The following is a 144,179-nucleotide window of genomic DNA, read 5'->3' as shown; positions in this document are numbered from 1 at the left end:
AGGAGGATGACGATATTATCGGAATCCTAAGATCACCGATGTTGCTGTAACATTTTGTTATTCACTTGTCCCTTTTCTAACACCAGTGCGTATATAAACCTATAGAAATTAAATAAAAAAGCTTAGTACATGTAGGGTGCACAGCGAGTGCACCCGATACTAAAATTCCGCGATTACAAAATCTCTCGGGTTGTAAGGCCGATTACGTTAAGCGACGGAATTGATCGGATTATCGCTGTTCATCTAATTAAAGATGAACAGCTGTTTAACTTTGAAGAATGAATTGAAGCACTATGAAGCATTCAATTCGATGGTGTAAGATTTAAACACTATCTGAGTAGTAGACTAGCGTGAGCTGGAGTCTGCTGAAGTTGACTGAAGCAGATTGACTACGATTCAGAACTTAGTTGAAATGGACAGCGCGTGCCTGTTGAAACAGAGTCGCGGACTAGAGACCAAGCGAGAATGGCTGAGTTAAACTGACACTGACTGACGGACGAGATTGAATGAATGACACTAATGAGACACGAAAAGACTCAAAGACGAATAGACCAATGGACTGACCCGAATACACAAGACTAGACCAATAGAAGAATCAGTTTCGAGTTTATATACCGTTTCGTGGACAGAAGACTAGAAACTTATTGGCCAATGGCGCGATGAAAGGGGATGAAAAAGTGACGTAGCACGCAGTGCCGCAGGTAGCAAGAAACCACAGACGGGCGACCGAAGCGGTGCGCGCTAGCGACCCTATTATAAAAAATGCTGCCGATGAGGCGTGCGTTACTCGAAAGTGCAGAAATGACTTTATTGCCGGAAAGAAGTCGGCTCGAAAAAAACATAAACTTTGAAACTGCAATGAAGAAGGCTATGGATCTACGAAATTGAAAGCCTAACGAACGTGATCTTTTGTCGATTGCACGTCGTTCGTTGAAGAACTGTAATTTGTTTCGCTGATTCCCCGTAAATAAACTATTTTTTAGGGATTGAAGAAAAAGGTAATTCGTCCCGGAGAAAGTTAGGCGGACGCAGCATCTTTAAATCGCAATAATTTGCAATCTGCTTCGTCTTGGTATATAACTTTTACAGAGTTATGAGTTAGAGGAAAGTATCCTGAAAACATACCATTTGTCAGAAATTGTGACTCCTTGGGCGTCAAAAGATATTCCTTTTCAAATGTAAAGAATTTTTACACATTTTGTATTTTATTATGTTTTTCATATATAGGATACAATAATCTCAATTTAAGCTACCGTTTGTTAACGAGAAATATTGCCTCCTAATATAGAAAAAAAGCAAAGGAAAAAATTAATTAGGTTCGTCAGGACATTGCGAGGTAAGGAAGCATATTCTTTGGCGTCAAATGTAATGTTCACACACACACACACACAAAATCTTCAATTTTAAATTTTGTATCTACTACAATTTATGATCATTTTTATTAATATTTTAATTTTCTAAGGTAATGGACATTTATCAAACAACAAAAATTGACCGATCATCAATATGAGAAAATTAGGTTTTTGTCAAAAAATCACTAAAATCTTCGATTCGGCCAACGTCGTCGACGAACGCAACGAGAAACGCGTCAACAGGCATCTCAAAGCGTAGCAGGCATCGTATGTGACGTTCCAGAGATCGAGTCCAAGACCCCTGTACCGCCGCGGCGATGACCCGTCACTGCTTCGTGCATTCGGCTGTCGCGTACGACAGATAGCGGCCTTTTGCATATGCGAGAGATACGCTAGTACGCAGAAGAACCGTTCGTGCGTCAGGAGCATGTCGCTCTCTCTGGCCGAGTCGAACGCGTTCCTCACATCAACAGTCATAAGGAGCACGATAGGCCTTGCCTGGTGGCAGGCGGTTTCGGCCTGGCGTAGATCACTTTCCCTATCGCGTCGATCGCAGAGTACCCTTTCCCGAAGCGGTACTGTCGTGCCTTTTTCTAACGGTCTGGGAAGATTCTCGCTCTCAGGCACCCGTTGACCAAATCCAACACGCTGAACTTCACACTGCGCCCTGCAAGCATGAGCTCAGTAGCACTGAACGCCGCAATGAATTCAACACTAATCATCGGCCAGTCTTCGGGTATCCTTGTTCATGACCTAGATGGCTTGTCAGAACTTGCTTATCACGAGCTTAAATCCCCACCCTCATTCTGATCCACTTCGTCGCAAAGCTGGATGGTCTTGCGAAGGGTTCTTTTGGCAATCTTATACGCCTCATCCTTTTCCGCAACTCCAGCTCTGGGACAGTCGGCGCTTCCTGTTGCAAAGACTCCGGTGTTCAGCAATCTGCTTATTCCACCAATATCCCTGTTGTTTACGAACGTCTTCCACGAATCATAGGCATAGACGCGTCGCAGGCGCGGTGGACAACTCTCATGGTTGCGTCCGCGACGGCTCCAGCTGTGCTTGTGCTGTAGGCGCTTTCAGGCACCGGTGGAATATGCCAAAGCCTTCCCGCAAAGTTGGAACAAACTTTTGGCGATTCATCTTAGCTGCATTCCAGCTGGATGATCGACGCGCGCCAGTGGCTCTCCGCTTTAGTACATCGTCGGTGAATTAGAAAGTAATGTAGTGATGATCACTTTCAGTGAAATCATCTAACACCCTCCAATCTACAGCGTCGGGAATTAGGTTACACGACACCAGCATATCAGGGACAGAGTACCCGAAGCACGACCTCGGTAAGTCGGAGTAGTTTCGACATTCAGAACCACCATGCTGAGACGAGTAGCCATCTCCAACAGTAGTTAATCTCTGCCATTGGTACGTGGCATACCCCACTCTATGCCCCATGTGTTAAAATTCCCGGCGACTAATAGTTTGCCAGGTATAACGTGAAGGTTCTTCTCAACAGCATCGTTCGGAGAGAAATAACAGATGTCTCAAGACTGCCCAAGACTGCTACAGATAGCGCGAGGCTTCACGAGATCGCTCGAGACAACTCGTGGCTGCACGAGGTTGCTCGATACTGATCCATTACTGATCGACACAGTTTCAGATTGCTCGGGATTGCTTGAGACTGCTCAATACTTCTCGAGAGTACTCGAGAGGGCATGACTTCTCGAGCCTGCTTGAGACGGCTCGAGACTAATTGAGACTACTCGAGACTATTTGTAACGGTTTGTGACTGCTTGAGACGGCTCCAGACGGTTCCAGATTGCTCGAGACTATTCGATATTGTTCGAGACTGCCCAAGACTGCTCAAAACTGCTCGAGACTGCTCCTGACTGCTCGAGACTGTACGTGGAATTTAAGAAGATGCACAAAACTGCATGAGATTGCTTTAGACATCGTGAGACTGGACGAGACGGATCGGGACTGCTCAAGACTACTCGACTCTGCAAGACTGCTCGGGACTTCCGAACGTGGCTCCAATTTTCTCGAGACTTCTCGAGACTACTCTAGACTTCTCAGGGCTGCCCGTTACTGCTCAAGAATGCTTGATACTGCTCGAGCAGTTTAAACCGGCTTTAAGCATCGTCGAACGGTCTCCAGCAATCTCAATGAGTTTCGAGTAGTTTCTTGTCGTTTCGAGTAGTCAACTGTAATCTCGAGAAGTGTCGAGCAATCTAGAGCAGCCTCGTGCAGTATGAAGAAGTCACGAGCAGTCTTGTGTAATTTTGAGCAGTATCGAACAGTCTCGTGCAGTCTGGAGCTGTGTCCGTGAGTCTTGAGCTGTCTCCGTGAGTCTCGAGCAATCTCACTGAGTTTTGAGCAATCTGCAGCAGTCTCGAGTGGCCTCGAGCAGTCTGGAGTAGGCTCGAGAAGACACGAGCAGTCTCGATCTGTATCGTGCAGCCTCGTCCAGTTTCGAGGAGTCTTGAAAAGTTTCGAGTAGATTTGAGCAATATCGAGCAGTTTCGAGCACTCTAGAGAAGTCTTGAGCAACCTCGAGCAGCCTCGAGACATCTCCAGCAGCCTCGTGCAGTCTCAAGCAGTCTCGGTGAGTCTCGAACAATCTCGCTGAATTTCGAGCAATCTCGTGCACTCTCGAGCAGTCTCGAGCCGTCTCGAGCAGCCTAGACTAATCTCGAGCAGTCTCGAGCAATCCTGAGCAGTCTCGAGGAGTGAGTGTCAAATTGAGTAGAAACATTTATTTTAGCATCAAATTCAGTCGTAACAAACGATGGAGCTTCCAGTTCAGCAGAAACATAGGATTTAGCTTCACATTCAGACGGAATACACGATATAGCTTCAACTACAGCCGACGCACATGATTCAGCTTCATATTCAGCCGGAACACATGATTTAGCTTCAAATTGCACCGAAACATGGGATTTAGCTTCACAATCAGCTGAATTATACAATTTACCTTCAAATTCAGGGGAAACATACGATATTGCTCCAATCTCAGTCGAAATAAACGATTTGACCACAAATTCAGCCGTAACAAACGATATAGCTTTAAATTCAAATGAAACATACGATATGATGCTAAATTCGACCGAAACAATCAATTTAGCATCAAATCCAGTCGGAATTAACGATTTAGCTTCAAATTTTACCGACACATACGATTTAGCTACAGTCTCAACCCAAACATAGGATTAAGCTTCAAATCCAGCTGAAACATACCATTTACTTCCAATCTCATCCGAAACGTACGATTTTGCCTTTATTTTTTAAATAGAACTTACGATATAGCATCAAATTCAACCGAAACACACTATTTAGTTCCAAATTTGGAGGAAACACACGACTCAAAAACAAATTCAGACGAAACAGTCCAATTAACCTCGAATTTAGCGGGAAAATACGATTAAGCTTCACATTCAGAAGAAATACATGGTTTAGCTTCAAATCCATATGAAACAAACAATTTAGAATCAAATTCAGGTGAAACACACGAACAACTTAAAATTCATGCGAAATACAAGTGTTACGGCCAAGGGGCCAGGATTTATGGCAGGGGCCATGTGCTTGGGCACCCGGACGGTATGGGTCTGTCCCGGGCCGTTCCCGGGCACATGCGGCACCGTCATAACGTCTCCTGGTCCTTGATTACGGTCCAGTCAATGACGGTTGGGTCTGGCATTGTTCGGGCACGTAGGCCCATCAGCGCGGGATGTCTAGCAGGAGTTATTTTGCCACTCTCCCTCCTAACTCCCGGCCCACCGTTTTGGGGCAGTCTCACTGGATTTGGGATTGCAGTGATTGGACCGTAATTCCTTGCCGCCCACCCTAGGTCAAGAGAAGTAGGGAGGACCGAGGTCATATTAGGCATGACTCCGGTCCTCTAGGGACAGACAGACAGAAAGCACAGAAGAACACCAGACAGACAGAAAGCAAGAAGAACACCAGACAGACAGAAAGCAAGAAGAACACCAGACAGACAGAAAGCACAGACAAGACAGACAGAAAGTACAGACAAGACAGACTTTCAGACAGAACAGAACACAAAGAGAGATACGCGTAACGGTTAGGTTGCGCGTTACAAATAGAGTCCCACTACAGTGGGTGGTCCTTCGAGGTAGTCGGCACCAAGTGCAATATTCAGAGGATCTCCGTCATCCATCTGATGAGTCCTCAACATTTGGTCCTTCGAGCCGGATCTAAGAACGCACAGACGAAGTGACAGATCATCAGAGGCTACAGCCACGCAGTACAGTGTATCACGAGAGCACCAACACCTGGCTTCAATCAGGAATCTCAGGAGCTCAGTAACGAGAAGTTTCTTCCGGAGGCTACAGCATCCAGAGAAGGCAGTGCATATAGCTTCAGAGCAGTGCAACACCACAGAAGTCCAGCACCACAGCAGGACAATCACGCAGCAGCTCAACATCATTGCAGAACAACGCAGCATCTCAGTGCAGTCAACAGGCATCGACAGCAGTACCAAGTATCCCAGCCCAAGTGATAAGTACCTTTATAGTCCCATTTGCGTCAGTAAATCACTATGGCGGAAGATCTCAAACCGTTGATGATCGAGCGCGGAACGGTCAAGGCTGCACTCACGCGGTTTAAGACATTTATTTGCAAATTCGCGACCACGACTTCGGTGGGCTCTCTTAAGAAACGGTTAGATGCAAATGTATGTCTCCTTGACAATTTTAATAGAGTTCAAACGAGAATCGAAATACTCGTAGCTGGAACGGACGCCGAAGCAGCGCACTCGATCGAGCGCGAAGAATTCGAGACGGCGTATTTTGATCTGATAGATCAAGTCGAAATAGTCATTGCCCGTGCCACTCCGGAGCAGAGTAGGATAACCACGAACAGCCCGATATCCGCGCAGACGACAGATACCGCAATAAACGTTAGATTACCGACACTGCAACTGCCTTCCTTTGATGGCAATTGCAGTGATTGGGTGAAATTCAAAGACACATTTACATCAGTGATTCACGAGAATAATTCATTAACAGACATACAACGGTTCCATTATTTAAATACCTCACTCAAGGGGGTAGCGGCTCGTGTGATTCAAGCGTTAGGCGTGTCCGGAACAAATTACAGACATGCATGGGAATTACTCAAGTCGCGAAATGAAGATTCCACAAGTCTCAAGCGGCACCATGTAAATTCATTACTTGATTTAAAATCCATTCAAAGGGAATCAGACATCACATTGCGGGAATTTCTGGACGAAGCTACAAATCATAGAATAGCGTTAATGTCTTTGGGTGAATCGGTTGAAACTTGGGATACCATGTTAGTTCCATTATTGTCCAGTTAGGTCAAGTGTCCATGAGAGAATGGGAAAGGAGAATAATATCTCAGTCGGAAATGCCTACATTTGGTCAATTCTCTGCGTTTATAGAAGAACGTTCCAAATATTTAGCAAATATCGCGGTCAGTGTTCAGGTAGCTGCACCCAGGGTCGACCAGCGACCTCGACGAACAAATAATACCCCTCGTTACAACTACATAGCTTCGCATGTAGTTAACTCAGCCGGGTGCCCCGCATGTAAGGCCAATCACGCGATATATAACTGTGAGAAATTTAAGAACAGCGATTTAAATACAAAAACAAAGATAGTGCAAGAAGCCCGGCTGTGCTTCGATTGTTTGTCATCGGGACATCGGGTACGGGCGTGTACACGGAGTCATTGCAAACAGTGTGGAAGGAAGCATCATTCCTTATTACATAATCCCGAATTCAAACGCGCAGAAGAAGGCTACGCGGCTACAGGAGAATCAGATTCGCGAGAACCCCCAGTACTCACAGCTAACGTAGCAAATACAATAGGGCATGCCGTATTATCGACAGCAATAGTTTATGTCAAGGACAAGGGTGGTCAGTCACATAAATGCAGGGTATTATTAGATTCGGGATCTCAAGCAAATTTTATAACCACGGCATTTTGCCAACGACTCGGCATCAAACCGACTGCAATAAGTTCAACAGTGACAGGATTAGGAAGGGCAGTAAATTCCATAGAAGGTAGAGCAACATTAACAATTCATTCGCGATATAATAAATCTCAACACACGGTACAATGCCTATCAATAGAAACCATCACGTCAGACATGCTCAATTTTCAGATACATAGAGAAAAAATAGAAATTCCAAGTCACATAGAGCTAGCCGATCCAGAATTCCATTTACAACGGCCAATAGATATGCTCATTGGAGCAGGTCTATTTTGGACATTGCTATGTGTCGGTCAACACAAATCAACTTCCAACCTGCTCTTGCAAAAGACCCAACTCGGTTGGGTTTTGGGAGGCACTCCTACCTGGGCAGATAAGAAATTACCACAAGACAATAAGTGTTGTTTAGCCACACTCAATGACCTGCAATCTCAATTAGAGAGGTTTTGGGACATAGAGAAACTAACCCCAAGCGATACTAGATTAATCGATGAATGCGAGGCACATTTTAGGGAAACCATAAGACGAGACACGGACGGTAGATATATCGTTAGAATACCGTTTAAATCCAACGCAAATGAATTAGGTACTTCGCGAGCGCAAGCTGAACGGCGGTTATATTCGTTAGAAAGGAGGTTAGCAAGATATCCAGAAAAAAGACAGCAGTATACAGAATTCATGTCAGAATATGAGACGTTAGGGCATATGTCGCGCATTGTAGAAGGTACACACGAGCAATCCGCCTACTAAATACCACCTCACACGCGTTATAGGAGATCAGAGGCTCACGTTCGAAGAGCTATATACGTTACTGACGCAAATAGAATCCTCTTTAAATTCACGTCCACTTTCACCATTATCCTCAGATCCCACAGACCTAAACCCTTTGACTCCTGGGCATTTTTTAATTGGTACTGCCCTTACAACACTGCCATCTCATGACCTACGAGATATCAAGGTCACTCGACTTAACAGATACCAGCTAATCCAGCAAATGGTCCAGCATTTCTGGCAAAGGTGGCAGCGGGAATGTATACAACAGTTACAGCAACGATACAAATGGCAGCATTCCACCACGTCGAAATTAGCCGTGGATTCCTTGGTCATCATCAAGGAGGACAATCTACCCCCGTTACAGTGGAGCATGGGAAGAATCGTTCAGGTACACCCTGGTACAGATGGAGTGATTCGTGTCGCAACAGTCAGAACGTCAACCGGAACAATTAAACGACCCGTGACAAAATTGTGTATAATACCGTTAGATCACTTAGAAATGTCACACGAGGTGTAGCGCAACTATGTATAGTGTAAATTTCGATCATTGTAAATATTGTAATATTCACACAGAATACGTAGATTGTAATCATATCATAAGCTTACACTTATATGGGTTATCAAATATAGACATAGTTGAACATGCGATGCATGTTCAAGGTGGGCGGTATGTTACGGCCAAGTGGCCAGGATTTATGGCAGGGGCCATGTGCTTGGGCACCCGGACGGTATGGGTCTGTCCCGGGCCGTTCCCGGGCACATGCGGCACCGTCATAACGTCTCCTGGTCCTTGATTACGGTCCAGTCAATGACGGTTGGGTCTGGCATTGTTCGGGCACGTAGGTCCATCAGCACGGGATGTTTAGCAGGAGCTATTTTGCCATTCTCCCTGCTAACTCCCGGCCCACCGTTTTGGGGCAGACTCACTGGATCTGGGATTGCATTAATTGGACGGTAATTCCTTGCCGCCCACCCTAGGTCAAGAAGAGTAGGGAGGACCGAGGTAATATTAGGTATGACCCCGGTCCTCTAGTTTAGAGACAAGAGAAACATAGTCAAGAGAAGAACCTCGTCAGAGACACGATTCGGAACACAGGAGACATTCGTGAGACCACAAGGGACTCACTGGATACGTGGGACCACAAGGGACTCACAAGACACAGAAAAAACCTTATTATTCGGACGGCACGCCACGTGCAAAATTCTACAAAGCTCGAAGCTCACAAGGAGCATCAACGAGCAGTAATAACAAGTAACTTCAAATGCATGCGAAATGGAAGTTTTAGCTCCAAATGCATGCGAATAAAAAGGATAAAGCTTAAAATCAATGCAAAGTACACAATTTAGCTTCGAATTCATGCGAAATACAAGGTTTAGCTTCAAATCCATTTGAAATACAAGATTTAAATTCAAACCAATGCAAAACATTCAAATTCTGCAAAAACATATGGTTTAGCTACAAATTTAGACTAAACGTACGATTTGGCTTTCTATTTCTGTCGAAACAAACGATTAAGCTTCAAATTTAGCAGATACAGCTGACTTAGCTTCAGATTCAGCCGATACTAGTGATATAGCCCCAAGGTCAGCCAAAACACATGATTTAGCTTCAATTTTAGACTAAACGTACGATTTGGCTACAATTTCTGTCGATACACACGATTAAGCTTTAAATTTAGCCGGTACATTGGATTTACCTTTAGATTGTGACGATACATATGATATAGCTTCAAGGTCAGCCGAAACATATGACTTAGATTTTAATTTAGACATAACGTACGATTCGTATTCAATTTCTGCCAAAACATACAATTAAGCCTCAAGTATAGAATATACAGCTTATTTAGCTTCAGATTCAGGCGATACTTACGATATAGCTCCACGGTCAGCCGAAACACATGATTTATCTTCAAATTTAGACTAAACGTACGATTTGGCTTTGAATTCTTCGGAAACATACGATTTATCTTCAAATATGGACTAAGCGTTCGATTTGGCTTCTATCCCTTTTTTTGCTGAAAAAAGATCTGCTCGCCAGACACCCCAGCCCGCGCGGGGGAGCGGGACGAGGGTAGTGTGGGGTTCGACCTAATAAAACCTCCACAGCGACCTGAGGACGCTGATCCAATCGCTGGCGATTCAACAGGGGAGCCACGGGAGCTCTTGCAGAACACTACCGCGGCTCCCCCTCGCCTGGCCAGCTGTCAAGATGGTAGCGACGGCCGACGGGGGGAGATAAATCCTCCCCCTTTCAATCCAATTGTTTCGGCAGCACGGGGGATACCCCGCACCGCCCCGGCCCGGCGACCGCGTGAAAAATAACCAGGGCCCCGCCCTGATCACAGCGGCCGCTGGGGGATGAGGAGTATCGCCTCCTTAAGGCATCTTGTCACCTCCCCTCTCCCATCAGGGGAGGACCACTTTTGTGGGCTGGCGGCGGGCAATGAAACCAGCATGGTCTGGTACAACCGCCGCCCGCCTACTCTCAGCTGCCCGCGGGTTCTCGGCGTGGGCGCACACGCCGGACCCGGGCCCGTAGGGCGGGATCGGCTCGCACCCGATCCCGCTCGGCAGCCTCCGTCCGCGAAATTACCTGTTCGCAGAAAGAAATTGCTGCCGCCCACTTCCTCGCGCCCTCCAGCATGACCCCAACTAGGCTGGAGAGTGCGACGTCGTGACCGACTTCCCGTTTTAGAACTCGGCGCAGCGCTGAAAAGGCGGGACATTCCTCCAGCGTGTGTTGCGCCGAGTCTTTCTCCGCGCCACAATGGTGGCACGCCGTCGTCGCTTCCCGCCCGTTGCGACACAGGTAGACACCGAAGCAGCCATGCCCGGTGAACAGCTGCGTCGCTCGGTAGGAGAGCCTGTCACACCGTCTCTCCCGCCATGAGGTGAAGTGCGGCAGGAGAGCCCCAGGGACGCGTACGCCGGCGTGGAAGCAAAGCTCGGCACGTCATCTGGCGAACGCTAGTCGCCGGGCCTGGAGCTCAAAGCCCCCGACCGTCTCTCGCTCCAGCGGGGCCACCCGAGCAAGCATGGTCATCCGCCTCTGCAACCGGCGCAACAACCACGTGTTGCGCTGGCTGACCATCACGTGCGGTGCCCATATCGGGGCACCGTATAAGGCCATAGACCGCACCACGCCCAGGTATAGGCGGCGCACCAGATACCTCGGTCCCCCGAGATTGGAGATCAGACAGCCTAAAGACACCGCCGCCCTGTCCACCCGGGGGACGAGACGGTCGAGATGCTTATCGAAGCTTTAGCGGCTGTCGAGGATCAGTCCGAGATATTTCAACTCGGACTTCACTTCGACGCAGGCTTCTCCAACCTGGATCCACGATCTAGCCGGTGGCCGAGACCGGGCCGTCCGCGAAACCAGACGGCCTCGGCCTACTCTGGGACTATTCTCAACTCCAGATCGCGGATCCTCGCGACGACGGCTGCCACCGTAACCTCTGCCCGTCGGATGGTCCTCTCGAAGGTATTACCGACGGCGACCACCAACGTGTCGTCCGCGTAGCAGACGAGAATGGCACCGTCGGGCAGGGAGGCCTTTTCTAGGACCGCGTTGTATCCCAGGTCCCACAGGAGCGGTCTTAAAACGGACCCCGCGGTCCACTTCCCTCCGCATCATCCCGTACCGACCCGAATATTCAACCCACCTGTCGCGCAGGTAGGCCCCGATCACCCGCCTCAGATAGTTAGTGTTATCGTCAACTGCGTCTCTAAGAGACGGGCCGTACCTAAGTCCTGGATGGACCATACCGGCCGCTCTCGCGACTTTTGCCTGATATTCTGGCTCTACCTTCGTTCGTTGTCGTAACAGGGGAAGACAACGTGCTACTCCCACTACCACCTCGAGTCCAACCCGATCCAGGCACTCTTACGGAGTAGTGTTAAAGTCATTTATCTCCGCAAGAGGGGCTTCAGCTTGGCCCGAGGGGGCGAACCCCGATGGGTTCGCCCAGCATGCCGTACATCGACGGAGCTGGACGAGTCCACGCTCCGTAGCCAGTTTCGTTCTCATGTCCATAAATCTTTGTTGTTCTAACAGATCGTGCGAATTTTATGGAACTCCTTAAAAAGCTGCTCGGACACCAGGATGGCTTTGTCGGTCGGTCACTGGAAGACCCGAATCGCCGCCTGGCGTAGGAGTACTCTGTCCTCTACGTAACGCTGACACTCGTTGAGGACGTGGTTTGGAGTTTCCTACTCCCCACATTCGCATCGCTCGTCATCGACCAGGGCGAACGTCTTGAGCTTCGTGCGGAAGTCTCCGTGTCCGCTCAAGAACTGAGCTACGTCATGGTCGACTCTGATCCAGCTCGCGGAGAGTCGGTCTGATACCTTGTCGAAGTATTGGAAGGTTTCCCTTCCCTTCGTCGAGGACGACCATCTCCGCTGCCACATCTCTAGCATCGCCTCCCTCAGCCGTCTGCGAACTTGGGCTTCGGTAACGACCTCATCAGCCAATTCGGCCTGACTCACTTGATAGGCTCCATGTTGGAACCCGAGTTTCTTTCTGGCTCTGTACACGCATCTGAACTCCGCTATCGCTAAGTCCACAGGTATCTCCCCGGCGATCACGGGGATCGCATCGGTAGAGAGTGTCCTGTAGGCCTTGACGCAGCCAAGCAGAACACGCTTCTGCGCCCTGGTGAGCAACTTACTCGTCCCAGAGGTAAGGCGGTCTGCCCAGCCCGCGGCAGCATACGTGACGATTGGGACAAACAAGCCGCGGTACATAGTACGCATTGTCCGATATCCCAATCCCCAGTTCGATTTAGCTATCCTTGCTAGCGTGTTGAACGTTCGCAAAGACTTAGCACTCAAATACTCGACATGGGAATGAATACCCAGTCCAGAGTCGAAGTGCACGCCAAGGTAACGCACACAGTCCTTGACGGCAATATTCCGACCACCTATTTTCACCATAGGTGGCCTCTCTCTGTCGAGAGAGCCTTTGATGAACAATATCTCGATCTTGGCTGCAGACAGCGACAATTTCTGCTGGTCGGACCAGCGAGAAATGGTGTCCGCAACCATTTGGCTATTGCTTTCTAGACCTTTCCTGCTGTTCGCGTAGATCAGAACAAGAAGGTCGTCTGCATAGGCGATGGGCTCGCAAGCGAGCCCGGCGTTCGACAAGAGCTGTAGAACCTCGTCAAAGACTAAGTTCCAACAGCTCGGACCGAGAATTGATCCCTGTGGGCAGCCTTTGGTGACTTTCTTCCGCACTGCACCGCGATCAGACACCATAGTCACCACGCGGCCGTCGAAGTAATCGACCATCAGTTTAAATAGGCTTCTTGGGCAGCCTCGCATCCTCAACGCGTTGAGTGTGCTTGGCCACCAGACATTGTCGAAAGCACCGGCTTTGTCGAAGAGCAGACCCACGACATACTTTTCCTCTCGACCGGACGCAAGCTCCCTCATCTTTACCACGGCATCAGTCGTGGATCGATGCGGCCTGAATCCGTATTGCCGATCGGAGGAGTAGTCAGGGTGCAAAAACAAATTAGCTAATCGCATAGCGATTAGCTTCTCCAAGACTTTGCCTACGACCGATAGCAAGCATATAGGTCTGTAGGACTTTATCTCCGCTTCAGGTTTCTCAGGTCCTTTAAGGATGGAAATGATGTACCCGACTTTCCATTCCGCGGGAAAGACTCCGTGCGCCAGGCATCAGTTGTAGAGTCGGAGGAGCTCGCAAGAGATCGTATGGAACGAGCGTTTTAAAGCTTCCGGCTCAATTCGGTCTAGGCCTGGACACTTTCCGCTCTTCAGTCGGTTGACCGCCGATCTGAGCTCCGAGAGGGTGAAGGGACTAGCGTCTTCACTCTCCGGCTCGATGGTGGCCTCCCTCCTGACTCGCACATGATCCGGGGAGTCATTCTCGGGGGAATCGTCCGGAATTAACCCCTTCAGCAGCGCGGAAGCGGTGGAGTCCCAGTCTGTGATAAAACCCTGGGCAGTGTTAACGCTGATATTGGAAATGACCGTGCCGGCGGTCATCTTCTGCCTCGTGATCTTATATATGAGGCCCCAAGGTTCTTTGTTTCCCTGCTCGGTTACGAACGCACGCCAGCTGTGCAACCGAGCAGCTCAAATGGCGGCTTTGTAGGTCTTTCTCTGTTTGAGATACTCGGTCCTCTTGGCCGCCCTCTGCTCTTCGGAACATGCCAGATTCTGAGAGGCTCTGAGAGGGTCTGAGTTTATAGACTCGCCTCTTCTGCTTCGTCAAGTCAGCCGTCCACCATGGGACGGATTTTGAGTGCCACTGCTTCGTTGGCATTGAGGAGTCGCACGCTTGGACGATCGTTCTCTCGATCTCCTGTGCTAGATGTTCAACCTCCCCTCGATTCAGTGGAACAGGGGGTATACTCCTCTTGCCTTCCAGCAGCGCCTTATCGAACTCGGGCCATTTTGAGCCTCGGAGTCGGAACCATGGTAACAATCCGTTCCGGTTTGTGCTGCTGTCGCTACCACAGATTTCAGCAGCACCGTCCTCGGCGCAAAAACTCAAAGAGAACTCTATGACCCGGTGGTCGCTGGTCATCAGGTCCTTGCGGACCTTCCAACCTCGCACCTTGTCGCATACATCAAGTGTAGCTAGTGTGACGTCGATGTAAGACTGTCCACTAGGGCTGGAGAACGTCGGAGCGTTTCCAGCCTCGTTCAAGACAACCAAGCCATGGCTCACGATAAACTCTTCGAGTTTACGGCCTCTCACGTCCGTCTTCGCACTGTCCCACTGGGCTGATTTTGCGTTAACGTCGGCAGAGATAATGACTCGGTTATGCCTCAGTGCGGAAAGAGCTCTCCCCAACCGCGCCAGACCTGATTCAACATCATCTGAACATTGAAAGTACTGGCTGATCAGGAAGGAGCTCCCGAACGAACCCGAGATGCTGGCACAGGATAAATGCGCGTCGCACAAGTTAGAGACCTTAACCACGGTTAGATCCGGGTTTCTGACCGCTATTGCAGCCATCACCGGATTGCCTACCGTGATCAGCCTCGTTCTTGTTCACGTTTCGAGCCCGCTGCATATTATGCTGCATGACCCGTATGACTCTCGAACGTCGTCGGTCGTTTGTACTATCCATTACTATTCGTGTCTGATCCGAGACATCTCCAAAACCAGCGCTTCCTGATAGGAGGCGCAGGCCGGGTCACGTGATTTATGCTCATGTTCGCGCCCTCTGTCCTTGCAGTTAGAACAAACCGGAGGCTTGTTCTTCCTGCTACAGAGAGAATAAGTGTGCCCTTTTTCGGCACAATGTCTACACACGTCTTCCTTAAATTTGCAGCGCTTCGCGGTGTGCCCGAAGCGCTGGCACCGATAGCATCGGGTGAACTGAATGAAGTCTCGCACACGGCAAGAATTCCACCCAAGGTACATCCGGTCCCCTCTCTGTCTCAGTCGCAGACGGATCTGCGGACTGACGGCCACAACCCAGTTGGCTGTCTCCGGGGTCTTGCCAGCCATGCGGCTGACTCGAATACCCGAAGGCACATCATTCTGAGACGGACAGTCCCGCATTTGCCAGCTTTTTGTTCCCAACGAAGGCCTTTAGGTCCTCCTTGCGGTCGGTCTCGACGACGATGCCACCGGAGTGGATGCGTCGAACCGACTTAACTCGGATCGCCTCCTTCGCTGGTTTTACTATTGACAGAACAGCTTTTTTGGTAGCCTCGCTCTGCTCTGTTCTTTCTCCTTCGGCGGGAAGATACGCACAACATGCTGAATCGGTGGTCTTACCGCTTCCGGAGGAGCTGTCTTATTGACCTTGGCCACTTGGGCGTAGGTCAACTGCGCGGCGCCGCTGACCGTCTTCTGGAGAGTTCCCTCAGACGGCCCAGGTCGCATCGCACTCATTACGGCAGGACGCGCTTTTAGGTCCGCCCTGACCACGGCGAGTTGCCCTTCAACGAAGCTATTCCGTTGAATCAGCTCCTGGACCAACCCGTTGAGTGCCTCAACCTCGGCGATTATCTTCGACCCGGGCTCCTTGCTGACTTTCGACGCGGGTTTGAAGCAGAAGGTCCGTATTTCGGACACTCGCCTAAAGGCTTCGTCTCTTACGAGATCGGGAGGCCTTACCTTATGCCCGGAAATCGTCCCCTTCTATCTCCTGGCCTGGTTTACTGCGGCTTTGCCAGCAGGTGCGACTGGCTTAGCACGCTTCGACTTTTTCGTGACGGTTTTCCAACCGTCACCTTCGGGGTCTTTAACACGATTGCACCTTCACGAGTGGCGTGTCTCCGACTCGTTCAATTTTCTTGGGTTTCCCCTTCCCGGCCTTGCGGCCGGCGTATCTTCTACCGTGACCTCGGTTTTCACCGAGACCGCTCGCGTGGGTGTCGTGCATCTCTCCAAGGCCACGCGAGGATTGGTGATGTTGATCACCATCCCGGACCTTGTCTTTTTCGCAGATGCGGGGGGACCCCCGCCCCAGATAGTTAGTGTCGTCGTTGTGAGTCTAAAGATGGGCTATGCCTGGGTCCTATGTGGACTATACTAGCTCTCTCGACGGGGTGCCGATGGTCTGGTTCTACCCTCGTTCGTTATCGTGACAGGGGAAGACAACGTGCTACTCCCACTGCCACCTCGAGTCCAACCCAATCCAGGCACTCTTGACGGAGTAGTGTTAAAGTCAATTTATCTCCGCAAGAGGGGCTTCAGCCTGGCCCGAGGGGACGAACCCCGAGGGGTCCGCCCAGCATGCCGTTCGAATGGCGGAGTGGACAAGTCCACATCTGCCCGTCACTCAAGTCGGACACGGGACGACTCCAAAGCTAGCGCCGCCTGATAGGAAGCGCAAGCTGGGTCCCGCGACTTGTGTGCACTAGCCCACCCTCTGTCCTTGCAATTAGAGCAGACCGGAGGTTTACTCTTCTTGCTACAGAGCGTGAAGGTATGCCGCTTTTGGGAGCACTGACCGCACACATCCTCCTTGAATTTACAATGCTTCGAGGTATGCCCGACGCGTTGACAACGGTAGCACCGAAGCACCTGGACGAAATCCCGTACACGACAGGAGTTCCATCCAAGGTAAACTCGGCTACCCCTCTGCTTCAGCCGCTGAAGATTCTGCGGACTGACGGCAACGACCCAGTTGGCTGTCTCCGGGGTCTTGCCAGCCATGCGGCTGACCCGAATTCCCGAAGGCACATCCTTCTGGTTCGCATCGCAGAGATTTTGCCTCCAAATACTGGAGGCAATTTCGTCCTTACCCATCCGACGCGGGACGTCGTAAACTAAAACCTCGGGGTCCCGCTTGGTAGGTAAGGAGACGGACAGACCCGCGCTCCGGAGCTTCTTATTGCCAACGAAGGCTTGCAGGTCCTCCTTTCGGTCGGTCTCGACGACGATGCCACCGGAGTGGATGCGTCGGACCGACTTTACTCGGATCGCCTCCTTCGCTGGTTTAATGAGGGACAGAACAGTAACCTTCGTAACTTCGCTGCTCTGTCCTTTTTCCTTCGGCGGGAAGATTTTTACCACATGCTGCGATTGTGGCCGTCTCCCCGCTTCCGGAGAAGCTCCTTTGCAGTCGACTTTGTTCACATGGGCGTAAGTCGGCTGCGCGGCGTTGCAGGCCGTCTTCGGGAGAGTTTCCTTGGACGGCCCAGGTCGCATCGCACTCATTACGGCAGGACGCGCTTTTAGGTCCGCCCTGACCGCGGCGAGTTGCCCTTCGACGAAGCTATTCCGTTGAATAAGCTCCTGAACCAACTCGTTGAGTGCCTCAACCTCGGCGAGTATCTTTGACCCGGACTCCTTATTGACTTTCGACTCAGGTCGAAAGCAAAAGGTCCGTATTTTGGACACTCGCCTAAAGGCTTCGTCTCTTACGAGATCGAGAGGCCGTACCTTCTGCCCGGAGAACGTCCCCTTCGGTCTCCTGGCCCGGTTTACTGCGGCCTTGCCGGTGGGTGCGCCCGGCTTGGCTCGCTTCGACTTTTTGGTGACGGTTTGCCAACCGTCACCAGTAGGGTCCTCGACACGCTCGGGTGCCGACTGCACCTTCACGAGTGACGTGTCTCCGACTCGTTCGATTACTTCCACGTTACCGGTGTCCGGCGTACCTTCTACCGTGGGCTCGGTTTTCACCGAGACCGCTCACGTGGGAGTCACACATCTTTGCAAGATCACACGAGGATTGGCGATATTAATCACCTTCCCGGATCTTGTCTTTCTTACAGACGCGGGGGGACTGACAGCTGCATTTGCAGTTCCCGCGTCTGCGGCGACGGCTCCACTCCGAGTAGGAGCTGGACCCGTCGTCTTTGGACGCTTAGTTTTTGTTTGTTCATTTTTATTCAGACCCATAATGTGTCTTGGTCTTTCATCCAGTGCGCTCCCCGGCCACCACCGACCCGCACAATTTGGAACCCGCCAAAGGCTGAGTTAGGGCTACGCACCGAATATAGTCTGATGGCTGGGTCGGTTTCCTTACCCAGCCCGCGTCCTCGCCCAGCAGAACCCACTTGCCCGAAGCGTGTGGTCGTTCCAAGCCGATTGACTGGACCAGGGCTGCTTTTCTCGTCCAGCCGCCCATCTAGCCGAAGAAGAGGCCAAAGGTACGTGTTGGGGACGTCTCACCCGCAGGAGAGGGCCCCCTCAGATCCCAGGATCCTCTTTTCCGACGACAAGGGTCGCCACGCACGGCAAACACGTGGGAGACAGCAGTCGGAGAGGCTGCCTCTTCCTCTCCACCACACTTCGTTCAGTTCGCTGCGTATTTAAGAACACGAGCTATCCAGCGGTACCTTTTTCGTGGAGGCTCAAGTGTGGCTAGGGCACGTTTGCCCCTTGCGGCCTGGGTTGCCCAGGGGATTGATTGCATCCCATGTATTCCTGAGCCCAGCGGAGTATTGTCTAGTGGCGTGTTCCGCCCACGAAAAACGGTCTGAAAAACCGTTTAACGTAAACTGGGGAACTGATGCCACGAGTGACAACAGTTCCCCAGTCGGAAGTCATACAGCACATACAGTGCTGTACAAAGAACACGCCACAGCCCGTATGCTAAATCAGGGCCTCGCCATTATGCGAAGTACTACATGTACGACGCACTGACGGTCTCTAATGCCTTCATCGCCGATACACCCATCGACTCGGCCGATCAACCCTCCTACGCGAGGGCTAGTTCGGGGGTTATCTCCCGCCCTGGGTGGCCACAGACCGCCACCGCCCGCCTCAGCCTCCAGTTGGGAGGCTTCGGCCAACCTAAGTTTGGCCTCGGCGAGGCCAACATAGTCGCCGGTCGTCGGCGACCGGCCCCACTTTTTTGCGCCGCTGGTGCCCGGGGCGCTCTGCGACGAGAGGTTGGAGGAAATCGAGGAATCCGACTACTCCCCATCGCCTCAGTCGCCCAGGCCTGCCGCGGGCCTTTTTATGCCGCGTATTGCGGAACGCGTCCGCAACACCGGCACGGCAACCCGCTCGAGGCGAACACACAACTCGCGGATGCCTCGCTCCTCATGTTGACGTCCTACGTCAACGTTAACAAGTCTCCCTATAATAGTATTCATCGGGGGAGCTAGGGATTCTACCCCACCCGAAGGGCAGGCGTCGGATAACCGTCGCCCGGGGCCTGCTCACCCACACCCGGACACGACGGGCTCTGGAGGTTCCGAAGCCCCCTGAGCAGTAAACTCCATACTATTTTCGGACATACTCCATGAAAATCTTCCTTGATCGCTCTTAGTTTTCACCGCTCAGACTGGACCTTACCGGCATGGGAGGCCCTGCCAGGAACCGAAGTTCCTGCCGGCATCGCTCCAGTCTTTATCGCGGGTACTTAAGCCCCTATACTACCACAAGGTGGCGACCGCATAGGAGTGGCTTCTATTCCTGCCGAAACATACCACTAAGCTTCAAATTTAGCAGATGTATCTGATTTAGCTTTAGATTCTGACGGTACATATGATATAGCTTGAAATTCAGCCGAAACATATGAATCAGCTTCTAATTTAGATTAAACTTACGATCGGCTTCAAATTCTGCAAAAACATATGGTTTAGCTACAAATTTAGACTAAACGTACGGTTTGGCTTCAATTTCTGCCAAAACAAACGATAGTAGACACATCTGATTTTGCTTCGGATACACCCGATACTTATGATGTAACTTCAAATTCAGCAGAAGCATTTAATTCAGCTTTAAATTCGGCCTAAACATACATTTAGGCTTCGAATTCTTCCGAAACATGCGATTAAGCTTCGAATTTAGCTGATACAGCTGATTTAGCTTCAGATACTGCCGATACTTGTCATATAGTCTCAAGGTCACCCGAAACATATGATTTATTTTCGAATTTAGACTAAACGTACGATTTGGCTTCTATTCCTGCCGAAACATACGATTAAGCTTCAAATTTAACAGATACATCTGATTTAGTTTCAGATTCTCCCGATTCTTTTGATATAGCTTCAAATTCAGCCGAAACATATGATATGGCTTCAAGTGCTGCCAAAACATACGATTTATCTTTGAATTTAGCAGATACACCCGACATAGCTATTGATTCTGGCGATACTTCTGATTTAGTTTCAAAATCAGCCGAAACATATGATATAGCATCAAAATCGGTCCAGACGTACGATTTGGCTTCAAATTCTGCCGAAACATGCGTTTTATCTTCAAATTTACACTAGTCGTACGATTTGGATTCAAATTCTGCAAAAACATATGGTTGTACTACAAATTTAGACTAAATGTACGATTTGGCTTCAATTTCTGTCGAAATATACTATTTAACTTCAAATTTAGCATATACACCTTGTTTTTCACGTTTTCCCGGTGAGATCGAACAGTGAAACTGTTAGATCTACGGAAGTCGTAGGTCTCCAATTCAATCGTGTATGACACCGAGTCTGCGCGATTCCCTATGACTCTTTCGAGTGATACGGATAATAGGTTCATAAAGAATGGTTTTAACACTGGCTGATATCAATAACACTATACTTTATTATAACATAATAACTTTTAATACTAGGGTGACTAACTGTACTTGGCTTAGAATGACTTGAGTTGATGGTGAGACTATCGACGGAGTCTTGACCGATCGTCTTTACGCGTTCGTGTCTGGTTAGTATCTGTCTGTTCGTTCTCTGTTTTGCCTTTTGAGAAGATTCGTTAGGGGTGTGAAGTTTTTACTGAAACACTCGGATTGGATGTTTTTCAAGTTTTCCTAATTTAGAAAGGGAAGCGGTCGTTTTGAGTGATTAGTCAGAAAATTGTGAGCAAGGAGAAAGGTGACCGCCCCGAACTAACAGTCACTTGCACGTATGAATTGTACCTGCGAGTGAATCTCGCGAAGAATCCGCGTGTCTCAAAGGTTGACCGTTGCAGGTAATAAGAGTGGGGAAAAAGATATTGCCTTGGGTAATTGGTGTTGTGCAGAAGGTAAAGGGAATTCGTGACGGTGAGAGAATTCTGGCGACCAGATGTAGGCAGCGTTGAAGGAAATATTACAGGCAGGAAATAACGGCTTTTCGGATAATTAGATACTATTGCTACGGTCGCTTATTTGTTTATGGAAAGACGCTTGCAGTACAGATGAGGTCGTTTGGTAATTTTCGGAATCTATTGTATGGTAGGTACGGTGTTGGTTTGAGCCGTCGAGCCGCGTATGCTTTATTAAGATAGAATGCTAAATTTGAAGCTAAATCGTATGATTCGACAGAAGTTAAATCCGAATCGTACGTTTAGTCTAAATTTGATTACAAATTGTATGTTTTTGCGGAAATTGTAGCTAAATCATATATTTCGGCTGACCTTGAAGCTATATCATAAAATTCGTGTGAATCTGAAGTAAAATCAGCTGTATCTGCTAAATTTGGAGATAATTTGTAACACTCGGCACAATTTGAAGCCACATCGTACTTTTAATCTAAACTTGAAGCTAAACCATATGTTTCGGGCATAATACATTAAATCATATGACCTTGAAGCTATATCATAAGTATCGGCTGAATCTGAATCTTATGTTTCGGCAGAAACTGAAACCAAATCCTACGTTTAGTCGAAATTTGAAGATAAGTCGTATGTTTCGGCAAAATTTGAAGCCAAATCGTACCTTTAGCCCGAATTTGAAGCTGATTGATATGTTTCGGCTGAATTTGAAGCTATATCATAAGAATCGGCCGAATCTCAAGCTAAATTGGATGTATATGCTAAATTTGAAGCAAAATCGTATGTTTGGACAAAAATTGAAGCTAAATCGTACGTTTAGTCTAAATTAGAAACCAAGTCATATGTATCAGCGGAATTTGAAGCTATATCATTAGTATTGGTAGAATCTCAAGCGATACCGTACGTGTCTTTTTAATTTGATGCTTAATCGTATGTTTCGGCAGAAATTGAACCCAAATCGCACGTTTTGTCTGAATTTGAAGACAAATCTTATGTTTCCGAAGAATTCGAAGCCAAATATCATGACTATTAATAGAATCTGAAGCGAACCGTACGTGTGTCCTAAATTTGAAGCTAAATCGTATGTTTCGGCAGAATTTGAATCCAAATCGTACGTTTAGTCTGAATTAGAATCTAAATCATATGTTTCCGCTGACCTTGAAGCAATATCATAAGTATCGGCTGAATCTAAAGCTAAATCAGCTGTGTCTGCTAAGTTTGAAGCTAATCTTATGTTTCAACAGAAATTGTAGCCAAATCGTACGTTTAGTATAAATTTGTAGTATAACTATGTTTTTGCAGAATTTGAATCCAAGTCGTAGGATTAGTCTAAATTTGAAGATAAATTGTATGTTTCCGCAGAATTTGAAGCCAGATCGTAAGATTACGCCGATTTTGATGCTATATCATACGTTTCGGCTGATTTTGAAGTTACATCATAAGTATCGGCAGAATCTGTAGCTGTATCGGGTGTATCTGCTAAATTTAAAGATAAATCGTATGTTTTGGCAGCATTTGTATCCAAATCATATGTTTCGGCTGAATTCGAAGCTGAATTATATGATTCTGCTGAATTTGAATATATATACCTTCTGTCTAGAATCTATTCTCTTCTGTAGAATCTATATAGCTGCTATATATAGCAAGACGATTAAAGATCTACTAGAAGAGAGAACACTATACGAGACAAAAGTCTTCTATGAGACAAATAATATCTATAAAGAGAAAATGGCTCAGATGGGGATGGTTAGTATCGAAGAGGTGGAGAGAACAAGAAAGATCCCATCAATGAATGTGGATATGATGCGTCTTGAGGCAATAATCAAAGCAGTAGCTTGCCATGTTAGAAAAACCCCGCTCCAAAATATTACGGATATAGCGCGAATACTTCAATCGGCCCAAGCCTGCTGTCAAGAGATTACGAAAAAGGAACCAAAGGTGTCAAAAGGGAAGGAAAATATAAATATGAAAATCGATGCACTTAAAGATAAGATAGCTCTCTTAAAGAAGGTCAGAATGTTTGGAGAGCTGAAAGACAAGGAGAAAACTACTGCAAAAAAAATAATGAGAGAACTAAACCTCAAGGCATGTTTAGGTCGGAACTTGACTGAAGCCATAGCAAAACTTGGAGAAAAAGCTGCTATATATCAGAAAAAGCTAGAGGTATCTGAACAAACAAGAGAATATAGACGACAAAACCAGAGCTTATAACTGTATAGAAGTAATTTCTATAGAAACCTTGAGGAATCGGAAGTCGTAGAGCATCAAGTAAAAAATGAAGAAATAAAGAATTTTTGGTCAAAGATGTGGGAAGAAGATAATGAAGAGATGAACGAAACAGATCTCAAAGAATACTTATTTGAGTTTATACCTGCAGAAAATGAAGTAAATATATTTCTATCATACAATGAGTTTACTGAGATAATCAAATATCTTCCGAACTGGAAGGCGGCTGGCTGCGATGGAATATATAACTTCTTCATAAAAAAATGTGAGGCATTGCATCCATTCCTTTATGATATAATGAAAGAAATGTGCATAGAAGGCAGAATTAGAGAACCATGGCTTTACAACGGAATAACATACCTAATACCTAAAGGAACCCTTACAAAAGGTGGGGACTTTAGACCAATCACCTGTATGTCAAACCTTTATAAGTTGATGACGAAATATGTCACTAAAATACTTCAAGTAATCGTGGATAATCGTGGAATGCTCGCAGAGAACCAACTAGGAACACTTAGAAAAGTCCAAGGAGCAAAAGAACAAGCACTTTTGAATAAGGCCATCAATATTGAACATAAAAATAAACTATCTATCATGTGAATTGATGTTAAGAAAGCATACGACTCAGTAAAGCATAAATGCCTTACAGCTTGTTTAGAAAGGCTTAATCTGCCAAAGTGGATAGTAAATTTCCTTAAAGGAATAATAAATAAATGGACTATTAAAGTGAAATCAGGATGCGAAACGATAGTGGAAAAAAGGGTTAAGAGAGGAATACTTCAAGGTGATAACCTCTCCCCGTTGCTATTTGTACTTTGTATTGATCCCTTGAGCAGAAAGCTCAATTCAAAGTTTCCTAAGGTTGGAATAAAGACTAGGGAAGAATTCTTTAATACGAACCATCTTCTGTTTATAGATGATCTAAAACTTATTTGTGAAAAAGAGGAAACATTATTAGTGTTGAATGAGGAGACGAAGAAGTTCTTTAAAACGATAGGATTGGTGGTAAATCGAGAGAAATCTGCAACCAACAGTGAAAGGTGTGAACAAGATGCAGTCAAATCAGAAGGGACACAGGGGTAGAAATACCTAGGAATCACGGAGGATGCAACAAGTGCCGTAAAAAAGGAAACGTTTGAAAAAGTAAAAGCCGAAGTTTTAAAAAGAACTGAGACAATATGCAAGACAAAGCTAAATGGAAAAAACATGATTAAAGCGATAAATGAATATGCGATCTCAGTAATAAATTACCATATTGGCGTAATTCAATTAGAACCAAGCGATTTCCAAGCTCTAGACTTTCAAATTCGCCAGGTGTTAATCAAACACCATATCCACCTACAGCCAACCTGTAAAGAAACGCTATACCTTCCAAGAACAAAAATGGGTAGGGGTCTCATTAATGTAGAGCATAGAAGCGAATACATGCTGTTTAATATCAACCAAAACTTTAATGAAACAAGAAACAATAACCTAAGATGCTCGGCAATACTTAAAGTGGAAGAAGAAAATGAGACACACCTTGCTGCAGTAGACAAATACCTAAATATTAAGTACGATAAACAAATGTTGTCAGTACGAGATATCTTAGAAGTTCAAAAAGAAACATTATATAACAAAATTAAAAATAAAAACAACCATAAAAAGTTGTATAATGTAAGGGATAATGAGCTAGTGAGCATTAAAGGCTCGCCGACTTGGCTGGCTAAAGGGAATAATCAGGCTAGATCTGTGAGGCAACATACTGCTCTCTTCAAGACAGAAATATCTTTTGCGGTCAGGAGACTATATGTCCCCACTGCAAAAAAACAAAGGAAAACAGTAGATCGTCTGGCAACTAAATATAAATGTATGCTTGGGTTTGACTCTACAAGAAGACATAATGAGGTTGTTAGATGTATCCACTTACTTCTTTGCAAAAAGTACGGATTTAAAAAGTCCAATAAGATTAGATCACATTCCGTACAGGAGATCCTTAAGAACGAGAATGCAGAAATAAGGGCAGACACACGGATATCTACAGATATTAAAGTTACCCACAACAAGCCTGATATCTTGGTAATTGATAAGAAAAAAATTGAAATAATTATTATAGAGGTAGGAATAACAAATCAAGATCTGCTTAAAGTTAAGAAAATACGACTTACTAGCTAATGAACTTGGGATTATTCACAAGTCTAGAACCAAGATTGTTCCTTATGTAATGACTTGGGATGGGGTGATAACTAAGTTCCACAAAAAATATTTGCATGAGCTGGGGATACAGGACTCCATTGAAGCATATATTCAATCCGTGGTGCTGAAGAAGACCCTTGAGTCTATCTCAATTGAGCGAAGACGAGGGCTGTATCAGGATAGCTTTGGCGAAGAGGAGATTGAAAGAGCTGTGGAAGGACTGGTGCAAGCTCCAGGTGGTAAGGAGTTAAAACACAATGATCAACATGTCATTTAAACTAACCTATTAAATCTTTGTTATTATATTTGGCTACCGTAAAACTCAAAGTATAAATTTTCAATATGATAGTATCATTTATATGTTAGATATAAATGAAGTATTTAGAGAAAAATGTTTTATTTAATACGCTTCCATCAATTTATACTACTATATGCGGACAAATGTAAAACATAACATGTTTTGCTTATTCTTAAAAATTGTTTTATAAATTTATGTCTGAGTAGAGGCATATTCTGGTTCCCGCGTCGGCCCCGATCTGGCGGACTGCCAGTTCGGCTTCCGGGAGGGGCGATCGACGGTCGACGCAATCGACCGTCTAAAGTCTCTCTCGGACAATGCCGTGGCACGGGGCGGGGTGTGCTTGGCGGTGTCGATCGACATCCTCAATGCGTTTAACACCCTGCCCTGGTCCGCCATTAGGGAGGCCCTGGTTGAACACCAGGTGCCTCCCTATCTGAGGCGGGTGATCGGAGGGAAGTGGACTGCGGGGTCCCACAGGGGTCCGTGTTAGGACCACTCCTGTGGGACCTGGGATATAACGCAGTCCTGGAGAAGGCCTCCCTGCCCGACGGTGCCACCCTTGTCTGCTATGCGGACGACTCGTTGGTGGTCACCGTCGGGGACACCTTCGAGAGGACCATCCGACGAGCGGAGGTTGCGGTGGCAGCCGTCGTCGCGAAGATCCACGATCTGGGGCTGAAGATGGCCCCGGAGAAGGCCGAGGCCGTCTGGTTTGGACGGCCTCGGTCGCGGCCACCGGCCGGATCGTGGATCTGGGTTGGAGGAGCCTGCGTCGAGGTGAAGTCCGAGATCAAGTATCTCGGACTGATCCTCGACAGCCACTGGAGATTCGGGGCGCATTTCGGCCGCCTCGTCCCCCGAATTGAGAGGGCGGCGGCCTCGCTCGGCCGCCTGTTGCCCAATCTCGGGGGACCGGATAACATGGTGCGTCGCCTATACCTGGGCGTGGTGCGGTCCATGGCCTTGTACGGCGCCCCGATCTGGGCGCCGTCCGCGAGGGCAAGCCGGCGCATCACCTTGTTGTTGCGCCGGCTTCAGAGGCAAATGGCCCTTCGCCTCATACGAGGTTACCGCACCACGTCTACCGTGGCGGCGCTTGCTCTGGCGGGAGAAATTCCCTTCGAGCTGCAGGCGGCGATGCGCGCCTATGTTTATAGGCGCATGTGCATCGCTGGCCGGGCTCGGGGGGACCCGCCGGAGCAGGAGGCGGTCCAGTGCTTCGAGCTCCAGGCTCGGGGACTTGCGCTCGCCAGATGGCATGCGGAGCTTTGTTCCCATGCCGGCGAGCGCGTCCCTGGGGCTCTCCTGCCGCACTTCACCTCGTGGCGGGAGAGGCGGTTTGGCAGGCTCACCTACCGTGCGACGCAGGTGTTCACCGGGCATGGCTGCTTCGGTGTCTACCTGTGTCGCATCGGTCGGGAAGCGACGACGGTGTGCCACCACTGTGGCGCGGAGGAGGACTCGGCGCAGCATACACTGGAGGTATGCCCCGCCTTTTCAGTGCTGCGCCGAGTCCTAAGACGGGAAGTTGGTCGCGACCTCGCTCTCTCCAGCTTAGTTGGGGCCATGCTGGAGAGCCCGAGAAAATGGGCGGCAGCCATCGCCTTCTGCGAAGAGGTGATGCTGCAGAAGGAGGCTGCCGAGCGGGGTCGCCGTGAGGGGGGGGGTGCGGCGTGTGCGCCCACGCCTAGAGCCCCCCCCCCCCCGAGCAGATGAGAATAGGCGGGCGGCGGGTGTACCAGATTACTGGTTTAATTGCCCGCCGCCCGCCACCCCCCCCCAACTGAAGCTGTCCGCCCCATATTGGGAGAGACGAGGCGGTGTGGGGTGCGGTCCCCCGCACCGCCGAAGCAAGATGATTCATGGGGGGAGTATAAATCTCCCCCCCGGGACGCGGCCGGCCACCGCCATTCCATCCTGGTGGCCGGCCAGGCGAGGGGGAGCCGCGGTTGTGTTCTTTGAGAGTTCCCGTGGCTCCCCCGCTACTCGCCAGCGCCCTAGGTCGCCGTGGGGGTTTTAGCGGGTCGAAACCCGCACTACCCCTGCCCCGCCCTTCGGGCGGGACGGGGGTGTCTGACCTGCAGATTTCCCCCACGTTAAACAAAAAAAAAAAAAAGAAGATGTTTTTAATCGAGTAGTAAGGCATATTCTGGTACGTATTTGAAATTATAGTGTTATTTTAATATTTTAAAAGATACCTATTGTAGAAATAATGAAATAATTTATATTTGTATTAGTAAAAATTTTCTTTTTATAAAAATAATGAGACATAAGATTTATAATGACGTTTTTTTTTATTTATTTAATTAGGGTTGAAATATATCATATATGCCTTTTATTTGTTAAAAATACATTTTTTATAAATCATCAAATCTGATTTTCAAAGAATCTAAAACAACGTCTTCAATTAAATTTCAAGAGAATTATTTACTTATTTTGAATTTATTATGCTTTTTATATATATATTTGATCAAATAATTGCCGAATTTGCATGATCTATGTTTTATTTATTAACCCAGTATTTCAATTCAACAATAACTTACATCTGAATTTCAACAGGAGAAGATTTATTAAATAAACGTAAAAAATTGTCAAACTAAATACATGTTTTCTATTTATTTAACATTAAATTTATTCACATTTTTATTGACAGAGTTTTTCATTTTCATATATACAAGATTTCATTTTCTTATGTACAGGATTTCATTTTTTATGTATATTAAATTAAAAAAATGTAACCCTTAAAATGGAAAGAAAAACTGAAAAAACAATTACGAAAGAAACAAGAGAATTGGTGATATCCATTTCAGAGTCAGCTGAATATAGTATTAGACAAATATCGTCAATGTTAAATATTCATAGACATACTGTTTATTTATTTATGTAAGTGTAAGGGATAAATTTATAAAATAATTTATATTCTCAATACATACTGTTAGAAAAATACTACATGACTATGAATCAGGAGTTATTTTTACAACGGCGGGCGATAAACGAAGGAATACATGCAAGGAAAGGAATGCTATACACTCATAGGTCGAAACGATTTATAATAGTGTTTTATGTAATAATTCTTTGATTCAGAGTGAAATAAAAGATATTGTTTTAGAAAAAACAATGTTAATGTATCAATTCCAACTATATGCAGAAAATTGAAAATGATTGGGATAACAAGGAAAAGGCTACCTCTTGTGCCCATAGAAAGAAATACAGTTGAAAAAATTAATGACAGGAGGGTTTTTGCTACGCAAATTTCAAGGATATCGGATGAAAACTTGGTATTTATTGATGAAACTGGATTCAATGAGCACACAGCAATATCATACGGTTACTCACCTGTAAATACCAAATACCAAAATATTTTATAAAATAGATCAAAAGGCAACAACGAAGTAAAGGCAGAAACACTGTTCTGTTTTTTATAAGATATACATTTTTTTTTCTGAAACTATCAAGAATTTACATTGCAAAAATTATAAAAAGACTATGAACCATTAGACAACAAGATGCAAAAGAGTATTGAATTTTGAATGTACAAGACAGCATAATAAACTTATTCGCGATACATTAATCACTAGATATACTTCTGGTATATAACCCATATTCTCAAAAAAATACAAAACTACTCAGTTTAGGAAATAATTGCAATAAAAAAGTAGATATTTGAGTTATATATCGTTGTACAAACCACATATTGTTTAAAAATTTATCTTCTTTAAGAAAATTCTAGAATTTAGAATTTTCTAGAAAGAATCAAAGATAACAATAAAAATATTTTCTAACCGATATCAAAGAACAAGAAAAGATGAATACAAACTATCTAAATAAAAGTGATTGTTTTTAAAACATGTTTTATAAACAGAGGAAAGTCGACCAAATCTAGAGCGTAGTTGAAAAGTTCCTACGTTCAGATCGCATACCTGCTAATTATGTCATATACAAATTAACAATAACGTTACGAACCATTATAAAAACTCTAAAATATTTATATTTTTGATAAAATAAAAAATATAACCACGTTTATAGATGTCGGAATAACTTGTCAGGACAGTTAGTAAACGGTCAAAACTGAGAGTTAAGGAAATATGACATTTTTACAAATGAAATATAGCTAATGTACAAATTGAAGACGAAAATAGTACTATATATCTTATGTATATTAGGATAATTTGATGCAAAAAAACGACAAAAGCAACATCAAGAATCTCAAATTTCAATATCAACTAAGGTTTTTTAGTAAAGAGTTCCTACGAAGACTTTTGAGAGTATTTTTATACTAGACATGGCCAACATTTTTTACAACTAAACCGTATAATCTTATTCATGCATTTTAATGCTTATAGAGTGTTAGAATTTGGTAATAAAATTTAAAAAATGTTTGCGGAACGAATTAGGACACTTCAAACATTTTTTTGTCATGTTTAGGTCTAGTATTGTTTTGAATAATTACGTACATCACTATCTTAGATTTTGTTCGTTGTATCGCGCTGTGATGCCGTTCTAATTTCGGCGTCTTTGAAGGGCGTAAATCTTCAACTCAGGATTTCCTGACAACGCGTATCAAAACGAATTCCCTACAACCTGGTCGGGTTCTAAGGATATTAAATTAGATAAATGAACACGATGTTTGTAACACTTGTAACTTTATTTCACTTTCTACACGGTTAAACTGTGGACGGTAGAACGAAGGGCTAAGCGGTTGAATTGGCTGTGTAGTTCGACTGATCAAGAATGACGACGTGAGTGCTGGATATTGTGTGTTTTATAATGTCGGTGTGGGCGTGTGCTGTCTCAAAAGTGTGCTGATTCGTTGATGCTATTTTCGATGTGATTGTCTAGTTGGTTCGAAGTCCGCCCCCGTGCACCCCGTTGCAGGAAGGTAACATTGTGGGGGGATGGTTGATCCTCGCGTTGCCTTGTGTCTGCGAGTTTCGCGGGTTCGACCCTGACAGGTAATAATCCCAAGAAGTTCCGTAACTCTGAGCAATGGTAAACGGAAACTAAAGAACTTAATGTTGGAATTTGGCATGCTAGGCGAAAGTGGCAATATCCATAAAGGTATTGTCTTCGGATTTCTTGGGTTTAGTACTTGTCATATAATCGGAAGGAGAGATATTTTACGACACGGATTGCTAGAGACGTGGCTATCGTACATAACTCGCACAAATGATGGACAAGAAAAGAATAAAGAAATAAAACAATTTGGCCGGTTCGGGCCGGCTGAACATCCTACCCCCGTTGAGAGAGGGTATCGATCATTACTGCACTATATGTTTAAATCTAAATTGCAACCCAATGAACTGATTATGGTGTAGAGGTAGCAACAATGCTAGTGACGGGATTCTGATGTTTGTTTCTTGGTAGGACCAATAAGATTAGGTATGTCCTTCATCTCGGCAGTCTCGGATCCGGAGTCGTCTGTTTGATTAGATAGTGGTACTAGACGTTTGATGCTGCGATCTAGTACCTTAGTAGCTGTTTTCACCGTGGCCGCCCGAATGATGCCATTCGAACCTGGATGGATCTTGACGACTTTTCCTAATGGCCACTGTAATGAAGGTGTATTATCTTCCCTGAGAAGAACAATGGTACCCTCCTTGATTGAATGACTGCCTGTGGCCCACTTATGACGGCAGGTCAACCCGTTAAGGTACTCTGACCCTGAAATCCCTCTCGCGGAGGCTTGTTAATGAGTCGCCGATGAGGAAATGACCAGGGATCAAAGCAAGCAGATCATTGGCATCAGAGGATATGGGAGAGAGTGGGCGGGAATTCAGGATTGCTTCTATTTCTGTGATGAGAGTGTTGAAATTTTCAAATGTAAATAGCTCATTACCGGCGACGCGTTTTAAATGGTACTTGAATGATTTCACGGCTGCTTCCCAGAGTCCTCCGAAATGTGGTACCTGTGGGGGAATGAAATTCCATTCAATGGATCGTTCGGATAGGAAGGTGCTTAATTTGTTCTAGTGGTCGACGGATGTCAGAAGCTCCCGAAGCTCGCGCAACTCGTTGTTGGCTCCTACGAAATTCGAGCCGTTATCTGAATATAAGTGAGTGCAGTAGCCTCGCCTGGCTATAAACCGTCTGAGTGCAGCGATGAATGCTACACTTGTTAAGTCGCTTGCGAGCTCTAGATGTGTAGCCTTCACTGCAAGACAAACGAAGACTGCTACATACACCTTAATTTTGCCTCGGTTTCGACGTTTTCTCTCCTTGATATAGGATGGCCCACAATAATCAACGCCTACGTTGGAGAAGGGTCTTGATTCCGTTACTCGGGATGGAGGTAGATTCCCCATTATGTAGTTCGTAGGCGGTGGTTGGGCTCGACAGCAAGTCACGCATCCTTTTATGGCCTTCCAGATCTGACTGCGTCCGTCGATTGGCCAATATCGGCGCCTTATGGCATACAGAGTCGTTTGGACACCTGCATGTAGTTGAGCGCGGTGTTCGCTTTCAATGATCACGGACGTAATCCGTGCCTTTGGGAGAATTAGGGGGTGCTTCTGGTTGAAGGGCATTGGTGAATGCTTTAAGCGTCCACCGACTCGCAACATCCTGTCATCATCTAGGAAGGGGTTCAATTGTTGCAATTTACCCTTCACTGTCTGATTCTTGGTGAGGCATCGAATTTCTTCTGCGAAGTAGACCCTCTGGAGTAATTGAATAATGGTGTCACACACACGAGAGTTTTTCAGTTCCAGGGCAGAGAGGGCACCCTTCTCTTTGTTGGATGATTTCCACCGAAGACAATATTCAATGACTCGCTGCATCTTTGTCCATGATGAGTATCTCTCCAGAAAGGATATGTCTGATAGCGATGTCGCTAGACAGATTGCGGTTTTCTGCTCTGGAACTATCGACGACGTTTGTAGCCAGTGGAGAACTATTGTAGAGTCGGTCCAAAAGGTGGTATGTTTGATTGGTAGCTGCAGGGCCTCTCGTACTGTCTGGTATAATGATGATAGCAGAAGGGCGCCGCAGAGTTCGAGGCAAGGAATTGACTGAGTCTTCAGAGGTGCGACCTTGGATTTCGCGACTAAAATGGTGACATGGACATGGTCATGTTCGTCAATTGAACGCGTGTATATGCAAGCGCCAAAGGCGCGTTAACTGGCGTCACAAAAACCGTGCAATTCGAGTTCTTTTGCTCCGGTAGCGATGGTTTTCCTTTGGAACACGACGTCGTTCAGGAGTGATAGTCTGTGATAATATTGTATCCATTCGGTATGGATCTCCATCGGTAGTGACTCGTCCCAGTCTACCTTCATGGTACAGAGCTTCTGGAGCAGAATCTTCGCTACAATGATTACCGGGCTCAGAAGCCCTAATGGGTCGTAGATCTTCGCGATTTCGGAACTTATTGACCTTTTTGGTGATAGTTCCGATGGATTTGAATGTGGTGACCGCGTAAGAAATGGAGTCGTCCGATGAATTCCACACAACAGCGAGCGTTTTTATTGTGGATGACTCTCCGAGCTGAAGCCTTTTATTCAGGTTTTCCTCTGCCAAACCTTGCAATAGGACTGGATGGTTAGACGCCCATTGTCGGATGTTTAACCCTGCTGTGTTTAGCAGGCTTGTTAAGTCTTCCTGTAATTAGAGAGCTTCGAGAAACTGATGTCCCTCGTCTTGCGCAAGCTGTGTGAGGCATCGAATCGCAAGATATGGTGCTGCGGAGAGTCCAAATGTGACGGTGTTTAATTCGAATGTTTTCACGATTCCGGTACTGTCGCGCCAAAGGATACGTCGGTATTTCCGATCTTCTGGACGGACGAGAAATTGACGGTACATCTTTTCGATGTCACCTGTCAATACGTATTGGTGATTGCGGAATCTAAGTAAAATATACAGAAGATCGTCTTGGATTTTTGGCCCAGTAAGCAGTGTGTCGTTGAGGGCAGTTCCTGACGTCGTAGCTGCTGACCCATCGAATACTACTCGCAACTTGGTGATTAGGCTCGTAGTTTTCATCACTGCGTGATGTGGTAAATAATACCCGTCGTTTAGGATGTGCGACTCGGCTGTTTCGGTCATGTGACCTAGATTAAGGTAGTCCTAAAGAACCATATTGTATTCCTGATGTAGGCTTGGGTCACGCTGTAGTTTGCGTTCCAGCGAGGTGAGCCGTTTGAGGGCCATTGTTTTAGAGGTACCGAGTTGTGAGAAATTGTTATTGAAAGGCAGTGCGACGACATATCTACCGCTCTTGGTTCCGGAAACGTGTCTTTTGAAATGGTCTTCGCATGCCTTCTCGGATTCAGTGAGATGCTGAACTCGAGGGCCCTCTTCGAGTTCCCAGAATCGAGTGATATCGATTTGCCAGGCCGAAGTAGAATGAAATGCTTTTGGGTGACTGGGGTGAGTAGCAGGAACACTTCCCCCGATTACCCATCCTAGTCGAGTTTTTTGCATGTACAGATCTGGACCATTGGGAGGTGAAAGGTTGATCTGTCCAACGCTTAAGATAGAGAGAGCTGCCTCAGCGCCCAAGAGAAGATCGACTGGAGCGGAGAGATGGAAACTTGGGTCGGCCAAAAGAAAATTTTTTGGCACGCTTATGCGAGACCGGTCAATCGTTTGACCGGGAATGCATGATGAAATGGTCGGGATAACGAGGAATGTTAGCGTCCGTTGATAGTTGCTAATTCGAGATTTAATGGTAGCCGTAACCGCGTGTTTCGCGTAGGTCGTCATGGTATTGAGAGCTCCAATGGGAAATAAATATTTATTTTGTGGAAGTCCGAGTCTTTTTGCGAGAGATTCAGTCATGAAATTAGTGGTTGTGCATGTGTCTTTTATATATATAAAAGAGAAACAAGTCGTTGGATTTGCGTATATATTTTTTGTTATGAAAAGGATCTGTTTATATATCTTACAATTTGCTAAAAAGTTTCACAATACATTTATTTGTGTTCCTATGAAGCACACTGTATACATGTTTAACATATGAAAAGATCATAATTTTTTGTATATAGATTATTGTATGATGGTAACTATAAAGGATAAAGAGACTTGATTAGTAGTTTAAATATGTATTTTATGAATTTATTTTTTAAATCTTAATTTGATTAAAAAATAAATCTAAAAATGTTAACATATAAAAATCTTGAAAATCAATCTTGAAAGATGTAGATTGTAATTATGTTTAAAATATAAAATTCGTGTCTGTAAATTAAATAATTAAATAAACCTATTTTAATATTAATTAAAAAATATGTAATTTTTTCTTAGACCCAAACAAATATTGTTTAGAAAATTTAACATATATTCATTTTTAAAATCATGTTTCTAAACTTATTATTGATTAACTAATTTATATTTTATTTAAGATGTATTATATTTTTTAAATTTAAATTAATATATATATATATATTAAAATATTTTTTACATTCTTTCTTTTAAACGTTTAAAATACCTGAAAATGAATTATATTAACATACTTTAATCAAAGTTATTGACATATAAGAATACTTTTATAATTTTACAATAAATTCTAAACATAAAAACTTAATTTATTAACGTGATAAAATATTTTTGTTATATTTATGTTATTCTTGTCATGGAAATGTATTAGTTTAAATACATAATCAATTAACTAAATTTTATGTTAAAAACTACTTTAAAAACTATTTTAACGTAGATAACTCCATATATTTAACCTTTAAGATAAATATTCCTAGAGATTCCATTTCACGGCAGTACCTATTCAAGATTATTGTACTTGGTCTTCCCAAGCTATTAAAAAAACACATCCTAATCTTATTTGAACTAATAAATTCACTGTCATCAGTATTTTGAACTAGCCAAGAAAGCAGATTGTTTTTTTACTCATCATCGATTATATTGTTTAAAAAAACTACATCTGTATCAGAAATAGGAATAATTTCATCGCATTCTATGTTACTTTCAGATCTAATAACAGGTTTGTTGTTATCGAACATACTTATGCAATTGTCATTATAGAAACTATTTTCTTCAAAGTACATATCGCGTTGCTAAAATTCAAATCTAAAAAGGTATATTGAATATGATTAACTTCATTTACACTCTCATCGTTTAAAAATTCAAAAGAATGAGTAATATCTGGTATCATAGAGTTCGGACTACTAAAAATACCATCATCAAGTGTTATATCATATTTGTTCATACAAAAAGAGGACAGATTTGTTCTTGATAATTTATAAAAAAGATCCTTTTCAAGATTATATAATTCAATGTGATGCAAAGAAAAATCTTCATCTATTATACTAGGACCATAATGATGAATCAAATCATTCAAATGGTGATGTCATCAAGATCAAGGCAAATAGCACTTTCAGTCAAAGCATTCTTATGCACAGTTCCGTGATTAAAGCTTTTAATCATATTTTTCAATGTAATATCGTTTTTTAAAAACAAAAAACTAAAAAATTGAGAGAGTGAAAGTTCTTTCCAAGTTTTGTTGTAAACAGACTTATATGCATACGAATAGAGCATGATCAACTTGTCAAGAGGCCTTGGCTTGATTAGATTATCAGGAGGAGACGCGTCTTTTATTCTGTTACATAGTATTTTTTTTATTTCGTCTATTCTAACGAGTTTTGTTTCGCTTATACTACTATATTCAATTGTTAAAAGTCTCAGTTTAGACTTGATGCATCTTATATCAAAGAAGATATTAATTCCTATAGCAATGAAGATATTTTTCATATCATTATATTCTATGATGTATTTACGAGTGCAAAGTTTGAATAATTTTAAAAATATAGCCTTCTTATATTCTTTGAGCCCTTTTTTCTTGAATAATAACGTTTATAAATCATAAAAAGGTAAAATTCCATCTTTTACAATAAATGCATTATCTGTTGCATTAAAATCATTGATATTGCTTTCATTGGGCGATGTGTTGTTAAAAAATTCAATAATATTTTCTATTATAAATTTTAAGCACTCTTCCTTTGAATACATATTATATAATTCAATACCAACATTTACTAGATTAAATAACTTATTCAACCTATATGTATTGACCACTTCTAATATACTTGAAGCTTAGTCTCAACTCTTAGTCTCAACTCCAGTAGTGCCACCCATCAGAAAACGACAATCAGTATTCGCCAGGGGCAAGCCTGGCGATAGATACGACAGAATTATAAGGAAAATTCAATTCCAAACCGGCTATAGTCAACATACTGATGACAGAGAGCTCCTGAAACAACAGGAACTCCACTATAGCACCGAGTCGCCTGCTGCTGACGATCTCATGAATGTCAGCACCGACGACTCAAATTCATCATAGCAAACGGTGAGCCCATATCCCGATGCAATCGTCGACCGAAAACCGGGCGACAATCATAAAAACCCTCAATCCAAAGCACTCAGCATGTCGGAACTTGAATCGGCCTCACAAGCGCCGTCGTGCTGAAACAAATTCAGTGCTCTCTCACCCTCAAATTCAGAGTCAGTTACCGTCAGATCGGTCGAGAATTTCGCTAAAAAACCTCATACTATCAAATCCAAAAATTCCAAAAATTTCACATCCAAAACCAGTTCGAAACCTAAATCACTACTATATAGCCCAGCTAACACCTTGAGCGAATTTAATATTAATTTTCCAGCCCTTCCAAACATTCCTGCTCACAATCATTTCGCGTTCTTCACCGCGATCGACTCATCAAACAAAAACCCTAATAATGATAGCTCCTCAAATGACAAACCGGACGTCACAAACCTACCACTACCATTACCAAACCATCATATAATAATAATGTATCGACAACGCCTAGCAACAACTCAAATGACCGCAACAAGAACCCGTATCCGAGTTGGAGGTTACTTCTGAAAAACTACCTACATATACATATCTACATATACATCTTCAAATATCCAGTCACCAAATTTGAAAAGTAATTGACGACCTCGTACGGTAGCAACTACGCCCTTAAATTTAATAGAAGCAATGTTCGTATTCAATTCACATCCATCAAAGACTTCAAAGAACTAAAACTAGGTCTCCAAGACAAAAAATTCTCTTTTATAATTTCACGATCAAAAACGAAAAGCCTTGTCAATGGTCCTCAAAGGATTATCTAACTATACCCGAGAGGAAATTATCCAACAAATCTCTACCCAAGGCTTAACCCCAACGGCCTGCTATCTCATTAAAGACTAATGCCTACCGAGTCAATTTCCCAATGGACACCACAGTTCAAGACGTCAAAAAAGTCAAGTTCATATTCAGGGCTAGAGTTCACTGGGACAAGTATATGTCTCGTACCAAGCACACACAATGGTATAGATGCCAAGCTTTCGGTCATTGCTCCTCCAACTGTAATCTGCCCCCGGCATGCGTCAAATGCGCAGGGAGCAGATTAAAGTTGGAGGAGGAATGGCCATACGAAGTCACTCCAAAGTACTTCAACTGCAAAGGTCCTCATACGGCCAATTGTCCTGCTCTGGCCAAGCATTTAGAAAACAAAATAACATCTAATTAGCGTATAGGCCCAAATAACCTACCCTACGTTCCCAGAACAATAAAATCGGGTTCTCTGGTTGCAACACCAGAGAACAAAGTAGGCGACGTTCTCGGTACGGCACACATCGGGGGCCCCCACTCGCACCATGTCCCTCTGGCCAAACTACTCTCTCGTCCGGGTCGCTCCGTCCCCGGATAATTCCATCAACTTGCGCAACATGCCCAACCTTTCTATTATGCCCAGATAGCCTCTTCCACCTCCCGACAAGCACCTTTGCCGTCCAATAATCCTCCCGGACTGAACAACTTCTCCAACTAAGCCTCTGCAGTCCAAGAATCAAAACAGCTTTCTAACATGCAGCTTATGTTGTCCACCATGTCAACTATGACAAATCCCACTCTAGGGATGATGGGATCTTGATAGCTATTCGCAAAAACCTTGTTTTTACAAAAGTAACTATAACACTGTCCGACAAATCAAACTTTTTTTCTGGGTTTCTATAGCCACTATGAAATTCTTGTAGAGCTTCACTTCCTGAACAAGAATCCGAAAACCGAATTGCTCCATCACCCTCAGTTTTTTAAATAAACGAACTTTTGTACAAACCCAAAATTTTCGACAAAAATGAGGTATTGCATGAAAAGTATAAACGTTAGAAGGTTATATTACATAATTTATAGTGTCAGTGTGTAGTGTAAATTGTTTATTAATTAACTTATAGTGTCAATAGTGTTCGTGTACAGTGTAAAAACATGGTAGAAGTCAAAATTATACTAGTGTTCGAATACTTTCGTTATCCACTGCAAATACTCTGGTGTGATTTTTTTCGCAGAAGGTTCTTCACAGTTTGGTGATTATTATTCACAGAAATATGTAAAAAAAACAGAACATTGAAATACTAAAAAAAATTCAAATATTATTTACGAAAAGTGGGTGCCCCATGGGATCCCTCCATCGGTGTTGATTACGCATAGCTTCGGCCCTGCCGGACAGAGAGAAGCGAGCAGCGAAGGACATGGCGGCAAAACGTCGTGCACATGTTGCCGACGAACATTTTGTCGATCCACTCGAAATGTACATCGTTCCGACACTTTTACCGGGCCGTTCCTTCTTCAAAAATGTCTACAGAATCCGATCCTGGGTAGAGTTTTCGTGCTGAACAAAAAACTTTTCGTATAAATACAAAAATATTGCGCAGAAACTGCTCACGTCGACACTTTTTTAAATTTTGACATTAATTTATTGCTATTTAGGATCAAAAACAATTAATAAATTGCATGCCACTATATTCGGGAAACTCTCCTCTATCTTTTAACACCAATTAGAACCTTCTAACGTTTATACTTTTCATGCAATACCTCATTTTTGTCGAAAATTTTGGGTTTGTACAAAAGTTCGTTTATTTAAAAAACTGAGGGTGATGGAGCAATTCGGTTTTCGGATTCTTGTTCAGGAAGTGAAGCTCTACAAGAATTTCATAGTGGCTACAGAAACCCAAAAATCGTGTCGGACAGTGTAATCAAGACTCCTGATGAGTCTGTTGAGATTATTCGTGTCCATAATCTTAAGGTGTCATTCGATCTACAGTGGCCCACAAAAGTGTTCATACACCTTTTAAAACTCGATAATATTTTTCAAAGTGGACTAAATGATTTGATTTTTTTTTATAATAGCGGAACTAGTTTACTAGACGATGACCAAACTCTCGTAGATTTCGGTGACTTATATGCATGCTGAATTCCCTGTGACATACCGAAGGCGACAAAGTTAAAAACCTCGTATAAAAAGTGGTAACACGCACTCAATTTAGAGGATTAATGCAGTACAAGGAAATGTGTGTAATCATGTATGCTATTAAATCGTTTAAAAAAAAGATAGAAGAAGCATTAATTTTCAAACTAATCCTACATACGTTTGGAACAAATGTAAGATTTTTAAAAACGCCTGCGTCAAAATATCATCTCAACATTCAACTGGAAATGTGCAGTATCATATGAAAACGAAGTTTACTCTAGATGAAATATGCCCTCCGTAGACCATGACAGGCCTAAATGGGCTTTCTCAGTTTATACAGGGTGTTCCACAATTATTTTAACAGCCGAAAATGAGGGGTAGCAGAGGTCATTCGAAGTAACTTTTTCCTTTGCGAAAATGCAATCTGGGGCTTTGTTTACGAGTTATTAACGAAAAACACTGGCCAATGAGAGGTGATGGTGCGAGGGAGAGGGTCCGCGAAAGAGTCCGCAGCACGAGGCTTTGACAGAAGGTCGAGACGGACTCGAGCCGCGTTCGAAGTATTGAACAAGTCACAAGATGAGAACTTTCCGGATTTTTTTTACTACATAACAGTGATATTTTTAAGAAAAACGCTGTTCACCGTTACTTTAGAACGTCTGAAGAATATTTACTAATTTTTCGGACCCGAAATAATATGAAGTTTAACCGTGACAGCCGTTTTAATTTTCTGGTGTGCATGACACCTTGTGTGTACCATATGAAATTTTTATGCGAGGTGTACAGTGAAGATTAACGAATGATTTGCAAAGCTGATTTAATAATAAATAAGGGACGTAAAGGATTTGTTTATTAGAGAGATATGAAAAATATTATCAGTAAGAAACTCACCCATTTAGTTGAGGATGCATTTGCCTGCTGAAATTCACGATGTCGAAGGGCACTGACCTTGTTCAACGTACAGCGGATCTTTCACTGCACTGTCACCAAACACTGATCCCTTAATTAATCACTGATAATCCGAAACATTTGTGGATATTACGAAGGATGACTGAGACGCGTTTGCAGATAATCGTTTATACGACACGTTCGCGGATAATCGTTTATTCGACGTGTTCGTTCGGCAGTCGACGTTTCACTGCCAAAAAATCGAGGCCTCGACCGTGGGCCCTTGTCGTTCGTCTTTCGGCCGTCCGAGGAAATAACACCCGATACCATTTTCTTCGAAGCGCAGGGTACCGCCAAATGAAATAAACAAGATATGCCGAGACGTAAACTGTGTCCGACCCGCTGTAACCGTCGGTACCCTGCGCTCTTAGAACGTAATTAATGGCTGTGCGAAGAAAATGCTATCGAGTATCAAAAATATGTTTTAAAAAATCAATTTTAAAATGTTATGTCGACTGAATCCGTCGAACCTTAGCATCGACGTAACAATAAATCACAGGGCCGTTGCAATAGCACAGGTACAAATCCTAGTATACAAAAATTGGTAAATCCCGATGCTCGAAACTCGAGGCAGGCATATCAATCGCCGCCAGCAATATGCTGTGCCCTGCAATTGTTTTTCCTCAAGCTGTTAAGAATTTTGGAAAATCGTTTCGTCGACAATCGACCACGAACTCCTGCACTAGTAGTTTACATATCTTTCGATCCGAACCTTCGCGGTCGAGCGAAGCGATTCTAGCGACCAAAATAAATAATATACAATAACGGACTCGAGCAAGTTTTATTCTCTCGTACACTCACATAATTGGTGACCACGACGTGATCTGTCGCGCAAGGACAAGTCTTTTTTGGGTTATAACGATCACGCGAAAAAGTTCCTCATGGTGATTCATCGGCGATGTTGAGTCTTTCTCCACCGAACGACGCGGTTCCAGTTCGTACTGGCTGGAATCACGAAGGATTCCACCAAATATCACTACGTCAATGTGCATTTAAAAAATCAGTGTGACGACGTGGTGAGCGACATTATTAACAACCCTCCAGCGCAGAATATGTATGAGACACTGAAGGCGGAGTTGATTCAGCGCCTCTCAGATACTCAGGAGCACGCTCCTGGAACATGAGAAAATCGGCGACTTGAAACCGTCGATTTTCCTGCACCGATTGGAAAACCTCGCGAATGAAACTGGAAGACGGAATCGGAACGACAGCAGAGACAATTATCGCCGTTCGCGCTCGCCGTTGCGGAATTTTGAAATCGCGCGACCGGAATGCGGCAATCAGCGCCTCTGCGGCAAGATGCCACCAGTCATGCAATTTCGTGGCGGAAAACAGACGGGCCGATCGCTGATGATGGCAAGCAATAGCGAGTTGAAAATGAGTCGCTTTTTAGTGATGGTCCGGAACAATTTTTATGGTAAATACCGATTCGGATTTGTGTGTTTCCGCGATCGCGTGTGAACAGTCCGCGAAAAAAGACGGCCTATGAGCTGTACGTGACGGACGCTTTATTTAAATTTCGGGGGATTTTTCGTAGCGATTCGTCGTCGCCGATGTTACAATGATAGGTGATGATTTTTTCGGCGAAAAAATCTCACCTATTTTGGATAATAGGCCGCATGTTAGAGAATTTGAGTGAGTAACTGCATATCTCTCCATTTATCATGAAAATACCGTAAAACAGCTAACTTCGCTTCAGAATTTATGAAATTTCTATTGGCTGCATTATGTTCGACTGCTTTGTCAAACCTAAACTTAAATTCATCATCATCTTCTATCTCCAGGTCTTGTTTAGAAGGAGTATTTTCTGTAACTGTTTTTATAAACATATCACGTAATTGTTGCCGTTTTGTTTCATTTATTACTATTGAAATGTCTATATAGTTTTAAGTATTTGTTAAATGCATGCTTAGATTCTAGTTTTATTATATCTTGCGGTATGACCCTTGGAGGGGGTCGTACACTTATAGGTCGGCTCACCGATGCAACGTTCGAGCCAGAGACGACGCTGCCAGGGCAATAAATGCACAGGGTAAGGATAATCACTTGCATGTGTTTATCCTGTGCCCCTGGCAACTTTAGAAAGAAAAACTACGCTGCCTAGTCAGTCGAACGATAGCCTTTGCAAGAGTAATTGCATTTACTCGGTTGTCTCCTTATCCTATTCTTTCACATCTTCTACTCACCTTGTTTCTGTTAACTAAATAAAATACTATTTTGCTCTAAAAGAACAGTTTGAGTTCCTTGCTTATGCATAAGCACCGATACCCAACAATTACATTTAAACATCTTGCTGTAAAGCGTAAATGAGAAAATGTAGCAATGACGTCATTAAATAACACACGTTCAGAAGTAAGTAAATACGCAAAGCATCTTTCTAAATTTAATATTGTAGTTTCGGAAAACGACTAACAACATCTCCAGTTGCGTGATATATAATATATATTTCCACCCGCGTTAATGGGGAGTACCTGAGATGTGTTCCACAATTATGTGTTCTACAATTATTTTAACAGCCGAAAATGAGGGGTAGCTGAGGTCATTTGAAGCAACTTTTTCCTTTGCGAAAATGCAATCCGCAGATTTATTTACGAGTTATTAACGAAAAAAACTGACCGATCGAGAGAAACGTGCTTCGGCCGTGGAGCGCGATAGATGATGGGGGCTCCGTGCTGCGTTCGAATCAATGAACAAGTCACGGTGCGTGAACTTCCGAATTTTATTTTACTACATTACAGTGATAATTTTAAGAAAAACGCTATCTATCTTTATTTCAGAATGTCTGAAGAATATTTACCAATTTTTCGTCGAATCCGAAATAATAAGAAATTTAACCGTGACGGCCGTTTTAATTGCATGACACCTCGTGTGTAACATATGAAATTTTTAAGCAAGGTGTACAGTGAAGGTTAACAAAGTACGTGAATGATATTTTAGTTTAAATAATTCCGTGTCCAAACAGAATTCAACGAACGATTTGCAAAGCTGATTTAATAATAAATAATCGCGTTAAAGGACGTAAAGTATTTGTTTATTAGAGAAATATGAAAAATATTATCAATAATAAAATCACCCATTTAGTTGAGGATGCATTTGCTGGCTGGAATTGTGGCTCACGATGTCGAAGGGCACTGACCTCGTACAACGTACAGCTACATTTTAATTAATCACTGATAATCCGAAACGGAAAAAAACGGAAAAGTTCGCGGAAAATAGTTTATACGACGCGTTCGCGGATAATCGTTTATTCGACGCGTTCATTCGGAAGTCGACGTTTCACTGCCAAAAAATCCAGGCCTCGACCCTTGTCGGCCCTTGTCGTTCGTCGTTCGGCCATCTGAGAAAATGACACCCGATACCATTTTCCTCGAACGACCGTTAAATACGTTCTAAGAGTGCAGGGTACCGCCATATGAAATAGACAAGATATGCAGAGACGTAAACTGCGGCCGACCTGCTGTCACCGACGGTAGCCTGGGATCAGTTGTACGTTGTACGACGTCAGTGCATACGAGTCAGCAAATGCATCCTCAACTAAATGGGTGAGTTTCTTATTAATAATATTTTTCATATTTCTCTAATAAACAAATCCTTTACATTCGTTAACGTGATCATTTATTATTAAATCAGCTTTGCGAATCATTCGTTGAATTCTGTTCGGACACGGAATTATTTAAATTAAAATATCATTTACGAATTTTGCTAATCCTCACTGTACACCTTGCATAAAAATTTCATATGGTACACATGACAATTAAAACGGCTGTCACGGTTAAACTAGATATTATTTCGGGTCCGAAAAATTAGTAAATATTGTTTAGACGTTCTAAAGTAAAGGTGAACAGCGTTTTTCTTAAAAATATAACTTTTACGTAGTAAAAAAAATCCGGAACGTTCATACTTCGTGACTTGTTCAATACTTCGAACGCGGCTCGAGTCCGTCTCGACCTTCTGTCAAAGCCTTGTGCTGCGGGCTCTCGAACTTCGCGCCCTCAACTCTCATCGGTCAGTGTTTGTAAACAAAGCCGCAGTTACATTTTCGCAAAGAAAAAGTTACTTAGAATGACCTCAGCTACTCCACATTTCCGTATTGCGAGACATTTTTGGGACGCCCAGTATAAGGAAACAGGAGGAGCATCAAGAATCATAAAAAGAACAGGATCAAGAATCGGGGATTTTCGTATCACTCTCACGATGGACCCAATTAGCAGAGAGTGACAACTGAGAGCTGATTCGTGTTGTTTCGAATGACAATTATTCGGACATCTTTGATTGGAGGAGGTACAATCTGATAATTCTATGTATTTCCAATATTAACGCTAAGATCGCTTTAAAAATGTGCTTTTATACAATTAATTTTAAAGACCAACAAAGTGCAATAAGAAATTGAACGAACCGAAAATAATATGTTTAAACTTTTAAACAAAATCTCTATCGATTGAGGGAAAGGCAATTCACATATAGATCAATTTTGAAGATACACAACTTAAAATAGAGGACTCGCAAGGACATATGTATACAGGGATGTCAACGGATAATTTTACACGTTCGATTGGATTTCGTTTGGAAGTGAAGGGTAATTGGAAATGCAAATTCCAGAAAAGATTGAACGATGTATTGTTGGATAATATTATTTTCGTTTTAGCTGCACAAGTGCCTATTATTACCGATACCAATTTGAAGAAAGACGAAATAATCATTGACCTTAAAACACGAGGTAACAAGAGAGTAGATTTTCACTGTTTTGCGGGTGGTATGACCGGAATCAATCAGTTGGTTTAAAGTAATCGATTAGCAGTTAATATTGCGATATTATGCCTATTCGCTTATTTGTCCCGAGTGCTTACAAGTGTTGGAGCGAACCCCATGTTGGTCGTCGAATTCCAGTTGAGCTCCGTCTTCGCTGCGACCCCATCGCTGATTTTATTCTGATCTATCAGCTCCAAATTATTCGGTCGGGTATAGTTAGTGTAATCCCGATCTGGATGCACCACATGGTTCTTCACCGTTCCTATGTTTTTGGCAAATTTCATCCTCCGTTCATGAACATTGATAGGTTTCAAATAGTGATCTTCCTCCTCATTGTTCAGCATAGGCGATGTTTCCACAGCGTCCTTGGCATTCATACACAAGTAGTCAGAGCTCATCATGGTTCGAGATTCAGAGGAATTCTCGCAATTGTGAGTTGTTGAAGAATGCATGATGTGGTCGGGAGCAGAGACCATCATTAGATAATCGTTCATTGCGCCCTCAAGCAGAGTTTTGTTCATGTTCAGATATGAGGAGTTTAATTCAATGTAGTGCTGAAATTACCAATTTTGCTTACAATTGAGTCCCTTAGTGTTAATTAGATAAATACAAATATCTTTCAAAATTATCATGCTCGAATATATGCATGCTACATGAGCATGACCTCCAATTATCCAATAAAATGTGGATTATGCGAAAACGTGTTCCGATATTGCAATCTTTCCGAAATGATGTCATTGATATGAATATGTCGTCCTGTATAAAGTGATATGAAGATCACGTTGAGGAACTTACCGCTCTAACATTGTCCTCCAACAATTTTCCTACATTGTCGACAAGCTCCGTGAAACTCGGACGTAGAGAAGGTTTAGCCTTCCAACACTGACACATTATGTCATACCTAGAAATGAAAAGCAAAGGATGTGTTATCGATAACAAATTACACTGTACGTACGATCGACTCGTAAGTCGTAAATTACGATTACTCGTAATCGTAATTAACCATGCTATAGTATATATATATATATACTAATATATTATACATATTTTATATATTATATTATAATATATTATATATTATTTTATATATTTTTATATTATATTATATATCTTGTCAAACGAATGTCAAATCGATCCAAAATTTCCAGAAATGTCTCAGGAAGTAATAAGTGACTTTTTGCATGCAAATTTTGAAAACTCGGTAAGCCAACTTGTTTTCGAATATAATTGAAAAAAAGTTGTTCCGATTCCTTTCCAAATCAAATATCTTGAGCCAACCTACACTTCAAAGGTGGCATATTCTGGCTGCTCCAATCTGTAACCCTCGATCAGCTTCTGATACACAGTTTCCGCTTCCATTCCCGGATACGGAGTCTCAGCTAGCGTGAAAAACTCACACAGAACTATGCCAAACGTCCAAATGTCCGACGGCGTGGAGAAAATTAGATCTTTCATCGTTTCGATGGCCAACCACTTAATAGGTAATGGACAATCACTATTCTTTTTATACATTTCTTCTTTGTACAAACTTTTGGCCAGACTGAAGTCAGATATCTTCACCACATTGTCATCGGCCAGAAGGATATTTCTAGCGGCCAGGTCACCGTGCAGTATCTGCACATTCATTTTTCGGAAACGGTATATGCGATTAGACATTTGTTCAGCAACTTATTTCCAATTCAAATGAAATTTTGCAAAAATTATAGTTTGTTGTTCAATTATTATACATGAATGGACTATGGATTTTATGCTAATTTGAGTTAAGTACATATATAAAATTGTGAAACATAGGAAAATGTGAATAGTATAAAAAATAATTGATATTTTCATCTTCTTTTGATTAGAAGAAATGATTCGATTGGAAATAGAAACTTTTTAAGTAATTTTGCTCTGATAGAATTATCTGCGAGAAGAAGTCGCAGGAACTCACTCTTCTCTGGCCGAGATATTCCATTCCATGAGCCACTTGGAATGCCCAGGACAACAGATCCTGCGTGCAAATTGTTTTGAAATTAGAGTCCTTGCAGTCTCCCCGACAGATTGACCGTCTAGGTTGAGTAGAACCGCTATTAAGTACGGGATCATCTGCCGCCATATCGATGTCCTGGGGATCTATAACTGTGGTGTGATACTGCACTGAATCGGATTCCGAATCCATAGATTTTACCCTACCACGCAGACAGATGAGAACACAAAAGCATCAACATCACAATCCCTTTCATCGCAGTAATCGCGAGAAGCAAATAGTTACATCTCGTTGCATGAAACGACACTGCCACGCCCCTGTTAATTTAGTTAAGTGCATTTAATGTGATTTCAAATAACTAATTATAATATTAAATTGGCTGAACTGTGCAACAATTCGTTCTTTATAGAAATTAAAGCACATTAGCTAATCTGCATAACATTTTGAAATTCAACAATGACAGTGTTATTTGCTAAATATCGGATGTTCATTTACAACCACATGAGATGGATTCTTCGTCATAGAGTTGTTAATAAATAAAAGGAAGCATATAAGAAAAATAATATTAATGAACCTGTTAATGCTGCGAAGATAGGCAAGTCTAGTCGATAGATCGAGATCGATACTGAGGTCTAATTTGCCAGTAGCTGGATCGATCTGATTGATAAAGCTGTTTCTATGCCTCAATAAGTAATTATGCAAATTTCCAAATCTGCAGAATTCTACGATTACTAACAATTCACCTGGAGAATCAACATAAATCACTTAAATAGACATAAAATATACTTAAATGGTAATCAAACTAACTAACAATATCATAATTGATCTTGATTGTTGTAAAAAAAATTCAGTGAATAAAATTGAACAAAAGTAATTTTGAATTCGCAAGAAATTTACAACTCCTCTAGCAGCATCAATCAACAAACTTTGAGAAGCCAAATAAAATAGTTATAGTAAATAAATAATTAAAGAAGTGTCTTTAAGTAATCATTAATAAGCATCACATGAATATATGTACATGCTTCGATACTCAGTGCTAATTTATGTGAAAAATGGTACTTTTGTTCCTAGCGTACCCTAAATTAATTAGTGGGTAGAAGACATACGTTTCAAGATATTTCTTGTACAAGCGCCAAGAAGATTGACAACATTCAGATGTTTGCCAAGATGTACCATGATCTTGAGTTCGCTGGCAAGTGCAGAGATATACATGAGATTGGGAGCACGGCGGACCATCTTTACCGCTACGGTAATAACCGCCTCACCATTGCAAATGCCGAGAGCTTCCGCTTTCAAAACTACACCGAATGCGCCGCTTCCCAAGTGTTTTCCTGTAGATTACGTAGTTATTTACTGAAAATTATTAGCAAAACATACTCCGTTGAACTAACATTTTTATTAGCTTTTCAACACACGGCAGACGGTTCTTATAGAGCAAAATTTCGAACAAAAATCCAGAAGCCATTTTTCTAATCACGGAAAAAAGATCGAACTTTGAAGTGTACGATTAATAGATTGGGTAAAATAATACGAACTCCAGCCGCTGATTTTTTAAATATAAGTTGACGAAAGGCGACTGCGAATTGTTTCTATTCTCACTATGCTTCTCGTCGGCTTTTTACAAAGTGTCCACTTTGGAAGGTTCTTCAAGCTTCCAGAAAGTTAATTTTTGTGCGACTTATCTCCTGCGACGAGAAACATAAGGCGATGGTTATCGCAGGTACTTAACGTATCTCCTACCTCAGTACATATATCGCCTTGCAATGGTTATTTCTTAATTACAGTAGTTTTTTTAGAGTTTCCACAGTATGACGATATATTTTTATATAACATTCAAACTATTTCAACATATTCAAACAATATTTAAATAAAGCAGATTTAACACACCAACATCATCAAACTTATTCTTATTTAATTTGAAAGTTATACGTCTGAGAACGAATTTTAGTAATAGAACAAAATTACATAGTAAAAAACACTTTATTTAAGGAAAAATGTCGAGGAAAGATTTTTAATCGAAGCTTACCTAATTTCAACTTTGCTCTGGGAAATTCCCATTTTTTATCATAAGGGAGGAGATCTGCCTGATCGTCTACTGTCAAGTCCGGATTCAAACTCTCGACAGCTCCTTTCTCGAAATGCGTAAGACCAGCCTCCATTAATTCCTTTCTCATTATCTGCAACATCATAAAAATGGATGAGATTGTTGTACAATCAAATTGCATGGTGTAATATCACAAACCGAAATTACCCTATCACGGCGAACCCTCATGGCGACGTAGATCACCAGGAGCGTAGATCATCAGAACGAGCACTACTAACATAACAACTAAAATAATCAGACCTACAGGTCTGTTACTTACAATTCCGAACCCTGTTAATTAAAACAAGTGTAAAGTAAATTTTCTTATTCTACATGTCAACACTACACAATCTAACAAATTACCTTTTATCGTTATTCGTTGAGAAACTTCTACTTTCCCATTTCGATTCTCCGCCCGACACACGTACTCGCCGCTGTCGACTTCCAATGGATATTCCAGTTTAATTTTTTTGGGAGTTATTGGAAAACTCCCCCCCGTGTCCGCTACCTTGTCGTGGTGGGGGGGCTTCGTGCCCTAATGATCCTCAAGGCTGTGCCGGCGGGGATTTTATTCCCTGGCAGGTTCTACCTAGCCGGAGTGGCTTGAGGTGAGGGGCCAACTAAAGTCGGACACATACCGTAAACCTGTGGTCATGTTTTACAGGAACGGGGGTCTTGCCTTAACCGGCCGGACCGCGAGGATGACAACCTCTCTAAAAAATCCCTAGCCCCAAGCAGTGTTGCGCGGTGAAGAGGGCGTAGCTGGAGTAAGCGCCAGCTATGGTTGGTGGGTGCACCAATCGTTAGCGGACAACCCCGGGGTACCTGGCGACCCCCCGGGCGTATTAGCCTTCCCCGGGTATGGCGGCTCTACCCGGGGTGACCTCTTTTCCGACCATTCTCGTGGGATCAACTATGGATTGTTCACAAATTAAAAAAACCGGGGTGGGGGGAAGCGAGAGGGAGAAGGAGGCGCGCGTGGCTAGCGTGCGCCTCGAGCGCATGGATGGGTCGGTGTTGCGGGAACTTCCCGCAACACGCGGCAGAGAGAGGTCCGCTGTGGACCTTGGCGAGTGCGATGGGGGAGAGGAGTCCGACCACTCGGTCTCCTCTCACCGCTCTTCGCAGAGCGCCCCTGGCTCCTCAACAGGGAGGAAGAGGGGAAGACCGCCGACTACTGGTCAGTACGTTGGCCTCTATGAGGCGAAACGTAAGCTGACGGAGGCCAACAGGGGCCTCATCGCGGCAATTTTTGACCCGGTGGCCCCGGGGCCGCAGCCCGGGAGATCGGTCGACCCGCTTCCGGACGAGGTGGAAATCGCTGCGAATCTTCGCAGCCGTCCGACGCGGGAGATAGCGGCGTCGATAATGGAGAGCCTGGCCGAAGTGGCCAAGATCTCTAATGCGACAAGGGAGTTGCGGCCAGTCACGGTGCGGATCCTGCAAGCGGCGGCCCTGAACAGCCGGGCGGGCGTTGCGGAGCTGACAATGAGGTCAGCTTCCGACGCCACCCGGCTGTTAGAATCGGAAAACGCTCTCCTTAGGGAGCAGATGGCGGAGTTGCGGACCGAGGTGGCCCGACTCCGTCAGGCGGTGGAAACGAGGCCGGCAGCAGTCGAGATGCCTCCGCCGCCGGCCCCTGAGGGGGGCACAGGGCCGCTGCTGAGCGCCGGCGCCCGGGGGCCCCAACGCCCTGGGCGAGGGAGGCCCTTGCCGGCGTCCGCAGCGGTGCCAGAAAATTTGCTGGCACAGATCGGCTCCCTGATCGATGCCAAGCTGGCATCGTTCAGGAGGGAGCTGATCCCGCGGGTGCAGGATCCGCGGTCGGTGCCACCCGTGCCAACCACCCCCAGCCTGTCGATAGACAGGAAAGGGGGGAAAAAGGGTGGCAATAGAGGAGGGGCTCCGGCCGCTAAGGCGGCACAGATGCAGCCCCCACAGCAGAGGGCTGCCTCTGCTGTTGCGCCGCCCTCCACCGCACCTCCAACTGAGGTGTGGTCGAAGGTTGTTGGCCGAAAGGCCAAAAAGGCAGCTGCCGCAGTTAAACCTGCGGCGGCTGCCAAGGCCTCTTCGACCGGGAGGGTGGCGAAACGGGTGGCACCGGCTGCCTCCAAGAGGGCTCCCCTGCCGCCGCGTCCGCCCCGCACGGCTGCCGTCACGATAACGGTACCGGCCGGCGGGGCTATGACGTATGCCGAGGCAATGGCCACTGCCAGGTCAAAAGTTGACCTGGCAGAGATTGGCATTGTCTCGATGAAGCCGAGGAGGGCGGTGACGGGGGCTCTAATTTTGGAGATCCCCGGCGCCGACGGGGCTGCCAAAGCCACCGCCCTTGCCACGAAAGTGGCCGAAGCGCTGGCAGACACCGGCGTGAAGGTCGCGCGCCCGGTAAAGAAGACCGACCTTAGGGTGCGCGGCCTGGTCGATTCGACCACGCCGGCTGAGGTTGCCGCGGCAGTTGCCCGTGTGGGAGGGTGCGACGAGGGGGAGGTGAGGACCGGCGAAATCCGGTCTTCCCCCTCGGGACTTGGCACCCTTTGGGTCCAGTGCCCTACTGCGGCTGCACGCAAAGTTGCGGTTGCGGGAAGGCTTACTGTGGGCTGGACCCAGGCGACGGTCGAGGCACTCAGCGCCCGGCCCCTGCAGTGCTATCGCTGCCTTGGCCTAGGCCACACTAGGCAGCGATGCACTGCGGCCGAGGACCGGTCCGAATGCTGCTTCGGATGCGGCAGTCTGGACCACAAGGTGGCTGGCTGCACGGCGAAACCTAACTGCCCGCTCTGTGCGGGAGCAGGCAAGCCGGCCGGCCACCGCCTCGGTAGCCGGGCGTGCCCTGCCAGCGCGAAACGCGGCAGGGGAAGCAAGGGGAGGAAAACCGCGGTGGCCAAGGCGGCGGCCACCGTGGCAACTAAGCCGAAGGTGGCACCAAAAGGTGTCACCATCGCGCCCGCGGGGGCGGATGGGGCCAAAGAGGCCCCAGAGGCCACCGCTCCCGCGGCGGCGATGGATGTAGAGGCCTGCCCACAATGGGGCCCAAGGGCCCTATAATACAGGCCAACCTGAACCGCTCGGCCTGGGCACAGGACCTTCTGGTGCAATTCCTGGCCGAGCGGGGTGCCGGGTTGGCCGTAGCGGCGGAGCCGTACAGGATTCCCGACCATCCACATTGGATGGGGGACCTGAGCGGCTCCGCCGTTATAATATGGGCAGGCCGGCCGGGGTCCCCGGCGTGCTCCGTTATCGAGCGCGGCCGGGGATACCTGGCCGTTGACTGGGGCGGCACCGCGGTTGTGGCGATCTACGCACCTCCAAGGTGGTCCCTCGAGGAGTTCGAGCAGTATCTGGACGGGGTGGGGAGATGCGTCTCCCGCTGCCAGCCCCGTCCGGTGCTGGTCCTGGGGGACTTCAACGCCAAGTCGCCGGCTTGGGGTTCCCCCGGGACAAACCCGAGGGTCCGGGAGGTGCTTGATTGGGCGGCGGGACTCGAGCTCCGTCTTTTAAACACGGGCTCGGTCCATACGTGCGTGCGGCACAATGGGGGGTCCATCGTTGACCTTTCATGGGCAACGCCCCCCGCCGCGCGCCGTATTACGGGGTGGAGGGTGGCGGAGGAGGTCGAGACACTATCAGACCACAGGTACATTGTTCTCGGCCTTTCCGCCGCCCCATCGACACCCCGACGTCGCCCCGCTGATGAGGGATCGCCTCAGCCGCGGTGGGCGCTAAAGCGCCTCGACCAGGACGCTCTGATGGCGGCAGCCCACGTCGTGGCCTGGCCGGCAACACCGGCCGGGCCAGTCGACGGGACAAGGGAGGCCCATTGGTTCCGGGGCGCAATGACGTCCATTTGCGACGTCGCCATGCCCCGGGCCAGGGTTTTCCCGAGGAAGGCGGTGTACTGGTGGTCGCGCGCGATAGCGGATTTGCGCACAGAGTGCGTTCGCGCGCGACGCCAGTGCGCCCGCGCCCGTCGACGACGACGTTCCGACGTGGAGCTGGCTATCCAGCTGTATGGGCGTTACAGAGAGAAGGTGGTCGCCCTGCAGCTGGCCATCAGGCAGGCAAAGAGCCAGGCCTGGCGCGACCTTCTCGGCACTATTAACCGAGACCCATGGGGGCGCCCATACAAAATGGCGATGGGACGATTGCGTCCCTGGGCGCCCCCTGTGACAGAGAGCCTGGATCCGGGGATGCTCGGACGGGTCGTGGACGCGCTATTCCCCGTCAGCGGGGAGGCGTCCCGGCCCGTCCCTCAGCTAGAGGGACATGAGTGGTCCCCGGATCTGGAGGTCGCGCCGGAGGAAATGGCCGGGGTAGTCAAATGGCTTCGGGGCAAGAATACTGCCCCGGGGCCGGACGGTATCCCCGGCCGGGTCTGGCTGCTTTCCATGAGCGTCTTGGGCGAGAGGCTGAGAGGCCTCTACTCCGGGCTCCTGAGGTCCGGGGTGTTCCCGGACCTCTGGAGGGGAAGTCGGATGGTCCTCTTAAGGAAGGATGGGAGGCCTGCGGATTCTCCCTCCGCGTACCGGCCCATTTGCCTCCTGGACGAGGTGGGCAAGATCTTTGAAAAGATCATTGCTGCCCGCCTCGCCAGGCACCTGTCCCGCGTTGGCCAGGATCTGGCGGACTGCCAGTTCGGCTTCCGGGAGGGGCGATCGACGGTCGATGCAATTGACCGTCTAAAGTCCCTCTCGGACAATGCCGTGGCACGGGGCGGGGTGTGCGTGGCGGTGTCGATCGACATCGTCAATGCAGTTAACACCCTGCCCTGGTCCGCCATTAGGGAGGCCCTAGTTGAACACCAGGTGCCTCCCTATCTGAGGCGGGTGATCGGGGCCTACCTGCGGGGCAGGTGGGTGGAATACCCGGGTCGGTATGGGACGATACGGAGGGAAGTGGACTGCGGGGTCCCACAGGGGTCCGTGTTAGGACCACTCCTGTGGGACCTGGGATATAACGCAGTCCTGAAGGCCCCCCTGCCCGACGGTGCCACTCTCGTCTGCTATGCAGACGACACATTAGTGGTCGCCGTCGGGGACACCTTCGAGAGGACCATCCGACGAGCGGAGGTTGCGGTGGCAGCCGTCGTCGCGAGGATCTGCGATCTGGGGCTGAAGGTGGCCCCGGAGAAGGCCGAGGCCGTCTGGTTTGGACGGCCTTGGTCTCGGCCACGGGCCAGATCGTGGATCTGGGTTGGAGAAGCCTGCGTCGAGGTGAAGTCCGAGATCAAGTATCTCGGACTGATCCTCGACAGCCACTGGAGGTTCGGAGCACATTTCGGCCGTCTCGTCCCCCGAGTTGAGAGGGCGGCGGCCGCGTTAGGCCGCCTGTTGCCCAATATCGGGGGACCGGGCGATATGGTGCGTCGCCTATACCTAGGCGTGGTGCGGTCCATGGCATTATACGGCGCCCCGATTTGGGCGCCGTCCGTGAGGGCAAACCGGCGCAACACATTGTTGTTGCGCCGGATTCAGAGGCAAATGGCCCTTCGCCTCGTAAGGGGTTACTGCACCACGTCTACCGTGGCGGCGCTTGCTCTGGCGGGAGAAATTCCCTTCGAGCTGCAGGCGGCGATGCGCGCCTATGTCTATAGGCGCATATGCATCGCTGGCCGGGCTCGGGGGGACCCGCCGGAGCAGGAGGCGGTCGAGGGCTTCGGGCTCCAGGCCCGGGGACTAGCGCTCGTCAGATGGCATGCGGAGCTTTGCTCCCATGCCGCCGAGCGCGTCCCCGGGGCTCTCCTGCCGCACTTCACCTCGTGGCGGGAGAGGCGGTTTGGCAGGCTCTCCTACCGTGCGACGCAGGTATTCACCGGGCATGGCTGCTTCGGTGTCTACCTGTGTCGCATCGGTCGAGAAGCGACGACGGTGTGCCACCACTGTGGCGCGGAGGAGGACTCGGCGCAGCATACACTGGAGGTGTGCCCCGCCTTTTCAGTGCTGTGCCGAGTCCTAAGTAGGGAAGTTGGTCGCGACCTCGCTCTCTCCAGCTTAGTTGGGGCCATGCTGGAGAGCCCGAGAAAATGGGCGGCAGCCATCGCCTTCTGCGAAGAGGTGATGCTGCAGAAGGAGGCTGCCGAGCGGGGTCGCCGTGAGCGGGGGGTGCGGCGTGTGCGCCCACGCCTAGAGCCCCCCTCCCCGAGCAGATGAGAATAGGCGGGCGGCGGGTGTACCAGATTACTGGTTTAATTGCCCGCCGCCCGCCACCCCCCCCCCCAACTGAAGCTGTCCTCCCCACAGTGGGAGTGACGAGGCGGTGTGGGGTGCGGTCCCCGCACCGCCGAAGCAAGATGATTCATGGGGGGAGTATAAATCTCCCCCCCGGGACGCGGCCGGCCACCGCCACTCCATCCTGGTGGCCGGCCAGGCGAGGGGGAGCCGCGGTTGTGTTCTTTGAGAGTTCCCGTGGCTCCCCCGCTACTCGCCAGCGCCCTAGGCCGCCGTGGGGGTTTTAGCGGGTCGAAACCCGCACTACCCCCGCCCCGCCCTTCGGGCGGGACGGGGGTGTCTGACCAGCAGATTTCCCCCACGTTAAACAAAAAAAAAAAAAAAAAGTTATTGGAAAACTTATACTTTTCGTTATTAATTACCAACTGTGTTCCGTCCTGGAAAAATTATGTCAATTTTTAATAACTTGCATCAAAATAAATTTCCGAATATGATAAAACAATAAAATAGTAAGTAACATAGACAGTAAAATATTGCTCTGATTTAGAAATATAATATGTAGGAGTCTGACATATTTCTGACTTGTTTTTGTAAGATCTAGGAGAGAATGTATTGTCGATCGGCTGGGATAGTTTGATTGGTTAAAACAGTATTCCGGAAAATGAAATATCCGGGTACGGATTCCGGTCCCGTTCTATCGAATCGGATTTTCTCCTACAAACTTTAATTCCTAATTGATTACCTTAAACCAACTGATGCTTGGTTTCGGCATACCATCCGCGAAACAGAGAAAATCTACTATCTTGCGACCTTGTGTTTTAAGGTCAATGATTATCTCGTCTTTCTTCAAATTGGTATCGGTAATAATAGGCGCTCGCGTGCAACTAAAACGAAAAAATAATATTATTCAACAATACATCACTGAATCTTTTTAGGAATTTGCATTTCCAATTACCCTTTACTTCCAAACGATATCCAGTAGATCGTGTCAAATTACCCGTGGATGTGTCTGTACAGATATATTCTTGCGAATCCTCTATTTTCACGTTGTGTATCTTTAAAATTGATCTATACGTGAACTGCGTCTTCCCTCGATGGATAGAAATTCTGTCTAAAAATTTAAACATATTATTTTTGGTTCGTTCAATTTCTCACCGAACTTTGTTGATCTTTAAAATTAATTGTATAAAAGCACATTTTTGAAGCGATCTTAGCGTAAATATCGGAAGTAAAATTACCAGATTGTACTATTGGACCACTTTCGCCCCTCCTATCCAAAATGTCCAAATATTTAAGAATCGAAGCAGCACAGGTCAGCTCCCAGTTGTCATCCTCTGCTACTGGGTCCATCGTAAGAATAATACCGAATTCCCCGACTTCATCTAAAATATTTTGAAACACATTGTGGCATCTGAACAACACGTATTTGTAGAAAAATGTCCATTAGGTAAGAATTACGTGAACATTTCGATAGCATAGTTAATGAGCATGCAACGAGACATATTATAACAAAATTAAGCAATTAATCAAAAACTTATTTCGTCTGCACACTTCGTCTAGCTCTAAAACAAAAGGATTCTGTTTTGTTAATCGTGAAAAGTGAATCTGGTCTCATTCTTACCGGAAACGGACACTATTTCGGTGACATTTCCGCAACAAACATAGCTGCACGCACTGCAGGTGAGCTGGCCGGACATTTCAATGGTCGTCCATACTGTAGAGAGCAGATGAGTCACAGTTCCATTTTCACTAAAGTTCTGCGAATAATATATCTTGATTTAATAAATCGGTCGCAGTTGATGGAACGTGTTTACACGGACTTCAATCAATACTAAATCACCGAGTCGGTCAAGATGACCTATATCATATTTTTCACTTAAAAGTTATTGAAATCATGAACTCTCATTTATGGAAAATAACTGAAACAATATCTTCATTCAAGCATACATTATAACGAAAATAGTGTAAATTCTAAATACAATCAGTCATGCATTCGTGTTCGGTGAAGTAGGTGTTAAAACATTGGGCACCGTTAAGTACTCAAGGACACCATCGTCGCAAGAAGGATAATTGAAGCATTTGCGGTAACTCCAGGTAATATTCGGCTTCGGAAACGCTTCCACATGGCATTCTACCTTTTCCACCTCTGATTGGGAAAGTAGTACAAGCTCGGTTTGCTCATGCACACTTTTGGGCCCAGCTAGAAGATTCATTTTCAATTAAACCAGACAATTACATTTCGTTCATAAACAATAAAAGTAGCTTAGCTATTATATCTAACGTAAAATTCAATGCTTCCATTTTGAACTGATTCCTGGCCTGGATGGAATATATTCCCATGTCATTTAAATCCAAATTGTTGATTCTCAATATCGGCTTACAACATGCATTGTCAATTGAAAATTTTGATTCCTCAGATGTCAACAAACTCGTTATAATTTCGTCGCTATGTGTATTCAACCTACAAAACGAAACTTTTGACATCGTAATATTGAAAAATCATAAGTGGACTGCAAATCTTTGTGCAATGTTATCATCTTCAGATTCAACTGGAAAAACCAGGAACTGCAGAGAAATAATGTAATCTAGTTTGCAAAATTTTCAGTTTCCTCTACTCGTTTAAAGAAATAATTATTGGAAGTTGGTCGTTTAAATGTGCGGTGTTACTAATCGTGTTACTAATCCATAGACATAACGTGCATGGATGTTTTCACTCGTGCAGAGTATTCCAAAGCTCAAATACGATGTTATTTAAACAATTTCGATATACCATTTAAATTCAGGCAAAGGATATGCGGCTACGTCCACAACCCATTCCACTTCATCACCAATATGACACGTATAGTATCTATTAGGATCCCGAGTTGTTAGCCTGATGAAGGCATACAATAACCCATCTATAAATTTTTATCAATAATTTCAATTGAATTGTACAAAATGAAAACGCGCTATTCTTATATTCATACGAAACATCATGATCATACATACCATGCACCTTGACATACGTCTGTGAAAACTTCTCATACATAAACTTGTCAACTCTGCATTTGTAAATACCTTCGTCCTTGTAGGTTACGTTTGTGACTTTCAATAAGACCATATTTTCAACCATGTAATTTTCAATAATCCGACTATCGTTCCAGGTAGTGACTCTGTCGCTCTGAAATATCAGGTTGTTGTATCGAATTCAACTTAAACGGGTGGCGCGAATAAAACTTGCATATGAAGGTAAATACTAGTTGCTTTGGAATCCAAAAAGCATCATAGTAGTCTTGATCCCTCGAAGTAGTTATGATACACTTCAGGTATAGAGTTTCATCTTTTATTACGTGCAGCAATGTTTTATTGACAATAGTTGGGTCGAGCAGTATATTGCCGGCTAATTCTATAGTGAGAAAAATGTATTTCTATTATTCAATGACTTCCATTAATAAGTCAATTCTTTCTGTTTCAATTTGTTTCTTAGATTAATGGAACTATTTTATTAAAATCAAAATTACAAAAGAATTGTTAAATAAGAGTAAAAGAGCGTCTTCTCCGTGAAAGTATTGTGAAGAAGGTTTCGTAAAGATATATATAGACTGTGGAGACGATCATCGTTCAATAAGTATACTCACCCTGGAAATGTACTATATAATAGGCCTCTTGATCAGGAGCCATAATGCATTTGTAATCCCCAAAGGTTTGAAAGTCGAACGTGTTCACCGTAAATCCAATTTTTGGATCGAAAGTGTATCGTGGAACTACCTCATCGTTACCATTCTGCACAAGATATTTTATAATAATATAAAGACTTCTCGCACATTAACTGTACGTGCTATCAATCTTGAAGCCTGCGCAATTGTACCAGAACAAACAACCATTTATCTTTGTCCATGCTAGAACAAATCAATGCCAATCTTTTTCTGGTTAAACAGGGTGTCCCATAATTATGTTAACACCCGAAAAGAAGTGATTTCTGAGGTCATTAACGAAAAATACTGACCAATGAGCAATCCAAAATTAATTAATAAAAATATTTAATATGTCTTATTTAATAAATATAGAGTTAATTATGCCTGAAAACAAACCAAAGTCACAGCAATTGGTTACTGCACACTAATCGACTCCACTACCTTACTCAAGTTTACAAGAAATCTTACGCAATTTCGTAATATCTGTCGACTGTCTACTATTTTTTTACTTAATTTGGTAAAAACGTTTTGTAGCTTCAATGTTACATTGTTTCGTAAAGTTCATGCTAGAAAATTTGTTAAGCAATCAAATACCTCTTCTCGATTGAACTTTCTAATTCGGACTTCCGCTCGTGGCGATATTGGTCTACACGGAATGACAATAGTTTCGTCTAGATATGCCGTTATCAAATCAAAATTTGCTTGTTCTACAAATCGAACTGGTTCAGCTGAAACATAACAGTTGAACTCCTAAATTGCAGTGTCCTGATGTTACAAAGATAACTGCAAATGTAGTTCACTAAACATTTAGTTCACTAACATTGAGGAGTCTCCATAGTTCGACACTGATATTTCGGTCAATTTTTGCAGAAACCTTTACAATTTAATAGAAATCTGAAGTACACTTACACTTAACGTAGACATAAACCAAGCTGATTTCAGGGCCGTAATAATTATGTCTGGTAGTTAAAATGGGATGATATGAGCAACCATACCAACCAGTGTCCCCATAGAATGTACTCGGTCGACGAAAGTCGTACCAGTAGGTGCCATATTCATCTTGGGTTTTATTTATTTCGATGGGTGATGTATAATAAACAACTGTATAAGACTATTTTTAAAGCATATGTTAGAATCACTGTCTTTACTTTGTAAACTTTAACTTTATATTTTCACTCTGTAAAACAATATTATCTTATTATTTTATTACTTACAAAATATGTTCGGTTAGTTGGATACGTGAAGAAAATGTCCGAGTTGCCAGAGCAATGTAGACGCAGAGGTTCGCCTTCTTTTATAATAATCTGGTCAGTTGTCGATGATATATTTGGTTTTAGAGCTGTTGAGTCTGGAAGAAGATTATTCGGTCAATAACGAAATGTAATAATTCTCACAATTCGTCTAATAAATGAAATAAATAAATAAGATTCGACTGAGACGATAATTGGTTTATACGTATATACGATTACTTAATTCAATTCAAACTTATAGATCGAAGTCTATCTAAATAATGTAACATGTTAACCACGCAACTTTACGAATGGTGATACAATTTACTGAACGTCCGCGTTCTTAAGTTGTCTCATAAATCCCTGGAAATGAATTACGTTTATTGGAAATGGGTGCAAAATGAAACGTAATCTGGTACTGTTACTGGCACTTTCAGTAAAGAAACTGTCTTTATGTTACGACACGTGAAGAAGCTCATTACTGAACGAATCTTTAGCAGCGTCTGACTTTGGAACCCCGTAGATAAAAATTGTGGTTACCTCCATCTCTGATCTTGTTATGCTTGGACTCCACAGCCTTGAGATCATGAATCAACACATTGTATAATTTCATATGTTTATTTAAAAGGCGATTCTGAAACATTTATCTATTTTGCTCTCGGACAAAGAGTTCATTATGATGGTTATGTATTGATAATCCAATAGCGTTCTTATTTCGCGAATAAAGATACAGCGAAAGTCTAGAAATGTGTCAAAAGTTTCACCGTTTATCCCGAACCAATTGTACTATCTCGATCTTAAACGTTCCTATACTAATATAAGAAGAATTTTTGCTTCTTGTATCGTTTTACTACATTCCATTCGTTGACTTTGCTAACGGGAGAATGGAGTCTTCTTTGAGTATAGAAAATTGAAAAACATTCTGATTTGGTAATCTATGAAATCTGCATCACAAATCTGACTCTCTCTTGCAGGTTACAATGAGGTTGGGAATACGGTCTTGTAGAGATAAGCTACAATGCACAGAAATGCAATAGAAATAATATTCAATTTTCAACACTGTTGCTTAAAAGAACACAAATATGCAACATCGCACACATATTACCCGAAATTTGTAACGTTCGACTATTCTGATTCGACCATACAATATCTCAATCTTCACGTCATTTCTGCAATACTTTCAACGTTAAATATAGGACAAGCGTGCGCATAAATCACGCAATAACATTAGTAACGGAGTAATCAGCCAATGCTCCAAAATAGTCGGTTGCTTTTCGGACAATCAAGAAGCCGAGCACGGGTGAATGAAGCAGAATAGCAGATACATAGATCCAGGAACCAGATTTACTCTGACAGAATCTCAATGGAGATTATCTTAGTCATGTAACAAATATAATAAAGAACTGGTTTTTCGAGTTTTGTTGCTCACAATCACGTTGACTACATACTCGCGACGTTGCACGCCGAATGCTTCGTGGGCCACGGGTGGATGGATGTCAGATAAAGTTGCAATTACCTCTGCACAGGTATAAGAGAAGAACGACAGCAAAGAGGAACTGACGGTGGCGGCACAGCATTTTTTCGTGATGCTCTCCTTGGTGCTTCCTTTCTTCTATCTATCACTGAGAGCTTCGACTCTTTATATAATTGACAAGGCAACACGGAACGACATCGCACTGGTCTACTCATTCGGCTTCTGGAAACACATCACTCATTGGCAAGGACTACAGCCTTAAGGGCCCGGGTCGCCGCACACTATGACGAGCCACACATACAAGAAAACCATATACGTATATTAGTTTTAGGGGTGTCTATCGACTAAAACTGACGCTTTAATATGGAAGTATGCAGTTCACAAGTGGAAAATTTAGATTCCCGAAAGACTAAACGACTGGGCTTCGGTTGTAGAAATATCCGTTTTGCAGTTATTGCTGAGATATTTGCAATATTCGGCCAGAGTGGTGTCAATCTCACGAGCATGACGTCACAAGATGGCCGCCGCTAACAGTTTTTCGTAAATATCGAGAGATATAGAGCTCGAATCGAAAATTCACAACCGAAGCCCAGTAGATAAGACACGTACAAAGACGGTTATGTCAAGATTATGTCAAGGTTATGTTATATACCTGACGGTTGAGCTCGCTGTGGTGCAGCTTGTTGGTTGGAAGAGAACTGTGACGCTAGTAGTGAAAAATGTCGGAAGCTCGGGGTTGGTGCTTCGGTCTGTCAACTACTCCTGTGTCTTAATTAACTAAGAAATCAACTGAAAATACACTCCATTGCCTTTGTACGTGCCTTATCTACTGGACTTCGGTTGTGAATTTTCGATTCGAGCTCTATATCTCTCGATATTTACGAAAAACTGTTAGCGGCGGCCATCTTGTGACGTCATGCTCGTGAGATTGACACCACTCTGGCCGAATATTGCAAATATCTCAGCAATAACTGCAAAACGGATATTTCTACAACCGAAGCCCAGTCGTTTAGTCTTTCCGGAATCTAAATTTTCCACTTGTGAACTGCATACTTCGATATTAAAGCGTCAGTTTTGGTCGATAGACACCCCTAAAACTAATATACGTATATGGTTTTCTTGTATGTGTGGCTCGTCATAGTGTGCGGCAACCCGGGCCCTTAATGTGCTGTCTCAGCTGAACGATCGAATTATAGTAACCATCATTAGTAATCATCATTCGTCGTTATTTCGTATTCCGATCGAAGCTGACCGCAACTTTTTTTGTCAGTGCAATCCACTGAGACTTGCCGCATAGTGGTACCTTTCCTTGAAAATTAGTTTAAATTCATAACTTTGTCCGATTTTTATGAAAATCGACACCCTTATCTATTCATATGACTGATCTTGTATATGTTACAGAAAGTGTAATGTGCAAAATGCAAAACGAAAAATCAGACGTCACTCTGACATAAGCACTGCTTTTTATTTATTTGTTATGATTTATTTGTTCTAAATACTATCTTTCTGTGACGTAAACAGGTTTGCATTAAAGGGAGAGCATTTAGTTGACAATTAAATATTAGTAATTTTCCAAATAAAATTTTGAGACGATATATTTCTATAGTATTTTTTATATAAAATCGAATTATGTACAAATTAATTTTCCAATTTTTATTTCTGTGTAAGAAAAAAATGTTCTTTTGTGAAAACAAGTTCAGTAAACACAGTTCTTGCACAATTTTCTTCAATATCACGTACATAAATCATAGTACGTGATCATAGTGTTGTAGGTCATTAATTCGTTTTAACATAAACTAGAATGCCGTATCGTAAACAATAGGTGTTAATACGCAAGAAGTGACGATGACCATCAAAACTCGAAAGAAATGAACGACGAATCCATCAATCATAATATTTCTATCTTTGAACCAAATAAATTTGTTACGACACATTTTTTCATATAAACAAAATCAACGATGATATTTGAATGTGCAGAATAAAACAAACACCTACGCGTCAATACGCGTGATGCGTGTTAGGTATGGAAATACTTTGTCGGATTTACTGCCTTTGACCTATACTCTATACTATGTAAACATAAGCAGAATGTATAAAACTGATTTCTGTTTGTGAAAGATCTTTGAAACCTTTCAGTGATCCAAGTGTACATCGGAAGAAACAACATGCTGCAACGGATAGCAATAATTAAATTTTCAAGTTGAAATTTGTTCTATGATTTGTGTACGCGATTGTGTATGGATTTTGCAATCCAATAATTTTTCACAAAAAGTTTTGTTTGTTACTCAAAGATAGAAGTTGGAAAATTAATTTTTACACAATTCGATTTTGTATAGAAGATACTATAGAAATATATTTTTTCAAATTTGGAGAATTACTAGTATTTGATTTTCAGCTGATTTTACGTTAATTTGAGTTAAGTACATATATAAAATCGTAAGGGTCGTAAAAACGTGAATAGTAACAAAAATGATTAATTATTTTCATTTTCTTTTGATTATAAGAAATGATTCAGTTGGAAACAGAAACTTTCCGTATAATTCTGTTCTGATAGTATTATCTACGATAAGAAGTCGTAGAAACTCACTCTTCTCTCTTGCTGAGATATTTCCTTTCACGCGCTACTTGGAACGCTCAGGACAATAGATCCTGCGTAGAAATTGCTTTTAAATTAGAGTCCTTGTAGTCTCACCGACAGTTGGACCATCCAGGTTGATTGGAACCGTTATTAAGTACGGGATCATCTGCCGACATACCAATGCTCTGAAAATCTGTAGCAGTGACGTCACACTGCACTGAATCAGATTTCGAATTATGGTTAATAATGGCAAGATATGATAATTCCGCAGATTTTACACTATTGCACAGACAGAGAATAACAAGAAAGTAATTTCATCGTGTTAATCGCCGGAAGCAAGCAGTTGCATTAATTTAGTTGAGGTGATTTCGAATACCCAGTCATAATTTTAAATTGGCTAAACTGTGCAATAATTCGTTCGTTAGAGAATAAAAAGGACACTAGCGAACCTACTGTAGCGGCCCGGACGCTACCTGGTCCCGGGAAACTCTGACTTTCTTTAAAAGCCATAATTTTTACCAGGACTCTGTGCAAGCCTGCTTCTGATGGCTCTTTTTTAAACAGATCTGGCAACCAGACTCGTCCGGGTTAACACCGTCATCCCAGCGATGGTCTTTGACTCACGACAGGTCCGACTATCTCATTTACACGTACATACCTGATGGCCGACCTCGCACGATCAAGGGTTAGTCCAGTTTCAAAAAAGTTATTGCGTTTTAAAAGGTGTACGAACACTTTTGTGGGACACTGTACATACTTCGATACTGAGTGCTAATTTATGTGAAGAACTGTATATTTGTTCCTATCATACCCTAAATTAATTAATGGGTAAAAGATGTACGTTTCAAGATGCTTTTTGTACAAGCTCCAAGAAGGTTGGCAACATTCAGATCTTTGCCAAAATGTACCATTATCTTGAGTTCGCTGTCGAATGCACAGATATATGAGAGATTGGGACCACGGCGGACAATTTTTACCGCTACACTAGTAACCGTCTCGCATTCGCAAATACCTAGAACTTCCGCTTTCAAAACTACACTGAACGCGCTGATTTCCAGGTGTTTTCCTATAAATCACATAATTATTACCGAAAATTATTAGCAAAACCTACTCCGTTCAACTAACAATTTTATTAGTATTTCAACACACAGAAAATAGTTCTTATAGACCAAAATCGAACTTTGAGATGTACGAAATGATTTCTGAGCCGACTGTAAAAACTACATATTGTAGGAAATTAATAGGTGAAATAGGATGAACTCCAGCTGCCGATTTTTTAAATATAACTACTCTTCGACGTTACCCGTTTTACGAGATACGATTGAGGACTATTTCCGTTCAAATTAACAAAGTGTCTGCTTTGGAAGGTTCGTCAACCTTCCAGAAAGTTAATTTTTGTGCGACTTGACGAGAAGTTAGCTTTGATCTCCAGTGACGAGAAGCATAAAGCGATGGTAATCGCAGAAATCATATCGCTGTACAGTTATTTAATGTATTTCCTACCTCAGTACAGATATTGCCTTACAATGGTTATTTCTCAATTATGACGGTATATTTTTATATAACATTCAAACTTTGAACGTGTTTAAACAATATTTAAATTAAGCAAATTTAATACGCCAACTTCATTGAACTAATTCTGATCTGTTTTGAGAATTATACGTCTGAGGACGACTGTACTCAGCAATAAAAAGAACTTTTATTCAACGCAAAATATCGAGAAAAAATTTGTAATCGAAGCTTACATAATTTCAACTTTTCTCTAGGAAATTCCGATTTCTTGTTTATCGTCTATTGTCAAGTCCGGATTCAAACTCTCGACAGCTCCCTTCTCGAAATACGTAACAGCAGTCTCCATTAATTCCTGGACTCCTTCATTACCTGCAACACCATAGAAATTGGGGAAATTGTTGTGCAATCAAATGGCACGGCGTAATACCATAAACCGAAGTTACCCTATCACGGCGAACCTTGAGGGCGTAGTAGATCGACAGGTTAGCTACCACTGCTAAGATGACAAGTAAAATGATCACACCTACAGGAATGTTAGTTACTATCCTGGGTGTGAAATTTTTTGCTCAAATTATCTTTTATCGTTATTCGTTGCCGACTTTCAATAGATATTCTAATTCAAGTTTTTGCGAATTATTGGAAAACATGTATTTTTCATAGCTAATTACCAACTGAATACCGTCCTGGCAAAATTAGGTCGATTTGCAATAACTTGCATCAAAATAAATTTCCGAATATGATAAAACAGTAAAAGAGTAAATAAAATATACACAGTAAAATATTACTCTGATTTATAAATATAATATTAACTCCTAATCGATTACCTTAAACCAACTGATGCTTGGTTTCGACATTCTATCCGCGAAACAGTGAAAATCTACTCTCTTGCGACCTCGTGTTTTAAGGTCAATGATTATCTCGCCTTTCTTTAAATTGGTATCGGTTATAATAGGCGCATGTCCAGCTAAAACGAAAATAACATTATTCAACAATACATCATTGAATCTTTTTAGGAACTTGCATTTCCAATTACCTTTCACATCCAAGTGATATCCAATAGGTCAAATTACCTGTGGACATTCCTGTATAGATATATTCTTGCGAGTCCTCTATTTCGACGTTGTGTATCTTCAAAATTGATTTATACGTCTTTTCAGTTCGTTCAATTTCTTGGTGTTTGAAATGAATTATATAAAAGTAACACGATGTTAGCGGAAATATCGGAAGTGGAATAACCAAATTGTACTTTCACTTCTCCAATCAAAGATGTCCAAATAATTATGAATCGAAGCAGCCCAGATCAGCTCACAGTTGTCATCCTCTGCTATTGAATCCATCGTGAGAATGGTACCAAATTCTCCGACTTCATCTGAAAAATTTTGAAACACATTGTAGCATCTAAGCAACACGTATTTATGGGAAAATGTCGATGAAGTAAGAATTACGTAAACATCCTGATAGCATAGTTAATGAGCATTTAACGAGTCATATTATAACAAAGTTATACGCAAAAACTTATTTCGTCCCTTAATACTTTTATAACATTGTTCAATAAATTTTGTACGCTACCTCTAATGCAAAAGCATTCTGTTTTGTTAATCGTAAAAAGTGAATCTAATCTCGTTTTTACCAAAAACAGACACTATTTCAGTGACATTTCCGCAACTGACAGCTGCACGCGCTGCAGATGAGCTGGTCGGACATTTCAATGGTCGACTATACTGTAGAGAGCAGATGAGTCACAGTTCCATTTTCACTAAAGTGCTGCAAATAATTTAATCTTGATTTAATAAATCGGTCGCAGTTGATGGAACGTGTTTACACGGACTTCAATCAATACTGAACCACCGAGTCGGTCAAGATGACCTATATCATATTTTTCACTTAAAAGTTATTGAAATCATGAACTCTCATTTATGGAAAATAACTGAAACAATATCTTCATTCAAGCATACATTATAACGAAAATAGTGTAAATTCTAAATACAATCAGTCATGTATTCGTGTTCGGTGAAGTAGGTGTTAAAACATTGGGCACCGTTAAGTACTCAAGGACACCATCGTCGCAAGAAGGATAATTGAAGCATTTGCGGTAACTCCAGGTAATATTCGGCTTCGGAAACGCTGGTTGCGGTTCGAAAACGATTTGCTTACACCTTCGTAGGCGATGAAACAAAATATATTAGGAGTATCGTGACGTGACTCGCATTCAGCTGTTACCTGCGTTTTTACGTCGCGTTCAGTCGTGTGTTGTTCTCCGAAGCGCACGGTATAAAAGTGCAAAGTGCGATTTTTATTTCTTACAATTTTACAAGATTTCTATTTCATTCTATTTTATTCTATTTAATTCTATTCTTTTTAATCCTACTATTATATTCTACTCTATTTGAAAAAGGAGGTTCCAGAAATTGAATTTTTATTTTTTTTATAGAAATATGGTAAAGGAAATAAATAAAAAGCTGGAGGAGGTGCATATAAGTGCGGAGGGAGGAACCTCCGGCGTTGCAGCAAACGCCGTTTCAAACAACGCCGTTGGTGCTGCTGGAAGCAGCAGCAGCAATACGGAGACGCTTGACGATGTTCTAGAAAGACAGAGAGAGATCGCTGTGGCCTACAATTGCGGCAAGGCTGTAAGTATATGCAATATATGTGTGCAATAAAATGTATAGTTAATATATATATATATATATATATATATATATATATATATATATATACTACTGTGATCAAAAAGTAAGGTGAATTTGTTTATAAAATGTAAATTCTTTATTTATTCTTCCAAATCAATTTCATCTCCTTGAAAGTAATCCCCGTCCGATAAAACGCACAGTTTCCAACGCTTTTTTCCAGTCCTCGAAACAGTCGGAATGGTCTTTTTCCAGTATAGCCTTCAAGACCTTCTTCGATTCGGTTTTTATCTCCTCAAACGTGTCAAAACGGCGTCCCCGCATTGGTCTTTTGAGTTTGCTGAATAGCCAGAAGACGCACGGAGCCAAATCAGGCGAATACGGTGGTCGCGAAACGATATGAGTCGAGTTTTTGGCAAAAAAGTCGTGAAGAACCAATGCAGTATGACATGGCGCATTATCGTGATGAAGGAACCAAGAGTTGTTCGCCCATAATTCCGGCCATTTCAGACGAATAGCTTCACGCAAACGACGCAAACCGCTCAAATAATATTCCTTGTTGACAGTTTCGCCCGGTGGAAGGAATTCATAGTGCACCACACCACGATAATCAAAGAAAACTGTCAACATGACCTTGATTTTCGATCGACTTTGCCGTGGTCTTTTCGATCTTGCTTCACCTTTTGCACGATATTCGCTGGATTGGTCGTTGGTTTCAGGGTCGTATGCGTAAATCTAAGTCTCGTCTCCAGTAATGATGCATTTCAAGTGGTCCTGATAGTCAGACAGCAAAGTTTCACACACATCAACGCGACGCTTTTTTTCCAAAAAATTGAGCGATTCTGGCACCAATCGAGACTTGACGCGTTTGAGACACAAAACATCCTTTAAAATGGTTTGGGCTGAGCCAAATGATATTCCAACACTATCAGCGAGGTCTCTCATTGTCAATCGACGATTTTCAAGCACCAAATCTTCGATTTTTTGGACGTGGCCTTCGTCGGTAGACGTTGATGGTTGTCCAGAGCGCGGTTCGTCTTCAACGCGTTCTCGGCCCGCTTTGAACTCGTTGTATCACTTATAAACGTTTTTTTGTGCCATATTTTGATCACCAAAAGCCTCCCGCAACATTTTCAACGTGTTCGCACAAGAATATTCGTTCCACAAACAAAATTTGATGCAAATTCTTTGCTCAACAAAATCATCCATTGTAAAAATCAAAAAATTCACTTTTGGTTGTTTACAAAAACACGTGTAACTCGGAGATAATTAAACCTTTTGACAAATAGACGCTTTGCAAATGTTATAGACAGTCCTACCAACCTAGGAAATATATATATATACTTCTAATTCTGCTTTTATGTTAGTCACAATGGAAGAGTATTCTGGGCAAGTTGGCTCGGGGGCTGCGAAGCCAACGGTCGTAAACATGGTGGCTGCCAATGTAAGTAAATGTAAAATAATGAATGAAAAATACTTACATATGTATAATATAATAATATGTATAATAATAAATTGTAATAATAATATATACTTTTACGTTACAGAGAGAGCTAAAAAAGTTAATGAAAAAGACCATATATGCCCCCGAAAAAGGGGGCGTCGAAAAAAGGATGGAGGAAGACGAGGAGGGAGAGGAGGATACAAGAACAACAACATCAACAACACAAAATATGTTCTGAATTTTTATTAAAAGTATAATATATTTAATTAATTTTATAAAATATAATATAAAATATATTTCTGTTATTTATTTCCTGATATGTATCTAATATTCTTATATTTATCAACTAAATATGATATACCTAAATATAATTCTGTTATTTATTTCCTGATATGATGCAGGAGTTTCACAAACTACCGATTGTACACACATCATGTTATCAGTCGGCGTGTCCTCTCCATCATATGAAATGTGCGGTTTCCTTTTAATCATATCACTCCTTCTTGGTTCTGATAACATTCTTTTACTGTTATTTTTACTATCTGTAAACATTAAAAAGTTCTGATTTGTGTTCTATTAAATATGTAACACAATAATGAGCGTACTCATCTATGAATGTTGCAAAATAATTTTTGTTATTTATTGTGGAAGGAGTGATTGGACCGCACACATCCGAATGTACTATCAACAATAGTCTTTTTACATGATCTTTATCTATTTCCTTTTTACATGGCAATCGCACATGTTTTCTATTCAGCTTCGCATAAATTATTATTTAGTATTGTATTATTTACCAATTCGACATCGCTAATCATTCCTTTATTTCTTAACTTTAAGAATTTACTTTTTCCAATATGTCCTAAGCGTTCATGCCATAGTTCAAAATTATCTTTGATAATACTGTACATTTGGACTGTCTTCAGCTCCTCGAAACGTGTTGCTGAATCCGTTCTCTTCTATCTTTACTGCATTCCACATGTCCTGCCATGAATGCAAATCCATCTGTATTTTCAACATTTGCGTTTTGCTGCACACACTGCACTGTTTGTAATATTCTCCTTTCATGTCGTCATCGTCATTCATTGCGTCTTACATTGTATACGCGGTACTGAGATCACTAACAGTTAGAGCGCGGTGTGTTCTAACGATACGGCGATGGTATATCGCGGTATCTTTGATATACAGTTTACATCACCGTCGGTTCGCGCTGACGGAACCGGCGGAAACGTAATCTGATATTTTTGAATCTCAGTCCTAAGTAAACTATAGATTAATTTTCGTCCGAGGCTAAAGTTTCTTTTTTAATAATGAATAAATATATGGGTTGAAAATTTCTAATTGTTATTACTAACTCACAAGATCATATTTACCAAAAAAAACTTTTACCAAACAATTTATTTACCAAGAGAAGAATCAGTTTTCCGATTTTCTCACTCGTTAGATCTATCTATACCGCTCGACGCTTCAAACCAAACTGAGTTCAGCTTTGAAAATCTTTTCCTCCAGATTTAGACTTGCTTATTTATGATTATAAATCTCACTATACAATGCGTGCTATGTTCGCATACCGACCTTTCTTTTAGAAATTCGCCTTTGAAGTGCTCGGGCCGTCGTGAGCACACCTCTCAGGTTCTTGTCTGCCCCGCATGCCACCTTCCCCTGGTCTAGAAACCTAGCGCGTGGAAAAATATGTTCGTGACAATTGTTCGTGTCAACTAAGATGGACGTGCCAATATTCAAGTGAGCAGTTCGGGAGTTGGATATTTCGACTCCGAAAAGTCTAAGCTGAAGTGCTTCGGTTGTAGAAATGACCATTTTCTTATTATACTTGAGATATTTACAATATTCGACGAGCATTTTTTTCTTTTTTTAATTTAACGTGGAGGAAATCTGCTTGCCAGACATCCCCGCCCCGCCTGGGGGAGCGGGACGAGGGTAGTGTGGGGTTATACCCACTAAAACCTTCATGGCGACCTGAGGACGCTGATCCAATCGCTGGCGATTCAACGGAGAAGCCGCGGGAACTCTTAGGGAACACTACCGCGGCTCCCCCTCGCCTGGCCGGCCATCAAGATGGTAGCGACGGCCGACCACGTCACGGGAGGGGGGGGGGGTGATTCCTCCCCCCTTCAATCGGTGGCGCGAGGGGTTGCACCCCGCACCGCCCCGACCCGGCGACCGCGCGAAAGGCGACCAGGGCCCGCGCCCTCATCACAGCGGCCGCCGGGGGGGGGCGAGTATATTAGAGGATTATACTTAACCCTCGCCTCCTTGAGGCGACTCGACACCCCCCACTCCCAACAGGGGAGGACCTCTTCTGTTGGCGGGCGGCGGGCAATGAAACCAGCATGGTCTGGTACACTCGCCGCCCGCCTACTCTCAGCTGCCCAGGGGTTCTCGGCGTGGGCGCACACGCCGTCCCCGGGCCCGTCGGGCGGGATCGGTTTGTTCCCGATCCCGCTCGGCAGCCTCCTTCAGCGACATTACCTGTTCGCAGAAAGAGATTGCAGCCGCCCACTTCCTCGGGCTCTCCAGCATGGCCCCAACTAGGCTGGAGAGTGCGAGGTCGTGGCCGACTACCCGTTTTAGGACTCGGCGCAGCGCTGAAAAGGCGGGACATTCCCCCAGCGTGTGCTGCGCCGAGTCCTCCTCAGCGCCACAATGGTGGCACACCGTCGTCGTTTCCCGCCCGATGCGACACAGGTAGACACCGAAGCAGCCATGCCCGGTGAATACCTGCGTCGCTCGGTAGGAGAGCCTGCCAAACCGCCGCTCCCGCCACGAGGTGAAGTGCGGCAAGAGAGCCCCGGGGACGCGTTCGCCGGTGTGGGAGCAAAGCTCGGCACACCATCTGGCGAACACTAGTCGCCGGGCCCGGAGCTCGAAGCCCTCGACCATTTCTAGCTCCGGCGCCCCCCCCCCCCCGAGCACGGCTGGCGATGCTTGTGCGCCTATAAACATAAGCACGCACTGCTGCCTGAAGATCGAAGGGAAGTTCCCCCGCCAGCGCAAGCGCCACCACGGTGGACGTGGTGCGATATCCCCGTATGTGGCGGATGGCCTTCAGCCTCTGCAGCCGGCGCAACAATTGCGTGCAGCGTCGGATGGTCATCACGTGCGGCGCCCACATTGGAGCGCCGTATAAGGCCATAGACCGCACCACGCCCAGGTACAGGCGGTGCACCAAGGCTAGTATACCTATGCGTATCTTATCGTTTAGGACGACAGACGTACGCCAGCCAGAGCGCGAGAATTGGGCAGCTATTTGCCGACACTCGTCCGCAAAGGGTTAATAGGCTACCGGTCGGTAATGTGTTAACAAGAGGACTTAACAACGTACGAGGCTCCAGGGCTGCATACTCCGGGGTAAGTCCCAGCCTACTGCCCTCTTCACTTGATGCAGTTAACGCCGCAAAGGCCAAGTGGTCCACCTCTGCTGCGCTGCGGTCACTGGATAACGACGTCCCAGGGCCCGCTTTTTCACCCTCGCCAGACGCCGGCACTGGAAGTCCGACCTTCTGCTTTAGTATTGCAATCATTCCTTTTCGAATTCTGCATACTTGGTTTCTTATTCGGGGTTCCTTCCCCTAGGTTGCTTTTAGTTGTTTACCGGCTAGGGAGATCCTGTCAGGAACCGAAGTTCCCGCCGATATCGCTCCAGGCGTTATTGTGGCTATTTAAGCTTCCGTACCACATCAAGGTGGCGACCTCGCGAGGGGAACAGAGATATTAGGAAGGACGGGAAAATTAATGTTGATCTCGCTGGAATCTTGTTCAGCATTTTTGTAATTACGTGCAGTTTTGAATTTAGAACTTGTTTCGGCTATGATGCACAGTTTTCTTTGGAATTATTGGTTTTAATGTTTGCAAGAGATTTTTTGGTGAGGGATTCAAATGGTTTGATTGTTACTAACTCAGAGGGCAGGGGTACCTGAAAATCAGCAGATTTATAAACTTTAGGTTGTGCGTTGAAGTTTTGGAGCACAACGGCTCCTGGAGCGAAGGTTCTAATTCCAGCATGCTGAATTCGTTGGTATGAAGATACACCCTGAATTGGGTCAACGGTAGTATCAAGAGTAGGATTCACTGTTTCCGTTTCCTGCGAAGAATTGGAGTCCTCGGAGCTGGCGTTCATTAAGTCATTGTCACCCAATTCGGTGCTGTGCAGGAGTTCTGTTGCTCGGGTTGGCTAGTGAATTCTAATAGTTGGCTGAGGCCAGATCTTGATTGAAGTTTTCTTATTATCTTGTCATATTTATCCCCGGGCTTGTCCCGAGCGAACACTGATTGACGTTTCTTGATGTTCGGCACGACTGATTTTGGCGTTGAGAGCACTGAGTCAGGAATATGAATAAAAAGATTGGGAAATGGTTTTTAAATGAATTTTTAAGTGAATTTATAAGTGAGCGTATAGGGAGGTTGTAGTGGTGGTGCACTAAGGTTAGGAGGGTGGGAGGGGGGAAGAGAGGAAAAAGGAGCGATGAAGACAGGCAGAAAGAAAGGAGAGAGGTGAAGAAGAAGAGGAAGGAAGAGAAGGAAAAGAATAGGAAAGAAGAAGGAAGGAAGAGAATAGAAAAAGGGGAAAAAGTAGAGAAGTGGAAAGTTGAGGAGGGGGGCTGGGGACTGGGAGTGGGAAAGAGGGTGTAGGATATGTTAATACACGACACACACTGTTCGAAAAGCACTAAAAACTAATATAATATGTGGATAGATCTGAATTAAATTGTTCAGAACTATGCGAGATGGTGCTAAAAGCACAGTGACGTAGTTTTACTGCTAAGTAGACCGACACATGCTTTCTACTCGACGTGCGACACTGAACTGTCGCCCGGCCGAAAAAGTTATCGAGCGCAAAATGATAAGCAATAAATAATAGAAGAGCGCGGAGCATGAAGAGTGTGGGGTCTACTCGCCTCAGAGAGTCAAAGTCTAGTAAGAAGGAATGCACACAGTTTCCATTCGCGCGTTCACAATTCAACGGTCAAGAGAAGAAGGACTGCAATCACCCTCGTGGCTGGCTCGAGGGGCGAGAGCGCCGCCACGCGTTCGCCAGCGGAGGTTTAACCCTTTTGCTACGGCAGTCCGTTCCGCGGGAGTAGCGCCACTGAATGCGACGCCGCGCCATGCAGTGTGCACATTGCGCATCTGTAGGCTTCGATGTTCGCACTTACGTCTTTCAATGGTACTTTGGAATTCTCTTGTGTGTATACTTTTTTAAGAGTTATGTAACAACTGTTTCGTCATATTATATGAAAAACATAAATACATGAGTATATTAAGAGTATTCAGAAATTTACATATTAACCAATTTTACTATTATTGTAAATAAAAATACAGTTAAGGTAGTTAGATAACAAATTATAAAATAATTCTTAGTAATGTAACTCAGTATGGTAAATTCTAAAGGATGGTTCCACGCAGAGACCAACATTACAATCTTTACACTCATATCGAGACTCGCGTCTTTTGTCGTTCGCCATGCAGACGACGCACCTTTTATTTCGGTTTTTTCTTGATGGTTTATAGAGTGAAGGAAAATTCCGTTCTATTAGCCGTAGTGGATTGTTGTTGCCTCTTTGATGATGATAAGAAATATTCATGTGATATTTTTGCAGTATTTCTCGGATTCCCCCCCGTGTCCGCTACCTTGTCGTGGTGGGGGGGCTTCGTGCCCTAATGATCCTCAAGGCTGTGCCGGCGGGGATTTTATTCCCTGGCAGGTTCTACCTAGCCGGAGTGGCTTGAGGTGAGGGGCCAACTAAAGTCGGACACATACCGTAAACCTGTGGTCATGTTTTACAGGAACGGGGGTCTTGCCTTAACCGGCCGGACCGCGAGGATGACAACCTCTCTAAAAAATCCCTAGCCCCACGCAGTGTTGCGCGGTGAAGAGGGCGTAGCTGGAGTAAGCGCCAGCTATGGTTGGTGGGTGCACCAATCGTTAGCGGACAACCCCGGGGTACCTGGCGACCCCCCGGGCGTATTAGCCTTCCCCGGGTATGGCGGCTCTACCCGGGGTGACCTCTTTTCCGACCATTCTCGTGGGATCAACTATGGATTGTTCACAAATTAAAAAAACCGGGGTGGGGGGAAGCGAGAGGGAGAAGGAGGCGCGCGTGGCTAGCGTGCGCCTCGAGCGCATGGATGGGTCGGTGTTGCGGGAACTTCCCGCAACACGCGGCAGAGAGAGGTCCGCTGTGGACCTTGGCGAGTGCGATGGGGGAGAGGAGTCCGACCACTCGGTCTCCTCTCACCGCTCTTCGCAGAGCGCCCCTGGCTCCTCAACAGGGAGGAAGAGGGGAAGACCGCCGACTACTGGTCAGTATGTTGGCCTCTATGAGGCGAAACGTAAGCTGACGGAGGCCAACAGGGGCCTCATCGCGGCAATTTTTGACCCGGTGGCCCCGGGGCCGCAGCCCGGGAGATCGGTCGACCCGCTTCCGGACGAGGTGGAAATCGCTGCGAATCTTCGCAGCCGTCCGACGCGGGAGATAGCGGCGTCGATAATGGAGAGCCTGGCCGAAGTGGCCAAGATCTCTAATGCGACAAGGGAGTTGCGGCCAGTCACGGTGCGGATCCTGCAAGCGGCGGCCCTGAACAGCCGGGCGGGCGTTGCGGAGCTGACAATGAGGTCAGCTTCCGACGCCACCCGGCTGTTAGAATCGGAAAACGCTCTCCTTAGGGAGCAGATGGCGGAGTTGCGGACCGAGGTGGCCCGACTCCGTCAGGCGGTGGAAACGAGGCCGGCAGCAGTCGAGATGCCTCCGCCGCCGGCCCCTGAGGGGGGCACAGGGCCGCTGCTGAGCGCCGGCGCCCGGGGGCCCCAACGCCCTGGGCGAGGGAGGCCCTTGCCGGCGTCCGCAGCGGTGCCAGAAAATTTGCTGGCACAGATCGGCTCCCTGATCGATGCCAAGCTGGCATCGTTCAGGAGGGAGCTGATCCCGCGGGTGCAGGATCCGCGGTCGGTGCCACCCGTGCCATCCACCCCCAGCCTGTCGATAGACAGGAAAGGGGGGAAAAAGGGTGGCAATAGAGGAGGGGCTGCGGCCGCTAAGGCAGCACAGATGCAGCCCCCACAGCAGAGGGCTGCCTCTGCTGTTGCGCCGCCCTCCACCGCACCTCCAACTGAGGTGTGGTCGAAGGTTGTTGGCCGAAAGGCCAAAAAGGCGGCTGCCGCAGTTAAACCTGCGGCGGCTGCCAAGGCCTCTTCGACCGGGAGGGTGGCGAAACGGGTGGCACCGGCTGCCTCCAAGAGGGCTCCCCTGCCGCCGCGTCCGCCCCGCACGGCTGCCGTCACGATAACGGTACCCGCCGGCGGGGCTATGACGTATGCCGAGGCAATGGCCACTGCCAGGTCAAAAGTTGACCTGGCAGAGATTGGCATTGTCTCGATGAAGCCGAGGAGGGCGGTGACGGGGGCTCTAATTTTGGAGATCCCCGGCGCCGACGGGGCTGCCAAAGCCACCGCCCTTGCCACGAAAGTGGCCGAAGCGCTGGCAGGCACCGGCGTGAAGGTCGCGCGCCCGGTAAAGAAGACCGACCTTAGGGTGCGCGGCCTGGTCGATTCGACCACGCCGGCTGAGGTTGCCGCGGCAGTTGCCCGTGTGGGAGGGTGCGACGAGGGGGAGGTGAGGACCGGCGAAATCCGGTCTTCCCCCTCGGGACTTGGCACCCTTTGGGTCCAGTGCCCTACTGCGGCTGCACGCAAAGTTGCGGTTGCGGGAAGGCTTACTGTGGGCTGGACCCAGGCGACGGTCGAGGCACTCAGCGCCCGGCCCCTGCAGTGCTATCGCTGCCTTGGCCTAGGCCACACTAGGCAGCGATGCACTGCGGCCGAGGACCGGTCCGAATGCTGCTTCGGATGCGGCAGTCTGGACCACAAGGTGGCTGGCTGCACGGCGAAACCTAACTGCCCGCTCTGTGCGGGAGCAGGCAAGCCGGCCGGCCACCGCCTCGGTAGCCGGGCGTGCCCTGCCAGCGCGAAACGCGGCAGGGGAAGCAAGGGGAGGAAAACCGCGGTGGCCAAGGCGGCGGCCACCGTGGCAACTAAGCCGAAGGTGGCACCAAAAGGTGTCACCATCGCGCCCGCGGGGGCGGATGGGGCCAAAGAGGCCCCAGAGGCCACCGCTCCCGCGGCGGCGATGGATGTAGAGGCCTGCCCACAATGGGGCCCAAGGGCCCTATAATACAGACCAACCTGAACCGCTCGGCCAGGGCACAGGACCTTCTGGTGCAATTCCTGGCCGAGCGGGGTGCCGGGTTGGCCGTAGCGGCGGAGCCGTACAGGATTCCCGACCATCCACATTGGATGGGGGACCTGAGCGGCTCCGCCGTTATAATATGGGCAGGCCGGCCGGGGTCCCCGGCGTGCTCCGTTATCGAGCGCGGCCGGGGATACCTGGCCGTTGACTGGGGCGGCACCGCGGTTGTGGCGATCTACGCACCTCCAAGGTGGTCCCTCGAGGAGTTCGAGCAGTATCTGGACGGGGTGGGGAGATGCGTCTCCCGCTGCCAGCCCCGTCCGGTGCTGGTCCTGGGGGACTTCAACGCCAAGTCGCCGGCTTGGGGTTCCCCCGAGACAAACCCGAGGGTCCGGGAGGTGCTTGATTGGGCGGCGGGACTCGAGCTCCGTCTTTTAAACACGAGCTCGGTCCATACGTGCGTGCGGCACAATGGGGGGTCCATCGTTGACCTTTCATGGACAACGCCCCCCGCCGCGCGCCGTATTACGGGGTGGAGGGTGGCGGAGGGGGTCGAGACACTATCAGACCACAGGTACATTGTTCTCGGCCTTTCCGCCGCCCCATCGACACCCCGACGTCGCCACGCTGATGAGGGATCGCCTCAGCCGCGGTGGGCGCTAAAGCGCCTCGACCAGGACGCTCTGATGGCGGCAGCCCACGTCGTGGCCTGGCCGGCAACACCGGCCGGTCCAGTCGACGGGACAAGGGAGGCCCATTGGTTCCGGGGCGCAATGACGTCCATTTGCGACGTCGTCATGCCCCGGGCCAGGGTTTTCCCGAGGAAGGCGGTGTACTGGTGGTCGCGCGCGATAGCGGATTTGCACACAGAGTGCGTTCGCGCGCGACGCCAGTGCGCCCGCGCCCGTCGACGACGACGTTCCGACGTGGAGCTGGCTATCCAGCTGTATGAGCGATACAGAGAGAAGGTGGTCGCCCTGCAGCTGGCCATCAGGCAGGCAAAGAGCCAGGCCTGGCGCAACCTTCTCGGCACTATTAACTGAGACCCATGGGGGCGCCCATACAAAATGGCGATGGGACGATTGCGTCCCTGGGCGCCCCCTGTGACGGAGAGCCTGGATCCGGGGATGCTCGGACGGGTCGTGGACGCGCTATTCCCCGTCAGCGGGGAGGCGTCCCGGCCCGTCCCTCAGCTAGAGGGACATGAGTGGTCCCCGGATCTGGAGGTCGCGCCGGAGGAAATGGCCGGGGTGGTCAAATGGCTTCGGGGCAAGAATACTGCCCCGGGGCCGAACGGTATCCCCGGCCGGGTCTGGCTGCTTGCCATGGGCGTCCTGGGCGAGAGGCTGAGAGGCCTCTACTCCGGGCTCCTGAGGTCCGGGGTGTTCCCGGACCTCTGGAGGAGAAGTCGGATGGTCCTCTTAAGGAAGGATGGGGGACCTGCGGATTCTCCCTCCGCGTACCGGCCCATTTGCCTCCTGGACGAGGTGGGCAAGATCTTTGAAAAGATCATTGCTGCCCGCCTCGCCAGGCACCTGTCCCGCGTTGGCCCCGATCTGGCGGACTGCCAGTTCGGCTTCCGGGAGGGGCGATCGACGGTCGATGCAATTGACCGTCTAAAGTCCCTCTCGGACAATGCCGTGGCACGGGGCGGGGTGTGCGTAGCGGTGTCGATCGACATCGTCAATGCATTTAACACCCTGCCCTGGTCCGCTATTAGGGAGGCCCTGGTTGAACACCAGGTGCCTCCCTATCTGAGGCGGGTGATCGGGGCCTACCTGCGGGGCAGGTGGGTGGAATACCCGGGCCGGTATGGTACGATACGGAGGGAAGTGGACTGCGGGGTCCCACAGGGGTCCGTGTTAGGACCACTCCTGTGGGACCTGGGCTATAACGCAGTCCTGAAGGCCCCCCTGCCCGACGGTGCCACTCTCGTCTGCTATGCAGACGACACATTGGTGGTCGCCGTCGGGGACACCTTCGAGAGGACCATCCGACGAGCGGAGGTTGCGGTGGCAGCCGTCGTCGCGAGGATCTGCGATCTGGGGCTGAAGGTGGCCCCGGAGAAGGCCGAGGCCGTCTGGTTTGGACGGCCTTGGTCTCGGCCACGGGCCAGATCGTGGATCTGGGTTGGAGAAGCCTGCGTCGAGGTGAAGTCCGAGATCAAGTATCTCGGACTGATCCTCGACAGCCACTGGAGGTTCGGAGCACATTTCGGCCGTCTCGTCCCCCGAGTTGAGAGGGCGGCGGCCGCGTTAGGCCGCCTGTTGCCCAATATCGGGGGACCGGGCGATATGGTGCGTCGCCTATACCTAGGCGTGGTGCGGTCCATGGCATTATACGGCGCCCCGATTTGGGCGCCGTCCGTGAGGGCAAACCGGCGCAACACATTGTTGTTGCGCCGGATTCAGAGGCAAATGGCCCTTCGCCTCGTAAGGGGTTACCGCACCACGTCTACCGTGGCGGCGCTTGCTCTGGCGGGAGAAATTCCCTTCGAGCTGCAGGCGGCGATGCGCGCCTATGTCTATAGGCGCATATGCATCGCTGGCCGGGCTCGGGGGGACCCGCCGGAGCAGGAGGCGGTCGAGGGCTTCGGGCTCCAGGTCCGGGGACTAGCGCTCGCCAGATGGCATGCGGAGCTTTGCTCCCATGCCGCCGAGCGCGTACCTGGGGCTCTCCTGCCGCACTTCACCTCGTGGCGGGAGAGGCGGTTTGGCAGGCTCACCTACCGTGCGGCGCAGGTATTCACCGGGCATGGCTGCTTCGGTGTCTACCTGTGTCGCATCGGTCGGGAAGCGACGACGGTGTGCCACCACTGTGGCGCGGAGGAGGACTCGGCGCAGCATACACTGGAGGTATGCCCCGCCTTTTCAGTGCAGCGCCGAATCCTAAGATGGGAAGTTGGTCGCGACGTCGCTCTCTCCAGCTTAGTTGGGGCCATGCTGGAGAGCCCGAGAAAATGGGCGGCAGCCATCGCCTTCTGCGAAGAGGTGATGCTGCAGAAGGAGGCTGCCGAGCGGGGTCGCCGTGAGCGGGGGGTGCGGCGTGTGCGCCCACGCCTAGAGCCCCCCTCCCCGAGCAGATGAGAATAGGCGGGCGGCGGGTGTACCAGATTACTGGTTTAATTGCCCGCCGCCCGCCACCCCCCCCCCCCAACTGAAGCTGTCCTCCCCATAGTGGGAGTGACGAGGCGGTGTGGGGTGCGGTCCCCCGCACCGCCGAAGCAAGATGATTCATGGGGGGAGTATAAATCTCCCCCCCCCCCGGGACGCGGCCGGCCACCGCCATTCCATCCTGGTGGCCGGCCAGGCGAGGGGGAGCCGCGGTTGTGTTCTTTGAGAGTTCCCGTGGCTCCCCCGCTACTCGCCAGCGCCCTAGGCCGCCGTGGGGGTTTTAGCGGGTCGAAACCCGCACTACCCCTGCCCCGCCCTTCGGGCGGGACGGGGGTGTCTGACCTGCAGATTTCCCCCACGTTAAACAAAAAAAAAGAAAAAAGTATTTCTCGGATTAAATTCAAATGAAATTTGCCTATAGATATCGGTTTTCGCGTGTTATGCTTATAAAAACAATATGCATTCCACACGCATGTGTCCAGCAAATGAAAAAAATATTTACGGTTCCATTTTAGAGATTTCCGTGTCGAATTTATAGTGCTTATCACCATGTCTGCTTTGTCGATAGAACCCATACAATTATTATAGCCTATGACGCATAAGGGTTTTTGAATAGTTTTCTTTCCTCCATGCCTAACAACCGTTGCAAACTCTAAAGTACGCATAGTGGATAGCATATATATTTCTTTTTTATCCATCCATTTCACAACTAATTTTTAGTTGAACGGGAAGATGCATCTCCTTTTCTCAGTGTATCAAGTGTATCAACTGTATCAGTGTATCCTTGGCATTCCTTGTCGCCTTTTTGCAACGGTTCCGCACGCATTTGTATGATTATTATATAATAAATTAAACACAAGGCTGGACTTGAATACCAATTATCTAGGAAAACTGTATGTCCTTTACCTAGATAGGACACCATTAGTGCTTCTACTATCGCACCCGATGTTCCGATTTTCTTATTTTGTCTGTTGATCATAGTCGATGACCCGGCATAAACAATAAGGTATTGTACAAAACCAGTTCGACAATCACAAAGAATAAATGATTTTATCCCAAATCTACTTCTTTTTGAAGGAATGTATTGTTTGAATGAAAGCCGCCCTTTATATAGAAGTAAACTTTCATCGATGCATAATTTTTGGTAAGGATAGAATGATTGGCTGAAATTTTTTCGGAGCATATCAACCACGTTCCCTATTTTATATAATTTATCATTAGTAGATGTGATATCTTGGCTGAAATATAGCATCGATAACAATATAAAATAGCGGTCTCTAGGCATAATCTCTCCAAAAATACCACTACGCAGGTGTTTGTCTACACTCCAGTATTTCCCTAAGGACAACTTCTTGTTGCATGTCATTGGAAATGACACAGCAAAAAAGCAGTATATTTCGGATAGTGTTGTTGCTTCACCATCTTTCATATTATTGTTATTTTTTTACCAATGGTCATTTGTTTCATTTACAATAAATTGCACGAATTCGTCTGAAGCAAAGAGTTCAAAGTAATCAATTATTTTTTCTGGAGTAAATGGATGTAACTTAGGGATGAATGTATTTGACGTCCACGGATCGCAATAGTCGTTAGTGTCTCTCTCATTGCTCTCTACTTCTGAGTCTGAGGTATTACATGTATACCTTCTTTTCTTGTGCAGAGTGAAATTATCTTCGTTTTCACTCTCGGAATCATTTTCGGAATCAGTTAATCCATTCAAAAATAGAATTCTTTTTCAACTCCGTCCTGACATTCTAAGAAGGGTGCAAATAAAAATTAAAAAACAAATTTTACGCAAACCTACAACTAAAACTTTTTAGATAAACGTTTATAACCTCAGAATTTACCTCAACTGTAAAAGTAGACAATAAACTTTTCAACCTATATGGTGTCCGACTTATATCGGTGCAAGAGAGATTTTATATTATAATCCTTGTTCTCTATTATAGTTTTGTGCCTTACAAATACTTCGCCATCCAATAGAAAAAATTGAAGACACTTATTTCGTATGCCGAATATGTTTTTAGCAGGATTTAGTTAAGTACGAGTCATTAGATTCAAAATATATTCTACCGATACGGTAGATTCTGTTTTACCAACGGAGTCAGCGTAGGTGGTCACGCGGCATCGACTATAGTCAGCACCCGTACACACAGCACGTCTCGCGGACACCGATTATAGTCTGCATCCGTACACACAGCACTTCCGTCTATAGTCGGTGTCCGTAGCGAAAGGGTTAAAAGAACCTTGTGGATTGGGGAAACCGAATCCTCCTCCCGACAGTGAGCAACATTTATTGAAGGAGACACATTATATACAAAATATAGTTAAACTACTACTATACAACTTAAACTATAATATTACATGAAATGTACTCAGTCCAAGCATTAGCTTCAACATTATAGTGGTACTCTGGACGCAAACGTGACTTCTTCTCGCAAATAAGTCCTCATGGCAGGACTAGATTCCCTGGAATGGCCCTGTTACGTCCCGCGGTGCGTTTCCCGAAAATAAAACTATTCTCGCGGCTACCGCGGATCTAAACGTTATACGCAACTTTAGCGATCGGTACTTGGTTCGACGGAGCTCTGTTGCTGGAATATCGTCGACGTTGTGAACCACCGATTCCACGTGGATGGAGATCAAGGCGGACCAAGCGTTTTCCTTGCCTTTGCTGGGAACAGCACGTTGAAGGTATGCCTCGATGATGGCCTAGCTGTACTCGTGGTGCAGGTTGCGCGAAACGTACGGGCGCTGACCCAGTTCGCGGTTCAGTTTCTTTAATTGATAACTGCGACTGGACCATTTCGGCATACGGAAGCTACTTCCTCAAACGTGACGTTAATGCAATTGAACAAGTAATTCAATGTAGTCGACCCTCTGCATGAGCGGTGCATCCGGGTTGAGCGTTCAACACACCCTTGCAGAAAGTGTTCGTTATTACGAGAATGCGCCTTCGTGCCGAGCATTCGGGGTGAGCTTCCAAAACACACGAATGCGCATTCGGTTAGAAAGAGAAAAGGGTAGATTCACGAAGAATCCGATATATTTTCACTTCCAATGCTGGGAAGAATTTAGGGCGCGAGGATAATGAGATCGGAATAATCACACGTGAATATATAAAACTAACTATATTATAATAATTGAATTCATACAAATACTTAACGTAGGATTACGAATTAGCGAAATACAACTGTATTTATGATATAAAAATAAACGTAAGAAATAATAACGCAAGAATTAGTAACACAAGTAGTAACGCGCGAGAAATAGTAACGCAAGAGATGGGACGCCCCCCCCCCGTGTCCGCTACCTTGTCGTGGTGGGGGGGGGGGGTGCTTTGTGCCCTAATGATCCTCAAGGCTGTGCCGGCAAGGAATTTATTCCCTGGCAGGTTCTACCATGCTGGAGTGGCTTGCGGTGAGGGGCCTACTAAAGTCGGACACATACCGTAAACCTGTGGTCATGTTTTGGCGGTGGCGGTCTGTGGCCACCCAGGGTGAGAGATAACCCCCAAACTAGTCCTCGCGTAGGAGTGTTGATCGGCCGAGTCGATGGGTGTATCGGCGATGAAGACATTAGAGACCGTCAGTGCGTCGTACATGTAGTATTTCGCATAATGACGAGGCCCTGATTCAGCATACGGGCTGTGGCGTGTTCTTTGTACAGCACTGTATGTGCTGTATGACTTCCGACTGGGGAGTAAGTCAGTCAGTTAAGCGGTTTTTCAGACCGTTTTTCGTGGGCGGAACACGCCACTAGACTACACTCCGCTGGGCTCAGGAATACATGGGATGTAATCAATCCCCTGGGCAACCCAGGCCGCAAGGGGCAAACGTGCCCTAGCCACACTTGAGCCTACACGAAAAAGGTTCCGCTGGATAGCTCGTGTTCTTAAAAACGCAGCGAACTGAACGAAGTGTGGTGGAGAGGAAGAGGCAGCCTCTCCGACTGCTGTCTCCCACGTGTTTGCCGTGCGTGGCGACCCTTGTCGTCGGAAAAGAGGATCCTGGAATCTGAGGGGGCCCTCTCCTGCGGGTGAGACGTCCCCAACACGTACCTTTGGCCTCTGCTTCGGCTAGATGGGCGGCTGGACAAGAAAAGTAGCCCTGGTCCAGTCAATCGGCTTGGAACGACCACACGCTTCGGCAAGTGGGTTCTGCTGGGCGAGGACGCGGGCTGGGTTAGGGAACCGACCCAGCCAGCGGACTATATCAGTAGCCCTAACTCATCCTATGGCGGGTTCCAAATTGTGCGGGTCAGTGGTGGCCGGGGAGCGCACTGGATGAAAGACCAAGACGTATTATGGGTCTTAATACAAAAAGCAAAAATCAAACTGTTAAGCGTTCAAAGCCGACGGGTCCAGCTCCTACTCGGAGTGAAGCCGTCACCACAGACGCGGGGACTGCAACCGCAGCTGTCAGTCCCCCCGCGTCTGCGAGAAAGACAAGCGAGACGCGAGCGGTCTCGGTGAAAACCGAGCCCACGGTAGAAGGTACGCCGGACACCGGTAACGTGGTGGAGACACGTTTTACAGGAACGGAGATGTTGCCTTACCGGCCGGGCTGCGAGGATGGCAACCACTCTAAAAAATCCCTAGCCCCAAGCAGTGTTGCGCGGTGATGAGGGTGTAGCTGGAGTAAGCGCCAGCTATGGTTGGTGGGTGCACCAATCGTTAGCGGACAACCACGGGGTACCTGGCGACCCCCCGGGTGTATTAGCCTTCCCCGAGTATGGCGGCTCTGCCCGGGGTGACCTTCTTTTCCGACCTTACTCGTGGGACTACTATGGATATGTCACAAATAAAACAAACCGGGGAGTGGGGTAACGAGGTGAGGGAGGAGGCGCGCGTACCAACCGTGCGCCTCGAAAAGTGCATGGTGCCGGTGTTGCGGAGTGTATACGCATCACGCGGTCTAAAAAGGTATGCAGCGGGCCTGGGCGACTGTGACGGGGGGGGGGGGGGAATCCGATTACTCGGTTTCCTCAAACCACTCGTCGTAGTGCGTCCCGGGCACCAGCTCTGGCAGAAAGAGGGGTCGACCGCCAACAACTGGCAAGTACGTTGGCCTCTTTGAGTTCAAGTGGATGATTACAGAGGCCAAAAACAAACTGGCCAGGACCTCCCGTCCGGAGGACGACGAGGAGGGGGAACTGGCGGCGGTGTTTGATTCGGCGGACACGAAGCCGAGAACATATAAGTCGAGTGTCCCGCTCCCCGACGAGGCCGAGGTAGCGGAGACATTCCGTAACCGCCCGACGCGGGACGTGGAGGCCGCGGTACTGAAGAGTCTGGCCGAGGTAGCCAGAATCTCGGAGGTCTCAAAGGGGTTAAGGGGCAGTCTGGCCCGTGCCCTGAGGGAGGCAACAATTAACGGCAGGTTGGGGGTCTCGGAATTGGCCGTTAGGTCATCCTCCGAGGCCACACGCCTGCTAGAGGCGGAGAATGCCCTCCTACAGTTAGGGTTGCCGTCGTAACTGTTGGTCTCTGAGAGACGGGCCGTACCTAAGTCCTTGGTGGACCATACCGGCCGCTCTTGCGACTTGTGCCTGATGTTCGGGCTCTACCCTCGTTCACTATCGTATCAGGGGAAGACAGCGTGCTACTCCCACTGCCACCTCGAGTCCAACCCAATCCAGGCACTCTTACGGAGTAGTGTTAAAGTCTTTTATCTCCGCAAGAGGAGCTTCAGCCTGGCCCGAGGGTACATCGACGGAGCTGGACGAGTCCACGCTCCGTATGCAGTTTCGTTCTATGTTCGTCTCTTTGTCGTTCTTACGGATCGTGCGAATTTCTGGAACTCCTTAAATAGCTGCACTGACACCAGGCTGGCTTTGTCGATCGGCCACTGAAATCCTTCTCGAATCGCCGCCTGGCGTAGGTGTTCCCTGTCCTCTACGTAACGCTGACAATCGTAGAGGACGTGGTTTGGAGTTTCCTCCTCCCCACATTCGCACAACTCATCGTCGACCAGGGCGAACGTCTTGAGCATCGCACGGAAGTCTCCGTGTCCGCTCAAGAACTGCGCTACATCATGGTCGACTCTGATCCAGCTCGCTGAGAGTCGGTCTGATACCTCGCCGAAGTATTGGAAGGTTTCCCTACGCTTCGTCGAGGACGACCACCTCTGCTGCCACATCTCTAAAGTCGCCTCCCTCAGCCTTCTGCGAACTTGGGCTTCGGTGACGACTTCGTCAGCCAATTCGGCCTGACTCACTTGATAGGTTCCATGTTGAAACCCGAGTTTCTTCCTGGCTTTGTACACGCAGCAGAACTCCGCTATCGCCAAGTCCACAGGTATCTCCCCGGCGATCACGGGGATCGCATCAGTGGAGACTGTCCTGTAGGCTTTGACGCAGCCAAGCAGAACATGCCTCTGCGCCCTGGTGAGCACTTTACTCGTCCCAGAGGTAAGGCGGTCTGCCTAGCCCGCGGCAGCATACGTGACGATTGGGACAAACAAGCCGCGGTACAAAGTACGCATCGTCCGATATCCCAATCCCGAGTTCGACTTAGCAATCCTTGCTAGCGCATTAAACGTTCGCAAGGACTTAGCATTCAAATACTCGACGTGGGAATGGATACCCAGTCCAGAGTCAAAATAGACGCCAAGGTAACGGACAAAGTCCTTGACGGCAATATTCCGACCTCCTACTTTTATCACAGGTGGCCTCTCTCTGTCGAGAGAGCCTTTCAAGAATATCATCTCGGTCTTGGTGGCGGACAGCGACAATTTCTGCTGGTCGCACCAGCGAGAAATGGTGTCCGCAACCAATTGGCCATTGCTTTCTAGACCCTTCCTGCTGTTCGCAAAGATCAAGACAAGAAGGTCGTCTGCATAGGCGATGGGCTCGCAAGCGAGCCCGGCGTTCGATAGGAGCTGTAGAACCTCGTCGAAGACTAAGTTCCAACAGCTCGGACCAAGAATTGATCCCTGTGGGCAGCCCTTAGTGACTTTCTTCCGCACTGCACTGCGATCAGACACCATAGTCACCACGCGGCCGTCGAAGTAGTCGACCACCAATCTAAATAGGTTTTTTGGGCAGCCTCGCTTCCTCAACGCGTTGAGTATGCTTGGCCACCAGACATTATCAAAGGCCGCAGCAATGTCGAAGAGCAGACCCACGACGTACTTTTCCTCTCGACCGGACGCAAGCTCCCTCATCTTTACCACGGCATCAGTCGTGGATCGATGCGGCCTGAATCCGTATTGCCGATTGGAGGCGTAGTCGGGGTGCAAAAACGAACTAGCTAATCGCGTAGCGATTAGCTTCTCCAAGACTTTGCCTACGACCGAAAGCAAGCATATAGGTCTGTAGGACTTTATCTCCGTTTCAGGTTTCTCGGGTCCTTTAAGGATGGAAATGATGGACCCGACTTTCCATTCCACGGGAAAGACTCCGTGTGCCAGGCATCCGTTGTAGAGTCGGAGGAGCTCGCGTGAGATCGTATTAAACGAACGTTTTAGAATCTCCGGCTCGATCCGATCTAGGCCTGGACACTTGCCGCTCTTCAGTCGGTTGACCGCCGATCTGAGCTCCGAGAGGGTGAAGGGACTGGCGTCCTCACTCTCCGGCTCGATGGCAGCTTCCCTCCTGACTCGCGCATGATCCGGGGAGTCATTCGCGGGGCTATCGTCCGGAATTAACCCCTCCAGCAGCGCGGAAGCGGTGGAGTCCCAGTCTGTGGTGTAACCCTGGGCAGTGTTAAGATTAATATTTGAGATGACCGTGCTGGCTGTCATCTTCTGCCTCGTGATCTTATAAATGAGGCCCCAGGGTTCCTTGTTTCCCTGCTCGGTCACGAATGCACGCCAGCTGTGCGACCGAGCAGCTTTGATGGCGGCTTTGTAGGCCTTTCTCTGTTTGAGATACTCGGTCCTCTTTGCCGCCCTCTGCTCCTCTGAACATGCTGCGTTCTGCGAGACTCGTCTAAGTTTATAGACTCGCCTCTTCTGCCTCGTCAGGCATCGACGACACCAGTCTTCCACATCCTTGCGATTATCAGGCCAGTAAAATTTTCGACGTACCCTATCCAGAGTTTTGTTCACTCCGAAATGGCCACCCGCCGGTGTATCATGACAATCTGTCATCACCGAGCTTACCATTTCTCTTGGAATCATCAGTAACCATTTGTTACGAAGGTTCGCGTAGTCTTCGACGGCTCCGCCAAGTCGACCAGCGGCCTATCATTAAACGACACGTTACTGACAGGCCCCATCATCCAAGATGATTTATTTTCGTTGTTGATTCGATTCCGAATGCACGCAGTCGTCATCACCGCCGACATCTAGAAAATGTACAGGCAATTTCTAATTCGTCCAGAAGATCGGGCATACCAACGCATTCTATGGCGAGACAGTCACGGTAAAATAGCAACATTCGAGCTAAACGCCGTCACGTTCGGACTATCGTCGGCCCCATACCTCGCCATAAGATGTATTCATCAACTGGCGAGCGACGAAGGAACTAACCTACCAAAGGCAGCGACCATCCTCAAACGAGATTTGTACGTCGACGACTTGTTAACCGGCGCCGATACGATCAAGGAAGCGCAGGTCATACAACGACAAGTCACAGAGCTCTTGAGGAAGGGAGGTCTTCCCATTCGGCAATGGGCTTCAAATGAACCCAAACTTCTCTCGGTGCTGCACAAGGATCTTATTCATCCGAAGATACTAGGCGACGCAGCCACGATGAAAACATTAGGCATATCATGGGACGCTAAACACGTCACCATTCGATACAGGGTGCAGCCACCCACCACGAACAAAATTAACAAAAGAAATATTCTATCGACCGTCGCCAGGATCTTCGACCCATTAGGGTTATTAGGACCCGTAACGGTGATCGGCAAAATCCTAATGCAACGACTTTGGCAGCTAAAAATCGATTGGGACGAATCTCTGCCGATCAGCCTTCACACGGAGTGGGTCGAATACGAGAACTTGTTACAACATTTAAACAACATAGAATTCGCGCGCCACGTAATCACAAAAGGGGCAAAAACGATAGAACTACACGGATTTTGCGTCGCCAGCGAACGAGCCTACAGCGCTTGTTTATACGCACGAACAATAGGTAAAGACAGTCGTGTCAAAACTCAATTACTCTGCGCGAAATCTCGTGTCACACCACTAAAAACTATCACGCTCGCACGTTTAGAACTTTGCGGAGCTGTCCTATTATCCTCGCTCTATCAAACCGTTCGTAAAGCCATCACATATGACATTCGCGATGTCAGCTTCTGGACCGACTCCACAATTGTATTAAATTGGCTGAACAAACAGCCGTCCACGTTGAAGACATTTGTCGCGAACCGCGTAGCCAACATTCAAGGCAAAACCAAACCGTCGTCATGGCGTCACGTCAAATCAAGAGATAACCCAGCCGATCTACTTTCGAGAGGTACCACACCGACACAGTTCCTCGGCAGTACACTCTGGCGACACGGGCCGGCATGACACTCTCAAGAACAATCAAGAACAATCATATGGCCCAACTCAAGCTTCACTGTCTCGTCACCTCAATCAATCAACCCAACGAGATATTTACGCGATACTCCTGCATCCAAAAACTCCGGCGAATTGTAGGATATTGTCTACGTCTGGTGCCTGCCCGTCGTAACACAGGCCCCTTGACCATCAAAGAGTTACAAGAAGCCAACATCCGCATCATCAGGTCCGTTCAGTCAGTTACATTTACACAAGATATCAAAAACCTAAAATCCGGAGAATTACACCCTAGAAGCAAACTTCGACCTCTGCACCCGTTCCTCGACAACGAAGGTATCTTGCGCGTGGGGGGTCGCCTCCAAAATTCCGCATTAACATTCGCCCAGAAGCACCCAATTTTATTACCAAGGAGTCACCACGTGACTGATTTGATCATCCGCGACGCTCACACGAAAAATCATTCAGACATCACCGCAACCTTGCATGACGTGCGCCGAACATATTGGCCCATCGATGGAAGGAATACGACTAGAAAAATTGTACGACAATGCGTAAGGTGCTTTCACCTTAGTCACCTAGAGTCGACCATTTCAGAACTCCGGTGTCGATTATTGCGGCCCCTTTTACATAAAGGAGTGACGGCACCGAAATCGAATCCGTATAACGGTATACGTTGCCATATTTACCTGTTTCGCGACAAAGGCCGTACACCTTGAAGTAGCAGGCGACTTGACGACGGATGCCTTCATGGCGGCCCTCAAACGGTTCGTCGCACGCAGGGGGGCCTGCCAAAACACGTATTCGGATAATGGGACCAACTTTGTCGGGGCCGACAACGAACTAAGGGAAATTTGCAGGACACTCCCAAGGGACGAAAGGTTGCAAAACTTCCTCACCACGAAGGGAATCACGTGGCATTTCACGCCGGCTCTGTCTCCGCATTTCGGGGGATTGTGGGAGGCGGCTGTAAAGGCATTCAAGCATCATATCAAACGAGTCGTCGGTGAAGAATTATTCACATTCGAACAGTTAGTGTCGTCGTTGTGAGTCTAAAGATGGGCTATGCCTGGGTCCTATGTGGACTATACTAGCCGCTCTCTCGACGGGTGCCGATGGTCTGGCTCTACCCTCGTTCGTTATCGTGACAGGGGAAGACAACGTGCTACTCCCACTGCCACCTCGAGTCCAACCCAATCCAGGCACTCTTGGCGGAGTAGTGTTAAAGTCAATTTATCTCCGCAAGAGGGGCTTCAGCCTGGCCCGAGGGGACGAACCCCGAGGGCTCCGCTCAGCATGCCGTTCGAATGGCGGAGTGGACAAGTCCACATCTGCCCGTCACTCAAGTCGGACACGAGACGACTCCAAAGCTAGCGCTGCCTGATAGGAAGCGCAAGCTGGGTCCCGCGACTTGTGTGCACTAGCCCACCCTCTGTCCTTGCAATTAGAGCAGACCGGAGGTTCACTCTTCTTGCTACAGAGCGTGAAGGTATGCCCCTTTTGGGAGCAGTGACCGCACACATCCTCCTTGAATTTACAACGCTTCGAGGTATGCCCGAAGCGTTGACAACGGTAGCACCGAAGCACCTGGACGAAATCCCGTACACGACAGGAGTTCCATCCGAGGTAAACTCGGCTACCCCTCTGCTTCAGCCGCTGAAGATTCTGCGGACTGACGGCAACGACCCAGTTGGCTGTCTCCGAGGTCTTGCCAGCCATGCGGCTGACCCGAATTCCCGAAGGCACATCCTTCTGGTTCGCATCGCAGAGATTTTGCCTCCAAATACTGGAGGCAATTTCTTCCTTACCCATCCGACGCGGGACGTCGTAAACTAAAACCTCGGGGTCCCGCTTGGTAGGTAAGGAGACGGACAGACCCGCGCTCCGGAGCTTCTTATTGCCAACGAAGGCTTGCAGGTCCTTCTTTCGGTCGGTCTCGACGACGATGCCACCGGAGTGGATGCGTCGGACCGACTTTATTCGGATCGCCTCCTTCGCTGGTTTAATGAGGGACAGAACAGTAACCTTCGTAACTTCGCTGCTCTGTCCTTTTTCCTTCGGCGGGAAGATTCTGACCACATGCTGCGATTGCGGCTGTCTTCCCGCTTCCGGAGAAGCTCTTTTGCAGTCGACTTTGGCCACTTGGGCGTAAGTCGGCTGCGCGGCATTGCAGGCCGTCTTCGGGAGAGTTCCCTTGGACGGCCCAGGTCGCATCGCACTCATTACGGCAGGACGCGCTTTTAGGTCCGCCCTGACCGCGGCGAGTTGCCCTTCGACGAAGCTATTCCGTTGAATAAGCTCCTGAACCAACTCGTTGAGTGCCTCAACCTCGGCGAGTATCTTTGACCCGGACTCCTTATTGACTTTCGACTCGGGTCGAAAGCAAAAGGTCCGTATTTCGGACACTCGCCTAAAGGCTTCGTCTCTTACGAGATCGAGAGGCCGTACCTTTTGCCCGGAGAACGTCCTCTTCGGTCTCCTGGCCCGGTTTACTGCGGCCTTGCCGGTGGGTGCGCCCGGCTTGGCTCGCTTCGACTTTTTGGTGACGGTTTGCCAACCGTCACCAGTAGGGTCCTCGACACGCTCGGGTGCCGACTGCACCTTCACGAGTGACGTGTCTCCGACTCGTTCGATTACTACCACGTTACCGGTGTCCGGCGTACCTTCTACCGTGGGCTCGGTTTTCACCGAGACCGCTCGCGTGGGAGTCACACATCTTTGCAAGATCACACGAGGACTGGCGATATTAATCACCTTCCCGGATCTTGTCTTTCTCACAGACGCGAGGGGACTGACAGCTGCATTTGCAGTTCCCGCGTCTGCGGCGACGGCTTCACTCCGAGCAGGAGCTGGACCCGTCGTCTTTGAACGCTTGGTTGTTTTTGTTTGTTTTTCTTTTTCGTTAAGACCCATAATGTGTGTTGGTCTTTCGTCCAGTGCGCTCCCCGGCCACCACCGACCCGCACAATTTGGAACCCGCCAAAGGCTGAGTTAGGGCTACGCACCGGATATAGTCTACTGGCTGGGTCGGTTTCCTTACCCAGCCCGCGTCCTCGCCCAGCAGAACCCACTTGCCGAAGCGTGATTCACATTCGAACAATTCAATACTATTGTAATCGAAGTCGAAGCCGTTCTAAACTCGCGTCCGCTCACTCCCCTCTCTTCCGATCCAAACGATACATCGCCTTTGACTCCTGGTCACTTCTTGATTGGTAGCTCTTTAACGGCCATTGCCGAGACTGATTTCAGGGCAATCCCGAACAACAGGCTGTCGAATTGGCAGCACATCCAGAAGGTGAAGCAGCATTTTTGGACGAGGTGGCAAAAAGAATACATAAACCATTCCCCGATCCAGAACCTTCATCGGAGTGTAGTGAGGTTTAAAGACACTAAGGCTAGTCAAGTCAAATCCACGCCAGATCGCAAAGGTTGATCAATCTGATCAATCAACGGGGGGGAGCATGTTCCGACCCGAAGGAACAAAACTCGAGGAGTTTCCGTCGACGGGGTTTATGATACGGACGTGACAAAGGTTATTTTTGAGAACAAGACTTTTTACATCTGCCAGCCATGTGGCGTTCGAACCTCGTCGCCGTCTTCCTCAATAACCATAAGTGTCATAAACCCGGGATTTCCGACGGGTCATCTAGAGTGCCTACCGCTGTACCCGAGGTCACCGTGAGTTGACCTGGAGGAATTTCCGTCGCTTCGTCGATGACGGCAATAAATTCTCATACCCTCTCTGAGACAAGACACGCTCAGAGCGTAACGAGAGGGTGTTGGCGAAGGATTAAGAAGTCACTGATTGGGCAAATGCAACGACCAGCAAAACCAATCAGTGCACTTCTCCGTCATGAACAGGGAAACCTCCACGATAAAAGAGCCTGCACATCGCGAGTCAGGCCTGTTTTTTCTCATCTTCCGGTTGGGGTCTTATTCGTTTTTAGTCTCGCTTCCGACTCGCACCCACAATCATCCCGTGTTATTCGACGACCATCGCAAGTCCATATAAAACTCTGGTTCCAACGGTCGAACCACACATTTTCTTGTTTTCGACGACCATCACAAGTCGAGACCACTCCAGCTCCAACAGTCGAGCCACTCAGGCATTTCCGTACTCCGATGATCGAGTCGAGGTGACTGTAGATCATTGCAATTCTTCCGTCAGCCGAAGAATACACTCGCGATTATACCTCCATCAGTCGAAGGGGATAATCAAGGGAGATATTTCGCGATCGGTACATTGTACGCGCAACCACCACTCTACCAGTAGAATCCGATTGCACAATGTTAATTTGGCGGGCAATATATCAGCGGCACCGGAGTCAACGCGTCCTCGAACGGCTTAATCCGGGCCTTACAACCCCAGAAAGGGCACGAGAGTTCCGCGCGTTAACAATAGTGTTCGCGGCAGAAAACATATACTAATCCAGTTACGAAGCGTGTAAATTAACGACCCGCAGGCAACGATGGCACCGACTGTGAAGGAACTACAGGAGCACTCGGAGCAATAGGCCCACTCTCGATATGTACACTATTAACATTATTTACAACAGTGTCCGAACTATTTACACGCGCCTCCGAGTGTTCTACTGACGAGAATGCCGCAGAATTTAAAATAGAATTTCGCAATGAATCCGATAGCACCTGGCATTGGTTCTCGATCCTTGCTATCCTCTCTTCCATGCGAGCCTCTCGTTCGAACGCAGCAGCCTGTTCCCGTTCCTCGCACTGAAGCCTGTCCGCATCCAGTCGCGCCTCGAACTGCCTCTGCTGCTCCTGCAGTTGCTCGCATAATTCTTGTCGGAGGTTTGCAAACAGGATCTCCAATGCCGGCGTGACATTTCCGATCGATTCTTCGATCCCGGCTGAGCCCCTAATGTTGCGAATTACACCATTTCTCTCGCGTCGCGGCATTTTATTTACAATAAAGAATATTAACTATAACACTATTCGATACAAATACAATTCAGATCTTTCAGAAGTGGGATGTTGATCGTTCGACGGTCCGATCTCGACTCTTCGATCGTCCGTTGGTAACACTCTTTTTTGCGTGGCAACCCCTATCTTCTATTATTCTTTAAGGAGTTGTTCACAACAGGGCAGTTTCACATTACAGCGACTTGATTTGGACAAGTCGCTGTAACAATATTTATTTATTCCTATTATTATGCTAATGGCCAGATTAAAAAAAACATCTATAAGAGAATATTGGTCTACTGATAAAGTTATAAAAACACACATTTTTTCAAAACTAATGAGCAGAGCTAGATATGAATCATTGGTAAAAATGTTGAATTTTAATAATAACAATAATATGAGCTCGCACGATCCGTTGATAAAAATAAAACCGGTGGTTACTGAACTTAGAAACTCATTTTCTAAATCATTTTATCCATGTGAATATTTATGCATAGACGAAAGTCTTTTACTTTATAAAGGAAGATTATTTTTTAAACAATATATTCCGTCAAAAAGAAGTAGATTTGGTATTAACCAGTTAAGTATGTTCGACGACTATATCCGTCATGGAGATGTGGCAGAATTTTGTGTCACGGCGATTGTATCCGTCATTCGTAAAATTTTGTTACAATTTGATATTTAAATTGTAATTCTGGCGAAAACTAAATTATATTCGTAAATTTTAATATGTCTGAAATGTTTAGAAGTCAAGACGAAATGAAACAAATAAATGAAAATTATAAATAATTTGAATTGGATTCATATTTTTCTGAAAGCTAACTCGTAAGCAGTGTAGTAACATTGGATCTTTGATTATCCCGATTTTCATCTTGATGTATCAAAACAAAACAAAAACAAAGTATATTAGATTCTCCATCTGCGGTGATTCCTGGAAAGCGCTGTCACATTTATTTTTTTTTACTGGTCTTACTTATGTATAAACAAAGTTGCCAAGAACATCTTTGCTTTGGAGCAGGCAATTTTTGTTGCTATGCAGCGCAGTTCTCGGACTCATCGGGGATGGAGAAGGAAAGGTTGGCGATTTATTAGTTTTCGGAGAATTGGATTTTCGCGTTGCGTGTGGTGACATGCCTGAGGTACGGGCCGCGATTAGAAGCCCCCACTTAGGTTCCCGCGCAGCCGCGATATCCGTTCATTGGCTCTTACGCGTGCCACTGACCCCCCCCCCCCCCTAATAAAGATCTCAGGAATGTAAATCTGCTCCGATTTGCCTTTTTGTCTTTTGTCATTTGATTTTTGAAATCTCGAAGCGACATAAAACTTGAACGACGCAGTGGATTTCAGTGTGTATCAAATAGTCAGTGATTCGTATCAGTCAAGTAAAATGCAATGTAAGTATTTCAAGTGCCTAATTATCATAAAGTTATTCAGAAAAGTTTCGTAAACTACTATTTTTCTTAGCTTATTTTATCCCCAAAATGAGTGATTACTCTAGTGACGATGACATTGTTTCATCTGTAATAAAGCGAAACCGGTTGCATATATTTTCGTTTTCTGAGGATGTTAGCGATGAAAACATCGAATCTGATAGTGAAACCGACCGCTATGAATTCGTCGACACCTATTCCGAAGATAATAAAAGCGACAAAAAAAATCAAGATACAAATGTTAAGTGGAAAAGTGCAGGAGGTAACAGAAAACCATTTGAATTTCTTGCCAACCATGGTCAACATGAAATTGTACCAGGAAAATTCCGATTCAAGTGTTCATTTTATATAGAAAATTATTTAGACGGTCATCCTATTAACATTATGGTGAAAGAAACAAATTTATATTTGGATCAATTTTTGCAAAGTCACCCGAACTTAAAGCCGCGATCAAGAATGAGAAAATGGTAATCAACAACTAATAATGAAATTGGATATTTTGCCGCGATGTTGATGTTGCAAGGTATTGTAAAGAAGCCAGCATTCCATATGTATTTTTCGAAAAGGGAAAGCATTAGTACAACGATCTTCCCCCCCGTGTCCGCTACCCCCCGTATCCGCTACCTTGTCGTGGTGGGGGGGCTTCGTGCCCCAATGATCCTCAAGGCTGTGCCGGCGGGGATTTTATTCCCTGGCAGGTCCTACCTAGCCGGAGTGGCTTGAGGTGAGGGGCCAACTAAAGTCGGACACATACCGTAAACCTGTGGTCATGTTTTACAGGAACGGGGGTCTTGCCTTAACCGGCCGGACCGCGAGGATGACAACCTCTCTAAAAAATCCCTAGCCCCACGCAGTGTTGCGCGGTGAAGAGGGCGTAGCTGGAGTAAGCGCCAGCTATGGTTGGTGGGTGCACCAATCGTTAGCGGACAACCCCGGGGTACCTGGCGACCCCCCGGGCGTATTAGCCTTCCCCGGGTATGGCGGCTCTACCCGGGGTGACCTCCTTTCCGACCACACTCGTGGGATTTATCATGGATAGTTCACAAAATAAAAAAACCGGGGAGGGGGGAAACGAGAGGGAGGAGGAGGCGCGCGTAGCTAGCGTGCGCCTCGAGCGCATGGATGGGTCGGTGTTGCGGGAACTTCCCGCAACACGCGGCAGAGAGAGGTCCGCTTTGGACCTTGGCGAATGCGATGCGGGAGAGGAGTCCGACCACTCGGTCTCCTCTCACCGCTCTTCGCAGAGCGCCCCTGGCTCCTCAACAGGGAGGAAGCGGGGAAGGCCGCCAACTACTGGGCAGTACGTTGGCCTCTATGAGGCCAAACGTAAGTTGACGGAAGCCAACAAGGGCCTTATCGCGGCGATCTTCGACCCGGTGGCCCCGGGGCCGCAGCCCGGGAGATCGGTCGACCCACTTCCGGACGAGGTGGAGGTCGCCGCGAATCTTCGCAGTCGTCCGACGCGGGACGTGGCGGCGTCAATAATGGAGAGCCTGGCCGAAGTGGCCAGGATCTCCAGCGCAACAAGGGAGTTGCGGCCGGCCACGGTGCGGGTCCTGCAGGCGGCGGCCCTGAACAGCCGGGCGGGCGTTGCGGAGCTGGCCATGAGGTCAGCTTCCGACGCCACCCGGCTGTTGGAAGCAGAGAACGCTCTCCTCAGAGAGCAGATGGCGGAGTTGCGGACCGAGGTGGCCCGACTCCGTCAGGCGGTGGAGGCGAAGCCGGCAGCAGCCGAGATGCCTCCGCCGCCGGCTCCTGAGGGGGGCACGGGGCCGCTGGTTGGCGCCGGCGCCCGAGGGCCCCAACGCCCTGGGCGAGGGAAGCCCTTGCCGGCGTCCGCAGCGGCGCCGGCAAACTTGCTGCAACAGATCGGCTCCCTGATCGATGCCAAGCTGGCATCGTTCAGGAGGGAGCTGATCCCGCGGATGCAGGATCCGCGGTCGGTGCCGCCCGTGCTGCCCGCCCCCAGCCCGTCGATAGGCAAGAAAGGGGGGAGAAAGGGTGGCAGTGGAGGAGGGGCTGCGTCCGCTAAGGCGGCGCAGATGCAGCCCCCACAGCAGAGGGCTGCCTCTGCTGTTGTGCCGCCCTCCACCACACCTCCTACTGAGCTGTGGTCGAGGGTAGTTGGCCGAAGGGCCAAAAAGGCGGCTGCCGCAGCTAAACCTGCGGCGGCTGCCAAGGCCTCTTCGGCCGGGAGGGCGGCGAAACGGGTGGCACCGGCTGCCCCGAAGAGGGCTCCCCTGCCGCCGCGTCCGCCCCGCACGGCTGCCGTTACGATAACGGTACCGGCCGGCGGGGCGATGACGTACGCCGAGGCGATGGCCACTGCCAGGTCGAAGGTTGACCTGGCAGAGATTGGCATCGCCTCGTTAAAGCCCAGGAGAGCGGTGACGGGGGGAATCATTTTGGAGGTCCCCGGGGCTGATGGGGCAGCTAAGGCCACTGCCCTAGCTGCGAAGATGGCGGACGCGCTGGCGGGAACCGGCGTGAAGGTCGCGCGCCCAATTAAGAAGGCCGATCTAAGGGTGCGCGGCCTGGTCGACTCGACAACGCCGGAGGAGGTTGCCGTGGCCGTCGCCCATGTAGGAGGGTGCGACCGGGGGGATGTTAAGACCGGCGAAATCCGGTCTTCCCCCTCCGGTTTGGGCACCCTCTGGGTCCAGTGCCCTGCTGCGGCCGCGCGTAAAGTTGCGGTCGCGGGCAAGCTCACGGTCGGCTGGACCCGGGCGACGGTGGAGGCCCTCAGCGCCCGGCCCCTGCAGTGCTATCGCTGCCTTGGCCTAGGCCACACAACTCAGCGATGCACTGCGGCCGAGGATCGTTCCGACTGCTGCTTTGGGTGCGGCAGTCGGGACCACAAGGTGGCCGGCTGTACGGCGAAGCCCAACTGCCCGCTCTGTGCGGGAGCGGGCAAGCCGGCCGGCCACCGCCTCGGTAGCCGGGCGTGCCCCGCCAGCGCGAAACGCGGCAGGGGCAGCAGGGGGAGAAAATCCGCGGTGGCCAAGGCGACGGCCACCGTGGCTACTAAGCCAAAGGTGGCACCCAAAGGTGCCACCGTCGCGCCCGCGGGGGCGGATGGGGCCAAAGAGGCCCCAGACGCCACCGCTCCCGCGGCGGCGATGGGGGTGGAGGCCTGCCCGTAATGGGGCCCAAGGGCCCTATAATACAGGCCAACCTGAACCGCTCGGCCAGGGCACAGGACCTCCTGGTGCAATTCCTGGCCGAGCGGGGTGCCGGGTTGGCCGTAGCGGCGGAGCCGTACAGGATTCCCGATCATCCACATTGGATGGGGGACCTGAGCGGCTCCGCCGTTATAATATAGGTAGGCCGGCCGGGGTCCCCGGCGTGCTCCGTTATCGAGCGCGGCCGGGGATACCTGGCCGTTGACTGGGGCGGCACCGCGGTTGTGGCGATCTATGCACCTCCAAGGTGGTCCCTCGAGGAGTTTGTGCAGTATCTGGACGGGGTGGGGAGATGCGTCTCCCGCTGCCAGCCCCGTCCGGTGCTGGTTCTGGGGGACTTCAACGCCAAGTCGCCGGCTTGGGGTTCCCCCAGGACGAACCCGAGGGGCCGGGAGGTGCTTGACTGGGCGGCGGGACTCGAGCTCCGTCTTTTAAACACGGGCTCGGTCCATACGTGCGTGCGGCATAATGGGGGGTCCATCGTTGACCTTTCATGGGCAACGCCCCCCGCCGCGCGCCGTATTACGGGGTGGAGGGTGGCGGAGGAGGTCGAGACACTGTCTGACCACAGGTACATTGTTCTCGGCCTCTCCGCCGCCCCATCGACGCCCCGACGTCGCCCCGCTGATGAGGGATCGCCTCAGCCGCGGTGGGCGCTAAAGCGCCTCGACCAGGACGCCCTGATGGCGGCAGCCCACGTCGTGGCCTGGCCAGCAACACCGGCCGGGCCAGTCGACGGGACAAGGGAGGCCCAATGGTTCCGGGGCGCAATGACGTCCATTTGCGACGTCGCCATGCCCCGGGCCAGGGTTTTCCCGAGGAAGGCGGTGTACTGGTGGTCGCGCGCGATAGCGGATTTGCGCACAGAGTGCGTTCGCGCGCGACGCCAGTACGCCCGCGCCCGTCGACGACGGCGTTCCGACGTGGAGCTGGCTATCCAGCTGTATGGGCGATACAGGGAGAAGGTGGTCGCCCTGCAGCTGGCCATCAGGCAAGCAAAGAGCCAGGCCTGGCGCGACCTCCTCGGCACTATCAACCGAGATCCATGGGGGCGCCCATATAAAATGGCGATGGGACGATTACGTCCCTGGGCGCCCCCTCTGACGGAGAGCCTGGATCCGGGGATGCTCGGACGGGTCGTGGATGCGCTATTCCCCGTCAGCGGGGAGGCGTCCCGGCCCGTCCCTCAGCTAGAGGGACACGAGTGGTCCCCGGATCTGGAGGTCGCGCCGGAGGAAATGGCCGGGGTAGTCAAATGGCTCCGGGGCAAGAATACTGCCCCGTGGCCGGACGGTATCCCCGGCCGGGTCTGGCTGCTTGCCATGGGCGTCCTGGGCGAGAGGCTTAGAGGCCTCTACTCCGGGCTCCTGAGGTCCGGGGTGTTCCCGGACCTCTGGAGGAGAAGTCGGATGGTCCTCTTAAGGAAGGATGGGAGGCCTGCGGATTCTCCCTCCGCGTACCGGCCCATTTGCCTCCTGGACGAGGTGGGCAAGATCTTTGAAAAGATCATTGCTGCCCGCCTCGCCAGGCACCTGTCCCGCGTTGGCCCCGATCTGGCGGACTGCCAGTTCGGCTTCCGGGAGGGGCGATCGACGGTCGATGCAATCGACCGTCTAAAGTCCCTCTCGGACAATGCCGTGGCACGGGGCGGGGTGTGCTTGGCGGTGTCGATAGACATCGTCAATGTGTTTAACACCCTGCCCTGGTCCGCCATTAGGGAGGCCCTGGTTGAACACCAGGTGCCTCCCTATCTGAGGCGGGTAATCGGGGCCTACCTGCGGGGCAGGTGGGTGGAATACCCGGGCCGGTACGGGACGATACGGAGGGAAGTGGACTGCGGGGTCCCACAGGGGTCCGTGTTAGGACCACTCCTGTGGGACCTGGGATATAACGCGGTCCTGAAGGCCTCCCTACCCGACGGTGCCACCCTCATCTGCTATGCAGATGACACATTGGTGGTCGCCGTCGGGGACACCTTCGAGAGGACCATCCGACGAGCGGAAGTTGCGGTGGCAGCCGTCGTCGCGAGGATCCACGGTCTGGGGCTGAAGGTGGCCCCGGAGAAGGCTGAGGCCGTCTGGTTTGGACGGCCTTGGTCTCGGCCACGGGCGAGATCGTGGATCTGGGTTGGAGGAGCCTGCGTCGAGGTGAAGTCCGAGATCAAGTATCTCGGACTGATCCTCGACAGCCACTGGAGGTTCGGAGCACATTTCGGCCGCCTCGTCCCCCGAGTTGAGAGGGCGGCGGCCGCGTTAGGCCGCCTGTTGCCCAATATCGGGGGACCGGGCGATATGGTGCGCCGCCTATACCTAGGCGTGGTGCGGTCAATGGTATTATACGGCGCCCCGATTTGGGCGCCGTCCGTGAGGGCAAACCGGCGCAGCACATTGTTGTTGCGCCGGCTTCAGAGGCAAATGGCCCTTCGCCTCATACGGGGGTACCGCACCACGTCTACCGTGGCGGCGCTTGCTCTGGCGGGAGAAATTCCCTTCGAGCTGCAGGCGGCGATGCGCGCCTATGTCTATAGGCGCATATGCATCGCTGGCCGGGCTCGGGGGGACCCGCCGGAGCAAGAGGCGGTCGAGGGCTTCGGGCTCCAGGCCCGGGGACTAGCGCTCGCCAGGTGGCATGCGGAGCTTTGTTCCCATGCCGCCGAGCGCGTCCCCGGGGCTCTCCTGCCGCACTTCACCACGTGGCGGGAGAGGCGGTTTGGCAGGCTCTCCTACCGTGCGACGCAGGTATTCACCGGGCATGGCTGCTTCGGTGTCTACCTGTGTCGCATCGGTCGGGAAGCGACGACGGTGTGCCACCACTGTGGCGCGGAGGAGGACTCGGCGCAGCATACACTGGAGGTGTGCCCCGTCTTTTCAGTGCTGCGCCGAGTCCTAACTAGGGAAGTTGGTGGCGACCTCGCTCTCTCCAGCTTAGTTGGGGCCATGCTGGAGAGCCCGACAAAATGGGCGGCAGCCATAGCCTTCTGCGAACAGGTAATGTTGCAGAAGGAGGCTGCCGAGCGGGGTCGCCGTGAGCGGGGGGTGCGGCGTGTGCGCCCACGCCTAGAGCCCCCCCCGAGTAGCTGATACTAGGCGGGCGGCGGGTGTACCGGACCATGCCGGTTTAATTGCCCGCCGCCCGCCAACCGAGGATGCCCTATTTTAAAGTGGGGGCGACAAAACCGTCGCCCCCGACGGCCGCTGGTGCGGCCGTCGTGAAGAGGCGGTGTGGGGTGCGGTCCCCCGCACCGCCGAATCAAGATGATTCATGGGGGGGAGGATTAATCTCCCCCCGGGACGCGGCCGGCCACCGCTCCATCCTGGTGGCCGGCCAGGCGAGGGGGAGCTGCGGTCGTGTTCTTGAAGAGTTCCCGTGGCTCCCCCGTTAATCGCCAGCGCCCTAGGCCGCCGTGGGGGTTTTAGCGGGTCGAACCCCGCACTACCCCCCCTCCGCCCTTCGGGCGGAGCGGGGGTGTCTGACCTGCAGATTTCCCCCACGTTAAAAAAAAAAAAAAAAAAAAGTACAACGATCTTTGGCCAAATTTTCGCTGTATACCGATTTTTACTATTATTCAAATTTCTACATTTTGAAAATAACGAACACCACAATAATATGCCATCGAAAAAGCTCTGCATAATTAAAACTGTTTTGGAATATGTGATAAATAAATGTAAATCTTTGTTCACTCTAAAAATGGATATCTGCATTGATGTGTTGTTGCTAATGTGGAAAGGGCGGTTAGCATGGAAGCAATATATACCTTCAAAAAGAAGTCGGTTTGGGATAAAAATTTTCGTCCTATGCGAGAGTGAATCGAGTTATATCTGGAATTTTTATCTATATACAGGGAAAGAAACCGAATATGATCCACGATATTCAGAATTTAACATGTCAGCTCGTTTTGTCCTTCAATTATGTGATGAACTTTTAGAACGTGGATATAGACTTTATTTAGATAATTGGTACACTAGTGCTCCTCTCCTAGAGAAACTGTGTGCACATTAAACGGACGTTGTTGGCACAATTCGGAAAAACAGAATTGGTATCTGTAAAGAAGTTAGTGAAAATTTAAGAATAAAATTATGTTGTTGAAATGGCAAGATAATAGGGAAGTTTATCTTGTAAGTAGCGTCCATAACGACAACATCGTAGAGATAGAAAAAAGAAATGTAATAAAAAAATACCCGAAGTAGTTGTCGATTATAATAATAAAATGGGTGGAGTAGATATAAGTGACGGCATAATTATTGCATACTCAACAGCAAGAAAAAGGTTAAAAATATATTATAAAAATATAACTCCATCTTTTAGATGTTATATGTTTAAATTTATATTTAATGTATAAAAAGAACGGTGGAAAATTAACCCGAGTAAACTTGTTATTAGAATATATTGAGGATACAATTGTATCGTATTCCATCGAATCGCAAAAATTATCACAATCTCGCTCAATGACATCTAACGTTTCGCGCTTGATCGAGAAACATTTCCGGATTACATACCAAACAGTTCAACAACAAAAAATCCTTCGTGAAGATGTGCTGTTTGTTATAAAAAAAGGATTAGAAAAGAATCGCGGTATTGGTATCCGACGTGCAAAGTGCCACTATCCGTTGTTCCTTTTATGCATAAATATATGTTCATGTTGAGCGACTGTGTAAATATTACTAATAAAATTGATCATTTTCTAAAATAAAGTCGTCTTTTTTACCAAATATTTCAACAGCGCCACTTACTCTGTGTTTCACGACTATACCCGTCATCGCTTGATTATCCCGACACACACTGGTGGGCACTTTGCAAAGAGATCGCCACAGTTAACTAATTAAGTCATTCGTTATTCGCGATTGCAAAACCGGCTATATACTAGGCTTCATAATTAATTCAGGAAAAAATAATGATATCACTGAGGAAGTACCATCAACTGGACAACTACTCCTGAAATCATACTTACCACTGACAACTGGTACACGAGTCCGTATATATACAATCTACTACACGAAAAGGAAAAAACGAATGCCTTTGGAATAGTGCGAAGAAATAGAAAAGATATGCCAAAAATGGAAGAAAAATTAAAAGGCGGAGAATGTACAAATAGATCGACACACAATCTATTAGCATTAAAGTGGCGTGACAAAAAACGTATGGCGAATGGATGCTATCCACCTCACATTCTGATGATTTCGTTAAAACAACAAAAAGTAATTATCAAACTGGCGAACCAAAGCGAAAACCAAAGTGTGTAGCAGACTACAATATCTTGATGGACGCAGTTGATAAAATCGATATGATTTTGAGATCACTCCACTGCGTTCGAAAAAGCACAAGATGGTATAAAAAATATTTCTTCCACCTCTTAGACCTCGCTATATATAAAGCATATATTCTTCATAAAAATTCTATAATAATAATAAAACTGACACATTTGAAAAATTTCATCTGCTTCTCATAAAAGATATTTTGCGAGAATAGCCACCACATAGAGTAGAGGCTAAAGGAGGAAGAGTTCATTCGAACGACTTTCCATTTCGGTTAACGGAGAAGCATTTCCCTACATCCTGCGTAACTAAACAAAATGAAAAACAATCTCCACGACGCTGATGCGCTCTTTGCACTAAAAATAATCGCAGAACTGACTCGCGTTACGAATGCAACAAATGTAACATTGGCTTATGTATTGAACCCTGCTTTGAGATTTACTACACAATACAAAATTATTAAATCTTCAATTTAAAAGATATAATTTGCTACTGTTATATTGTTCATGTTATATTTAAAAGATATAATTTGCTACTGTTATATTGTTCATGTTATTGTTGCTTAATGAAATAAATAATTATTAAGGCTTTTGAGGTCACCACATAATTTATTTCAGTTGCAATCAATATACCTTGCAATGAAAATTCAGTCTGCTCAACTTGCGCTCTTTCGTAAAAAGCACGCAGCCCATGGTAGACTTTTTCGTGCAGAGTGGGCAGTCCATGGCGCACGCTTAACGTCGGGCTACTTAGCCTTAATAATATCCAATAGGCTATGGAGAATGTTGAATTAACATTTCACAATTTTGATACTTCCAATTCTGGACTTCAGAAAGAAGACATAAATTTCTCCCCTGCAATATTAGATTATTTTGAATTATTTTTTTCACCTGATCTTGTGGGTCTTATTGCGGATAAGACAAATAAGTACTGTGCACGTAGAGTGAATGATGACATGCGTAACATCAAAATTGGTACAACTGTCGACGAACTGTACTGTTTTCTCGCATGTACGCTATTAATGTCGAGAAACAAAAAATTACGGCTTAGCGAGTATTGGTCTAGAGATAAACTTTTAAAAACTGATATTTTTAGCGAAATTATGTGTAGAGATAGATATTTAATTTTATTGAAAATGTTGCATTTTCTTGATAATAATCAAAATTCTTCTGATCGTTTGCAAAAATTAGCAGCGTTTCAAGCAGACTTCAAAAATCGTTCAAAGACTCATTTTATCCGTTTCAAAATTTATGCATAGATGAAAGTCTTTTACTATACAAAGGCAGACTATCTTTTAAGCAGTATATACCGGCAAAAAGAAGCCGATTTGGCAATAAAACATACGTATCATGCGACTGTAAAACTGGCGACATACTAGATACTACCGTATAAACAGGTTATTCACACATGACAGAGAACGTGGAAGAAATTGGCAAAACAGGAAATACCGTTTTAACACTTTTTAAACCGTACTTGGGAAAAGGTCATTCATTGTATGTGGATAATTATTATAGCAATCCTGCTCATTTTAACACATTACCGAACGGTAGTCTATTAATCGGCTTTTTCTCGCCAACGCTTACCGACCGGTAGTCGATTAATCGGCTTTTTCTTACCAACGCTTACCGACCGGTAGCCGATTGATCAGCTTTTGTCGACGACGCTCACCAAGCGATAGCCTATTTATCGGTTGCCTTGGCGATAGACATTTGTCATTTAGGATGGAGGTACGTTGCTCAGTTGCATTAGTTGTCTTGCTTTGTAACTTCCCACATTTTCATATCAATACCGTTTTGAAAATTTTACCGTTCGCAATGAGCGAAAAAAATGGTATCGGAGAGTTTTATTTAGATGATTTATCAGATTGACCTGACAGTTATTCAGGAAGTGAGAGTGGTGATGAAAGTGATGGCAGCGATGTAATAATTCGGAGACGAAGTTCTGTTTTTGTACTAAGATATAGTGATTCAGAAGACGACGAAATAAGTAACATCGAAGACGATGCAAATAACGTTGCAGATAACGATGATACATGGTCGACGCACGACGAAGCAATAATTTTAGAACCGTTCGAAGGCAGCCCTGGCATAAAAATTATGCCAAATTCTTCCGAAAATTTGGTGGAGAGTGTCAATTTATTTATTGGAAATGATTCTTTCGAACACTTGGTGATGAAATCTAACAGATATTACCAGGTCATGGAAAAATATCAAACTTCATCAAAAGCAAAAAATGAACTGATATCACGGTGCCAATGGACTGATAAAACGATGAAGAAGTTTTTAGGGCTAATAGTTATAATGGGACAAATAAAAAAAGACGTTCTTTACGACTATTGGTCCACTGATTGAACTATAGAAACTCCATTCTTTTCACGAGTAATGAGCAGGAACAGATTTGTGCAAATAATGCAAAGCTGGCATTTTTGCAACAATAACAACATACCTCAGAATTCACATAGGCTTGCTAAAATCCAGCCTGTCATTGATTATTTAAAACAAAAATTTAATAACCTGTATAAACCCTTACAACAATTGTCTTTGGATGAATGTATCATTCCATGGAGAGGCAGACTATTGATTAGAACGAACAATCCCGCAAAAATTACAAAAACGGAATACTTGTGAGAGTGCTGTGTGAAGCTGTCACAGGCTACATATATAACTTTCACGTTTATGCTGCTGATGGCAAGAAATGAGTAGACACGGTTTCAACGGTTATTGAACCATATAAAAACATGTGGCACCAGATTTATCAAGACAATTATTACAATAGTGTCAAAATGGCTCAAATTCTCCTCAAAAATAAAGTACGAGTGTATAGAACCATTCGCAAAGACAGAGGTCTTCCTCAATCACTACAAACATTACGACATTCATAGAGGACAATACGAATTTCGTAGGAATCATCAAATTTTGTTACAAGTGTGGAATAATGGCAGAAGAACTGTGAATATGATCACTACCATACATTCTGCACAATTAATGGAATCCATAAGCAGAAGCAAAAGATCAACAGCCCCAATACAAAAGCCTAATACCATCATAAATTATAATAAATATATGAAGGGCGTAGATCGTGCGGGCCAATATCTCGCGTATTATTCCATTTTCAGAAAAACAAAAAAAATGGACTAAACGGGTTGTAATGTTTTCCATCAATTGTGCATTGTTCAATTCATTCATGCACAGCATTCAAAGCATACACACACAGTTCTAAATGGAAAAAATATTACGTATAAGAATTTCCTACACAAAGTGGCAATTTCGTGGACAGAAGACAGTGAAACTAATTGTATGGAACTCGATGACAACCTACCTAGTACTGAACCCACAAGTAGAGCGTCCAGATTAGACTATCCCGGAAGACTGTCGAATTTCGGGAAACATAAACTCATAAATATAATGACCAGCGGTCGAAGTTTAAAACCCCAAAGACAATGTAGAGTTTGTGCAGTTCATAAGAAAAGTAGTAGAACATGTTTTGTTTGTAAATTTTGCGAAGTTCCACTACATAAAGGCGACTGTTTTGAACGATATCATACTTTAAAAAAATATTGACCATTTCTTATTTGTAGTATAGATTATGGTATATTATATAACTATTTGACTAACAACTATTGTAATACATTAAAAAACGTAATTTAGCATTAATATCATGAACATAAATGATTTTATTAAATCCAATTATCTTATAATAACAGAAAGCAGGCAATTTTATTTGAGCGTACGAAGCGCGGCAGTCTAAACCGGAACGCCGGTGCCAGGGAGAATACGTGGCTGAGCAGCCGGATGGACGTGCGTATGCTGTTAAGCCGCTAGCGGTCGGTAAAGTGTTAATTTATTACATACAAATATAACAAATGCTTGTGAAACTGTAAAACAAAGGCGAAAAGGAATGTTCTCAGCGGAAGTTTTATTAGGAATCTCGCTGGACGATCTGATCCAGAAATCGAAAGAAGCAAAAAGAAATTTAACCGAAGCTATCGAACAATACGACAGAAAGAGGAAAGGAAATTCGAAGACACAGAAGATTGATAGCAAAATATTGGCAGACGGATCAGGCCTACCATCAGATGTAAAAGAAATATGAAAAGAAGGTTTAGAAAATTCTGAAAATGCGATTAAACAATATGAAAATTCAATGAAGAATTTTCAGTGTGAGCAGGGCAACTGTCAGGCAATGCTAAAGGAATTGAGAGAAGAAGTTATTCATTTGGAAGTTGGAAAAAGAAACTTATCTAATAACATACTTGGCCGAAAAGCCAAGGAGAATTATAAAACTATACAAGAATGTTTGGGGTTAAATAATGACTTGACATTTACTGATATTAATAATACCGCAATGACAAAAGAGATGCAGGATATGCGGAATCGAGAAGAAGTCCTCCTAAGACAGATCTGGATCATTTAAGTTATTTTGGAAGAATTTCCTCAATGTATGTAACAAATTAAAGCGGAAGCTTCTGTGCGCTAAAAGAAATAAAAAATTACTTTTTAATTTCAGAATTATCAGGGATTATTTGAATGTGTTCGGGCCGAATCGCGGGCCGCGAGTTTGAACGCGACATTTTTATGTTAAGTAAACGGCCGGCCTTCGGCGCCTGACGATGCTTCCCTCTGAACACCGGCCAGGTGTCTATACAAGGTGTTCCACAATTATTTTAACAACCGAAAATGAGGGGTAGCTGAGGTCATTTGAAGTAACTTTTTCCTTTGGGAAAATGCAATCTGCAGCTTTGTTTACGAGTTATTAACGAAAAACACTGACCAATGAGAGGCGATGACGTGAACCATATCGTGGCCGATCGATCGAGCGCCACGTGCTCTTACCAATGAGGTTCCTCCGACAGTATCCCTCGAATTTTGCGGTTATCGACCTGGGATCAGCTATACGTTGTACGAAGTCAGTGCCCTTCGACATCGTGAGCCACAATTCCAGCCAGCAAATGCATCCTCAACTAAATGGGTGAGTTTCTTATTGATAATATTTTTCATATTTCTCTAATAAACAAGTACTTTACGTCGCTTAACGTGATTATTTATTATTAAATCAGCTTTGCGAATCAATCATTGAATTCTGTTCGGACACGGAATTATTTAAATTAAAATATCATTTGCGAACTTTGATAACCTTCACTGTGTACACCTTGCATAAAAATTCCATATGGTACACATGAGATGTCATGCACACCAGAAAATTAAAACGACTGTCACGGTTAGAGTACATATTATTTCGGGACCGAAAAATTAGTAAATATTCTTTAAACATTCTGAAATAAGAATGAATAGCGTTTTTCTTAAAATTAGCACTGTTACGTAGTAAAATAAAATTCGGGAGTTCAAGCACCGTCCCCCCCCCCCCCCCGTGTCCGCTACCTTGTCGTGGTGGGGGGCTTCGTGCCCTAATGATCCTCAAGGCTGTGCCAGCGGGGAATTTATTCCCTGGCAGGTTCTACCTAGCTGGAGTGGCTTGAGGTGAGGGGCCAACAAAAGTCGGACACATACCGTAAACCTGTGGTCATGTTTTACAGGAACGGGGGTCTTGCCTTAGCCGGCCGGGCCGCGAGGATGACAACCTCTCTAAAAAATCCCTAGCCCCAAGCAGTGTTGCGCGGTGAAGAGGGCGTAGCTGGAGTAAGCGCCAGCTATGGTTGGTGGGTGCACCAATCGTTAGCGGACAACCCCGGGGTACCTGGCGACCCCCCGGGCGTATTAGCCTTCCCCGGGTATGGCGGCTCTACCCGGGGTGACCTCATTACCGACCACACTCGTGGGATCAGTTATGGATTCATTTACAAAAACAAAAACAACCGGGGAGGGGGGTAACGAGCGGGAGGGGGTATCATGCGCCTCGAGAGATACGTGGAGCCGGTGTCGCGAAGACACAGAGCACTGAAGAGGCCGGCAGAGGGCCTTGGCGACTGCGATGGGGGGGAGGAGTCAGACTTTTCTGTCTCCTCCCATCACTCAGCGCAGAGCGCCCCGGGCACCTCTTCAACAAGGAAGAGAGGCCGGCCACCGTCGACTGGCGTGTACGTTGGTCTCCACGAGGCCAAGCGTAAGCAGGCTGAGGCCGAAAAAAGCCTCATCGCGGGCATCTTCGACCCGGTTGACCCGGGGCCGAGGCCCGCGAGTTCGAGCGACCCACTTCCCGATGAGGTGGAAGTCGCTGCGGATTTCCGCGGCCGCCCGACGCGGGACGTAGCGGCGGCAGTGATGGAGTGCCTGGGCGACGTGGCCAGGATCTCCATCTCTGCAATGGGTCTAAAGGCCAGTACGGTCAGGTCCCTGCGGACGGCGGCCCTGAACAGCCGGGTGGGTGTTGAGGAGCTGGCAATTAGGTCGGCTCCCAACGCTACCCGGCTGTTGGAGGCGGAAAACGCCCAACTGAAGGACCAGATGGCGGAGTTGCGGGCTGAGGTTGCCCAACTCCGTCAAGCGGTGGAGACGGGGCCGGCTGTTGCCGGGATGCCTCCGCCGCTGGCCCCCGGGGGGGACACGGGGCAGCTGCCGGTTGCCGATGTCCGAGGGCCCAAATGCCCTGGACGAGGAAGGTCCTTCCCCCCGCCCGCGGCTGCGCCAGCAGACTTGCTGGCGCAGATCGGCTCCCTGATTGATGCCAAACTGGCATCATTCAGGAGGGAGCTGGTTCCGCGGGTGCGGGGCCCGCAGTTGGTGGCACCCGCGCCATCTGCCCCCCCTCTGCCGACGAACAGGAAGGGGGGAGGGTGGCGGTAAGGGGGGGGCTGTGGCCGCTAAGGCGGCACAGAGTCAGCCCGCTCAGCCGCGGGCCGCCCCTGCGGTTGCGCTGCCTTCCACCACACCTCCAACTGAGGTGTGGTCCCAAGTAGTTGGCCAGAAGGCCAAAAAGGCGGCGGCCGCAGGTAAATCTGCGGCAGCTGCCAAGGCCGCTCCGAACGGGAGGGCAGCCAAACGGGTGGCACCGGCTGCCCCCAGGAGGGATCCTCTGCCGCCGCGACCGCCCCGCACGGCTGCCGTTACAATAACGGTACCGGCGGGCGGGGCGATGAGTTATGCCGAGGTGATGACCGCTGCCAGGTCCAAAGTAGACCTGGCAGAAATTGGCATCGCCTCATTGAAGCCCAGGTGGGCGGTGACGGGGGGGATTATTTTGGAGGTTCCCGGAGCAGATGGGGCTGCCAAGGCCACTGTCCTTGCCGCAAAGATGGCGAACGCGCTGACGGGAACCGGCGTGAAGGTCGCGCGCCGAATAAAGAAGGCCGACCTTAGGGTGCGCGGCCTGGTCGACTCGACCACGCCGGCGAGGTTGCCACAGCTGTCGCCCGTGTGGGAGGGTGCGACCAGGGGATGTGAGGATCGGCGAAATCCGACCTTCCCCCTCTGGTTTGGGCACTCTCTGGGTCCAGTGCCCTGCTGCGGCCACACGCAAAGTTGCGGTCGCGGGCAAAATCACGGTGGGCTGGACTCAGGCGACGGTGGAGGCCCTCAGCGCCCGGCCCTTGCAGTGCTATCGCTGCCTCGGACTGGGCCACACTGGGCAGCGGTGCACTGCTGCCGAGGATCGTTCCGACTGCTGCTTTGGGTGCGGCAGTCGGGACCACAAAGTGACCGGCTGTATGGCAAAGCCAAATTGCCCGCTATGTGCGGGCGTAGGCAAGCCAGCCGGTCACCGCCTCGGTAGCCGGTCGTGCCCTGCCAGCGCGAGACGCGGCAGAGGGAGCAGGGGAAGAAAGACCACGGTGGCTAAGGCGGCGGCCACCGTGGCCAACAAACCGAAGGAGGCACCAAAAGGTGCCATCGTCGCGCCCGCGGGGGCGGATGGGGCCAAAGGGACCCCAGATGCCACCGCTCCCGCGGCGGTGATGGATGTTGAGGCATGCATATAATGGGGCCCAAGGGCCCAATAATACAGGCCAACCTGAACCGCTCGGCCAGGGCACAGGACCTTCTTGTGCAATTCATGGCCGAGCGGGGTGCCGGGTTGGCCGTAGCGGCGGAGCCGTACAGGATTCCTGACCATCCACATTGGATGGGGGACCTGGGCGACTCCGCCGTTATAATATGGGGAGGCCGGCCCGGGTCCCGGCGTGCTCCGTTATCGAGCGCGGCCGGGGATACCTGGCCATTGACTGGGGCGGCACCGCGGTTGTGGCGATCTACGCACCTCCGAGATGGTCCCTCGAGGAATTCGAGCAGTATCTGGACGTGGTGGGGAGATGCGTCTCCCGCTGCCAGCCACGTCCGGTGCTGGTCCTGGGGGATTTCAACGCCAAGTCTACAGCTTGGGGTTCCCCCAGGACAGACCCGAGGGGCCGGGAGGTGCTTGATTGGGCGGCGGGACTCGAGCTCCGTTTTTTAAACTCGGGCTCGGTCCATACGTGCGTGCAGCACAAGGGGGGGTCCATCGTTGACCTTTCATGGGCAACGGCCCCAGCCGCGCGCCGTATTACGGGGTGGAGGGTGGCGGAGGAGGTCGAGACGCTGTCCGACCACAGGTACATTGTTCTCGGCCTCTCCGCCGCCCCATCGACGCCCCGACGTCGCCCCGCTGATGAGGGATCGCTCCAGGACGATCCCAGGACGCTCTGATGGCGGCAGACCACGTCGTGGCCTGGCCGGCAACACCGGCCGAGCCAGTCGACGGGACAAGGGAGGCCCATTGGTTCCGGGGCGCAATGACGTCGATTTGCGACGTCGCCATGCCCCGGGCCAGGGTCTTCCCGAGGAAGGCGGTGTACTGCTGGTCGCGCGCGATAGCGGATTTGCGCAAAGAGTGCGTCCGCGCGCGACGCCAGTACGCCCGCGCCCGTCGACGACGACGTTCCGACGTGGAGCTGGCTATCCAGCTGTATGGGCGATACAGGGAGAAGGTGGTCGCCCTGCAGCTGGCCATCAGGCAGGCGAAGAGCCAGGCCTGGCGCGACCTTCTCGGTACCTTAAACCGAGACCCATGGGGGCGCCCATACAAAATGGCGATGGGACGATTACGTCCCTGGGCGCCCCCTGTGACGGAGAGCCTGGATCCGGGGATGCTCGGACGGGTCGTGGACGCGCTATTCCCCGTCAGCGGGGAGGCGTCCCGGCCCGTCACTCAGCTAGAGAGACATGAGTGGTCCCCGGATCTGGAGGTCGCGCCGGAGGAAATGGCCGGGTAGTCAAATGGCTCCGGGGCAAGAATACTGCCCCGGGGCCGGACGGTATCCCCGGCCGGGTCTGGCTGCTTGCCATGGGCGTCCTGGGCGAGAGGCTTAGAGGCCTCTACTCCGGGCTCCTGAGGTCCGGGGTGTTCCCGGACCTCTGGAGGAGAAGTCGGATGGTCCTCTTAAGGAAGGATGGGAGGCCTGCGGATTCTCCCTCCGCGTACCGGCCCATTTGCCTCCTGGACGAGGTGGGCAAGATCTTTGAGAAGATCATTGCCGCCCGCCTCGCCAGGCACCTGTCCCGCGATGTCCCCGATCTGGCGGACTGCCAGTTCGGTTTCCGGGAGGAACGATCGACGATCGACGCAATCGATCGTCTTAAGTCCCTCTCGGACAATGCCGTGGCACGGGGCGGGGTGTGCTTGGCGGTGTCCATTGACATCGTCAATGCCTTCAACACCCTGTCCTGGTCCGCCATTAGGGAGGCCCTGTTTGAGCATCAGGTGCCTCCCTATCTGAGGCGGGTGATCGGGGCCTACCTGCGGGACAGGTGGGTAGAATACCCGGGCCGGTACGGGATGATTCGGAGGGAGGTGGACTGCGGGGTCCCACAGGGGTCCGTGCTAGGACCACTCCTGTGGGACCTGGGGTATAACGCGGTCCTGGAGAAGGCCTCCCTGCCCGACGGTGCCACCCTTGTCTGCTATGCAGACGACACGTTGGTGGTCACCGTCGGGGACACCTTCGAGAGGACCATCCGACGAGCGGAGGTTGCGGTGGCAGCCGTCGTCGCGAGGATCCGCGATCTGGGGCTGAAGATGGCCCCGGAGAAGGCCGAGGCCGTCTGGTTTGGACGGCCTCGGTCGCGGCCACCGGCCGGATCGCGGATCCGGGTTGGAGAAGCCTGCGTCGAGGAGAATTCTGAGATCAAGTATCTCGGACTGATCCTCGACAGCCACTAGAGGTTCGGAGCGCATTTCGGCCGCCTCGTCCCCCGAGTTGAGAGGGCGGCGGCTGCGCTAGGCCGCCTGTTGCCCAATCTCGGGGGGCCGAGCGATATGGTGCGCCGCCTATACCTGGGCGTGGTGCGGACCATGACCTTATACGGCGCCCCGATTTGGGCGTCGTCCGTCAGAGCAAACCGGCGCAACACACTGTTGTTGCGCCGGCTTCAGAGGCAGATGGCCCTTCGCCTCATAAGAGGCTACCGCACCACGTCTACCATGGCGGCGCTGGCTCTGGCGGGAGAAATTCCCTTCGAGCTGCAGGCGGCGATGCCCGCCTATATTTATAGGCGCATATGCATCGCTGGCCGGGCTCGGGGGGACCCGCCGGAGCAGAAGGCGGTCCAGTGCTTCGAGCTCCAGGCCCGGGGACTTGCGCTCGCCTGATGGCATGCGGAGATTTGTTCCCATGCCGGCGAGCGCGTCCCTGGGGCTCTCCTGCCGCACTTCACCTCGTGGCGGGAGAGGCGGTTTGGCAGGCTCTCCTACCGTGCGACGCAGGTATTCAACGGCCATGGCTGCTTCGGTGTCTACCTGTGTCGCATCGGTCGGGAAGCGACGACGGTGTGCCACCACTGTGGCGCGGAGGAGGACTCGGCGCAGCATACACTGGAGGTATGCCCCGCCTTTTCAGTGCTGCGCCGAGTCCCAAGAAGGGAAGTTGGTCGCGACCTCGCTCTTTCCAGCTTAGTTGGGGCCATACTGGAGAGCCCGAGAAAATGGGCGGCAGCCATCGCCTTCTGCGAACAGGTAATGTTGCAGAAGGAGGCTGCCGAGCAGGGTCGCCGTGAGCGGGGGGTGCGGCGTGTGCGCCCACGCCTAGAGCCCCTCCCCCCCCCCCAGCAGCTGAGAATAGGCGGGCGGCGGGTGTACCAGATTATGCTGGTTTAATTGCCCGCCGCCCGCCAACCGAAGATGTCCTCCCTACACCGGGAGTGGGGCGACGAACAGAGCGGTGGCCCTGGGCACCCTCATTGAAAAGCGGCCGTCGTGACGAGGCGGTGCGTGGAGCGGTCCCCCGCACCGCCGAACCAAGATTATTCATGGGGGAGGATAAATCTCCCCCCCCCGGGACGCGGCCGGCCACCGCCATTCCATCCTGGTGGCCGGCCAGGCGAGGGGGAGCCGCGGTTGTGTTCGTTAAGATTTCCCGTGGCTCCCCCAGTAATCGCCAGCGCCCTAGGCCGCCGTGGGGGTTTTAGCGGGTCAAACCTCGCACTACCCCCGTACCGCCCCCCCCCCCGCGGGCGGGGCGGGGGTGTCTGGCCAGCAGATTTCCCCCACGTTAAATAAAAAAAAAAAAAAAAGTTCAAGCACCGTGACTTCTTCATTGATTCGAACGCAGCACGGAGACCCCATCTTCTATCGCGCTTCACGGCCGAAGTACGTTTCACTTGATCGATCGACCACGTTGTAATCAGCGCCCTCACCTCTCATTAGTCCGTGTTTTTCGTTAATAACTCGTAAACGAAGCCGCGGATTGCATTTTCGCAAATGAAAAAGTTACTTCAAGTGGCCTCAGCTACTCCTTATTTTCGTCTGTTAAAATAATTATGGAACACCCTGTATATCACAATGTGCACATCACAATTTTTTTCTGAAATCGCATTTTCTACGATAAAAAATTGCTTGTTTCAATGTAATACCGTTTAAAATTACTTAATCTACACTGGCGGTAAACCCAACGAGTAATAATTTTCATCCCCGACAAATCTTTAATTTTTTGAACTTGCAACCGGGTTGAAATTTTGCACCGATGGGTTTTTGATTTTACGGTGGGGCGTACTATGATGCAACAAATCGTTGTTACTATTATTGTTATTGTTATTATTAATAATTGTTTAATTTAAATTAAAAGATTGAACGTTTTATTCTACGTTTAATTATGATTCGAAATGTTTGTAACGACACAGTGACTAACTCTTCCATCATACCTGATAGATCCGCAGTTTTAAAAATGTCTACGCAATTCGTCTTTATTTTTTATCAAACACATTTTTATATTTTGCATTTGTAGAAGTGAACAAGCTGTAACGGCAAGAAAGGTGCGCAACAAAGAGGTCGACGAAGTGAAAGTTACTCAAGAAATGCCCGACAATCAAAAACCTCTGTCCATTGTGATGAACGATTTCATCATTGAGACAGGAACGTAGGAGCAATCGTGTGCACATTCAATCATCGTAGAAGGATTCACCACTACGAACTTCCGGTCCGTGGTTGAACAAGTACTAGTGATAGGGTACTGTGGCGGCTACCTCCAGACCCGCCAGCAGAGGGCTCCTCTTCCCGCTGGTAACCGATCCGCCTCGATCCCTATATATACAGAGACTTCGTCCTTCCTACCCCTACGTCTAAGGCAAGGGCCCGCTAGGATAGCCTTACTGATGAGTCCTCTAGCGGGCCCCGGACGAAACGTCTCCCCTCTCCTTTTCTCAACCAAGCACACACATACGACTGCCGCCAAAGTACCACTCGAGTACGTTTGAATGTACCACGCAAAATTTGCAAATAGCCGGCATGAAGCGCTCGAGATTAAGAGCAACAATTACCCTGAAATGCAAGATGTGCCATTATAAAGCGGAAGTGTACAGTCAATCGGTAGACAGCAAGACAATGGATATAAATTCTAATGCGGTCCTCGGCACAATCACTTGTGGAGGTGATTACGCGCAAATGGAAGAAATGTTTGCAACCATGAACATTCCATACATGTCAAAGGTGGAATATCGAAAATGTCATGACGACATTGTAAATGTATTGATAAGTGTTGCTGAAGCAGAAATGATAGCAGCGACTGAAGAGGAGAAACAATTAACCGTTGAAAGAGGCGATGTTTTAGCTTCCAGTATCACTTCCATCCCCGTCGTGGCTGACGGAAGCTGGATGAAAAGGTCGTACCGTACTGGAAAGTATGACTCCTTGTCCGGTGTGGGTGCAATAGTCAGATACTACACTAAAAAAGTTTTATTTATTAGTATAAAAAATGAAGTGTGTGTGATTTGTCATCACGTTTCGAGAAAGAAGGAAAGTCCCAAAAAAACATACATAATTCAAGAACTGGGGACGAAATCAGACGTCGACGAAAATGGAGAGTGCCACAATTGCTGAGGGTTTCAAGACCAGCATAGAAGAAAGAGGTCTGCGACAGCAGCGTTTACAAAAGGATTTTGGATTGTGATCCGTACAAAGCAGAGATGGTTCGTGTTGAAACGATTGTTACGCAATTTTTGTAACAAAATGAAAGATGTAAAAAAGACACCACCTGGCATTTATCAAAAATGCCGTGGAAAATAACATTCGCAGATTGCGCACGGAAGTTGTGAGGGCTGCGGATTGTAGATCGAAGAAAGATCTTTCGACCAGCCAAAAATAAAAAACTTAAAAACGGATATGCTAAATATTCCTAGCCAGGTCTTCGGAGAGCACAAGGAGTGCCGAAGACTAGGATATTTTTGCAACAGTACTGCAAACACGGAACAAGAAAACTTGTTACCGCATCTCATGAAAATCGGAACATATAACCAGATACAAGAGATCTTCCGTCCATTGATGGCTCATGCTGAAAGTTTATTATATAATAGTAATAACAACTCGGTAGAGAGCTTCAATGCAATCATTGCAAAATATACTGGTGAAAATAAATTGGAGTCAAAGAGGATCATATTGCGCGAGATGTGCAGCTGCTGTTGTACAATACAACACGAAGAAAGTAATATCAAAGATAATGGAGGCCAAGTGTACGGAGCCGCCGAAATTGGCAGAAGAAATGGAAAAACAAAGGAAAGACAAAAGTGAAAAAAATCAGAAAAAAAAGAAATTCTTCGAAGAAGGTGCGAAACCCGTTTTGTTCAATAAAGGACCCGGATTATGGAGCTAGCGCAGAGAAACCGGTCATGGAGCAACATATATTTAACTTGGAAAAAGAAAGGCACATGGAGATGCTGCACGATTGACAGATTAACAGAAACAAAATAGAGAGGGATACGGTAGAACAAAATAAGAGCCAAGCGTGGCATACATATCGATCATAATTACTTACAGCGTCGAACTTTGACAAAGTGTGTCAGCGAATAAAATAAAACGAACTGTGGAAATTTGGTAAAGTCACTGCTGCATCCAAAAGTATTGAATCTGTCTGCCATTGAATATGGTAGACAGTGTGAGAATATTGCCCCAGAACAACTTTCAGAGCAGAACGGTGTGGAAATCCGCAAATGCGGTCTCTTCATTGATGCCGAAATACCATTTTTGGGGGCAACTCCAGACGGCATAATTGACGATGACGGTATCGTAGAAATTAAATGCCCGAAGACGGCAGAAAATTTATCGCCAGAAGAAGTGATAAAAAAGATTCCATTAATAAGAAGAATATTTCAGGATGATGCAGGTACTGGGACAATTGCACATAACAGGTAGACAATATTGTCTGTTTTGTTTGTAGTCACCGAAGGATGAGAAATCCATCAAAATATGCAAAGACGATACATTTTGGCAGCATGAAATGCAATGGAAATTGTTGCGATTTTATGTACGTTGTATGTTGCCCGAAATATTGGACAGTTGCTATAATAGAAGCGTTCGACTTTGCATCTGTGACCCGGTATGTATACGAATTTATGTATTATTAAACGTTTCGGCATGTTATTAATTTTTACTTGCATGTTGCAAATGATGTTCACGCGGATCGACAGTGAACTCATTATCGACCACCATGCCGTTTCGAAAATATGCAAAGGGCGTAAGGAACAGCCGATAAAAAGGACGAATGAACAACGCTGATTGGGAAGCCCAACGCGTGGGGTTAGCAAATCAGGGTGGTTCAGGAATGTTCAGGATGGTTCTGGAACTCACAAACGGCGAGTGTAAAAACGAGACTAGATCACTGCACTGCGACTCGTCTTAGCACTTTATCGACCGCTAGCCTATTAATCGGCTTTTTGATTGCCAATGTTTATCGAACGTTAGCCTATTAATCGACTTTCCGATTGTCAATGCTTATCGGCTTTTAGCTATCGACGTTTTTCGTGTCTTTACTGTTTTGTTAGTAGCTGTATACTAACCTCTCCATATCCTTATGAATTATAATATTTTTTACCCTTTACAATGGTTAAAGATCGTGCAGATGAAGAGCTTTTCTTAGATACTTTGTCTGACCATAGCAGTTATACATAAAGTGACAGTGATTCTTCTATAAACATTCGGAAACCGCGCAAATTACTGCCACTGCAATCTAGCGATTCAGAAAGTGATAATGATGACACCGCAGAAGTAAATATCGATACATGGTCAACAAATTTCAAATCAATTATTTTGGAACCTTTCGAAGGCAGCCTAGGTATATATATTTTACCAAAATCTGAAGATAGTGTAACGGACATTGTAAATTTATTTATTGGAGATGACTTTTTGGAATATTTGGTTAAAAAATCGAATAGATATCACTATCAAGTAATCAATAAATATAAAAATATCTCAAGGACGAAGAAATGGATGGATACTACGTTGCCAGAAATGAAAAAATTTAGGCCTAATTGTTCTCATGGGACAAGTAAAAAAAGACAGATTCAGGATTACTGGTTAACTGAGTCAAGCATCGAAGCTCCGTTTTTTTGGAAAGTAATGAGCTGAAGCAGATTTATGCAGATACTGCAGAACTGTCACTCTCGTAACAATGAAGATATACCCACAAATTCAAACAGACTTGTAAAAGTTCAGCCAGTTATTAATTATTTAAAGAATAGATTTATTGATGTATATAAACCTTGTCAACAATTATCATTAGATGAATCTATTATTCCGTGGCGGGTAAGACTGTCATTCAGAACCTACAATCCCGCGATAATTGTAAAATACGGCATACTTGTGAGAGCAGTCTGTGAAGTTCACATGGGATCATTTGTAATTTTGAAGTGTATGCTTGCCAAGGAATGAAATTGGAAAACACTCTTCTAGAAGTTTTGATCCTTATAAAAATATTTGGCATCACATTTATCAGGACAATTATTATAACAGTGTCCATATGGCCGAAGTTCTCTTGCAAAATAAAGTACGCGTATGGGGAATCATTCGAAAAAATAGAGGTCTTCCTCAGTGTCTCCAAAAAATAACCCTTTCAAATGGTCAAGCTACACTGCGCCGAAAACACGATATTCTGTTAAAAATATGGAATAACGGTAAGCGAAATGTAAACATGATATCGATGATACATTCGACGCGGATAATGGAATCTAGAAGTGTAAATAGAAGATCGCATATATCAATTCATAAGCCTGAGTCGATAATTGATTACAACAAGTATATGAAGGGGGTAGATCGCGCACACAGATCAATCAAAGTATAAATATCAATAAAATTACATTCCTTTGAAACAAAAGGAATAAGCACAACACATTGAATAGCGAAAATTTAGCCGATACTGGGAGCAAATGCGGGCGCGACTAAGCCAGCCCTTACTGAGTGGCAGCCTTAAGCACGATCGGCCGATAAAGTGTTAGGATAAAGTTCGCAGAAGAATAAAGAAGTATTCCACACCGTACCACGTGCGGACAAGTCTTTACGAACCATCCTACCCACAGATTGATACCGGCTAAGAATGACGACGTTGAGGGGGGTGGGGGTGTTAAGGATATGTATAGCAACGTCGCAATATATCGATTACTACCATCGTAAAGATTATGGTTGGAGAAGCGGTGACCGTTGCTCGCGCGTTTTGTCTAAAAACAAATGATACCCTCGGCCCATCTCGCACTCTCAGTCTGTAAGCGTGCATCGAGAACATGGCAGATAATAAAGATTCTTTATCACTTAACACATCTTTAGTTCTACTGAATATTTAACATTCACGGATCAGGGCGCCAATTTCCTCAGCTCGTTAATGGGAAACGTTGCCAAATGTTTCAAAATAACCCAATTCCGCACTACTGCATTCCAGCCACAGAGCAATGATTCAATCGAGCGGTCACACCACGTTCTGACAGAGTATCTTAAACAATACGTAAAAAGAAACGACTGAGACAAATGGCTTCCATTCGCCACATTTTCATATAACACAAGCGTTCACGAAGGACCTCTTTACTCCGCACGAGCCTGTTTTCGGAACGATAGCGCGAACACCTTCGATTGACGAACACCCTCGTCAAACACCGTCGTACACGTCCGATGAATCGTACGCACAATATTTAAATAATCTGCAGGAGAATATATCGGGAACCCTGTCGAAAGCCAAAGACAATCTAAATGCCGCGAAACTAAAGTCCAAAGGGTATTACTCAGACGTTCTCTACCGGAGACAAAATATCTCTTTTAAAAGAACCGCGGAAAGGAAAATTTGACGACGAATACATTGGACCGTATACTGTTCTAGAATGCATGGAAAACCAAAATGTCAAAATTAGCTTTAAACAAAATTAGCTCCCTCCACACCTAAAGTATAAAGTGCAACGATAAAGCAGTCCCCAACCCCTACTACCGATAACACAGAACCTCAACGATATAAAACGACGGGTGAACTCCGCAAACCTCATCAGTCCACGAAGAACCTCGATGACATGAAGCCAGCAACGACCTTCTTCACCTTCTCCATCGTCTAGACGACCTCGGCCCTGATAGGGTACGACTACAGCGGGCCAATGTTGAACACAACAACCTTTTCGACCGTCGATAGTAGGTCGAAGTAGAATCTACTAAAATAACTTTGATCTGACCCGACGAAGTCAACTTTAATACTGTTAAAAAGCTCGTGGAACTTTCTTTCCACCAGTATAAGTCGATAGTTATTCTTTGTACCAATAAGAGCGTAGAAGGGATAGCAAAGACGAAGGATCTAGATGGTCCAACCAGATCCAATACGGAGTCTGTCACCATCTCCGGAAAGGGTCAAACTTACGCTGAAATGTTGCGCTCCGCTAAAAGTAACATCGACATCAGCAAAGCACTGGAGTCAAAGCGAGAATTTCAAATCGAAATTCTAAGACCTTCCACCTTAAGGGTCTGGATGGACATGTTTCCTCCGAGGATGTCCTGGAAGCGCTGTCTTCTTTCTTGAAGGTGCGCACTGATGAGCAAGAAATTCAAGTCAAGGCTCTTCACCCGGCGTACGCGGGCAGCCAAAACGCCACTATTATTACTTCTGACGACAACGCAGAAAAGCTTCTCAAGATTAAGAAGTATCTGTAGATGTCGGGAATACGGGCATCTTAGCACCACCTGCAAGAACACAGACAGGTCAAAATGCTGTCGCAGGTGTGGGGATCCCGAACGCTCTGAAGAAACCTGGAGTAACATTGAGAAGTGCATAAATTGCAAAGTTCAAGACCATAGAGACGGGAGTCTTAGATGCCCTATTTACTGCAAAGCCTTTAAGGGAGCACGCGAGAAAATATAAAAAAAAACAAAAAGCCCAAAGCAAAAGTACCCGCAGATGGTAGCAAGAAAGAGGAACACAAAGTGAAAACTGCTACATTTGGCAAAATGGCCAAAACACATAAACAGAATGCAAACGACGGAGATGGAGTTATTAACGCAAGCTCACCTCCAACGAGTGTGGGCTGTAGCAAGGACCCATTGTCATCTTCTGACGTTGTTGATTCTCATAGACTGACGACGCCTACAAGTCCGACCATATATGGTTGTCCGGAAAGTTCGTGCGGATTTACGGTAGGCAGCGTGAGAGACCTGACTGAATATATCACAATTATTGAAAACAAATGACATGTGTACATATTCTAAAAGAGATAACTTCAGCCATATTTGGAAAAAAGTTTGGTTACGATTCGTTAATTTGTATCAGTTTTGTACGCCTTAGAATATGGCGAAAGGGCAAAAATGCCACACAAGCGGCAAATAAGATATGCGCTGTTTATGGCGAGGATGCTGTAGCCGAAAGAACTGTGCGGAAGTGGTTTGCTCGGTTTAAAGCTGGAAATTTCGACCTCGAAGATCAAGAACGCCCAGGTGGGCCATCCACCACAGACGAAGATATGATTAGAACAGAAATCGAGAATAACCCACACTCAACACTACGTCAATTAGCAGGAATGCTAAATAAATCAAAATCAACCATCCACGATCATATTGTGAAGCTTGGCTATGTAAACCGTCTTGATGTATGGGTTCCGCACGATTTAACGGAGAAAAATCTGTTGGACCGCTTCTCCATTTGCGACTTGCTTTACAAGCGCAACGAGGAGTCGCCATTTCTGAAGCAATTAGTGACGGGGGATGAAAAATGAATAATTTATAAAAATGTTCGGCGTAAAAGGTCCTGGGGAAAGCGTGATGAACCACCTTTAATCACCCCAAAAGCCGGTCTTCATTCGAAAAAGGTAATGCTCTGTATCTGGTGGGATTGGAAAGGAGTCCTATATTATGAGCTTTTACCAAATAATGAAACAATAGATTCGGCAAAGTATTGCTCTCAATTAGATAAATTGAACAAAAACATCCAGAAATTGCGAATCGGAAGGGCGTCGTGTTTCATCAGGACAATGCGCGACCTCATGTGTCTTTGAGAACTCGGCAAAAATTGTTGGAGTTTGGTTAGGATGTTTTACCCCATCCACCGTTTTCGCCAGACCTTGCGCCTTCGGATTTCCACCTTTTCTGATCATTACAAAATTCCCTTAATGGAAAAAATTTCAACTCTTTGGTTGAGATAAAAACCCATTTGGACAAATTTTTTGTCGAAAAACCTGAGAGGTTCTGGGAGGACGGAATTCTCAAGCTGCATGAAAGATGGAGAAAGGTTGTGGAACAGAATGGTACCTATATAATTTAATAAATGTATACCAATATTTAAATGAGCTGCGTTTTAATTTTCCTAAAAAATCGGCACGAACTTTTCGGACAACCCATTAGATTAACAAAACACATGACTCTAGAGTAACGTTGGTCTCTAAAAGTGTAACAGAACTATTTCACGAAGGCACTCCCAGGGAACACCTAAAACCCTTGACAAATAATAGATAGTACCTAAGAAGCCTGAAAAGATCGAGACTTATTTAGACTGAAATATCTTTATTTATTTACTTTATTTATTTTATTTATTAACTATTCAAATTGATAATTATATAAGCACATGCTTTCGAATAAGAATTCGAGAATTAACAAAAGATTTAACAGGAAAGATCATCGGGTTAATAACGAGCATATAACATCCTCCAAATTAAACTAAACAATTTTAGGCTAGTGCATGACATATTGCAACAGAACACAATAGAACTGGACATAGATGTTGTCATGGTTTGCAACCCTGGTATATTCCTAAACATTGGTTCCGAGCTAAGGATAAAAAAGCTGCTATATAGGTCACAGATAGGGCCATTGGGTGATTGCGATTCATAAAACTACTGTCCAGCATGGATGGCTACGTCGCAATCTAGCTTGATGACTCAATACTGATAAGCTGCTACTACTCCCCGAATATGCGAATGTCCGCCTTTAACCCTTTGACTACTGTTGGCGCCTATTGGCATCCGAAACATGCTGGCTTCTCGGTACTGTAGGCGCCTATTGGCGTCCAGATCAAATTTCGCCTGCTTCGCCCGTTTTAAAATTTTATAATTGCTCTTATGGTAACGTAAACCTTTCATGGTAATGTAGATTACCTATTTCGATTAACCTATTTTGATTCACAGCCACGAGAGGCGCCTATAGGAGCTATGGAAATTTTATCTATCATAATTGTAATAAATCTCATTTGAAACAGACGTAAGTGAATGTTAATTCAACAATTACATATTCCGTTAGTCATATATTATTTAAATATTACGATCAAGTTAAGTAATATATTTATTTTCAGTTATTTTTCTCCTTAATCCTTAAAATGAACAAGAGGGATAATAAAAGAAAAGGAAGTGAAGAAATCGCCAATAAAAGTACATGTAAGAATGATTTAACAAATGATTCATGTTCTGATTCTAAGGAAACTAGTGATTTTGAAATTCCTTTGTACAAGTGTATGAATAAAAAATGTGTCATATCACCTTCATTAGAATCAATAGTGAATACAGTAGCTGTACCAGAACCAAAGCAATCGAAACGTAAAAATGAATTTTCCTGGACCCAGAAAGATTTCAAACCTGTAATTCACAAATTTAATAACAAGAATAGTGGAGTTAAAGCAAATATAAACAGTAAATTAACTATTCTCGATATTTTTGAAATTTTCATTTCGGAGAGAGAGAGAAGATCTTATATATAGAATTCATTATTGAATTCATTATAGAATTCATTGTTGAACGTAGTAATAAATATGATGAAAATGGCACAAGAAGCAGTGTACATAATTTTGTGGCACCTGCAGTTCCCGAAATATATCATTTTTTGGCCGTTGCTATGATAATATCACAAGTACGTAATGTATCTTTATCAGAATATTGGAGTAAGGACAAGCTGATAAGAACAGAATCATTTGGTGAAATAATGTCAAGGGATCGATATATATTTTTATTAAAGATCATGTATTTTTGTAACAATAACATTGGAAATGATGATCCAATTAAGAAAATACGTCCAATCCTTGAAAAATTAAAAACATCCTTCAAAGCAGCATTTTATCCATTTGAAAAGTTATGCATAGATGAAAGTTTGCTATTGTTCAAAGGAAGAGGTTATTTTAAACAATATATACCGTCAAAAAGAAGCCGGTTTGGGATCAAATCCTTTGTCTTATGTGATAGCCAGACAGGCTATATTGAAGATTTAATTCTATATTGCGGGGCCAACATGATAATATCTGAAGATGTACCGTCAACATCGATAGGAAAGTCTGGCCAGATAGTAATGACGCTTCTAGAATCGTATCTTTGAAAAGGTCATACACTCGTGACCAATAATTGGTACAGCAGTCCGAGTTTGTTCTTACTGTTACATAAAAACTTAACCAACGCATATGGAACAGTAAGAAAAAATAGATTGGGAAAAAATAGGTCGGAGTTAGATAAAAAGATAAACAAAGGAGAATACATATTTCGTTCAGTAAACAATGTATTAGCGTTGAAATGGATGGAGTAAAGGGAAGTGGATGATTTTCGCCTATCATTGTCCCAATATGATTGAGATCGACAAGATAAACTACGTAACAAAAGAAGAAATAGTAAAACCACAATGCATACTTGATTATAATAAAACAATGGGGACGGTTGACAAAGTTGATCAAGTTTTATACACTCTAAATTCTACCAAAAAAAGCTTAAAATGATATAAGAAATTCTTTTTTCATTTATTCGATTTAGCGGTGTATAACACATTTATATTATATTGTATCTGGAAGAAATTTAATATTTCGTAAATTTCATTTAAATTTAATAAAACAAATATTAAGAAAATACAGTTTAGATGAAACTAATGGATATAAATAAGCCTTTTCGTTTAATGCCAAAGTGCAAGGAAAAGTGCAAGGCGTAAATGTGTAGTGTGTGTAAAAAATGATAAGGATAAGGACACATGCAAAAAATGTAATATAGGATTATGTATTCATCCATATTTTGAAATGTATCACACGTTATTATATTATTAAATTTGGTTATTAAATATGGTAAAAAAGCTTAAAATTAATGTTCACTTCAAGTAATATTGGTTTAATGTAATAGAATTCAGTATTTTGAATATTTTAATATACTTCCTCTGAAATGCATGTCCAACGAAATACTTCGCCGTACCCAGTGGACATTACTGTATATTTACAACCTGGATAACATTCCGTTACCGATAATTTGGGCCTTGGAGAAGGACGCTATCGACCATATTACACATCTCTTCAAGATATGCCTCGCCGTTAGATACTTTCCCCGGTCGTGGAAGGACGGAAGACTGGTCTTGATTCCCAAGAAATCAAGTCCTGATTACCGACCTGCCTGTGGCGACCATTGTGCACTTTATCAAACTTCGCCGAGGCATTCGAGTACTGCCTCAAAGAAAGCCTTATAGCCAAGATTTCTTTTGCGAGTAATCAATATGACTTTTCTAGTGGTAAAAGCACTGTTGATTCGGTCAACAGGCTGATGGACATTTGGCACTCTGCCAAGAGGAGAAACATGCACTGCGTCCTAGTGGTCTTGGACGTTAGAAATGTGTTTAACGCAATGAGATGGATCAACATACTGAGAACCATGTATCGAAGAAACATCCCTCCCCGTCTGCTCGAGCTTCAAGCACTACATCGTGGAATGGAGAGGCAGCGTTATGGAGCAGATACCGGAGTATGCGGGAGTTCCTCAAGGCTCTGTTTTGAGTCCCTTACTTTGGAACTGCCAATACGCCGAGTTGTTGGATACCAGGCTTCCGCATGAATGTAGCCTTCTTGGTTTTGCTGACAACGCGGCTCTCATGATCTGCGCCAGTGACATTGAGATCGTTAAATGTAAGGCTCCTACTGCTTTGAGCTATATTAACCCATTGACAGTGTATCCCGTGACGGTCACGGGCAGAGCGTCATGTACCGTTCAGTATATCTCGTGCCACGCACGGGCAGGGTAAGGCGTTCAAACTGTTTAGTCTAAGACTATGGCTAGGTTCTTTGCTTTCTCTGTTTTCTAAGATTATTTTAACTGATGGAGACGTGATTTAGTTTTCAATTCAGTATGCCGTCGACTTAGAAACCGATCACACAATACTTCACGCCATAGTTTGGTGCTTCATCAGTTCTAAAAATCGTTTTTGTGAATTATATAAAATTGTATTTTTGTTATCCAACATAGGTAGTACTAATTAATAGTAGTGACTCGTTAATCATAAATGCCAGTGATAGTGATAATCCAGTCTCAACCGATAACAGTTCAACTTGATCAGAGAAAGCAAGACAAAACAACACAATTGACAATAATTTCGAATATAATTTTGCAAGAATTGACGGAAATAATATGTCTCCTCCACCACCAAGAATGCATTTATCCAGTTCTCCGTCCGTTCAAGTAAGAAATGACAGCGGCGATGTACTAAGCTATTTTGAATATTTCTTTTCTCCAGACTTACTGCATTTGATTGAAACATGAGAATCACGCGTGGCACAACAAATGACAAGATACTATCGTAAATGAAATTTACGTATTTCTTGTACTGCATATCTTGCAATCCTTAGTACAAAAGTCCATAGTAGAATGGTACTGATCGAATCGGCACAGCATTGACAAACCGTTCGTGCGAAATATTATGACATACGACAGATTTCGGTTGTTGAAAAGTTGTCTCCACTTTGTAGACAACAACATAAAGATACCACCAGATCAACCAAATCCGAAACTTCACAAAATTTGGCCTGTGTTCAACCGCATCAATCGCTCTTTTGTCAGCAATTGCACCAAACTAAGATCTTTCCGTAGACGAGAATTTATTATTATACAAAGGCAGATTGGAATGGAAGCAATACTTGCCATTGAACCGATCCAAATTCGGAAACAAAACCTTCATGATTTGCAAGGCAAACGCGGGATACATCTATTCTCAAATTATATATACTGGGAAGGGCACAATTATAAATGAAGAATATAAAAACTTATCGCAACCGACAAGCATCGTCCTGACTCTTGCAGAACCATTATTGGATAAAGTATACCGTATTATTACGGATAACCACTACGCATCACCTGAATTAGCCAGCATATTACTCACACGCAATACCGACATTTAAGGGGCCGTATGGCAAAATAGAAAACTCGAACAGTTATAAAAACTGAAATTGAAAAGGGGGGGACAAAATAGCACTCCAGGACGGAAAGATCTGCATTCTAAAGTGGAAAGATAAGAAGGATGTTATAACATTATCAACAATTCGAACGCGGATATGACAACGGTACAGAAAAACAGTGAGACGAAAATAGTTCTGTGACGGCTACCTCCAGACCCGCTAGCAGATGGCCCCTCTTCCCGTAAGTAACCGATCCGCCTCAATTCGTATATATACAGACTTCGTCCTTCCTACCGACATCCCAACGTCTAAGGCAAGGGCTCGCTAGGATAGCCTTACTGATGAGTCCTCTAGCGGGCCCCGGACGAAACGTCATCCCCTCTCCTTTTCTCTCTAACAGCAGTCAGATCACAACCGCCAAAGTTCCGAAGGCTGTATCCGATTACAATTTTAAAATGGGAGGAGTAGACAAAGCTGACCAGAATCTAAAATATTACTCCACAACAAGAAGCAGAGGCAAAAAATACTATTATAATATTTTTATACACCTTCTTGACCAAGCCATATGGAATGCATATATACTGCATAAAAAGGAAGGTAGAACCATGACTCATGTTCCGACCGAATCGCGGACCGCGGGTCAACGCACGTTCGACTTTCGAGGTACGCCGTCTCGCCGTTTTTGTCGAATAAACGGCGAGGCGGCAAGACAATAACACGATCGACGTGCGTTGGCCTGACCGTCAAACGCTCGAATCGGCCGAAATGTATACGCGGTGTTTTTGCCTTAGGAGGCAATGACCCGCCTTCGACACCTGACGATGCTTCTCCTTGAACATTGGCCAGGTGTCTATATATACTGCCGCAAATTTGATAACGGTTGGATTTTGGTAGACAACGTTATTGCATATAGACCAGTATTATTCTGCGCCCTTGCGCCCATACGAAGCCGTGCTTCCATTTTATAGTCTAACTGAAGCCGTGCTTCACTTTGCAACAAATTCGTAGCCGTGCTACACTTGATACGTCGAACGGAGCCGTGCTCCAAGAATTGTAAACCGAGGACTGTGGAGTCCAAACCAATAAATCGTTGTCGTCTCCTCACGACTTCCGGCGGTTATTTTTGTGCCGTGCGCAGCAACTCATTTACAATTTCGACTTGAACTGATAGATAAACTAATAGCAAAATACCACGAGGAAGTACCAAGCCCGAGCAAAGGCGGTAGACCTTCCTCTACTCCCATACTGCTCCGATTAACAGAAAGATATTTTATTGATATTGCTGCGAATCACTCCGACGTCGGCTTGTCTATCCCGTGTTTTAAAATCTATCAGACACGGACTAATTACTAGCAAGGTACATATAAAACACGTTTTTTTACATTTTTTATTACATGCCGAAGTATTTTTGAACATGACAATACTAGACATTTTTTGGACCAGAATTCGTAATTTTATCGCACTGTGAAAGGGTTAAGAAGTGGTTTCACCGTAACCACCCAGAACTAGCAGAGGAGGAAATCGAGGTCCTCCACCTTACGTGCAAATCAACGCGTTACCTTGGCGTTTTCATCGAGGGGAACCAATGTTTCCGGGCACATATAAATTGCGTCAGTGAAATGGCCGTGAAATACGCGGGAATACTTTGTAGGATTATGCCCAACAAAGAAGATGGCAGCTTCTGGGCCCGAAATCTGTACTACAGAGTGTTAGAATCCGTAGTCATGTATGCGTCTCCAATTTGGTCCTCGGCATCCAAAATGGGCAACAACAGGAAACATTTAACAGTTTGACTGCTGAGGAGCGCTATCGTGCTCTTCTTATGTTGTGCCAAAAATGCGAAGAGCACGATAGCGCTCCTGTTTTTTTTATGCCAAGAGTGCGGAGAGCGTAATAACGCTGCTCTAAATCACTAGAATTTGTGCGTCCAGTGAAGTGCGTTGCGTTTGCGGAGCATATGATTTTTAATTGTTGTAATAATATTACATATTTCAAATCTACTTCCTTTTTTCTGTTAAATAACGGTGAAAAGAATGCCTAATATTTGGAGTGAAACTGACTCGGAATCGTGGACTGATGATCAAGTGCCAATTTGTAACAACGAAAGTGATAGCGGAAATGATATTATTATTCCTAAAAAGAGATTACAGGCTATTAGCGAGAGCAGCGATGATGAACTAAATAGAGACTGCACTTTTGGATTTGAATTCACGGTATTCGAATGAAAAGGATTTTTTACGGAGGATCCTGGCATCCTGATGCAAAACCAATTGAATATTTCTCCATATTCTTTTCGATTTCCCTACTCTCTACAATTGTTACTAAAACAAACCGATACGCTCATCAGTTTTTGAGTTCCAACAAAACTTTGAAGCGTAACTCACGTGCAAAAAGGTGGAAACCTGTTACCACAGTGGAAATGAAAGCATTTATTGCTGTTTTATTAGAAACTAGACGTCCAACAATGATGTCTTATTGGAATACAGGCTCAAGGCAAATACCGTGGTTTGGGAAAATGTTTCCTAGAGATAGGTTTTTATTGATCATAAAGTTTTTCCATCTGGTTGACAATACCACTTTGGAACTACCAGGACATCCAGATTACGATCCATGTGGAAAGTTTAACTTTCTTGTGGATTATTCCAATAAAATTTATCGTGAACAGTATACACCGCACCAACAGTTGAGTGTAGATGAATCACTGGTGGGTACTCATTGTCAATCAAGTATAAAACAGTACCTTCCTAATAAAAAAACACAACAAATGGGAGATCAAATTTTGGATGTTTTGTGATGCTGTTTCAAAGTATTGCTTAGGATTTTTTTGTTATCGATGCGCAAAGTCAACCGAAAGTAAGGAAGAAATAAAAAAAGAATGAATTAGGATATGTTGTTGTCCAACAATTATTAACCCTTAACGGACCAATGCTGCCATATGAGCGGCATTGTACTTTACATACTGGGTCCAATGCTGCGCATATGGCGGCAAGAACCGATTTATTATTTTTATTGCTGTGCGTTAAATATTGTATTGTATTGCGTAATGCGTTAAATATTGTGCCATGTCATTTCTGTGAATTAGGTTTCTGCTTGTTATCTATGTTCCCTTATCTTTTACCGTTTTTATGTAAGTGTACTTTTGTGTTATTCGCATGCAAATTCAGTCTTGTTTTGATTTTGCAAGAGAGCGTGCCCGTTGCAGGAGTTACTTTACACAGTTGAGTTTAGTTTATTATTTAATATTTTTTAGAACCGTAAAATATGGCCTGAACTCTTGAAGAATAATACACGACGATATCAATAATTTCAATGATATTAGCAGTAGTGACGACGAGTTTGAATTCAGTATTTCTACTGACAAAAATGAAAATCGGAGAAACATAACGTTTTCAGACTATAATGATAGTGACAATAGTAGTGATAGCGAAGTATTTCCTAGAAAGGGAAGAAGAAAACCAAATATAATTTACAGTCAAGATGAAGAAGATGAATATGATACTATTGATGGGAATACAGAATGGAAAGATGTTACAGAAGTTGATGACATTCCACCTCGGATACCATTCAATACCTTTTCCTTTACCTACAATCCCAAAAGACCAACAAAGTGGGGTATAAGAATATATGTAGTTACTGACTCAAACACAGAGTACATTTCTACAATTCTCCCGTATTATGGCAGCGTAACATCGGACAATCTACCTAGATCAGATCTCCCCGTAACTTCTCGAATTCCTTTGCATTTATTTAAGAAACTTCGTGATAACGTCGGTTGTGCAACAGGATACCATATGTATACACATGGTCATTACACCAGTATACCTTTGGCAAATGAATTATTGAAAATGGAATGCCACACAACTGGAACGTTATCAACAAATACGAAATGTGTACCGCCTATGATAAAGAATCCTAAATTTTCAAAGGGAAACACAGTAGCCTGCAGAAGAAATAATACCTTACTTCTTTCATGGAAGGACAAGAGGATTGTATCACTTCTTAGTACTTAGTATGTGTCAGAAATTACGCGTGTCGATAGAATATCACAACATGGCGAATATGTTACAATCCAGAAGCCGCAAGTAGTGTTGTACTATACCAAAAATATGAGTGGTGATGATCGGGAAGATCACTATATACAAACTACTGTTGCTTAAGGAAATCCCTTAAAATGGTGGCGAAAACTCTTCTTCTGGGGCCTTGAAGTATGTGCTACTAATTCCTTCATTCTATTAGGGTGTCCCATAAGTTTCTTCCCTTTTTTTGATGTGAAATGAATACACGATATTTTTTGTTTAAGATGGATTTATTATGATATATACGAACCGTTCTGTTCTATAACCTTTTTCCATCTCTCAGGAAGCCTCATTATGCCCTCTTTCCAAAATTGTTGAGGCTTATTTGCAAAATATTGTTCAAGGTGCGTTTTTATTTCGCTTACGAATTTAAACCGTTTTTCATGGAGAGAATTTTTTAACGAGAAGGACAAGTAATAATCGGGATGGAGCAATGTCTGGAGAGTACGGAGGATGAGGTAGAACGTTCCAATCGAACTGCAATAATTTTTGTCTTACGAACAACGCAACACGCGGTTTTGCGTTGTCGCGATGAAAAACGACGCCACGTCGGTTCGCCAATTCTGGCCGTTTTTCTGTTATGGTGGCTTTCAATTCATCGAGTTGGTTACAATATTTAGCCGAATTGATCGTTTCACCTTGAGAAAGGAGCTCGTGGTAGACTACGCTTTTCCAGTCCCACCAAACGCACGAAAGTACTTTCTTCGGATGAAGTCCTGACTTCGCAACAATTGAGGGACTATTTCCTTTTGACCAAGTTCGTTTTCGATGCACATTTTGGTATAAAATCCAAGTCTCGTCTCCAGTGACAAGTCTCTTTAGGAAAGGATTTCTTCCATGTCGTTGGAGAAGCAAATCGCACGTAGAGACGCGGTTCATAAGGCTGGTGTCAACACCTATCGACGGTGTGGAACTTCGAATCGATTCACATATCTCATCTTGATTAAATGCTTATGTACCGTTGTCCTGGGTATGTTAGTGGCATCCGCTATCTCGCACACACTATATCGCGAATTTTCAGCGAGCATATCTTTGACAAGGTCCGCATCCGTCGTTGTTGGACGGCCGCTGCGGTCTTCGTCTTTCAAATCAAAATTGCCAGCTCTAAATCTCTCAAATCAATTGCGGATTGTCCTAGTAGTCGTAGAACCATCACTGTAAACGGTACAAATCTCGTTTGCAGTGTCCTTTGCCCTATCACTTTTTTTAAAGCAATAAAGCATAACATGCCGCATATGCTTATTTTGGCTATCCATATCGAACGGCGCAGAAAAAATTTGATAAGGAACTTTGTCACCAACGAAACATACTCTAAAAGAGCTCTGGGACAACTGCAACCGATACCCTAAACAGCCAAGAGATAAGCCTTCGTGTTTATATAAACACAGCCAGTTAAAGTCATTCGTAGCGCAGCGCGGAAGGAACTTATGGGACACCCTAATATATAAATCCGTCCAAAAAGAAAAGATCAAAAAGGCCGTTTCACATTACGAATTTATAAAAAAATTGGTTGATCAGTTACTGGATGAGTTTTATATGTTGGAAAAACCTCGAGGACGCGCTAATACTGAACAAGGTTTGCAGCGACTAGATGGAAAGCTCCACATCATTCGTAATGGGACTAAAAAAGACTGCATAGTATGCTCGGATCGAAAAGTTCCAGGGGGAAGACGAGAAACGAGATTTTATTGCGATACTTGCACCCGCAAACCAGATACATATTGGAGAGTGTTTCGAAAAGTACCATACTCTCAAAGAATATAAAATTTAAATCATATTGTTAGCCTTTTACCCTGAATATATAACAATAAATTTTCATTAAAATATAAATATTTTCTTTTCTATACTTGATTTAAAAATGTTTATTATATAGTGTCCATAGTTTCTTTTCGTATGAAAAATATCTTGAACCTGGTGGGAAGTAAACTTGAAATACTTCCGGACCGTTAAGGGTTAAACTTAGGGAATTATTTGAATAAAGGATTTCATGTTTTCACTGATAACTTTTTTACAAGCATCCAACTAGCAAAAGTATTATTGCAAAAAAATACATACATAACTTGTACTATTAGAAAAAATAGAAAAATGTCCCAAATCGGGCTAAATTTGCAGATGTTGGTAATAATATTTATGATATTTTGAAAGCAACGGAATTCTTATGTGTTCTTATCGTGAGAAAAAGTATCATAGAAATCCCGTCATATTGGTTTCAACGAACTGCACCACAGATAACGTAGTCGTTACAAAGAAAGAAGGAACTTACGAGTCAAAAAAGACGAAACCTGCTGTTGTTCATAATTACAACAAGTTTATGGGTGGTGTGGACGAAAGAGATACAATACTTTATGCATACCTAGATGAAAGAAGAACAATGAAGTATTGGAAAAAAGTTGTATTCCACATTATTGGAAGAATGGTCTTAAACGTCTACATAATATACTCCGAAAATTATAAGGATAAAAAGCTAACTAGGTTATAATTTGTTTCAAGAATTATTGATGAAATTGAAAAGGATTGGATCGCAAACAAAAACAACGCATATAAACAACGTATATCATCTACACCAAGCGAAATATTTAGTTTTGAAAAACTACCTGAACGAAATTTGCGGCGGTGCGTGAAAAGCAGCAGTAAATATGGTAGAGAAGTTAAACGTTCAAACCTAATTTGCTCTATTTGTAAAAAGGGAATTCACGCGCTTTGTATAGCAAACCACCCGTGTAAAGGATCATAAGAAATTATTTATGTTAATTTGACTGAATTATAAGTGCTTATTACCAATTTTATTCACAAAACTAATTAAAACAAATTTATGTAAATAAGTGGTATTTTTTAATTTTTGATGTTGCAAAGCAATACAAGTGAGTTTATTGTATAGTGCCGCAGTTTTGACATATGTCCGAAAAAATACGTCAGCAGCCAAACGGTTAAACGCAGTCCAGAAAGTTATACTTGCTAGAATTAGTAAGGCGAAACGGACCACCGCATTGGGTGCTCTGTGTGTATTATCGGGCTTTCCTCCGTTCGATCTGGTGACGGACGAAAGGAAACAAATATGCGGAAAATCTTCTTCCTTGGACAAGAATTCTCCGGACTATTACCACTGGCTACGTTGCAATAAGAATGAGGAACGCGGTAGAACCCTGACGGAGTAACAGAAGAGATGGGACACTACCTCTCATGGTCGCTGGACTTATTCGATAATTCGGAATATACAAGACTGGATTGAATGGGGTCCTCTCTTTTTTACTTTCATCTGACACAATTATTAACAGGACACGGATGTTTTGCAGACTTCTTAAAACGTATTGGCAAAATGACAGACTCTACATACATTTTACGAAGAGGGGCTGAGGACACTCCTGAATACATCCTATTGTCGTGTTCGATTTTCTCTAGTGAACGGCCGCATTTATAGATGCTATCGGCTCTATCTGTTTTGACAAGATTATTTATATACTGCAAGACGAACGGAAAAGGCCGTTCTTCAAAGCCTTTATAAATGAGTGTTTCAAACGGAAGGTACTTGCCCTAAACAAATTACAGAAGAGATGAAGACCATACAAAAGACGACCATAGGAAAAACCAGAAATGCAAGCCGCCCCCAACCCTCCACGAAGCAATGCTTACGAGGCGGATACCATAGGACGTGCTCCAACATCTCAGCTGAAGGGAGGTTTAGATTTTAGCGGGTATGCCGGACCGAACCTCACCCAATGACTCCCACACTACCCCTCAAAAACGTCTGTGGGGGATGTGCGTAATGCATTTCCTCCTCCATTGGAAAAAAACATAATGTCAAGATTATGGTATTTCTCCGGTTGAATCAGCGGAACATGTTGGTGTTGAGGTCCGATGTTATTTCAGGGAGTTTGTGGGGTGAAGATCAAGTCAAGGTTATGTCAATGTCCCCTATGCGGTCGCCACCTTGTCGTGGTATAGGGGCTTAAGTACCTGCGATGAAGACTGGAGCGATGCCGGTAGGAACTTCGGTCCCTGGCAGGGCCTCCCTTGCCGGTAAGGTCCAGTCTGAGCGGAGAAAACTAAGAGCGATCCGCAGGCCTCCCATCCTTCCTCAAGAGGACCATTCGACTTTCTCTCCAGAGGTCGGGGAACGTCCCCACATCTCGCGCGTTCCGCTCGAATTAACCCGCCGCGGATATCCGTGGAAATAAACGCGCCCGCTTTCCCGGGGAAAGCGGCAGCTCGGGCATCGAACGTGTGCGTAACACGTGTGTTCACAGACGAAAAATATTTCCTACGGTGTATGCGACGCGCGCGGGGGCGTTTTAATTCCGCAACGCACGATGCTTTTTTTATAGAATTCAGCTGCGCGACGAGCACCACTTTTTTCGGGATCCCCGTCTGAATACTTAAACGTCGCGGCGGTTTCGTATTGCCGAGCATTCCGCGTATTCAGTGCTCCCCGATTCGAAAGCGTTTGTGTATAGTGTCGCATCTCGTGACATCGCGCGCGGCACGCTTCTTTTGAACCGCGCGCGAAAACGGGACCTGGCCGCGCGTCGACCCCTTTCGTATATGTATTTTTAAAAGTGACCACTTTTCAAGTATTTTTCGTGAAAATTTCATCGCGATATCTTGAATGGTACGAAAGTTATAGTAGAATGTCACCGAATTTCTCGATCCGGCCCAATATAACGAAAAACGTGCAAAAATCGACAATTTTTGCGTTTTAAAATTGCTCGTGAGTGCAGCGGATATTGTATAAAGATTTTCATCGCGCTAGAACAATTTTAACGAAAAAAAAAATATAGCTCGGCAAGACTCGAACCTTGGATGTCTGGATCGCAGTCGGGCGCGCTCTCGACTAGGCCGATATTTTTCTTACGAGTGAAGAGGTTTATATTCCACTTACGTAATTCTATTTCTACGGTGAAATCTTAAATCGAAACATCTTAAAAATCAGGGCCTATTGCGAATTTGCCTTATTAGGATTTCTCGATATCGGGTATATTGGACCCAATTTCGGTTTCAAGAGCGACTTCCACGATCGTCGATCGCATCTTTGCAATCTCGACTGATATATTAGGCGAGCAAAATTTTATGGCAAAGTATAATGCATCGCGTTAATGTAATGGGCCTGCTAGGCTCGTTAATAAAAAAACATTTATTCCGCTCCGTGAGCCACTGTTTCTACGTACTTTTTAAATAATTTTCATCCGCGAAAAATGTGCTGCTCCCCCGGCTGCTATTCCACGGAATACCCTGTATCCTCTACCCTGAGAGCAAACAATCCATGAAACTTTCGCCGCGGATCCCCGCATCACCCTAGCCTTTCAAGTGTCACGTCTGTCAACATGTTGCGAATAGATTAAAAGATATATTCCGTTCCTACTTAGATCATAAGCTATAGTTCACTCTCCTGTTCATATAACATATGCCTACACCACATACCATATAGACTAGTAAATACATAACCGACTGTTAGATTCGTGCTACGATGTTCGACTTATCGACATTGTATGCGCTCTTCATTTCTCTATCCACCATTCGAATCCGAAAGCAGTAGCGTTAAAATTTTATTTTTCACATCCATTTAAATATTGAACCGAAAATACAGGGTTCCCCGGAAAGAATCATCCGATTTCAAAAATTTATATTTTAAAAAATTACACACAGAAAATTATAATTCAAACACGAATATAACGGGAAAATGTGTGAGTTTTTGTTTATAAGTGTTCAATATGACTTCCTTTCGTTACACGTATGATATCATTGTGATATGAAAGTTCTTGCCAAACACGGTGTAATGTATCTCTGGTAATTGTTTGTACAGCATCACAAATGCGTTTTTTCAGTTCATTTACACTTGTAGGTAAAGGTGGTACAAAGACAAGATCCTTCACAAATCCCCAAAGGAAGAAGTCGCATGGGGTTAGGTCGGGTGATCTCGGAGGCCGACTGTGTAGAATCATACATCACAATACAGCAAAACAAGCAAACAGCTAGTGCCACCTATTGAGAAAAAAGTAATAAAAAGTAAAACTCGCACATTTTCCCGTTATATTCGTGTTTGAATTATAATTTTCTGTGTGTAATTTTTTAAAATATAAATTTTTGAAATCGGATGATTCTTTTCGGGGAACCCTGTATAATCCCCGAAAGCGCTGCGCTACACGTGGCCAGTACTTGCGTCACCCGCATATCTGCGGCATCCCTACTCTTCCGCCGAGCTAGCGCTCCACTCTACTGCCTCCCCACCACTTTCTCCAGCACAGTCGACCGACGAGGCTCCAGAGTGCAGTCTTCTCGTTCACTCTCGTTCCAACCTTCTACGAGACCAATCGTCTCCGGAGGGCTCTCGCGTTCCATCTCTTGCGGCACTATTTCTTGCGTTACTATTTCTTGTTTTACGAATTCTTGCGTTACTATTTCTTACGTTTATTTATATATCATAAATACAGCTGTATTTCGCTAGTTCGTAATCCTATGTTAAGTATTTGTATCAATTCAATTATTAAAATATAGTTAGTTTTACATATTCACGCGCGCGTGTAATTATTCCGATCTTATTATCCTCACGCCCTAAATTCTTCCCTGCATCGGAAATGAATATATTAGACTCTTTGCGAATCCATTCTTTCCTCTTTTAACCGAATATGCATTCGTGGGTCTTTAAAGCTCACCCCGAATGCTCGGCACGAAGGCGTATTCTCGTTAATAACAAACACTTTCTGCAAGGGTGTGTTGGACGCTCAACCCGGACGCGCCGCTCATGCAGAGATTCGGCCACATTGTATCATTCGTTCAATTGCATTAGCGTCACACTTGAGAAGTAGCTTCCGAATGCCGAAACGGTCCAGTCGCTGTTATCAATTAAAGAAGCTGAACCGCGATCTGGGCCAGCGTCCGTACGTTCCGCATAATCTGCATCGCGAGTTTAGCGAGGTCATCATCGAAGTATAACTTCAACGAGCCATTTCAATCGATGGCAAGGAGAATCACTTGACCCGTCTTGATCTCCGTCCACGTGGAACCGGTGGTTCACAACATCGACAACATTCCAGTGACAGACCTCCGTCGAACCAGGTACCGATCGCTCAACGAGAAACGAGCTGTTGCAAGTAAGTGTTAACGCGTTTATATCGCTCGCGGCCTTTGTGAATCCCCGAATTATACTCAGATGGCACGCGCTGAGAGAACTCAAAAGTTGCGTATAACGTCTAGATCCGCGATAGCTGCGAGAATAGTTTTTATTTTCGCAAAACGCGCCGCGGGACGTAACACAAGCATGAATCACGTGCTGAACAACCATTCTCGCGATCCAGAAATGAGGGGTTCCTCGAATCATTTGAAGTAACTTTTTCCTCCGCAAAAATGCAATCCACGGCTTCGTTTGCGAGTTATTAACGAAAAACGTACCGTGCCACGCCCACGTTTGCATTCGCTCTGCCCTCGCTCGCAAATTGGTTCGCGTTTTATGCTGATAACTCGTAAACGAAGCCATGTAGAACATTTTCGCTACGGAAAAAGTTGCTTCGAATGACCTCAGGAATCTCAGATTTTATTAAGTTCATATTTAAAAATTAATAATAAATTAATGTTAAATTAGAGTATTAAATAAATATTAAAATTAATTATAGAAAAAAGATACTTCGAATAATTAGGACACCCTGTATAAGATAGGACTGACTAATATCCAGTTTACGAATTAATGCGGACGATTCTTATTTCGCACAGAGATCCGCTATCCACAAATAACAAACATAACTTACAGATCGAACGACGAGCGTACAGAATGCATTAGCGAGTGGACGGAGGATCCTGCTCGCCCATAAAAATCGTACCGAGCTCGTTCAGCTCTGTCGAATTGTTTGCAGCTTCGCCATACATTTATCTCCTCGCAGAAGCGAGCAGGAGGTCAGCGACGATCAGGTAAAGCCAAATAAGCTAAAGATAAATATCGATCGGCCGCTTGTGCTCGAGACAGACGGACGGACGGAACTGCCGAAAATGAAATTGGTGCAAGACGGAATATCGGAATTTGCGGCATCTAATACTCGGTTACACGGCTGCCCTTTGAACGATTCCGCGAAGCGCGCACTGCTGGCCGAGTTAAGATTGATCGTCTTGTGTATCGGTTACTGCGTTACGTAAACGATACCGTTGCACCCGATAATATATCCCGCGTGTATCGGCTCAAAGGGTGTCGGGCCGCGTTAATTAATCCGACCTGGTTCCCCGTCGAAATGTATATAAAATTCCGTTGCTGCGCGGCGAGCCGTGCTCCGATCCATTACATTAGCAAGCCGTCGGACGGGAAGGGACAAAAGAGACCGCGCGCGCGTCCGACCGGTTGCACCGCTACAGTGGAATGGGCCGCGTGGTCAGCACCGCGGTTTACAACTGGCAAAAACCATCGGCGTGATAAACATTGCTGGAATCACGGACGTCGACTGGACGTGCCGCTGCCGATGGTCCACGAAAAAAATGTGAACAATGATTTACCATCGTCTCCCTCTCTTCCTCTCTCTATCGCTCTCCCTCCCTCTCCTCTCTCTCGTTTATTACCTTTTCTCTTTCTCTCTTACTCTCTTTTCTGTTCTTTCTTTTTCTGTCACACTCTTTCTCTCTTTTTTCTTTTTGCCTTGCTCACTTTCTGTCACACTCTTTCTCTCTTTTTTCTTTTTGCCTTGCTCACTTTCTGTCACACTCTTTCTCTCTTTTTTCTTTTTGCCTTGCTCACTTTCTATCTCGCTCTCTTTCTCTCTTTTTCTTACGCTTTATTTTTCTCTTGCTCCCCTTTTCTCTCGCTCTCTTCCTCTTTTTTCTTTTTCTCTTGATCTCTCTCTTCCTCGCTCTCTTTTTCTCTTGCTCTCTTTCCCTTCCTCTATGTCTTTCTCTCTCTTCCCTTCTTTCGCTCTCTCTTTCTCTCCATTACTCATTCTTTCGCTCTAATCCTCCTTTT

At 46.1% G+C, this 144,179-nt stretch overlaps 6 protein-coding genes across 6 annotated transcripts; 3 read left to right on the top strand and 3 right to left on the bottom strand.

Annotated features, from left to right (window-relative positions):
• The first annotated feature begins 23,829 nt into the window (after positions 1 to 23,829).
• LOC143261870 (uncharacterized) lies at positions 23,830 to 26,203 on the top strand. The gene is made up of 5 exons (XM_076527988.1): positions 23,830 to 23,910; positions 23,974 to 24,163; positions 24,668 to 24,756; positions 25,096 to 25,809; positions 25,928 to 26,203. Exons 1-5 carry the CDS (start codon positions 23,830 to 23,832, stop codon positions 26,201 to 26,203), a joined length of 1,350 nt encoding a protein of 449 aa, XP_076384103.1.
• A 5,353-nt stretch (positions 26,204 to 31,556) lies between these two features.
• LOC143261869 (uncharacterized) lies at positions 31,557 to 34,428 on the bottom strand. The gene is made up of 6 exons (XM_076527987.1): positions 34,387 to 34,428; positions 34,039 to 34,288; positions 33,360 to 33,557; positions 32,479 to 33,269; positions 31,888 to 32,133; positions 31,557 to 31,775 (listed from the first exon to the last, which is right to left on the bottom strand). The coding sequence occupies exons 1-6, from the start codon at positions 34,426 to 34,428 to the stop codon at positions 31,557 to 31,559; spliced, it is 1,746 nt and encodes a 581-aa protein (XP_076384102.1).
• A 7,821-nt stretch (positions 34,429 to 42,249) lies between these two features.
• LOC143261868 (vascular endothelial growth factor receptor 1-like) lies at positions 42,250 to 57,685 on the bottom strand. Its single transcript, XM_076527986.1, is given in 12 exon segments — positions 42,250 to 42,315; positions 46,218 to 46,673; positions 46,915 to 47,020; positions 47,402 to 47,733; positions 48,050 to 48,287; positions 48,660 to 48,828; positions 49,192 to 49,416; positions 50,112 to 50,262; positions 50,337 to 50,387; positions 50,389 to 50,437; positions 50,525 to 50,703; positions 57,491 to 57,685. Coding segments are annotated over 12 exon segments (2,217 nt in total).
• An 882-nt stretch (positions 57,686 to 58,567) lies between these two features.
• LOC117221762 (platelet-derived growth factor receptor alpha-like) lies at positions 58,568 to 62,827 on the bottom strand. The gene is made up of 9 exons (XM_076527985.1): positions 62,755 to 62,827; positions 61,224 to 61,357; positions 60,919 to 61,120; positions 60,604 to 60,737; positions 59,953 to 60,097; positions 59,572 to 59,720; positions 59,324 to 59,495; positions 59,106 to 59,232; positions 58,568 to 58,796 (listed from the first exon to the last, which is right to left on the bottom strand). The coding sequence occupies exons 1-9, from the start codon at positions 62,813 to 62,815 to the stop codon at positions 58,568 to 58,570; spliced, it is 1,353 nt and encodes a 450-aa protein (XP_076384100.1). The 5' UTR covers positions 62,816 to 62,827.
• A 27,657-nt stretch (positions 62,828 to 90,484) lies between these two features.
• LOC143261867 (uncharacterized) lies at positions 90,485 to 91,651 on the top strand. The gene has a single exon (XM_076527984.1). The coding sequence runs from the start codon at positions 90,485 to 90,487 to the stop codon at positions 91,649 to 91,651; it is 1,167 nt and encodes a 388-aa protein (XP_076384099.1).
• Positions 91,648 to 95,072, top strand: LOC143261866 (uncharacterized). The gene is made up of 3 exons (XM_076527982.1): positions 91,648 to 92,130; positions 92,345 to 92,685; positions 94,889 to 95,072. The coding sequence occupies exons 1-3, from the start codon at positions 91,648 to 91,650 to the stop codon at positions 95,070 to 95,072; spliced, it is 1,008 nt and encodes a 335-aa protein (XP_076384097.1).
• The last annotated feature ends 49,107 nt before the right edge of the window (positions 95,073 to 144,179 follow it).

This window comes from Megalopta genalis, unplaced genomic scaffold (assembly GCF_051020955.1).
Source record: "Megalopta genalis isolate 19385.01 unplaced genomic scaffold, iyMegGena1_principal scaffold0070, whole genome shotgun sequence".
Classification (NCBI taxonomy): Eukaryota; Metazoa; Arthropoda; class Insecta; order Hymenoptera; family Halictidae; genus Megalopta; species Megalopta genalis.
This window is presented reverse-complemented; position numbering and strand designations above follow the sequence as displayed.

What these genes read in the sequence shown, in the direction of transcription:
- LOC143261870 (XM_076527988.1), top strand. Translation starts at nt 23,830, where the DNA reads ATGTGGGAAGAAGATAATGAAGAGATGAACGAAACAGATCTCAAAGAA. An exon ending in TTATACCTGCAGAAAATGAA is followed by an intron (nt 23,911 to 23,973) that starts GTAAATATATTT and finishes CCGAACTGGAAG; the next exon opens with GCGGCTGGCTGCGATGGAAT. An exon ending in GGACTTTAGACCAATCACCT is followed by an intron (nt 24,164 to 24,667) that starts GTATGTCAAACC and finishes TTCTGTTTATAG; the next exon opens with ATGATCTAAAACTTATTTGT.
- LOC143261869 (XM_076527987.1), bottom strand. Translation starts at nt 34,428, where the DNA reads ATGTCGTCGCACTGCCTTTCAATAACAATTTCTCACAACTCG. An exon ending in AAAAGAACTCGAATTGCACG is followed by an intron (nt 33,270 to 33,359) that starts GTTTTTGTGACG and finishes TCACCATTTTAG; the next exon opens with TCGCGAAATCCAAGGTCGCA. An exon ending in TCCGCGAGAGGGATTTCAGG is followed by an intron (nt 31,776 to 31,887) that starts GTCAGAGTACCT and finishes CCTTCATTACAG; the next exon opens with TGGCCATTAGGAAAAGTCGT.
- LOC117221762 (XM_076527985.1), bottom strand. Translation starts at nt 62,815, where the DNA reads ATGCTGTGCCGCCACCGTCAGTTCCTCTTTGCTGTCGTTCTTCTCTTA. An exon ending in GAAAGTTCAATCGAGAAGAG is followed by an intron (nt 60,098 to 60,603) that starts GTATTTGATTGC and finishes TATCTTGTGCAG; the next exon opens with AATGGTAACGATGAGGTAGT. An exon ending in TTTGGATTCCAAAGCAACTA is followed by an intron (nt 59,496 to 59,571) that starts GTATTTACCTTC and finishes CTGATATTTCAG; the next exon opens with AGCGACAGAGTCACTACCTG.
- LOC143261867 (XM_076527984.1), top strand. Translation starts at nt 90,485, where the DNA reads ATGTACAGGCAATTTCTAATTCGTCCAGAAGATCGGGCATACCAACGC.
- LOC143261866 (XM_076527982.1), top strand. Translation starts at nt 91,648, where the DNA reads ATGACACTCTCAAGAACAATCAAGAACAATCATATGGCCCAACTCAAG. An exon ending in TCACCGCAACCTTGCATGAC is followed by an intron (nt 92,131 to 92,344) that starts GTGCGCCGAACA and finishes TTCGCGACAAAG; the next exon opens with GCCGTACACCTTGAAGTAGC. An exon ending in GAACAGTTAGTGTCGTCGTT is followed by an intron (nt 92,686 to 94,888) that starts GTGAGTCTAAAG and finishes GACTGATTTCAG; the next exon opens with GGCAATCCCGAACAACAGGC.